Here is a 142,059-nt window from a genome sequence, read left to right as displayed (position 1 = left end):
GAGTTGAAATCTAACATGGCCCCAGGGAACACAAGAAGGGCAGACATGAAACTGAAAATGTTTCACCAGTAATTTTACAAAAGTTCTCCAGATTACACTATGATTTAAAGGCCAAGCCACAGTGAGAATTAAGGTTGCTCCTGGATCTCTTTCTCACCCCCAGCCCAAAGGCGCTTCTGCCAGAGGAAACCTCAGGGGGATCTTAAGCTGGGGTCTGTGAATGCCCTTTGAGAGGTCAGCCAGACACCACTAATGTGACTTGCACTCATTGCACAGGTGGGAACACATTGAGAAACTTCCCCAGATTACCAAAGAAACCTACAACTCAGGGAGTTAAGGTCTACTTCCCTAAAGCCATAGCCACTACCTCATTTGCACAATCATCCATTTTGAGATATCAGAATATATTTGCCCTCTAACCTCCAGAAGATCTACATTCACATTTGTGTTTGTCTTTTTTCACTTATTCATTATCATCTACTAAAAATAACTCATTTTATAGAATGTTCATTTAGAGTCGTAATTCTATTTTAAACATATTTTTTGCAAAAGTTTAAAACATAAGATTGAAATTCTTTGCCTTTTTGTGGAATAGAGTTGTAGCTTTACCTTACTTATCAAAGATGCAATTTGCTGTGATTTATGGATGCTTTTGTCTAGAGAAAAATAACTTCACCACTTGATCTGTCCCACAAACACTGCAGGAGATTTCCCATCTGCACAGTTCACCTTTCTATCTATGTCTGCCCTCTGCTATCACGAGGTTCCTCCTGCTACCTACAGGCCACCCCAGCTTTCATCGGCTGATGTGAAGGTACAAAAAGGCCTCTCTTGGCGGGGCGTGGTGGCTCACACCTGTAATCCAAGCACTTTGGAGGCCAAGGTGGGCGGATCACCTGAGGTTGGGAGTTCAAGACCAGCCTGACCAACATGGTGAAACCTTATCTTTAAAAAACAAAAAAAGAAAGAAAAGGCCCTTCTGTTGAAGCACTGGAAAAAACATGCCATCGTTCTCCATATGTGATAGGTACGTTTCCATCTGTCCCCATGAGAACCATGGCCATGGCAGAGGAGATGTTCAGGGGCACGAAAAACACATTTCATGAGTTGCTCTCATCACCTTCCTCCTTAATAAACTGATGGCAAAAGTGCTATCTGGGCCAGGCATGATGGCTCATGCCTGTAATACCAGCACTTTGGGTAGTCAAGGCAGTTGGATCACTTGAGGTCAGGAGTTCGAGACCAGCCTGGCCAACATGGTGAAACCCCGTCTCTACTAAAAGTACAAAAATTTAGATGGACGTAGTGGCGCACACCTGTAATCCCAGGTACTCGGGTGGCTGAGGCAGGAGAATCACTTGAATCCAGGAGGTGGAGGTTGCAGTGAGCTGAGATCACACTGAAGCAGGAGCAGTGGGGAACAAACCTCTTAAACACCAAACTGAGGAAGGAAGTGGCTTTTTATTCAGCCAGGAGCTGTGGGGGGCTACAGCCTCATTCACTGAGCTCCCCAAGCTGCAGCTTCTCTTCCCTTTTATAGACTTACAACGCTAAAGGGGAAACTGAGGCAGAACTATGTCATTGTCCATTTGCTGGATGAAGAATCTTTCAGCTTCATTGATTTGCTAATTCATATGCAGCATAAGCAGGGACCAACAGGGGAGAGGGCTTATAGAGACAAGACAAAAGCAACAAGCTGTTTGTTGGCAGAGGTGTTTCCAGGAGGGAGCCTGGTTCGTGGAGACATGGGGGCGTGAACCAGTGCTGAGCTACAGCGGGCAGGGACAACACTCATTTGCAGCTCTTTCGAGGTTAACAGATAGCAGAGATGCTAGGAACTAAAAAGGGAGTCATTTTCCCAGCTCTTTGGTATTTTATTGCATTTTCTTTGCTTTTTCACTCTCCTTCCCATTTGGAAGTGGGGGAGGGAGGAGGTGAAATTGAAGGAGGCAAGAGGGTCTCCCCTTTCAGTGCCATTACACTGCAGCCTGGATGACAGGGTAAGAATCTATCAAAAGAAAAAAAGGTGTCATCTGCACCTGAATTCATCCATTAGGGAAGTTCTGGATCTGGAGCACATCAACCAAGCCCTTGATGGCCCGGTCAGTGGACACTGGGGTGTGGCCAGCAGAATAATGCACTCTGCCAAAGATGTCTTATGTCCTAACCCCCAAAATCAGTGACTGTCTTACATGGCAAAAGGGATTTTGCCGATGTAATCCCTCTACTTAAGAATCTTGAGATGGGAGATGTGCTTGTTATCTGGCATGATGTTCAATTGTTATTGTAATCAGGTTCTTGTGGCCTGTGTACTGACTTAGACCAAAGCCAGAATGTTTCACAGTGGCCCAGTAGCCAATTTGCAATGCTTAAATATGATTTTTTTGCCAGAGATTCACACATACCCAATCAATCAAGCAAACATTCACAATACAATTTTGTTTTTCATTTTTTCTTTTCTTGTGAGTGACAGGAACAACACAATACATCTACTAAAGGCAGTAATGAGGGGAATGGAAACTCCCACAGTGGCTCAGAAGAACAGCACAGCAGATGCTCAGCTCACTCAGAGCCTCTGGGCAGCTGCTGTCTCATTGGGAGGAGGCATCTACGTTCCTATGGGAAGAAATTCTCAAGGTTTCTCTGACAGTGTCAGTTCCTTGCTGTTTTTATGGTTTTCCCAGGGTGTGTCCATCATCATCATCTCAGCCACCTTTTGACTCCATTTTCTATCAGTTCCTTTTGGGTCTCAGGTGGTACATGCCACAGCAAATGTTATATCATCTGTTATACATATGTTTATCGCTTTAAAGAAAGACAACTTTACTGTGAGCTCAGTGCTCAGTCTAGTACACATATGCTTATCACTTTAAGGAGTAAACAACTTCACTATGGGCTTCATGCCTCTTGAAAACCAAAAAGTATCTGACGCAAGTCTCAACCAATTTAGGAGTTTATTTTGTTAAGGCTAAAGGAAAAATGACATAGCCTCAGGAGATCATGAGAACAGGTACCCAAGGTAAGGAAACAGCTTGATTTTATACATTTTAGGGGGACATGAGACATCAATCACTATGTGTAAGATTTACATTGCTTTGGTTTGGAAAGTCAGGACAACTAGAAGCAATGGCTTCCAGGTCATAGGCAAATCCAGAGATTTTCTGTATTAATAGAAAGGAATGTCTGGATTACAACAAGGAGTTGTGGACCCCAAGGTTTTATCATGCAAGTGAGCCTCCAGGCAGCAGGTGTCAGAGGTAATAAACTGTAAATGTTTCTTATCAGACTTAAAGATAAGTCTAATTACTCTATTAGTAATTCCAAAAGGGAAGAGCATATAATGAGACATGTTTGGCTCCCCTTCCCATCATGGCCTGAACTCGTTTTTCAGGTTAACTTTGGAATGTCTTTTCCAAGAGGAGGGGTTCATTCAGATGACCAAGGGCTTAGAACTTTATTTTTATTTAACACACTTAACACAAGTGACTCCATTTTTAGACATTAGGATCACAGATCATTATTATATATCATCTTGGTGGGCTCAGTGTGATCACAGATCCTCATCAGAGAGGGAGGAGGGTCACGGCCAGAGAAGATGTGAGGACAGAGGCAGAGGTCAGAGCAATGTGGAGCCATAAGCCACGGAACACAGGTGGCCTCTAGGAGCTGGAAAAGACAAGTAAGTGGATTCACCCCTGGAGCCTGGGTGGAGCGGAGGGGGATCCAACCTGGTTGGCCCATTTTGGAGTTCTGACCTCCAGAGCTGTAAGGTATAAAGTTGGGTAGTTTTCAGCCATTTGAGGTTGCAGGTAATTTGTGACTGCAGCAATAAGAAGCGAATACACTGGTTTAGTCACATGATAGCCAATACTGGGCCTCAGCAACTGGACCACTGCAGGGCTCACAGACACCCTCAGAGACCTGCTGGCTGCACTCACACCCAGTGCAACCAGGCACTGCCTTAAGTTCTTCATGTGCATCTCAGCTAACCCTCACCACCACACACTGTGGCCCTGTAGTAAGTACCCACCGAGATGAGGAGACTGAGTTCCAGATCTCCTAGGTGGCTGCTGTCAATGTAGTCAGGGTTGGAACCTGTGGTTTGATTCCAGAGCCTGCAGCCTTGGTCATTCCATAAAATCCCCTGATTGCTGCTAGCTCCTTTTCAATTTGGTGTCATTAATATAATTTATAAACACTGTTCTGTGAATAAAAAAAGTAATTCTCTGTAAATAAAAACTACGTTTCTTTTCTTTCTTTCGTTCTTTCTTTTTTTTTTTTTTTTTTTTGGAGGCAGTCTTACTCTGTCACCCAGGCTGGAGTACAGTGGTGTGATTTCAGCTTACTACAACCTCAGCCTTCCAGGTTCAAGTGATTCTGCCTCGGCCTCTCAAGTAGCTGGGATTACAGGCATGCACCATCAGGCCTGGCTAATTTTTGCATTTTTAGTAGAGACAGGGTTTCAAAATGTTGTCCATGCTGGTTTTGAACTCCTGACCTCAGGTAATCCACCTGCCTTGGCCTCCCAAAGTGCTGGGATTATAGGCATGAGCCACCGGACCTGGCCTAATTATTTCTTTCTATTAAGCCTTACCTAATAATAGTAGAATAGGATTCTCTTTGGCTGGGCCACTACTCAAAATATTAAAATTCAGTCATATGCCTCATTTCTCAAAGTCTCTTGGCTGTTATTATTGAGGGCATTTTAGGAAATGAAGAGACTAATTATCCATAATTCAATAACCCTGCAAGCAATTTTTCTCTATTATGTTATCCCCTCTTTTATTCATATGCATGTATATTTTGTTCCCCCGCATTTTGTTTTTGAGACGGAGTCTTGCTCTGTCACCAGGCTGGAGTGCAGTGGCACAATCTCGACTCACTGCAACTGCTGCCACCCAGGTTCAGGCAATTCTCCTGCCATAGCCTCCTGAGTAGCTGGAACTACAGGCATATGCCACCATGCCCGATTAATTTTTATATTTTTAGTAGAGACCAGATTTCACCATATTGGCCAGGATGGTCTCAATATCTTGACCTCATGATCTGCCCACTGCAGCCTCCCAAAGTGTTGGGATTACAGCCGTGAGCCACCATGCCTGGCCTATTTCACTCACATTTTTTTCTATTTTTTCTTTTCTCTCTTTTTTTTTTTGAGACAGAGTATCACTCTGTCACCAGGCTGAGGTACAATGGCATGATCTCGGCTCACTGCAACCTCCACCTCCCGGTTCAAGTGATTCTCCTGCATCAGACTCCCAAGAAGCTGAGATTACATACATGCACCACCATGCTCAGCTAATTTTTGTATTTTCAGTAGAGATGGGGTTTCACCATGTTGGCCAGGATGGCCTCGATCTCTTGACCTCATGATCCACCTGCCTCAGCCTCCCAAAGTGCTGGGATGACAGGCGTGAGCCACAGAGCCTGACCTTTGCTCACATTTTAAAAAAATATCTTCTCAACTATATTATGACTTTCCGTGACACTGTTGCTCACATTTTTTAAGCAATGTGAGAAATACATGTTTCCATTTGGAAAATTAGAAAATATGTGAAGAAAGAATTACTGAAAACTCCAGACAGAGATAGGAATCGTCATGCATGTGCTGACTTTTATAAACACGTGTATCATCCCTTGATCTTTCTTCTTCCAGATTCCCAGTGGACTTCACAGTGCCTTGAACTGCAGCTGTGAAGCTGTACTCCCTTAAGCCTTAGCAGGGGTCTTCTGCATCTTCTCTCAGGGGCACAGTGGAAGGAAAAAGGAGCTGAGTGGGCTGGGTTGGAAGACAGGGAATGATTGTTTCTAAGAGTGCACCTCCACTGTTAGATGTTTGTTTTCACTTCCTGCTAAAATTCTTTTTTAAAACGGAGTGCCTCTCACTTCAAAACAGTGTGAAGGACACTGTCTAAATATAGAACAACAAACAGCCCAATCTGTGTGAATTCTTTTACGTTTCAATGAGTGAAAATATCAACCAAGAAAATGCCGTGGTACTGATATTTGCACAACAAAACCTGACACATAATAGGTCACTTATTCTAGAACAAAATGTTAAAGTGTATCAATTGTCCTTAAATCATGGAGCCTCTTGGGAGCCATCCAGGGCAGCAGCTGCTAGAAGGTTGGGATCAGTCATGTCCCCAGCACAGTAGGGTCTGGTCCAGGCTGCTTTGCCTTATAGCTGAAGTAAGTAAAACGTTAGGAAGCCAGGAAGGGACACTCACACCGGAGGCACTAGCCCACCAGGGATGGTGTTAGCAAAAGAGACTCAATGAGGAAGAGAAGTAGGTAAAGCAGAGATGACAGAGACCCAAATAACAATTGAATTTGACTCTACCTGCAAGTGGATCTTTGAATTTGACTCATCCAGGTGAGGCAGGCATACACCTAGGCTGGTGTGTGTGTGTGTGTGTGTTTGTGTGTGTGTGTGTGTAATCAACCTGTCTGAACAGGCAAAGGAATGAACTGGAGTACCCATCAATGTTGACTTTGCATTTAAACTGCTCTTAATTCCTTACAATGATGTACTTATGGCCTCTCCTGTCTTCCCTCTTCCTTCCTCTCACTTCTCTACCTCCTTCCTTTCCAGCCTGTAGGTACTGGTCATTATCTAGCCCATAGCAATGACATACACATGCACACATTCACACACAAGTGTGCCTTGGGGGTGTGTCCCAGCTCACACTGATGGTTAGGCTGACACTGGAAGAGACAACAGGATGACTCTCTTCTCTGCCCCACTCAGGTTCTTCTTGGTACTCCACTCCCATTTGCAGATGAAAGATTGTAAGAGAGTTGGAACTTTGGACATGTACGGACCTCTCCTAACAAATCTAGAAGGCATTCATTCCAATAGCATACACAACAATACTGGGGGGTGCCTACGCCATGACACTATAGCACCATCAATACATTGCAATAGGAAAAGATTTCATTTCCAGCCATTGAAATGAATTCCCTGGGTGCAGTAGGGCAAGCCTGTAGTCTCGGCTACTCTGGAGGCTGAGACAGGAAGAGCACTTGAGACCAGGAGTTCAAGGCCAGTCTGAGCAGTATAATGTGACCCCCTTCTCTAAAAAATAAATACATACATGCATTAGAATCAAACAGTTTTCATTTTACACATAAGCAAACAAGGCGGCTGCACTCCCCTCTCCTCACACACACTCTTGCTGATGGGTTTACTCTAACACCATTGATGCAGACCTGCCCTTGCATGTTTTTTCGGGGAAGAAAATGATCTGGAACTCACACCAGAGGGGAGGGGGCATACAGGAATTTGCTGTGGCAGGCCAGCCACATGTTCACCAACAGCAGGAAGAGCCAGCTTTGGGGAGGCAAGGTTCTGCTGTTTCCTGTCAGAGGGGCGGTGGTGAGACTCACAGGAAGCACCAAACTGCCCAGGATCCCTCCTGGCATGGCAGGCAGTTTAGGGCATCTGAACGCCATCTGCCATCTGGAAAGTCATGAGTGCTTTTAATCAAATGTTGGATGCAATTACTTTGGAGTTTTAGGAAAATCAGGTGAACGACGGTCTGTTGTGGAAAGCAGCTAGGGAGCCTGTGAGCAGGTCACAGCCATAGACCTGCAGCTGCCGTGATGCAACTGGAGATTTAGGACATGAGCTGCGGCCATGACTAGCAGGGGAAGGGTGGAGGCAAGGACTGCTCTGAGGCTCCAGCTACATTTACACTGAGGGCGGCCCAGTGGGAGTGGGGGCGTTCCACTGGAGGCACATAGGACATCTCAACTGCACCTGTAAGCAAAGGCAGCCCAGGATATTCGAATATAAATATAGGTGGTGTCAGAGGAGTTGGGACCAGAGCAACTCCGTCTGATTTGCTCCAAGTGCTGGATAAAATGAGGCTGAGACCTACGGGCTACATTTCCAGGAATTCAGGCCTTCTCAGAAGGCCAGCACAGGATACAGGTCACCAAGACCCACTGATTAAACAGGATACAGGGCCCAGTGCAATGGCTCACACCTGTAATCCCAGCACTTTGGGACACCAAGGTGGGTGGATCCCTCGAGCCCAGGAGTTCGAGACCAGCCTGAGCAACATAGCAAAACCCCGTCTCTACAAAAAAACAAAATTAAAAAGCCAGGCGTGGTGGCACATGCCTATAGTCCCAGCCACTTGAGCCCAGAAGGTTGAAGCTGCAATAAGCCATGATTATGCCACTGCACCCTAGCCTGAGCAACAGAGTGAAACCCTGTTTCAAAAATAAATACATAAAATAAAAACAGGATGCAATAAAGAAGCTGGCCAAAACCCACCAAATCCAAGATGGTGACAACATGACTTCGGTCCTCCTCACTACTCCTCATATGCTAATTATAATACATTTGCATGACAAAAGACACTCCCACCCATGCCATGGCACACCAATGCCGTGGCAAGAACTTACCCATGTCAGGAAGTTACCCTATGTGGTCTAAAAGGAAGAGGAACCCTCAGTTCCAGGAAATCCCTGCCCCTTTCCCAGAAACCTATGAATAATCCACCCCTTGTTTAGTATATGATCAAGAAATAATCATAAAAATAGCCAACCAGCAACCCTGGCAGCTGCTCTGTCTATGGAGTAACCATTCTTTATTCCTTTACTTTCTTAATAAACATGCTTTCACTTTACGGACTCACCCTGAGTTGTTACTTATACAAGATCCAAGAACCTTCTGTTAGAGTTTGAGTCAGGATCCCTTTCCTGGAACAGTAGGGTCTCAGGATGAGTGGCAGTTCTAGAGAGAGACCTTGGATGCCATCTGCATCCCTGTGCCAGGAAGTTCTATGTAAGAGGAGGAAATTAGTTGCAGATTATAGTGGAGACCCATGAGAAAAAATTCACCCAATTCAAGGGAATGTTTAACATTTGAAGTTGACTGGGTTCCTGAGAGAGTGTGTGGGAGCCCCAGAGGGAAGGCTGGGGGAGGGCAGGAAAGTCCCTGGCGAAGAGAGATATGGTTGGAAGGGCTTTCTGGCTGCCGTGTGAGGGCAGCAGGGAAGAGCGTGTTTCCAGCTGAGGGGAGCTGTCAATGAAGAAGGATGATGGGAGATGTTTTTTAAAAAACAACAGAAAAAGCAGTACCAAGCCAAGTGCAGTGGCTCATACCTGTAATCCCAGCACTTTGGGAGACCAAGGTGGGCAGATCGCCTGAGGTCGGGAGTTTGAGACAAGTCTGGCCAACATGGTGAAACCCCGTCTCTACTAAAAATACAAAAAGTAGCCAGGCTTGGTGGCGCAGGCCTGTAATCCCAGCTACTCAGGTGACTGAGGAAGAATGGCTTGAACCCGGAGGCGGAGATTGCAGTGAGCTGAGATCGTGCCATTGCACTCCAGCCTAGGCAACAGAGCGAGACTCTGTTTAAAAAAAAAAAAGCAGTAGCAATATGTCAGCAAAAAGAGTCAACCTCTGTAAAATATTTGAAGAGATTTATTCTGATATGAGTGACTATGGCCCGCGACACAGCCCTCAGGAGATCCTGAGAATATGTGCCCACGGTGGTCAAGGCACAGCTTGATTTTATACATTTTAGGGAGATATAAGACATCAATCAATACATGTAAAATGTATACTAATTTGGTTCAGAAAGGTGGGATGATTCAAAGTGGAGGCTTTCAGGTCATAAGCAGATCCAGAGGCTTTCTGAATCAATAGAAAGGAGTGTCTGGGTTATGATAAGGGCTTGTGGAGACCAAGGCTTTATCATCTGGGTGAAGCCTCCAGGTAGTGGGCTTCAGAGAGAATAGACTGTAAATATTTTTTATCCTATTTACCTATTTTTGTTTGTTTTTGAGATGGAGTTTCGCTTTGTTGCCCAGGCTGGAATGCCATGATACGATCTTGTCACTGCAAGCTCCACCTCCTGGGTTCAAGCGATTCTCCTGCCTCATCCTCCTAAGTAACAGGGATTACAGGCACCTGCCTCCATGCCCAGCGACTTTCTGTATTTTTGTTTCTTAAGTAGAGATGGGGTTTCACCATGTTGGCCAGGCTGGTCTTGAGCTCCTGACCTCAAATGATCCATGTATGTTGGCCTCCCAAAGTACTGGGATTACAGGTGTGAGCCATCATGCCTGGCCAAGTAAATGTTTCTTATCAGATTATAAGAATCTGTTCTATCAGTAATTCCAAAAGAGAGGAGGGTATAATGAGGCACATCCTCCTCTCCCTTCTCATCATGGCCCAAACTAGTTTTTCAGGTAAACTTTGGAATGTCCTTGCCATTCAGATGGTTGGGAAGCTTAGAATTGTGCTTTTGATCTACAAACACGATAGCTGCTGCAGACTGCAGGCAGTGAGCACATCAACACTTTCCCTTCTCCTATCTGGTGACTCCTTGGCCCACACCAGCCCAGAGAAACAAGACCCACTGCCCCTGCTACCTGGGACCTGCATGTCAAGTCTGAGCAATGGCCCCATCCTCTCCACCCACTTTCCAGCTGGCGAACCCTGCAGGGTGCTGTCCCCACTGCTATGGCCACTCTCCAGCTGCCACACCCACAGCAACTCCACACTAGTGGCTCCTCCCACCCAAGGCTCCTCCCTACCCACAGCTCCCTCCTCCGGCAGTTGCTCCCTGTGACCCTGCCACTTGCAGCTCTCCGTCCCCTCCCCTGTGCCTGCCTCAGGCCTTAGTCCCATTCCTTTCCCAAAGCTCACTTAGAGTCCTAGCTCATCCATGGGGCCCACACTTCCAAGACTCCAGCACTTGGGAGGTTCCTGCCACCACCAGTACCATCACTACTGCTACTGAAACACCAGGGGTTGGGTCTAGCTCCTGCTGTTCGCTGCACAGAAAGCCAGTATCTGAGACAAGTATTGATAAGAAAGAAAACTTTAATCAACTCCTGGAGCCAAGGAGATGGGAGCTCCATCTCAAATCCATCTCCTCGACTAAAATTAAGGGTTTATATAGGAGGGAAAAATATATTATGTATGCAAAACGGGAACTTGGGAGGGATAAGGAAGCAATCATGACGAATGAGAGGCTTGACAGCTTATCTGCATACAGCGATCTGGTGAGTTTTAGTCCTTTGATACTTTCTGAGAGGCGTAGGAGTCCTTTCCTGAGGAAGGAATTCAGATAAAACAAATGTAAGTTTCAAGATCAAAAAACAAACAAACAAACAAACAAAAAACTGCCTGTGGGCTATTGGGTTGGTTTCAGTCCCATTTTTCTATTCTTTTTTTTTTTGGTTGGGGTTTCACCATGATGGCCAGGCTGGTCTTGAACTCCTGTCCTCAGGTGATCCACCCACCTCAGCCTCTGAAAGTGCTAGGATTACAGGCGTGAGCCACCGTGCCTGGCCCATTTTTCTGTTTATTAATTCCTCAATCCTGGGGAATTTGGTTGTCGATCTTTCTGGCTCCTTCACGCTGAGGAGGGGCATCATGGGCAGCTACATACCAGGGGTGACCACATGACCAGCCAGGAATCAAAAGTTACTTTAATGCAGAGTTTTCTTCCAAAACACAATTTTTCTCTCTCCAGGCCTCACTTCCACCAAAGACAAGTAACAGCAGGGCCAACCTACCTGAAAAAGACCCTTCAGACCCACATGGGTAGCCTGGTTACCCACACAAAGTGCAGCAGGAATCCTTATCCACACAGGTTCGCCTAGACTGGGCTGGCAGGAACCTCTCACAAGGCCATTTCAGTCAAAGTCAGTACACTATGTCCCAGTGTACAAGAAAACAGATTCATATTGAAGTTGTGCAAACAAACACATTCTCATGAATTAAGAATATTCATCAATGAACTACAAATTCTGGCAAAATTGGGCAGAGAGAAAAATATGCCTTAATTTCTGTTTTCAGAAGTATCATCTACTCAATTGTTAAAGGCTATAAATAGCTCAAAAGAAAAAATATTCTCCAGACCATAAGAAATTGTTTCAGTCCTCCATTAGTTCAGTCCATGCAATCAACTCCTACTCTGCTTCATATTGGGTTAACAATCTTTATGAGCACATCACCCTTTCTATTTTTTTTTTTTTGAGACGGAGTTTCGCTCTTGTTACCCAGGCTGGAGTGCAATGGCGCGATCTCGGCTCACTGCAACCTCCGCCTCCTGGGTTCAGGCAATTCTCCTGCCTCAGCCTCCTGAGTAGCTGGGATTACAGGCATGCGCCACCATGCCCAGCTAATTTTTTGTATTTTTAGTAGAGACGGGGTTTCACCATGTTGACCAGAATGGTCTCGATCTCTTGACCGCGTGATCCACCCGCCTCGGCCTCCCAAAGTGCTGGGATTAGAGGCTTGAGCCACCGTGCCCGGCCTATTTTTTTTTTTTTTTTTTTTAAGACAGGGTTTCACCATGTTGGTCAGGCTGGTCTTGAACTCTCGACCTCAGGTGATCCACCCACATTGGCCTCCAAAGTGCTTGGATTACAGGCGTGAGCCACCACACCCGGCCAAGCCTTTCAATTAGTACCCTGGAAATGTTCTCTCTAATCCAATGGCACAATCTTCAGAGTTAACAGAAACAAAAATACATGTTCATACACAGAACTTTCTTCCCATCTCTCTGCCTTACCTACTGGTTCCTTACTACCTCTTGTCAAAAATAAACTTTTCCAGACCATAATTAGAATTAACCTTTAGATAACTTCTAAATTAAACAAAATTATTCTTTATCTCACCAAGAACACATCTTCTTTGGCACATTTTATACACAGAATTATAAATTAACTATAATTCTTATCCTCAGCAACCTTTCATTTTAGTGAAAACCTAGGAGCAAGAAATTCCGAGCTACCTATCAGATATTAGCATTTTATATTTCACTATTTTTAGAAACATGTTTTCCCATAACATTTTCTTAATAGAAAATGTCCCAGACATGCAATGAGCATAAAAATAATTTTGATATTTCAAATTCAATAAAAAGTCCCTTACAACATGTATCCTGTATACCTGTACTCAGTTCTTTCATTTTAAAGAGTTTATCTAGATTCCTTTTGAAAACAGAGATATTAGACACAGCTACTCATCATTTAAAGTTTGTTATTTCCTTGTAAAGAATTTTTTTAAATAGCCAGTGGGTATCAGGTGCTCACAGAAGAAACTTACAGTTAAATTTCTAAACAATTTTGCCAATAAGTCAGAAGATTTAGCTATCAACATTAAATTAGTCATATTTGTCTAAAAAGGCACACAAACCAAGATCAGTTCATTTTGGCTGAGTTTATGGTTTAATCACCTTCTATGTCAAACTGTGACACCTCCAAATATCTAGCAGAGACAAATATAAAACCCAGGCAGAAATGTATGCTGACAATTCTGAAGACATTTTAAAGCCGGCTTGTTTAGAAAGTAAGTTTTTAAGTCACATAAACTTGAAAAATACTTTGGATTTATTTAATTTATGAGCGCTCTTTTATTTGTAAGCCAATTTGGTAGACACAATGTATAACATAATAAATGGACATACATAAACACATCTAGACATGTATTCACACACATTAACAAAAATCCAATAGCTTTTACCTGAGAACACTAGTCAAGAGATAACAACAAACTCACTGGTTTCCATGGCGACACTTTTTTTCCCTGGATCCAATAAAGACTCTGGACCAAAATTTTGAGTAAAGCAATTTTCATGCAGTTTGATTTTTCTTTTCTTTTTTTTTTGAGAGAGAGAGTCTCATGCTGTCACCAGGCTGGTATGCAGTGGTACCATCTCGGCTCACTGCAACCTCCGCCACCTGGGTTCAAGTGATTCTCCTGCCTCAGCCTCCCGAGTAGCTGGGACTACAGGCACGCACCACCACGCCCAGCTAATTTTTGTATTTCTAGTAGAGATGGGGCTTCACCATGTTGACCAAGATGGTCTCCATCTCTTGACCTCGTGATTTGCCCACCTCAGCCTCCCAAAGTGCTGGGATTATAGGCGTGAGCCACTGCACCTGGCCTGTCACTTTGATTTTTTTAAAGGCCAAAACCTCCTTAGACTTCAAAAAACACTAGGGGCCAAACAGCACCACAGAAGAATATCACCTGAAACCTACTAACCAGGCCCAACCCTGCTTAGAACAGCAATGTAAAAGCCTGGATACAGGGATCTCCATCCCACTTTCTCATTCAACAGCAAACTTCAGATTCCAAAGAATACTGGGGCCAGACAGTATTACCAAAGAATATCAGTTTATCAAATTCAAACTTCCCATGACTGTATCGACACACACACACACAAACAATCACCAAAACACAATCTAACTGGTGCAGCAGGAAGCAAGCCCAAGTGTCCAAACTGAGGCAGTGAGGCGCTTCCTGTCTCCATAGGTTGGGCCTGATCAATCTGCAAACACAAATTCCTTTGGAATTTCTCACTTGAGAGGAGCCAGTCCCACTGTCTGGTACCCACAAAAGACATTCAGTTGGCTGTGCACGATGGCTCATGCCTGTAATCTCAGCACTTTGGGAGGCCGAGGCAGGTGGATCACTTAAGGTCAGGAATTCAAGACCAACCCAGTCAACATGGCAAAACCCTGTCTCTACTAAAAATACAAAAAAATACACCACTACATGTGGTACATACCTGTAGTCCCAGCCACTCGGGAGGCTGAGGCAGGAGAATTGCTTGAACGTGGGAGGTGGAGGTTGCAGTGAGCCAAGATGGTACCACTGCACTCCAGCCTGGGCCACAAAGTGAGACTTCATCTCAAAAAAGAAGAAGAAGAAGAAAGAAAGTCACTTGCTTGGACACATACACAACACGCAATTACACACAAATCCCCAAGAGTAGGATCTGTGGTCCAGTCTGGAGTACAGTGGCACGATCATAGGTCCTGATTCAGGTCCCAGGAGAGGGTTCCTGGACCTCACGCAGGAAGAATTCAAGGCAAGTCTCAGAGTGCAGTGAGAAGACATTGTTTATTGAAAGCTACTCAGATACAGAGTAGAGTCCTCAGAAAGTAAGAGGAGAAACTCATCTTTTAAGTTTTTCTTATATAGCAGGTCTTGTCTATGTAAAAGATAAGCTAAGCCGTGTCTATGTGTGGGTAGGCTGACAGCATGACAAAATTAATTATTCTGCCGATTAAAAGAAACTATCTTTTTTTTTTTTTTTTAGTGTGTGCCTACATTAAAGCATAGGTATAATCATCTTGAAAGCATATATTGCTATGGGCATTGGGACATCTTGACTTTCTGTTGTTGTAACACTGTGTTCCTGCAGGTATCTTTAAGCTGTTTCTTAAGTGTAAATATTGTGTAAATATCTTATGATTATCAGTGGTGACTAAAACAGAATGTGCCTTGTTAGTCTCAAGATGAAGTTGAACTTAAAACTGCATTACTCTGGCTCTCCTGGGCTCCTGTTTCCCTACCAATAACTCCCTTCGAGCTCAAACTTCTGGACCCAGGCAATCCCCCCACCTCAGCCTCCCACAGCACTGGAATTATGTAGGTTGATTTAAATTAGATAAAATCATTGAAAAAAGCTTACCAAGCTTTGATGTTTGATTGACAATCTACATGCTAATTGTAATATTTAAGACATTATGTGTTTATATTTTTAATTATATGAAACCAACCAAACCTCTTCTTTTTGGAAGAGTTTTTTAAATGTTATAAAACTACATTTCCAAGTGTTAAAAATGAGTATATGAGTTTTAACATAATTTTGTATCAATAATATCATTTAACAAGGGAAAGAGAAACTTCCAAATGGGTGTTTTAAAATGATCACTCGACACTCTTTTTTATTCATGATAAGATGCATCTTTACTTACAAGGTCAATTGATTATAGTTTTTCAAAAATATTTGCTAGGTAGTCTACTAAAAACCATGTATCAAGAACAAGTCATTAAGTTTGAAACTCTTGCTATGCAAAAAGAGAAAAAATGTAAATATCAAATTAACCAAATTTCTTTCTTTTTCTTTCCTTTTCTTTCTTTTTTTTTTTTTTTTTTTGAGACGCAGTTTTGCTCTTGTTGCCCAGGCTGGAATGCAATGGCACGATTTTGGCTCATTGCAACTTCTGCCTCCTGGGCTCAAGAGATTCTCCTGCCTCAGTCTCCTGAGTAGCTGGGATTACAGGCACGTGCTACCACAGTCAGCTAATTTTTTGTATTTTTAGCAGCGACGGGGTTTCACCATGTCAGCCAGGCTGGTCCTGAACTCCTGACCTCAGATAATCCGCCAGCCTGGGCCTCCCAAAATGCTGGGATTACTGGCTTGAGCCACTGTGCCCAGCCTGACCAACCCTCTTTTTAAAGATCATTAGCAAATGACAGCAGGCTATTAAAGAGAAATGTGCAGAACCCAGTGGATCTCAATTTGAAAAGCATCACATTAATTAGTCCGATTTTTCTGTTTGAAAGGACTTGTGAGAAAAACAAGTGTCTCTGATAGGATCTCACCTGGAAGCTGCCTCTAGTGCCTCCTTAGTGCCTTGTTGAAATAATGAGAAACCCCATTAATTCCAGGGGTGTTACCTGAAAGTATTAAATGACAAGGAGTTGGGTAGCAGTAAGGGAGCCCTGTTTGTCTTCTAAATGTATCCATTTTTTTTCGGGTGATTTGATTGGATGCAATGCAGACAGGAAAATTAAACAGAAAATGCAATCCTCATCTCCTTTTGAAATAGGATGCATATCAGTAGGATGACCATACGACTTGGTTTGTCTGGGACAGTCTCAGTTATACCCGTTGCCTTGGTGTCCTGCCTGGGTTAACCTTTGTCACAGGCTTTTCATTTTCAATGAAGTATTGTTAGTAACAGCTACAGGAGGGGGTTTGGTAGGCCTTTACTTTGTCCTGTGAGCTCCCACTAGAGTTACACCTGTCAGCGTCTACTCAGGAGACAGAGCCACATCAGTTATGTGAACAGAAGAGAATTAATATAAAGAATTGTTGGCCGGGCGTGGTGGCTCACACCTGTAATCCAAGCACTTTGGAGGCCAAGGCAGGTGGATCACCTGAGGTCGGGAGTTCAAGATCAGCCTGACCAACATGGTGAAACCCCATCTTTAAAAAAGAAAAAAAAGGAGCGAGATCCAAGATGGACGATCACTAGCAGCTCCGGCTTGTAGCTCCCAGTGAAAGCGCAGAGGACAAGAGGACGCCACACTTTCAGACGATTTTTTGTTGCTCAAGGACCAGAAGATTCCCAGCGGAGGAGCCCCACAGGTCGCCAGCGTGACTCTTGCAGCCGGTGCGGCGGTTTTGCCGGTTCCCCGGCACGGCCGTTCTTGGTGCAGAATAAATAGGACTGGGTTCCCTTTTGGTCAATGTTTGGCGCTGACTGAAGAAGGGATTCAGGAGGGAAGCCAGACCAGAGACTCCCGGACAGAAAAGCACAAAGAATCTTGACACCACTGTTTTAGCCAGCACAGTGGGTTGCTCAGATTTCAGCGCTGGGAGTTAACAAGTTGGATGTCCACTCAGAGACTTAATTTGAAAGTTGGTAATTACAAAGACGATAGGTGGATAAGTTTACAACGATGGGAAGAAACCAGTGTAAAAAGGCTGAGAATACTCAAAATTAGAATGCCTCTCCCTCTACAGAGGATCACAGTTCCTCATCAACAAGGGAACAAGGCCTGATGGAGAATGAGTGCATTCCATTAACAAAATTAGGCTTCAGAAGGTGGATAATAAGAAACTTCTGTGAGTTAAAAGAACATGTTCTAGCCCAATGTAAAGAAACTAAGAACTTTGAAAAAAGGTTTGACGAAATCCTAACGAGAATAGACAACTTAGAGAGGAATATAAATGAATTAATGGAACTGAAGAATACTATACAAGAACGCCGTGAAGTATGCACAGGTTTTAAGACTCCAATTGATCAAGCAGAAGAAAGGATATCAGAGGTCAAAGACCAGCTTAATGAAATGAAACGAGAAGACAAGATTAGAGAAGAAAAATTAAAAAGGAATGAGCAAAGTCTCCAAGAAATATGGGACTGTGTGAAAAGACCTAATTTAAGTTTGTTAGGTGTACCTGAATGTCATGAAGAGAATGAATCCAAGTTGGAAAATATTCTTCAGGATATTATTCAGGAACACTTTTCTAACCTAGAAAGGCAGGACAATATTCAAGTCCAGGTAATACAGAGAACACCACAAAGATATTCCTCAAGTAGAGCAACCCCAAGACACATAATTGTTAGATTCACCAGGGTTGAAAAAAAGGAGAAAATTCTCAGGGCAGCTAGAGAGAAAGGTCAGGTTACCCATAAAGGGAAGCCTATCAGATTCACAGCAGATCTCTCAGCAGAAACCCTACAAACTAGAAGAGAGTGGGGGTCAATATTCAATATCCTCAAAGAAAAGAATTTTCAACCCAGAATCTGATATCCAGCCAAACTAAGCTTTATAAATGAAGGAAAAATAAAATGTTTTGCGAACAAGCAAGCACTCAGAGATTTCATCACCACCAGGCCTGCTTTACAAGAGCTTCTGAAAGAAGCATTACGCACAGAAAGGAACAACCAGTATCAGTCATCCCAAAAACTGACCAAAAGGTAAAGAGTATCTCCATAATGAAGAATCTATATCAACTAGTGGGCAAAATAGTCAGCTAGCATTAAACGGCAATATTAAACTCACAAATATCAATATTAATCCTAAATTTAAATGGTTAAATGACCCAATTAAAGACATAGACATGCAAACTGAATAAAAAGTCAAAACACATTGGCACTATGTATCCAGATCCATCTCATAAGCAAGGACATACAAAGACTCAAAACAAAAGGTTGGAGGAAGACTCACCAATCGGAGGAAAAAACAAAACAAAAACAACAGGAGTTGTAACTGTTGTCTCTGACAAAATACACTACAGTAATAACAAAGACTAAAAGAAACAAAGAAGGACATTACATAACGATAAAAGGATCAATGCAACAATAGGAGTCAATGATCATAAATATATATGCACCCAATATAGGGGCACCCAGATACATAAGACAAGTTTTCAATGACTTATAAAGAGACTCAGACTCCTGCACAATAATAGCGGGAGACTTTGACACCACATTGTTAATATTCAACGGATCAACGAGATAGAAAATTAACAGGGACATTTATGATTTGAACTCAGATCTGGAACAAGTAAACTCAATGAATATTTATCGAATTCTTCACCCCAGGTCCACAGAACATACATTTTTCTCAGTATCACATTACACCTATTTTGAAAGTGACCAAATAAATGGAAGCAAATCACTTTTCAGCATTTGCACAGCATTTCACAGATTTAAATGAAATAATGGTTGGCTGTTTGTTTGTTATTTTCTTTCCTTATTCCTTCCTGTCTCCGTTGTATAGCACAATTATTAGCATAAAAGAGGCTTTTAATACCTACTTTTAGATTGCATTCCAGCCTGAGCAATAGAGCAAGATTCCTGTTCTCTCTCCCCGTCTTCTCTTTCTCTTTCTTTCTAGAAAAAAAAAAAAAGAAAGAAAGAAATTACCTGTATTAAAACGTATTTGGGATGCAGGCCTGTGCACTGAGGCTTTTAGTCAAACTCAGGCGTGCAGCTTCTTTGCTCTGCATCCATTTCTATCCCGTGTTCCCAAGTGGGTTTCAGAGACCCTCTTTGTGGGGTAACAATATGTACCATTGTCAACTCTCTCTGCCATTGTCCTGGAAAATTCCTTCTATGACAATGAAATATTTTTGTCTATATTTTACCATATCCAGATTAGAAGGGTGTTACTGATTCTTACCTCAGAGAAGAGAATGTCGTGGAGACAAAATGACCTGCTTAGAGTTCTGCCCACCCCAGCATGGAGAGCAGAAAACAAAGATTTCTTCCAGACTCCCACATTCTCCCCTGGAATCCAAGAGCTTGTGTACTGCCACAGCACCTTATTACCTGCCTGTAAGCCACTGGACAAATCCTCTGATGCCTCGATACCTCAGTATTTTCCCCATTCTAAATGCGAAGATTAAAAAAAAAAAGAAAAAACAAAGAATTGTTAGTTAGGGAAAGGGGTACAGAAGTAGCATGTGAATGGGAGCAGCTGTTATCCATAGACCCAGTGAGAGTGGATGAGAAAAGACTAGTCTTAAGAGACCTTCACCCCACCCCCACCCCACACACACTTTGGGCTGAAACTCAGATCTTTCTGAAGATGATGCAGCTGTCACAGAAACATAAAGCTGCCACTGGCAGAGTGCATGGGTCAGAGTAGGCCTCCAGGAGCTGTCTGCCAATACCAGAGGGTGTGGCAGGCCAGAGCAGCCTCCAAAAGTAAAAGGCCAGGTAGGGACGCAGCTGCCTGAGGCTGCAGCTGTTGTGACTGCAGAAATGGCTGTTGCGTGGAGAAAGTATGAGAATGTGGCTAGAGATGGTCCGTGTGGGCTGCTGGACCTTGCACTGAGTGGTCACAGAAAGACCAGAACCCAGGACAGTGTCTTTCTACTGGGCTTTCCTGGCGGTGTCTCACTGGCACCCTCTATTGACAAAGCCTAGCATTGTGCCAGCTGGTGAAGTGATGCTTGCGGGGTCCAACTCCAGAGGTACAGATGTGTCAGGAGAGGAGGCTCTAGAGCCAAGAGACAATAAATCGGTAACTGGCCCAGCAGGTGTAGGATGCTCACTTTAATCTGTAGTTAAATCTGAAACGCAACTTGTGAGTCTGATCCTTTCCAGAAGTCTCCCCCTTCAAGGACAGGATATAAGGAACTCAATCACTGATAAAACGACTTAATCCTTGTTCACAAGCAGCTAGGGACAGCTAAGTCCTTCTGGACTCTAGTACTGAGGAGAGAATTATCTGGGACTGCTTTCCCCTGACAGCCACTTGGTCATAATGTGGCTCATGCTGTGGCTTTTGAGAAGCCATCATTTGGCAGGGTTAACTGAAAACATGCAGAAGTGGAGTTTAGGTATGTAGTTTAAATGTGTATTCATCTTAACTAGCTCCAAGGTTGTGACTCATCAAAATTTGATTTATTTGCCTCCATGAAAATCTTCCCGGATACACATTTTAACTAAATTTTTCTTTGAGACAGAGTGTTGCTCTGTTGCTCAGGCTTAACTAAATTTTTAACGGCATTTATTCACAACATATCATATATTTTCCCTGTGGGAAAGGGAACTTCTAAAAGCTTATTTTTAGTTCTATCCATGAATTAGATGAAAAACTCACACAACTTTTCAATTTGAAATATGTCGTTTTAATATGTAATGCGTTGTGAATAAATGCTGTTACTCAGGCCTCTCACGGACTCTTTCCGAGCCAAAAAAAAATTAGATAATAAGCCTGGGCAACAGTGCAAGACTCCATCTCAAAAAAATATAGTTAAAATGCATATCAGGGAAAATTTTCATAGAGTCATATAAATCAAATTTTGATGAATCGCAACCTTGAAGTTGGTTAAGATGAACATGCATTTTGAATTGTATTAATCAAGCTGCAATATTCTTTTTATCAAAATAGCATTTGTAGTTACCAAAATTTATAAATTGTCTTTACATAATTACAACTACAAAATATTTGTGGTGAAGCTGCTGATGAATACAAATATGATATGATATTGATGATGTGTTGACGGCCACGCCTGCTTTTCCTCTTTGCTGCCCACGAGTAATTGAAATGTAGCTGCGTGTGCTCTTTTGGAGAACGATTTTCAATCAGCCTAAATGTTCTACAATGTCATTTACCTTCTTTGAACTGAGTTCTCTAAATTTCAGGTGCGTTTTGTTCAAAATCAGTTAGAAATATTTAGTCAAAATATTCAGAGGAAACACCCAAAAATTTACCTTTGGAAGCTTTTAGTTACTTGAAATTATTGAAAACAAAGTTTGCAAACAGGAATATCTTCAAAGTTCTCCAAAACCAAAGGAGAAACTAATTAAACAGCATCAGCTTAATAGTTAATAGACTTAACTTTCTCAAATTCTATAATGGAATTTTGCATATCTTCACTTGGAGGAAGACTCTTTAGATGAACTTCCGTTTTTGTTTTTTTTTTGCACTTATCATCCTCTACTTTATATGGTTATTTGGAGGATTAAAAGAGAGATTACATGTAAAGTGCCCGGTATCTGCGTTCCGTAAATACATGCTCGCAATCCTCTTTCCCTTGTCTCTGCACATGTAAAGGCGAGCTTAGCTAAACGTTCTGACTTCTCAAAGATCTCTTAGCACAAGACCCAAGTTAGGACAGTGACATATAAATACGAACAAAGCAGGGCCGAGAAGACAGTGCCTTCCTCTATACAACTAGTATTTCTTTAGAAAGAACAATGAATTGTGAACCATAGTTTACCTGCTAGTGGAACTGAAATGCTAAGAAAATCTATTTAAAAAAAGAAAAAACCCTCAAGTCATGTATCCCTAGGCCTAAGAAAGTGACTGAATATACGGATTGGGGTTGGGGGTGCTCCTTATGCAGCGTCTCCCCTTCACTTGGAGCAGCACCTCAGCTTCAGCACTGGCCATGAGCAGGTTAATATAAAGTAGATGTTCAAATTGCTTTAGCGGCTGATCCTGGATTCCTACCTCAGGAAGGCGTTTAGAGGAGGGAAAGCCCAGGTTCACAAGGAGTCATTTTTCCAGACTCACGTTGTTTCTGTCTGTCATCTTCTAGGTAAAGTGTGACCATTATTGGCCAGCGGACCAGGATTCCCTCTACTATGGGGACCTGATCCTGCAGATGTTCTCAGAGTCCGTCCTGCCTGAGTGGACCATCTGGGAGTTTAAGATATGCACTGTATGTTAGCTTGCTTTACTTCATTTAACAACCCAGCTGGGGGAGATCTGCTAACCCACTTTTGCTGGTTCTTCTCTTGCAGTTTCAGCCCATAGGCATTGCTCCTTGGTCAGTTGTCAAGTTTGAAGGTTCCTCTTACTATCCTGCTCTCTGCTGTTACAGAAGGAACAGCTCGATGCACACAGACTCATCCCCGCTTTCTTTTTTTTCTTTTTTTTTGAGACGGAGTTTTGCTCATGTTACCCAGGCTGGAGTGCAATGGCCCGATCTCGGCTCACCGCAAACTCCGTCTCCTGGGTTCAAGCAATTCTCCTGCCTCAGCCTCCCGAGTAGCTGGGACTACAGGCGTGCGCCACCATGCCCAGCTAATTTTTGTATATTTAGTAGAGATGGGGTTTCACCTTGTTGACCAGGATGGTCTCAATCTCTTGATCTCGTGATCCACCCGTCTTGGTCTCCCAAAGTGCTGGGATTACAGGAGTGAGCCACCCCGCCTGGCCTCATCCACCACTTTCACTATACGATGTGGCCAGACCATGGAGTCCCGGAAACCACTCAGTCACTGATCCAGTTTGTGAGGACTGTCAGGGACTACATCAACAGAAGCCCAGGTGCTGGGCCCACTGTGGTGCACTGCAGGTACACAGAGATCTAGGAGCCAGTCAAACGGCAGCCTTATGGGGGTTGTGCCTAGGAGCCTCTGTCTTTGCTTGAGATACAAAGGGATGCAGGTCTTCACAATGTTTGATGACTATATCTAACAGCAAGCATTTCTAAACAAAGAGGCATTCATCAGGAGACTTGTGAGCATTCCTCCTCCTTTTATACTGCTTTGAGGGAAATTTGCAGCTTGACCTTTACTCACTTCCAAGTTCCTTCATCAATATATGATCAATATGGCCAGGCACAGAGGCTCACGTCTGTAATCGCAGCATTTTGGGAGGCTGAGGCAGGAAAATCAGTTGAGCCTAAGAGTTTGAAACCAGCCTGGGCAACATAACGAGACCCCGTCTCGCTTCTGGAGTCCCCACAGTGTGTGCCAAAAATGTCGCAGGACTTCTCCTTATTTCAGCTAAAGTTGGGGTTCTTGTCCGTCCCACAGCCACAAACATTTAGACTCACAGATGGTTTAAAGGGTAAGTAAAGCAGGATTTTATTGGGTGAAAAGGGGAAACAGGGACTCTCACAAGGCCAGAGTCCTTCCGAACTTCCTATTTTTAATTAGATAAATTTATAGACCACATCAGAATGCAATGAAACTTAGTGCCCAGCTAAGTAAGTCATTTGATAAGTTTTGTCTAATAAATGTGTTTGGAAAAGAAACACATTGTATGCAGGCAAAAAGAGTGTAACTCTGGCCGGGAGCGGTGGCTCACGCCTGTAATCCCAGCACTTTGGGAGGCCGAGGCGGGCAGATCACAAGGTCAAGAGATAGAAACCAGCCTGGCCAACATGCTGAAACCCCATCTCTACTAAAAATACAAAAATTAGCTGGACATAGTGGCGCGTGCCTGGAGTACCAGCTACACGGGAGGCTGAGGCAGGAGAACTGCTTGAACCCAGGAGGCAGAGGTTGTAGTGAGCTGAGATGGTACCTCTGCACTCCAGCCTGGCAACGGAACGAGACTCTGTCTCCAAAAAAAAAAAAAAAAAAAAAGATTGTAACTCTGGAAATATTCAAACTGAAATACTTGTACATTTTAATATGAGAAAAATTAGAATCGAGACAGTTCATTTGTCAGAATTGCTCTGAGCGCACCGTGTCTCTCAGCTCCTGAAGAGTGTTTTCGCTATAAAAATTCCATAGTCTAACAGCAGGAAAAGCTACATAATTTGCAGGGCCTCGTGCAAAATGAAAATGTAGGATCCTCTGTTCAAAAATTATAAAGAATTTCAAACTGAGGACAGTCAAACATCCATCCAAGTGTGTGGCCTTGTGAGTGTGGAGCCCTGTATGGCTGCATAGGTCACACAGGACCTGTGGTCAACAGACAAGAGTCAGTTGGCCGTGATGGTCACTTTACATTTATTGACAATGAAGTGCAGTTTATAAAATTTTTTTAATATTATTGAGAAAGACCTTATTGAGGAAAAATATCAGTGATGTTAGATAGAGGTAGATTCAGCTAAGAAATGAATTACAATACATGACTATGTACCAAGAATAATGTCTTAGCCCACTCAGGCTGCCATACAAAATACCATGGACTGGGCAGCTTAAACCACACAAATGTATTTGCTCCTAGTTCTGGAGGCTGGGAAGTCCGAGATCAGGATGCCAGCGCAGTGGCTTTTGGTGATGGCTCTCTTTCTGGCTTGTAGACAGCCACATTCTTGCTGTGTTCTCACATGATGAATAGGGATCTCTCTTCCTCTTCTTCTAAGGCCACAAATTGTATCAGATTACGGTCCCATCTTTATAACCTCATTTAACCTAAATTACCTCCTTGTAGGCCTCAACTCTAAACATGATTACAATGGAGGTTAGAGCTTCAACATATGAATTTGTGGAGGGGGGCACAACTCTGTCCACAGCACATAATTATTCTATACTTTAAAAATATTTAAATAATCAATATATGTTTTTAAAAAATGGATTTTAAAAAATAGATGTGTTTAATCTTTTGAGGAAATGTATTTCACGAGAATTATTTTTAGGTCTTCTTTAATAAAAATCACTCTGGCAGTTAATAATTTTTTTAATTTCTAAAAAAAATTGACACCTATGCAACAATCCTGCAAGATCTGTACATGTACCCTGGAACTTAAAGCACAATAAAAAAAAGAAAGAAATTGACAAGTGAAAATTGTCTAGACCTTTAATTGTATATGTCATGGTGTACAATGTGATGTTTTGATATATGGATACATAGTAGTGAAACGGGAAAAGTTCCCCTGCTCCCCTCCAAGGGCGTGCAATGCTGCTCAAACCTTTAGGGGAGCATACAGACAGGCAGGCTGTGAGGATCTGATCCCATGGCAGTGTCTAGGGGTGAATGTTTACACCTCCTGAAGCCCCAGTGGGTGTGTGTTACAGGGTGCCCTTTTAGTTTAGCTGTCTGTAGGTGGCTTGTGTTAACCAGCTCAATCAGATCCCCGCCTTATCAAAAGGTCAGAGGGCTTTCTGTATCCCGGAGTCTTTGCCTTGGTGTACCAGAAGAATCCCATCACATGTGGGCTTTGAGAGTGAGTACAAGGTAAGCCTGGCAACCCAGCGGTTCTCCAACTGCCCCGGCCAGACTCCGCCAAACTCTTCGTGGTCCTGCTGGTTGATGGCCTGCCCTCATGCCATGCCTGTCAGTGCGTTGCTCTCCACGTCCAGCTGCTGTGTGTTCCACCACAGATGTGCTCCTCTCAATGTCCAGCCACCTGTGTGTCTGCCTGCTAGGGTCTCGGGGTTTTTTATAGGCACAGGGTGGGGGTGTGGCAGGCCAGGGTGGTCTTGGGAAATGCAACATCCAGGCGGGAGAACAAAAATGCCTGTCCTTAACTAGGTCCGTGGGTCCAGGCCCAGGGGTGGAGCTCTAGCCAGGAACCCACGCCCTTTTGCTCCACATCATTTAACGAGAGCACACACTTCCAGATCAGTGGAATGGCTAAAACAAGCTAATTCACATATGCATTACCTCATCTACGTATTTTTTTGAGGTGAGAATGTCAGAGTTGGCGGTTAGACATGAGCAGGGCATGCGAGGGCCCCCAAGAATGTTGGGCATTTGTCAAGCCACCGTCAGACTGTTATAAATCTGTCCCTCTGAAATAACAAGCAGGACAAGGAAGGGACCCCAGAGCTGTCTGGTTCTCATTGAGGTGGGGACAGGAGGGCATAAAACTATCCCTCCATGGCAGAGACCCTGTTCACTACTACATTAACACTGCCGTGAGCCATGTACTGCTCAGACAGGGTGTGCTGGCATCAAGGTGAAGATCATGCTGCCCTGGGACCCAACTGGTAAGATTGGCCCTAACAAACCCCTGCCTGACCATGTGAGCATGGTGGAACCCAAAGATGAGATACTGCCTCCCACCTCCATCTCAGAACAGAGGGTGGGAAGCCAGAGCCGCCTGCCATGCCTCAGCCAGTCCCCACAGCGTAACAGGGTCTCCTTGGCAGCTGCATTCTGGAGTCTGGATGTTGCTCTGTAACGACATTTAATAAAATCTTGTACAAAGACAAAAAAAAAAACCACTATCCCTCTAGAGTAATAAGTGGCCATGACTGGCCCTGGGAATAACAGGAGCCTTGCAACAGACAGAAGACACCTGGAATTAGCAAGCCACAGTCCCAAACAAGGTTTTGAACATCTGCAGTAAAATAGCAAGGTGTGAAATTTGCCCGATACATGACCTTCCCCTAGGGACGCTCGACCAGTAAGGGAGAATTGCCTCTAATGGACATGCACATGACTTCAGTAAATATACTGCACCTGGGTCTCCTCCCGAACATCCTGTGCCTACTGCCAAGGCTACTGGGCATGCAGTAATTGAAGGACAGCCCACTCAGGGGAAGAACGAAGAGTGGAGACAGAGAGCCTGGAAAAGAGTAAGGGATATAAACTGTAAGCAGGTCAGGCACGGAGGCTCACGCCTGAAATCCCAGCACTTTGGGAGGTTGAGGCAGGCAGATCACAGGTCAGGAGTTCGAGACCAGCCTGACCAACATGGTGAAACCCTGTCTCTACTAAAAATACAAAAATGAGCTGGACGTGGTGACTGGCACCTGTAATCCCAGCTACTCGGGAGGCTGAGGCAAGAAAATCACTTGAACCCGGGAGGCAGAGGTTGCAGTGACCTGAGATCAAGTCCTTGCACTCCAGCCTGGGTCACAGTGAAAGACTCTGTCTCAAAAAAAAAAAAAGAAAAGAAAAGAAAAGAAAAAAACTGTAAGCAAAGAAGTGGAAGAGGCACTTGAATTTTCAAGTCTCCTGTTTGACCCGCTTCCAATTCCAAATCTACTTTCTCCAATAAACTCACATTTCTTAAAATAGACGTTCCCTGGTGCTTTAAACCTTGCCTGTGTCTCTCATTTGAATTCTTTACTTCAAAAGTACAAAGGACCAAGATGGCTGCCAGGTCGCCACTCCCGAGTTCCTCCAGGTAGCTGCAGACACACAGTTAACAAGAACACTCCATATGTCTTAGTAATTTTCAAGTATATAGTATTTTGTTTTTAATTAGCCATCATGATTTACAATAAATTAAAAAATAATAAAACAAACCATGTTGGGTGTGGTGGCTACTTGCCAGTAGTCCTAGCTACTTGGGAGGCTGAGGTGGGAAGATTGCTGGAGCCCAGGAGTTTACAGAGGGAATTGGTTGTAAATGTCTCTTATCAGACTCTCTTGGATCAGGAGAAAGACCCAGAAAGGGAAAGGGATTCTCTACAGAATGTAGATTTTTCCCACAAGAGGCAGCTTTGCAGGGCCATTTCAAAATAGGCCAAAGAAATATATTTTGGGGCAAGATACTTCAATTTCCTTCAGGGCCTGCTATCTGTCACGTTAGTAGCTTACTGCTGTTTTGTTAGTGTTAAGGTCTGTTTTAATGTAACGCTGGTCAGCTGTGCCTGAATTCCAAAGGGAGTGAGACGTCAGTCACACCTGCAGAGGTCTGTCCTGCAAACCCTGACTCAATGACAGATGAATGAATACACTCACACACACTAGAATACCATGAATCTGAGTGGGCCAGGGATGGTCACTGGCTGCTTTCAGAGGGCAACTGCAGCTAACCAACCATAACTCCCTGTAACTCCTCACATTTATTCAGGATAGATTTAATAACAGAGGTTCTAAGTCAACATGCATGTGGATAATTAACATGATTGAAAGAGTGGTTTTAAGAATGATAAAAGCTTTAGGTTCCAGGGTCCAGAGTAAACACCATTAACCTGTAATTCTCTTTTGATCTCCCCCTGAGAGGACCTTCCAGCACTAAGTTTACATGAGCAAACAAATTAGAGTGGAGACAAAGGAATGTGGGGTAACAGACTTAACTGGGAAGTTTTATTGTCCCTATCTTTCACCCTATGCTAATATAATGAACTGGCTTCCTTCAGCCCATTCCATTAGAACCCTTCAGCCTTCCAAAAGGTTTGAGACTATAATCTTCTAACTTTCTTTAATATTTCCCTAATATTTTGCCAGCCACCCCAAGTGAATCTCAACAGGGGAGGAAGGTAAACTGAGGCATGTCTGACCCCTCCTCCCTACTTCATATCATGGCTTTAACTCATGTTCAGGTTTACTTTAGAATGCCCTTGGCCAAGAGGAGGGGTCCATTGATGGGCTTAGAATTTTATCTTTGGTTTACAGTAACACACTGTAATAAAAGTTATGTAAATATACACCAGGTGCGGTGGCTCTCACTTGTAATCCCAGCACTTTGGGAGGCCAATGCAGGTAGATCACGAGATCAGGAGTTCAAGACTAGCCTGGCCAACATGATAAAACCCCGTCTCTATTAAAAATTAAAAATTTGGCCAAGTGTGGTGATGCACACCTGTAATTCTAGCTACTCGGGAGGCTGAGGCAGGAGAATTTCTTGAACATGGGAGGTGGAGGTTGCAGTGAACCAAGATCACGACATTGCACTCCAGCCTAGGGGACAAGAGCAAAACTCTGTCTCAAAAAAAAGGTTATGTAAATACGATCTCTCTCACACACACACACAATACTGTAGTCACGTATTTTTGGACCATGGGTAACTGAAGATTGGACAGTGAAACTTTCAATAAGTGTTAACCACTGTGTAGGTGCCATGTAGGGTTTGTGGAGTCCCTAATGAGGGAAAAGGAGTCAGGCTGGCAGGACCAGGGAAAGCAAAGGAAAGTAGATAAGCTATAAGCTATAGGTTTGCTTTTCCTTATGGCCCAGGACATATGGTCCTCCTGCGCAAATAACATACATACTCACAAACTTCCTGCTTTTATCATCAAACACCTTGGCTGACAGAAGAGTGCAAATGAGCTGCCTGCTGCCTTAGCCTTATCAATCGGCCCAAGAACCACCCTATAAAATCCTCAGCAAGCCTTCGTTCCCTTGCAGTCAGCTCCTCTCCTGCTGATTCTGCTCATTTCGACCTTATGATGTATATCCTACTTTCTCTAATAAATCTGCCTTTCTTAACATACAACTCTCTTGGGAAATTCTTTTCTCCTAGCACCACTGGCACTGATAGGTGCCGCTCACCCACAATAGGTCTCACATATGGAAAAAAAAATACCGCAAGTTCTGACTATGTTTTCAGAAAAAATTGCAGGTTGTTCTTTAATCAGATTTCTGCTGTGCGCTTATCTGTTTCCTCTAAGAACAAGGGGGAAAGGAAGTGTTATTTCTGAAAAGGATATTTTTAATGGCCTCCAAGTTCACTGAGAAGCCATAGCACTTAACTTTCAACCTTCACTTCCTTTGCAGCCCCTTGCCTTTTAGCAAAGTCTCATAAGCGTGCATCTGCTGCCCTGTGCACAGAGACAGGGGCTGGGGGACAAGCACAGGAGGGCCTAAGGAGCTAAATCCCCAGCTGCCCTTGACCACCAAGAGGCTGTGTTTTAACAGCTAAATTAGGAGCTTCTGGGTTTTAATTAATAAAGCGGAAATTTTGCCGGCTCAATTCTGTAATCCCAGAACTTTGGGAGGCCAAGATGGGTGGATCACCTGAGGCCAGAAGTTTGAGACCAGCCTGGCCAACATGGTGAAACTGTGTCTCTACAAAAACAATACAAAAGTTAGCCAGATGTGGTGGCGCAGGCCTGTAATCCCAGCTACTTCGGAGGCTGAGGCACAAGAATCACTTGAACCGCGGAGGTGGAGACTGCAGTGAGCCAAGACTCTGTCTCAAAATAAATAAATAAATATAAATATCTTTCTGATTACACAAGAACACATGTTTACAATGGAAAATTTAAAAGTTAAACCAAAATCACCCCAAAGTCTTCTTGTGCCATTTCATAAAAGATGTAGAGGGATTACTCAGATGGTTGTGCCTTTTACTGTCTTGTCATCAAATTAAGAAAGACAGATAACCCTTCAAAAGTGATGTCACAGACAGCTAAGGGGCGGTAACTCAGCGGGGACCCGGGAGCCTCCCAGAGTGGGTTGCGTGGTGCTGGTTCTCTTCCCCTGTCAAGTTCAGTAACACATGGGACCCTGAATGTTCATCTTTCCACACTATTGATACAGCCCTTACCCTGGGGAAAGGGATTGATACCATGAAACCTGGATGGTTAGGCAATTCCACTTACCCCATTCCCTGTCCGCATCCCTGCCTCTAAGCAGACCCCAAGCAAGGATGTGGAGCAGGTGCCTCTCCCCAGGAACCGGACACAGGGCGGTGGCTGCCAGCTGCAGTGCAGAGGCCCTCTCTGTGGTGCTCGAAGCATCATATAACTGGATCCTGCCCCATCCTCGGAGCCCTTGTTCCAAGTCCTCTTGTCCCCAGTCTTTAAAAAATACCAAGAATGGGCTGGCCACAGTGGCTCACACCTGTAATCCAAGCACTTTGGGAGGCCCAGGTGGGAGGATCACGAGGTCAGGAGATCAAGAGCAGCCTGGCCAACATAGCAAAACCCCGTCTCTACTAAAAATGCAAAAATTAGCCAGGAGTAGTAGTGGGTGCCTGTAGTCACAGCTCGTTAGGAGGCTGAGGTAGAAGAATGGTTTGAACCCGGGAGATGGAGGTTGCAGTGAGCCGAGATCACACCACTGCGCAGCCTGGATGACACAGAGATACTCTGTCTCAAACGAAAAAAAAATGCTGTGCAGAGGATGGGGTATGAGGGACAAAACCAGCACAACCCAGCCCTTCTTGCCCCTGCTCCCACTCATCCCTGCTACGTCTCCTGCTGCTCCTGACTCCTATCTGTCACCCCAGCCTGGACACTAAGGGAAAGAGGAGCAGGAAGAGTGAGGGCACATTTGTGCCAGGTAAAGGAGGGGGATCAGGCTCCACTGTCTGAAAAAGAAGCCCTTCCTGGCTCCCTGGAACGCTGCGTGGCTCCTGCATTTGAGCCTGACCCGTCCATCTGCTCCTGCATGGCTGTGTGCGGGGATCACATTACCAGCAGTCAACACAAATGGCCCCAGAAATTTTAGCTTTCTTTTCTGTAACACTTGAGTGAAACAGAAAGGCACCTGGTGCTGACTCGTGAAGTCGAAGTCGCTGTACACTCTGTTGCTATAAATGGAACACTAATATCATTTGACATTTTCAGAAGTGGGCAGTATGTATGTGAATGGGTATGTGATCAACCAGTCCCCAGGGAAGCAGAAACACCCATGGGGCAGGAGACTACTGTCACCTTCGTCTGGTTCACCTGCTCCCCCTCTCCGTGCAGGCTTCCAGGGAGCTGGTGGCAGTTTTGGAACTGAGCTCCCTGCACCTCCTTGTAGCACCTCACATCACTCCCTTCTCTCCTGAGAAGTGGGATGAGACTCCACTACTGAGTAGAGAAGACAGAGAAGCACCATTTATCTCCTTGTGCCCAGGAAGAGTCACACCATCAAGTGAGGGCAGCTGTCTACACGCAGTGAAGTCGTGGGGTCCCCATGACTGTGGGGGGTGGGCAACATCTCCCCTGAGCCGGGGTGACTAAGTGGTCATCGCAGCCCCTCCTACCATAACCCAGACCCACAGACAGCAGCAATTTCAGATCCTAAGAACCATCTTCCATGCAGACATACAAACACACAGTGAATGTGGCATCCCACAGTTGTTCCCTTTATTTCTGAAGTGCCACCACCACACGGATAAGGCCACTTGGGTCGCAGGCACACTGTGGAGTGTCAGAGGACAGAGAGGAGAGGGGCTGTGCACAAAGACCACCCTGTCCTCACGGGGAGGAAAAGCGGCCGCAGAAGAGAATCCCATTGGTCTTGCTGTGCTGGATGAAGAAAAGGAAGGGGTGGTCAGCACAGAAGCGGGGGGTGAATCTGGCACACCGCAGCATCATGATGGCAGCTGTGGCAGCTGCGGCCTCTGTGCCTTCCTCATTGACCTCCACAAAGGATTTGTGCACGACCTTGGACAGAAACAGGTCTGTCTTGGACATCCCGGAGAAGTCTGCCTTGCCCACCTCGAAGGCATCGGTCATGCCCAGGTTGCGCAGGATGTGCTCCATGTCGTAGCTTTCCTCCAGTTTAAACCGTGGGAGAAACACTTCCACCTCCTCCTCATCCATCATGTCCAGCCTCGTCCATTCTACGAACTTCTCGTGAGTGATTTCTTTCTCCACCTAGAGGGAGACAGTGGAAGACTTTAAGACCTAGGGTGCTGCTGCCCAGCAGGGCCCCATGCGATGCTGTGATGCCGGACGCCGGCAGCAGCAGGGCCACGGTCCGCAGGGGTCTGTGTTAGAACGCAGCCACAGCAGACAGCCCCGAGTGATTCCCTCGCGAGCACACCTCACTCTCCGCTCAGTGGTTACCGTTCTCAAGTCGGTGCTCTCGTCCGGAAGCATGATGATCATATTCAGCTCCTGGCCAACATAGGGAAGCACCAGGATCTGGGTAAAAATTTCTCCTATATAGGTCTTCTTGAAAGTAGATTTCTTAAACATCATTTGCACAGGTTTCTCTTCATTCTACAAATAAAACAGATAAACGTGAAGTTGAAATGAGACCCCACTGACACATGGCACAAATTCATCAGAGCCGGCCACTCTCTGCAGGGAGAGATGCGGCTCACGTTTCTGCCCGGTTTCCAGAATATCCGGCAGTGCCTTCTCTGCCATCTTCATTACCGCAACCTCCAGAAACTGGGGTGCCTGGGTCCCAAACCCAAGGCGTCTTTCCTCTCGTTGGTTTCAGTCAGTCTCATGGCTTTAAACACAGTATCATAGCAAATTTACCTCCAGCCTGACCTCTGCCCTTCCTTGGGCTCCTGTACTTTACTGCCCACTTGACACCTATGTTTGGACATAAAAGAAATTTCCAATGCCACCTGTAATGTGGAGCTCCACGGGTCCTCCAAGTCGGCTTTGTCTACAACTCTGCCCACCTCAGCTGAGAGCAATGCCACCATCCAGTGGCCAAAAGCCCTGGAGTGCCCTTGACGCCTGTCTTTCTCTCGCACCCTGCGTCTGACTCAGTGGTAAATTATATTGGTTCTACCTTGTAAATATATAACCAAAATCTGACCTGTTCCTTCTGTCTCTGCTGCTACCAGCCTAGCCCTGGAATAACTGTGGTAATATGACTGTGATTGTTTCCGGCAGAGTGGCTAGAGGGACACAGTAGCACCTAAGTCAGATCACATTGTTCTTTGGCCGGTTACCCGTCCCTGGCTCCCCATCTACTCGGAGCGGAGCCGAAAGTTCCTAAAATGACCTGGAATTGTGATAAGAGCTCGTCCCCAGTTCCCTCTCCCTTTGTTTGTCTGCTACCGTCACAGGAGCCTCCTCACTGCACTGCCAGCAAACTCAGTTCATCTCATCTCTACGCAGTAAGCCTGTCCCCCAGAACCTGGAGCGCAAACCTCTGCCTCTTTTAGGTCCTTGCTCAAAAAATCACCTTGGCAGAAAAGGAGTCCATGATAGATCTTACCTGACACGACACCCCCACCCCAAACACAGCATCTTCCCTAAAGCTTTTATCATTCGTAAAACCACTCTTTTAACCATGTTAATTATCCGCAAGCATGTTGACTTAGAACCTCTGATATTGAATCTATCCTGATTAAATGTGAGGAGTTACAGGGAGTTACGGTTGGTTAGCTGCAATCGCCCTCTGAAAGCAGCCAATGCTACAAAGCGAGTGCCTTGTATGCCTCTGTAGCATTTACTACGGCCTAATACAGTCCTATTTTCTTATTTATGCTTGCTGTTGCTCCCCCAAGAAAACATAAGCTTCACCAGGGCAGGCATGCTTTGCTGGTTTTGTGCACAGCTGAAAAATACTTAGCACCATGCCTCATAGATAGAAGACACCAAGTCAGGCTGGGCACGATGGCTCATGCCTGTAATCCCACCACTTTGGGAAGCTAGGCAGACAGATCATCTGAGGTCAGAAGTTCAAGATCAACCTGGCCAACATGGTGAAACTCCATCTCTACTAAAAATACAAAAATTAACCAGGTGTGGTGGTGGGCACCTGTAATCCCAACTACTCAGGAGGTTTAGGTAGGAAAATCACTTGAACCCAGGAGGAAGAGGTTGCAGTGAGCCAAGACTGCACCACTGCACTCCAGCCTGGGAGACAGCACGAGACTCCATCTCCAATATAAAAACAAAAAGAGAGAGAGAGAGAGAGAGAGAGGGCACGCAGTCAATCTCTGCTGAATAAATGCCTAAACAAATTAAATGGAGGGCCAGGCATGGTGGCTCACACCTGTAATCCCAGCACTTTGGGAAGCCGAGGTGGGCAGATCACTTGAGGTTGGGAGTTTGAGACCAGCCTGACCAACATGGTGAAACCCCACCTTCAAAAACAAACAAACAAATGAATTAATGAGCTGGGATGCTGAAAAGCCCAGGCAACATTTATATATCTTACCAGCAAAAACTGCACTGGTCAGCAACCCCAGCCAGCCAATGAGAAAGACTGGAGGACAGGACCCACACCCCATCCAGCAGCCCTCGTCAGCGCCTGACTCTGAGCTGCTCCTGTGAGTTGAGGAAATACCCTGCCATAGGCAGTCAAAGATGCCGTCAGCTCCCCAGTCTCCAGTGCAGCACATTCTTCTGTGTTATATGGAATAAACAAAAGACGCTGGGGCGGCAGCTTTCCGCTTCCGTGTGGTCGAGACTCGCCTTGTCCGGCTGTCAGCCTTTGGCTGGAGCAGTCTCCAGTCTCCGGGGCCTCGGCTGCCCCACTCATTTCCTTGGCCAGCAGTAGGCATGTTTTTTCCATAACTGACCAGACAGGAACTGTTTTCGAGTTTGTGGCCACACGTACAGTCTCTGCCACAACTACTCAATTGTTGTTACAGGATGAAATAAGTAAGTAAATAAGCATGGCTGTGTTTCAATAAACCTTAAAAAAAAAAAAAACAGGTGGCAGGCTGGCTTTGCTGCAGGGTGAAGTTTGCTGACCTCTGCCTTCAGTAATTTCTCCCTGCAGCCCTTCAGGGTCCAAGCCTCCAATCTTGTAATATAAAAGATCTAACCTTGAATCAAAAGATCTAACCTGAATGATTCACTAAATACACAATTATGTAGACAAGTTCCATTTTATATAGAAATGAAATTAAAATGAGAATCTGTATCAACTCAAAATCTGTATCCTTGGAGGTACGCCCCCTCCCCAGGCTGGTGCACTCAATACTGCAGCCCCTTCCTCTGTTCTTCACTGCAGAGCTGAGCATGACAGGATTCCTCATCTCCGCAAACCCACAAGACATAGAGTTCTGGCCTACACCATACAGAAGGAAGCCTTCCCTTTCTGAAAGGCAGAACCACCCAGCGGAAGGTTTAGGCTCCCCTCCCCTCCCCTTGTTCCTCCCCCTCCCTGGTGCCTGGACTGCTGTGGCTAGCTGAGCCATCCTGTGACCATGAGGAAGAAGGCCATGTGCTGAGGAAGGCAGGGCTGGCAGTACCAGGCCAGCCCAGGTCTCACCTGCCTTCAGACCTCCTGGCAGGGGAGATGAGCCCCTATGAGTTAAACCCTGGTGAACCGGGATTTCTGTTACCTGTACTCAAACAAAGGTCTTGTATATCTTATTCATGATTAAATTTTAAAGAGAAAAATTATTTTGCCAGGGGATAACAGGACAGTTCATTTCAGAATAAAGCTTGAAAGAAAATAATTCTTTTTGAATTGTGAGGAGAAATAAATAATGAAAATAAATTTCCTGAGACACTGAAGGTTCAGGTTCAAGTTAGCCTGGAAGATCTAACTTATGGTCAATGATCAAGAATACGCTGGAATTAATCTATTCTGTCTACTTTGCCTATGTTCAAAAATCTCTATAGTCAAAGACAAACAAAACAAGAGAGAAGTAGATTCAGTGGGAGGAAGATAAAGGGCCGTCAGCAGATGACATCTTCCAAGCTGGAGGTGGTTAATCTTAGTGTCTCTTTACATGTTTGGTTTGCTCATTTTAAAACAAAAATATGTACTTATCCTTACTGTCAAGAGAGTACTATCACTCATTAGTTCAGCATTTCCTAAGCACCAGCTACAAGTCTGGCCCTCCTCAGACAGCTCTCCCTGCTCAGCCTCAATTCAGCAGCAGAGATGTTCCGACCCTGCTGTGTGGCACGGCGCGGTTGCGGCACGGAGGAGGCATGGCCCGGGGTTTCCGCCGCTGTAAAGGAGTGTGTAGGTCCTGTTGGGAATGAAGCTAGAGAAAAGGAGGAAATGTCCTCTAGATGATGGCACACCATATCTTGAGTCTGAACTTGAAGACCTTGACCGAGCCTGAGGGCTGCACCTTCAAACTTGCCCTGTAGGTGGCAGAGAGGATGCTCGGAGCCCAGGGGCACGGGGCCACCCGACTGACAGGAAGCAGGAGGGGCAGGGTCAGAAACGCCCATGGCTGCGGGCGCTGTGTGAACACGGGCGCTGCTCTGAGAGTCGCCTCTGCCACGGCTTACTCGCCTTGCTGACTTTAAACGGTCTCTCCTTGGTGTTCTCCTTGCGGAATTGTTTATCCCAGTTTCCTTTGAAGTAGATGGCATTCACCAGAACCAGCTTTGTCAGTGAATCCACTGTGCCCGGGGAGAGCAACTCAGCAATTTTACCTGAGAGGAAGAATTAAAGACGGCGTTAGATAGGGGCGGCTGCTGATCCCTGACACATCAGGAATTGGTGGGGCCTTCTGCTTCAGCAGTCAAGGGCACAGATAGAGACTTCCACTGTCCCCCCAGTAGAAAGGGATACGTGTCCTTTAAGCAAAGCAGCAAAAACTTCTGGTGAGAAAAACATCGTTATTTGAATAAAACACACAAGTGAACAAGTACATGTTAATTATGCAGGATAAGTTCATAACAGAGGAGATAGGAAGGAGTGGTGGGGGCCTATGACTTAAAGACAGAATTTAAAGGATTGTCAAAAAGATGGGCAGCCAAGAGATGTTCTTTACAAGCTTAAAGTACAGTTTAGGCCAGTAACAGTGGCTCACACCTATAATCCCAGCACTTTGGGAGGCTGAGGTGTGAGGATCACTTGAGGCCAGGAGTTGGAGTCCAGCCTGGGCAACACAGTGAGACCCTGCCTCTAAGGAAAAGAAAAAAAAATTGGCCAGGAGCAGTGGCTCACACCTGTAATCCCAGCACTTTAGGAGGCCAAGGTGTGTGGATCACAAGGTCAGGAGTTCAAGACCAGCCTGGCCAACAGGGTGAAACCCCATCTCTATTAAAACAACAAAAATTATCCATACGTGATGACACATGCCTGTAACACCAGCTACTCATGAGGCTAAGGCAGGAGAATCACTTGAACCCAGGTGGCGGAGGTTGCAGTGAGCTGAAATTGCTCCATTGCACTCCAGCCTTGGCAACAGAGCAAGACTCCATCTCAACAAATAAAATAAAGTTACCTGGACATGGTGATGCTACCTGCAGTCCCAGCTACTTGGGAGGCTGAATCAGGAGGACCACTTGAGCCAAGGAATTGAGGCTGCAGTGAGCTGTGATTGCCACTGCACTCCAGCTTGGGTGATAGAAGGACACCCTGTCTCTAACACAAAAAAAAGTTAAAATTAAGAACTACAGGTAGACCAGGGCATGATCCAGTGTCCCGCAGCAATGCATGAAAACCACAGACCACGAACTACTGAAGAGGGAGACGGCTTGAGATCCATGCTATGGATTTTTTATGTTATTTTTGAAAGGAAAGACTATATTCACATCAACCCTCTCCTCAAAATTAAAATGTGGACTGGTCCGGAAGAGATGTACCAAACACTGAAAAACATCAATCACAGGTACACTGAAGAGCGCAGGGAGAAGCCGCAGAGACCAGCACACACTGAGTGAGCACTTCCAAAACGTCAATTAATGGCAACTGGTTTCAGAAGCAGATTTTTAGAGTTTGCAGTTATTTAGAGAAAAAAACGTCATTCCTGTTTACAACTGACAGTTTTGTGAAGGAACTGGCAGTAAAATGGATTAAGATGCTATTACAAGCAGAATAACAATACTTTTTCACCTTCTGTCTTTTCAGCTACCCAGGTGTTTATATGTTTTCTGGACTTCTCTACGGCGCTGACAAAGTCAAGCTCCTCCATCTCCACTTGGTAGAATTTTTGGCAGGAATCTCTAAAAGACTAGGATAGACAGAGGGACATAACTACAAAAATGGTGAACACCAACGGCCTATTTCTTCATTGAACCAAATCAGAAAATCTATAATTGACATTTGTAATTTACAAATAAATATGAGGACTTAACCTAAAATCCAACTTCCTAGCTTTAGCTATATTTAATCCTAGCTTAAAAACTAAGTCGAGGTCAGGCTCTGTGGCTCACACCTGTAATCCCAGCGCTTTGGGAAGCCAAGGTGGGTGGATCACATGCGGTCAGGAGTTCGAGACCAGCCTGGCCAACATGGTGAAAGCCTGGCTCTACTGAAAATACAAAAATTAGCCAGGTGTAGTGGTGTACACCTGTAATCCCAGCTACTCGGGAGGCTGAGGCAGGAGAATCACTTGAACCCTGGAGGCAGGGGTTGCAGTGAGCCGAGATCACACCACTGCACAACAGCCTAGGTGACAGAGTGAGACTCTATCTCAAAAAGAAAAAGAAAAACTAAGTTGAGTCAGGCTCTGAATATCAAAAAAACTTCACCAACTGCTGGGTCCTTTAAGGGAGCAGTCACGCATCAAGGAGCTGCCTGACAAGATGTTGATAAGACAGTTGAAAAGCATAAAGTAGATCCAACATATCGGCAGGTGAAAAGAAACAAATTACAAAAGCCTACATATGGCATAATAGCATTCAGAGCCACAGGCTTCCTGCTGGACCACAGCCCCCACCACCTGGCCACCTTCATTTCTTTAGTGAGTAACAAGTATGACTTACTGAGAGGAAGTCACAGGACTTTTCCCCAAAGAGCCTGTTGGCCGTCCTAAGCAAGTACTGTGTGCCAGGCTTATTCACTTCGGTGAGAAGAGACTGGAAGCCCTGGTGGACGTCTCCGCCACCACCACTTTTATTTAAAGAAAGTACCTGAAATCAAAAACAGAATGAAAACACATCACGTCTGTATGCTCTGACTTCAGGAAATGGAGCAACCCCAAACAGCCTAACAACCGTGCAGACTCTGACTATTGCTTAAAAGATCCATCCGATTAAAGGCCAGAAGGGTCTTGAAAGCCCCTCCCTGTACCCTGTCAGTGCTGGCATGAGCTTCAGTGCCCTCCACAAACCCAGACTTCTGATGCTCAGTACTTGGAGTTTGGTGGCAAACAAGGGTGTGAACCAGATCTCCTGTCTGTGTAAATTCGGGGGGCTCCTGATGTCAGAAGGGCAGGGTCCCTCCTGCCTGTGGGTCTGGGCTGGCCCTGTCACTGGCTCTAACTAATGATAGAGTAGGTAGAATTCCGTAGAAGTCATGCTGCTCGAGGACTAGGTCCTTTTTAAAAGGCCGCAGCTGCCACGTTCACTCTCTGGTACCCTGGCCACCATGATGGAAGGAAGTCCAAGCTATCCTGCTGAAGGCCACATGGAAAGCCCTGAAGGAAGTGCCACCACCTGTGGGGAGAGTTGCTTGAAGAATCAAGGCCTCAGGTGTGAGAGAGGCCTTCTGGAACTTTCCAGGCCAAATGTCCACTGAAACAGCTGCATGAGTGACCCGCACTGCTTCCTGGGAGCAGGTCTGCCTGGTCAGGCCACAGAATCTGAGGAATAATCGATCACTGTGATTTCCAGCCACTAAGTTTGGGTTGGTTTGTTTTGTGGCAATAGATGACATGCGTAGCCATCCCGAAGTGGAGTTCTGCCATGACCAAAACCCAACACATGTGACCCTGGCCTTGGCCCCAGGCAGCTGGCAGAGACTGGATGGACAGGATGAAATGACTCCTGGGGGCTGGAGAAAGGTGGCTGTGTGTATAGAAGCTGAAGAAATGGACAGAAAGTCCCTGCAGTGACAGGGAGGATGGTGTCTCTCCCCGTGAACTCCTGCATCTGGCTAAGGGCTCCAAGGGGAACACGGCTTCTTTTTGCTGCCTAGGATATCACACAGGAAGAAGGAACTGTTCCATTTGCAAGCAGAATTTAAAGGAACTATTTCCAACTCAGTATGTGCTGGGTGGAGAATAAAAATGTTTCTTCTTCCCAGCCTCCCCAGCTAGCAAAAGATTCTAAAAGAAATGGTCCCTGAGCAAAGATCAAATCCCAGACACTGGCCTCAAGGGTGAGGTCAAAATCCACTTGTTAAACCTTAGAAGATACAGGAGCACCTTACTCTCTGGCAGGCTCTCCCACGGCACCCTGACTCCCAACCCAACACAGAGCACTCAGGTGGTGGGGGAGGACAGTGGGGGGGGTGGCTTTTGTCCAGGGAAGCAGATTTTAAGTTGATAGAAATCCCACAGTGATTTTCAGGCACTTGTAACAGCCTGAACTAAAAGGGAGAGACAGCTCAAAGTGCAGGGAGGCCTCTGGGCACCCACGTTCTACAGGTGGGAGGTAGGCTGGGAGCACAGCAAGCATGGGCCATTTCTTACAGAACAGGAAAGGAGCTGCTGAGAGTGACACCGGGACACAGAGGCAGAGCACGGCCAGGGCAGCCACGGACAAGGGACAATTCTGGAAAGCTGCAGTGGAGGCTCATCAAGGAACGCCCTTCACCCAGGGCTGAGGGGTGGACAACATGCACCTGGCTGGGCTTGGGAATTGCCACTGTTCAGTGATGCCCATGGGCCTCCCACGCCTCCTCTGCTGGGCTGGATGTGTCCCCCAAAATTTACACACTGAAGTCCCAACTCCAGTGTCTCAGAATGGAACTGTATTTGGAGAGAGGGCCTGTACAGGGGTGATTAAGGTATCATGAGGCCATTAGGTTGGGCTTTAATCCATTAGGACTTGTGTCCTTATAAAAAGAGGAGGACCGGGCGTGGTGGCTCATGCCTGTAATCCCAGCACTTTGGGAGACTGAGGCAGGTGGATCACAAGGTCAAGAGATCGAGACCATCCTGGCCAACATGGTGAAACCCCGTCTCTACTAAAAATACAAAAATTAGCCGGGCATCGTGGCACGTACCTGCGGCCTCAGCTACTCGGGAGGCTGAGGCACAAGAATAGCTTGAACCCAGGAGGCGGAGGTTGCAGTGAGCCAAGATTGCACCACTATACTCCAGCCTGGCAACAGAGCAAGACTCTGTCTCAAAGAAAAAATAAAATAAAATAAATAAAAATAAATAAACAAATAAATAGGAGGAGATGAGGCCAGGTGTAGTGGCTCATGCCTATAATCCCAGCACTCTGGGAGGCCGAGGCGGGCAGATCATAAGGTCAGGAGTTCAAGACCAGCCTGAACAACATGGTGAAACCCTGTCTCTACTAAAAATACAAAAATTAGCTGGGTGTGGTAGCGAGGGCCTGTAGTCCCAGCTACTCGGTAGGCTGAGTCAGAGAGTTGCTTGAACCTGGAAGGCGGAGGTTGCAGTGAACTGAGATCATGCCATTATACTCCATCCTAGGCGACAGAGTGAGACTCCATCTCAAAAAATAAAAATAAGAGATGGGGACACAGATACACACAGATGATGACCATGTGGGGACACAGGGAGAAAACAGCGTCTACAAGCCGAGGAGAGAGGCTGCAGGAGAACCCGACCCTGCCCACATCTGGCTCTTGGACTTCCTGGGAACCATGAAGTCCAGAGGGCAGACCACAGCAGCCATGGGTGGCCCCACCCAGCCACGTCTCCAGTGTGCACACCCTTGCTCAGCCCCTTTCAGGTGTGGAGGTGTGCCTGCCGTTAGCAGTGAAGCCTTGGCAGGCAGGACACACGTGGAGGCTTGATAGGCACTTGCTTCAAGCCTGTCTTCTGGGAGCACTTCCTCTCAGAACCCAGCAGACTGACCTTTGGGAGCCCAGGCACACCTTGAAGGAGGCCTATAGAGGGCCCCAGTGGAGAAGGCCACAAGGAAGATGCCTCAGCACCCTGCTGAGCCCCTGCTGAAGCGGCCCCACAAGGGACGCAGCCAGCACCAAGTGGAGCAGAAGCAGCCCTCCATCCACTCAGATTCAACAACCAGGAAAGCTGCTAAGCTGGGAATGCCAGATACGCAACAACAAAGAACTGGGACACTACTGAAAACATGTTCAGCTGACAGATGCTGTTCTAAGAAGGTTTTACATCTAAATGAGAAAATGAAGACTCCCGACAATCAAAAGGTAGGTGACGGTACCCAAAGATCATCACAGGACTCAACCTGAACCTTGTGACTTTACAACCATCTACAAACTCATGAACAGGCTAAGCCATGTGATGATGAAATCATTCATTCCTCTGAATCCAGCGCCACCTCTCCAGCCCGACAGGTCAGGGTGCTCCGGCATGGGTGGCGTCCCTTTCCCTGTCAACTCTCCACCCACACCCTGCGATCTGCACAGTTATCCGTCTAGAGCAATCCCTGTGGGATCTGGAATTCGCAGGACCAGCTCACTTAGCAGTTCACAGCGTCGGCGGCTGTCCTGAAGCCGTACCTGGGCCATCTGAGCAGCGGTGTTTCCCTGTGCTCCCATGTAGACCATGGCCAGGGCAGAGGCCATGCTCAAGGGTGAGAAAAACACATTCTTCGAGTTGCCTTCACCCAGCGTTTTCAAAAGGTTTAAAGCAAAAGTGCCATTTGCTTCTGCGAGACGATCCATAACGGCAGACCTGGAACAAGATTTAAAATCAGTATCCTGTAAGCACAGCTTGCACACAACCGCACTTCACTCCTTACCACTGACACTGTGGCTCAGTGAGCAAGCAGGGACACACACAGAACTCTGCGTGTGTCTTTTTGGGACTCTCCTAATTATTTTGTGTGTTTCTAACGTTAAGTATGGAAACCGAAAGAGTTCTACCTGTAACGCAGTCCTGCTTTGTGAGGATTCCTTCCTGCACGCCAGCCCGCCAGAGGAGAAAGTGTGGGAGGAGGCACCCTTTCCTAGAGTCACTTCCTTAGGGCGGAGTTACAGAAGGGGTGTTGGCTTTTGCTTCTATGTGTGTATTCTTTGGTGCGTTTTGTGGGCTTAAATGTACTGTGTTTTAATTTGAAAAGTATTCAAGATGATAAATTCATTGACAGTTACACAAGAAAAGATGGCCAAATGTTTTTATAATGAGAGAGAACCCATTTCAGGGTAGGGAGAGCCTTAATATAAAAGATGATACATCAAGCCACATACAAAGATGTGGGAAAGCCTTTCAAATGCCTTTTGACCCTCGGATCTCCTTCTATGGAATCCCTGCAGGTGGCAAAACCCCAATCTGGGATCACGCTTCCCCAAGTGTGCTGCCACAAGCTAGGCCTTCCTGCTGCCACAAGCTAGGCCTTCCTGCTCCTGAACGCACAGAGCACTCAGGACACCACCTTGTCTCCCGGGCTGTGGTTGTCTGCCCATCTCCACCTTTAGAGACAGGCTCTGGGGTAGGGTCAGGCTGCACACGTCTCCAGTCCTGGCGTGCAGGGTGTATGGCAGCCCCAGCGGGGTCCAGAGCAGGAATACAGCTGGATAGTCGGGGCAGGGGAACTGGGGTGTCTTCAGACCAGCTGGAATCACAGAATCATGTTAAAGCGCACCAAGCCTTTAGAGAGACAGACCATCAACATCCCACTGCACTACAGGGAAGGTGAAGTTCACAGAAGTGAAGCTAAGAAGCAGCCACCCTGGAAATGCAGGCTGATGCCCTGTCTGGTCCACTGCTCAAGAAGAAGAATCTGCAGAATCAGGCGAGAGGACAGGGGCAGGTCAGGGCCCCACTAGAAGGCAGCCTGGGGAGGAGGGGATGCGGGGATGCGGGGATTCAGGGTCTGCCTGCTCTGACACACTTCACAAATGTTTACCAGTGAATTTGGCCTAGTCGGAGAATGCCAGCATTCTAAGCCAGTCCAGTGACTCACTTGAGGAGCGGGTGGGAACCCGCAGAACAAGGAAGGGGAGAAGCAGGAGCAGATATTTCCTGGAGCAGATGGGAGAGGTTAGGAGGTGCCTACTGAAGGCCCTCTGAAGAGACGCTGAATTAACCCGTTCTCTACCGTGCATGCCTTTACATTCGGGGTTGGCTGAACGAGTGCCCCAAAGATACCCGGGTCCTAATCCCTGGGACCTGTGAATGCTCCCTTACATGGCAAAAGGGACAGTGCAGCGTGATTCAATTCAGGCTCTTAAGATGGAAGATTATCCTGGATTGTTCAAGTTGACTCTACATGTAATCACAGGTATCCTTCTAAGAGGAAGGCCCATGGAGATCTCATGGGAAAAAGCAATGCAAAGATAAAGCAAAATGCCCCTCCACTGACTTTGACAATGAAGCCAGGGAACGCAAGGACTGCAGCTGCAGTAGCTGGAACAGCAAAGAGGAGCCTCCGGAGGAGTCTGGCCCCATGGAACCCATTTTCAACCTCCAACCTCAGAACTATAAGACAATCAACACGTGCTGTTTAGCCACAAATCCATAGGCATCTATTACAGCAGCCACAGGAAACCAAGACAATAACTAATACACCTGGTTTGCTGTCCTTGTTTAAACATTTTGTTTTCAAATTCTTTTTATTTTCTTATTTTTTGAAACAGAATCTCGCTTTGTCCCCAGGCTCCAGGTTGGAGTGCAGTGACACAATCTCGGCTCACTGCAACCTCCGCCTCCCAGGTTCAAGCAATTCTCCTGCTTCAGCCTCCCAGGTAGCTGGGACTACAGGCATGCGCCACCATGCCCAGCTAATTTTTTTGTATTTTTAGTAGAGATGGGGTTTCACCATGTTGGCCAGGATGGTCTCAATCTCTTGACCTCATGATCCACCCGCCTCGGCCTCCCAAAGTGCTGGGATAACATGCTTGAGCCACCGCGCCCGGCCCAAATTCTTCTTTATTCATTATGGAGAACACTTGGGGCACTTGCCAAGCCTTTCCGAACATATTTTAAGATTACTCATTTCTAATTAAGGGACAACAGAATGTACATATTACCAAAATTCTTCTGGATATAAGGGAGTCTTTGATGACAAATAACTCCAGGATGCTGCGGAGCCTTGGGAACATCAATAGAAACAAAAGTAGCCATTACACGGAACTGAAGCAAAATTGGGTCTATTTTTGGTTCTTTGGATTCTAGATCACAAGAGCTGCCCTCTTATCAACTTGAGAAACAATTGGTAAAACAGGGAAACTCCTAGGTTAAGAATAAGAAAAGAGGAGGTGCCCCAGAGCAAGAAGCACAGCCTGTGAGGCTTGCGTGTCAGGACTCAAAGCCAGCGGACACTCTGACACATGGGGTGTCTGACACTTGGTGTGGGGACATAACTTCTGACTTTGTCCCCAAGAAGCCTCAGCCCATGTGGAGATGGCTCCTCCATGAACCAAAAATAATAATAAAAAAAGACAGAAATAGGCTGGGCATGGTGGTTCACGCCTGTAATCCCAGCACTTTGGGAGGCCGAGGTGGGCAGATCATCTGAGGTCAGGAGTTCAAGACCAGCCTGGCCAACATGGTAAAACCCCGTCTCTACTAAAAACACAAAAATGAGTCAGGTGTGGTGGCACGTGCCTATAGTCCCAGCTACTCAAGAGGCTGAGGCAGCAGAATCACTTGAAACCAGGAGGCAGAGAATCAGTGAGCCGACATCTCGCCACTGCACTCCAGCCTGGGTAACAACAGTGAAACTCCGCCTCAAAAAAAGAAAAAAACAGAGGTAAGTATAAGGTCAGCTGGCCAGGGAAAAGTCCCACATGCTTCCCCAACCCCATCCAAGACTATTCTACCATCAATACACATTTTCCCCTCAAATGCGGAAGGACTCTTAAACTTTTTTATTTATTTATTTTTCCATAGAGACAAGGTTCTTGCCATCTTGCCCAGGCTGCTCTCGAACTCCTGGCCTCAAGTGATCTTCCTGCTTCAGCCTCCCAAAGAGCTGAGATTACAGCCAGGCACCACCACGCCAGCCTGAAGACTTTTAATTCAAACGGAAATGCCAACCTAAGAAAGGCCAATAATCAAACACTCTGTCTCTGGCAATATCCCTGAGAATCTGTTTCAGGCACTGACCTTTATATCAATAACTTCAACAAGGCAAAGCCACCCTTGTCTGAAGGCACACCCACTGGGGAGGGGGCTGTCTGGCCAGCCCAGGGTACACCATCTGGGGCAGAAGAGAAGTCAGTGTACATGGGTTTCACTGTGTCAGGGGGTTTAATTTGAAACAGTGAACTGGAGAAACCAAACCCGGGTATTCAGAGGAGATGGTGTGAGTCGGGAGCGAGACAGGGTTTCCAGTCCTGGCTCTGGTGCCCTGGGCAAATCATTTGACTTCTGCTATCAGTTCCTTCCCATATGAGGAAAAGCATGTTCCAGATAATCTGGGTTCCGTTCCATCTCTAACATTCAATCATTCTTAATACCAAATGCAGAAAGAAGAGCAAAAACGTAGCTCGATTTTCAAAGCCCACAAAGAGGCCAGTAATGATATTCCAGTTCTTAGCTGAAAACACTGCTGACACGTGAAAGGTAAAATTATATCTATGCCTTACATAAAAATTGCTGAGCAAAAAAGAAACAATAAATCAAGGATGCCCTAGAGATTTAGTTTGCTTAGCAGAAACGATGTTAATCATTAAATAACTGAATACCCTACTCCTGATAAACTCCCTTACGTCAAACAGCAAGTGATACTTCCTATGCTTCCTTAACAAGGTAAGAATTACCTATCTGGCTGGCAGCAGCAGCCCACGCCTGTAATCCCAGTACTTTGAGAGGCCAAGGCAGATGGAAATGAGGTCAGGAGTTCGAGGCCAGCCTGGCCAATGTAGTGAAACTCTGTCTTTACTAAAAATGCAAAAATTAGCTGGAGTTGGTGGCAGGCACCTGTAAGTCCAGTTCCTCGGGAGCCTGAGGTAGGAGAATTGCTTGAACCCAGGAAACAGAGGTTGCAGTGAGCCGAGATCGTGCCACTACACTCCAGCCTGAGCGACAGAGAGAGAGACTCTGCCTCAAAAAAAAGAAAAAAAATTGCCTACTTCAGCAGCCACCAGCACGGCTGATGATAAAACATGAGTCCCTCAATTCCCCAAACAGGAACAAGATAAAAATATCTGTCATCCCATCTTTGTGTAACTTTGTTCTGATAGTTCTAGCAAAGGCAAATACAACTCATGAAACATAATGAGAAAAGAGACAGTCAGAACGGAGACAAAATGAGCGTAGTTAGCAAACAATTTGATGGTCTACCTGAAAAACAGCCAGAATGAATAGAATACTCTTAAAACTGAAAAATAATGGAGTAAACTGTGCTACAAAAAAAAAAAAAAGGAAAAACAGACCCCAGTAGAAACATGTGCAAAGGACATGAACAGATTTACCCCCCAAAAAAGAAAGACAATAGCTAATCATTATATTTAAAAGTTTCAACTTCAGAAAAAAATATCACTTTTTTGACATATACTAGATGCTAGGTCCGCATTGAAAGACCCTTACCCTATGAGATAGCTGCTGAGAACACCTAGGTTTTATAAGCAAAGAAATCGAGCCTTAGCTCTTTATATCTTGTCCCAGAGGACCCATGGCTACAAGTGGCAAAGTGAGGTCTGGAAGCCAGGACTTCACGGCTCTGCAATTCACTCTCTTCATCACAATGGTGCACAGCCTTCTCGGAAAGCAATGGTGTACATTAAAGACACCTTTTCAAACCATGAACCTTGCAATTACAAAAACCATTCATGGCAATACTAACAAAGACGAGCAATCCTTCTCATATCATGCAATAAGGAGACACCAGGAACAGGGCTTGGCCCATATGCACTTCTGTATTTTCCATACCTACCCCATGCCATCACACCTGCCCTCTGTGAGACCATGCACACCAGGGAAGAAAACAAGATAAGCCACATTCCACCCCAAATCTTACCCAAGGGAGTTAACCCTGATGCCCACATGCACACAGCACCAGGAGAATGATGATCCTGCCCTCTTGCCTCATTCTGTTACTAAAATCCTCTCCCCAAGGGCTCATCTGCCATGCCCAGATCATGACAAGTCTGTGCTAACATGATGTTTCACGGTGCCTGCCACTAGCATGTGTAAGGCCACTGACACACCTCATAACTATTCATGTCACCCTAAAAACCAGGAACCGCCTGTCCTGAGGGCCAGCCCGGGAACTCTTGCCCCTGTGCTGCCACCCTCCTGCTCCAGCATAAGCCCAATAAAGCCTTGTCTTGGAAACTTTCTCTGCCTCGTGTCAATTTCCATTGCATGAGAGCCTCAGAACCCATGATCAGTAACAATACTATAAACTGGTACACCAATATTTCCTGAGTGTAATTTATAATTATGTAAAAAATAAAAGTAAAATATAATAAAATGAAGGAAGAAAAGAAAATGTCATGAAAACATTCATACTATCTGAATTAAAAATTCTACTTCTAGGAGTTTCACTGAAGGTAAAACTCACAGGTTTTGTACATAATGAAACATTATGCACAAAAATAACTATTGAAGTACTTCATATGCTACAGAAAAATAAAACATCCTTAAAAGTCCAACAACAAAGAACCAGTTACACTCTGTCATACCTGTGATGGGATATAAATAGGGCTAATAATAAAAATCATAGTAATGACATGGTAATATACAAGATTATATAGAAAAAAAGATATAAAACTATAAATACAATTTAACCTTATCCGTATAAATTAAGAAGACAGGTAAGTGTAGGCATGATTTATAGACAGAATAGAAGGAAATACTATATGCCACGTTTCTGAGTAAGGGTAATTTTTATGTTTTTGTATTTCTCTGAATTTTCACATTTCTATAGCATATAATTTATGGAGGGCATTGGTTAACTCTTTTTATGAAATTGCTATATATACATTCATTTTAAAAATCAAGTAGTGCTGACAGGGCACAGTGGCTCATGACTGTAATCCCAGCACTTTGGGAGGCCAAGGCAGGTGGATCATAAGGTTAGGAGATCAAGACCATCCTGGCCAACACGGAGAAACCCCATCTCTACTAAAAATACAAAAAATTAGCCAAGTGTGGTGGCACATGCCTGTAATCCCAGCTACTTGGGAGGCTGAGGCCGGAGAACTGCTTGAACCTGGGAGGCAGAGATTGCAGTGAGCTGAGATCATGCCATTGTACTCCAGCCTGGGCAACAGAGTGAGACTCTGTCTCAAAAAAAAAAAAAAAAAAAAAATCAGGGAATGCTAAAAGAGATGTTACAAAAGACAACAAGCTCCTTCCCAGCCCTCCCAACTCCCCAGAAGCAATCACTTGCAAACCCTTTGCTCCTTCTTCTTGTATATACCACCATATTTCTATGTGATATGTGCATACTACTATTTTTGACCTAATGATTTTATTATTATTATTATTATTATTGAGATGGAATTTTGCTCTTGTTGCCTAGGCTGGAGTGCAAATGGTGCAATCTTGGCTCACTGCAACCTCCACCTCCTGGGTTCAAGAGATTCTTCCAGGTTCAAGAGATTCTCCTAACCTCCAATCCCTGAGTAGCTGGGATTACAGGCATGCACCACCATGACCGGCTAATTTTTTGTATTTTTAGTAGAGATGGAGTTTCACTGTGTTGGCCAGGCTGGTCTCAAACTCCTGACCTCAGGCAATCCACCCACCTCAGCCTTCCAAAGTGCTGGGATTATAGGCATGAGCCACCATGCCCGGCCCTATTTTATTATTGTTAATTTTGTGTATATTTGTTTATGTTTATTATGGTAGCAGTCTTACTCAGCTGCCCAGGCTGGAATGTAGTTGCATGATCATGGCTCACTGCAGCCTGGCACTCCTGGCCTCAAGCAATCCTCTAGCATCAGCCTCCTAAAGTGCTGGAACTACAGGCACCTGGCTAAATTCTAGAATTATCTATTGCCTTCCTAATCTAGAGGCTGAGGACCCAGCCCCTATCCACAGATTTGCTTTATTATCACTAAATAGCATTTGATGCTAAACCAGGTGGTGGGATGGAAACCCATTTCCCTTTACATTTAATGCAGATTTGCCTTATAATTAATAGTGCCTTTTCCTGCTTTCCTTAGTTTTCTATGTACCTGTAGCAAATTTTCCCCAAATGGTCTACAAGTCAAACCCTTTCAGTAATTTTGTCATATGCCTGGACACAAGGAATAATCTACCAGCTGCATTTTCCTCTCCCACGGTCTGTCACCACGCTGCTGAGCATGGGAGACTTTCATGCCAAAGAGAAATTTTCATAGACAGGGTACAAGTTTCCCTACTATAATACATGGCCAATTTACAATTTGGCAGGCTGGTCAAACTAATTTTTTTCCTCAAACACAGCACATTGCTGACAGGACAATGACATTATTTTTTCTTATTTATTTAAGTGTTAATGATATATTTTAATATGTCTGATTTTTAATGCTGTATGCAAACTTACAAATTGCACAAACCTCAGTAAACTTTTGAACTTCTATAAATCTAATAAATCAAGATGTACAAATCCAGTAAGCTAGCCTCTCCTAAGACTTTCAAACAGTACAATGATTACAAAACTTATTTCTATACCTGTACCATGTCTAGCAGAAGGTATTCATTAATATCACGGATTTAACTTATTTAATCTTTGTTATATTTCCCTATTTCTTTAAGGTAATAGTAATGCTTATTTTAATAGTTTCCTATAGGGAAAATTAATCTTATGGGGTTAAATCCTGTAATGGGGTTAAATTCTCTTTCAGTAGAAACAAGGTGGGGCTGGGGCTCCCAGGTCATGGTCTTTGTACATCACGGCTGTTCTCAGCACAGGGCACACACTCTTTGAAGCCCAGCATATTTGACTAGTTTGGGCAGCTTTGAGCTTCCATCCCACCTCAACCAAACACCAAATTTCAGTTTCCTGCAGCCTGATGTCCTTCCTTAAAACGAAACATTGCATTTTCCTCTGAGTTGCATAGATCAGTGTTGTACGGTATAACTTGGTCTTTTTGTTTAACGTTTAGGCCTTTAAGTTGGTTTGTACAACTACTATGTTTGTTAGCCCAGAAAGCTACAATAACTAAACTTTTTACCTAGCAATCATAGACACAGTGCAAACATTACTAAATTCTTTCGTGTCTTTTTAAAGCTCATCTTGTCTGTCTCATCTGAGCTTATGAGCTTGGGCTTTTCACAAACAACATATTTCAATTAACTGATGTTTGTTTCCTTCTTGCTCTAATTGTCCTGGCTTGGCTAGTGGGAATCTTTACTTACTTTATCTCCAAGCATGCTTGCTTTATATGCAGGGGTCCCTAGCAGGTCCATCCGTGGTCTGTTAGGAACAGGTGAACAGCAGGTGAGTGAGCATTATTACCACCTGAGCTCCACATCCCGGTGGCAGCATTAGATTCTCCTAGGAGAATGAACCCTCTTGTGAACTGTGTATGTGAGTGATCTAGGTTGCATGCTTGTTATGAGAATCTAATGCCTGATGATCTGAGGTGGAACAGTTTCATCTTGAAACCATACCCTCCACCCCATCAATGGAAAAATTGTCCTCCATGAAACAGTCTGCTCCCTGGTACCAAAAAGGTTGGGGGCCATTGCTTTAAAAAAACAGCAAAGTCTGAAAAAAACCATTTCAGATTTTTCTAGTCCAAAGACTAGATACTGCAGGTGCACATCACCATACGCAGTTAATTTTTTATTTTTTGTAGAGACAGGATCTCACTCTGTGGCCCAGGCTGATCCCAAACACCTGGCCTCAAGCTATCTTCCCACTTTGGCTCCCAAAGTGCTGGGATTACAGGCATGAGCCACCATGCCTAGCTTGGGAAAAATTTTAAGGCACTTGCTGATTTCCTCCAGATTGGCTCTTTGTTCTCTTTCTCTGTCAAGTACAAAATTCTTGGACTGACCTCATCTGGGACTTCCCACCTTTCTCCATGCTGTGACACACACAGAAAATGATATTAGTATGGCACTTTGGGGCCAGGCTACTCGCCCCAGAGGTGACCAGCATAGAGCTCCAGCCACCCAGATTCCCCAGGTTGGAGGGAACAGCTAACCTGCCCAGGGCACAACACCTGCACAGAGGCTAGAAAGTTCTGCTCTGGGGCGGGGTGTGGTAGCTCACACCTGTAATCCTAGCAATTTGGGAGGCTGAGGCAGGTGGAATACCTGAGCTTAGGAGTTTGAGACCAGTCTGGGCAACACAGTGAAACCCATCTCTACTAAAAAAAAAATAATTACCCGGGTGTAGTGGTGTGTGCCTGTAGTCCCAGCTACTCGGGAGGATGAGGCAGAATTGCTTGAACCTGGGAGGTGGAGGTTTCAGTGAGCTGAGATCTCACCACTGCACTCCAGCCTAGGTGACAGAGCGAGATTCTGTCTCAAAAAAAAAAGGAAATTTTTGCTATGGAAGATTGAAATTGGACCCCTTCTTACATACACCATCTATAAAAGTCAACTCAAGATGGTTTAAATACTTAAATGTAAAAGCCAAAACTATAAAAATCCTGGAAGGCAATCTAGGCAATACCATTCTAGACATAGGAACGGGCAAAGATTTCATGACAAAGACACCAAAAGCAATCGCAGCAAAAGTAAACATTGACAAATGGGATCTAATTAAACTTAAGAGCTTCTGCACAGCAAAAGAAACTATCAATAAACAGCCAACCTACAGAATGGAAGAAAATATTCACAAACTATCACTGACAAAGGTCAACTATCTAGCATCTGTAAGGAACTTAAACACATTTACAAGAAAACGAACAACTCCATTAAAAATTAGGCAAAGGATATGAACAGACCCTTTTCAAAAGAAGACATTCATGCAGCCAACAGGCATATGAAAAAAGGCTCCATATCACTGATCATTAGAGAAATGCAAATCAAAACCACAATGAGATGCCATCTCACACCAGTCAGAATGACTATTAGTAAAAAGTCAATAAGGAAGAGATAACTGGCAAGGTTGTGGAGAAAAGGCAACGCTTATACACTGCTGGTGGAAGTGTAAAATAGTTCAACCACTGTGGAAAGCACTGTGGAAATTCCTCAAAGAGCTAAAAACAGAACTACCATTCAACCCAGCAATCTCATTACTGAGTATACACCCAGAAGAATAGAAATCATTCTACCACAAAGAAATATGCATGTAAATGTTCACTGCCACACTATTCACAATAGCAAAGACATGGAATCAACCTAAATGCCCATGAATGACAAAAGGGATAAAGAAATTGTGGTACATATACACAATGGAATACAATGTAACCATGAAAAAGAATGAGATCATGTGTTTTGCAGGAGCAGGGATGGAACTGGATACGATTATCCTTAGCAAACTAACACAGGAAACAGAAAACCAGATACCTCATGTTCTTACTTATGAATGGAAGCTAAATGATGAGAACATGAACAGAGAAAGAGGAGCAACAAACACTGGGGCCTACCAGAGGATGGAAGGTGGAGGGTGGAGGGTGGGAGGAGGGAGACGGACAGAAAGAATAGCTATTGGGTACTAGGCTTAGTACCTGGGTGACGAAATAAGCTGAACAAGAAACCCCTGTGACATGAGTTTACCTATGTAACAAACCTGCACATGTATCCTGAACATAAAATGTAGGTTTAAAAGGTTAAAAAAAGAGAGAGAGAGAAAAAAAAAATTTTTTTATATGAATGTTCTGTTCTGACCTTATTCCCTCACTTGCATTTTCCATCATGACATTTTATTCCATTTTGCTTTCTATACTAATTCTTCAGATACCACCATTATAGTTTATTGAGTCTAAAAATGCCTTGTATTGGAACTGGCCTTAACTTAAAATACTTAGTTTACATAGTCGAGTATGACCAAAGTACTTTTGTCTTTCGTGGCACCACATCACAATGGATGCGATTACTCAGATAGGGTCCTGCCATGAGAACACACGCCATCTATGCTGATAACAGCAGCCATTGGGTTCATCCCAGCACACACAACAGCCCCGGCAGCAAAAGGCCGGCCCAGGGCCTTAAACAAATGGTCACTGAACACATCAGATCTCATCTCATCAGGACTGACCCACACCAGGAAGGACGCAGGCAGCTGCGGGGTATGCCTGTCATTAGGCACAAGGGCATCCCAGAAAGAAGTGCCCAGAAAATGGACTCAGGTGCCCCCTCCCATCTGAGTATTCCTGACAGCATGTGAATATCAATTTTCTGTACCTGTTTTCCAAAGCCAATGCTTTAAGACAAAAAAGAAGAAGAAATTAACTTAAATGCCAATTTGTGGTTAAAGATTCCCCCATGCCCTCTTTGCCTTAAAGACATCAAAGCTTGTAAATAGTTTGCCTGTAGGGAGTTTAAAACACAGAGTGGTAAGAAGATCTGGGCTGGTCCACACGATTGTCTCCACTGGTCTGAGCGACCTGGAAAGCGCTGCGGAATCGGGCAAGCCCCAATTCCGGGCCAGGTCAGTGAACACAAGCCAGGGGCCCTACCGGCAGCCGTTGGCACTGACCACCGCCCCACGCGCCGCCTCTCTCCGCCTCCGGCCCTCCCTGGCTCCCAACGCGCGGCGCCCCAAGACGGGCGGGCGCCCCAAGGTCGCGAGGCGGGCGGGGTATGTCACTGAGGCCGAAGGGACGGCGGGGGTCACCTGTGGCCCGGGAGGCTCTGCGCCGCCCCCATCCCACGCAGGCCGCCTCGAGGCCTCAGTGGGCGCTGGCCCTGGGCGCCCGGGGTCCGGGGGTACGGGATCCGCGGCGTCACCTCCCGGGCTCGCCGCCACGCACGACTCACCGGACCGCGTCGCCGTCCTCTGCTGCTGCGGGGCTCCGGAAGGGAATCCGAGCCGGGCGCTCGCCCAGGCCCCCGCCCCCTGAGACTGCTGGGGTCACAGCCCCGCGCGGCCACGCCCCACTTTCTGGGCAGCCGCGTCCACGCGCGTTCTGGGCCCTGCACACCCCCTGCTCCCCCTCCCCAGCTTTCCCGACGTGGGAGCGGCAAATCCAAGTCAGCGTGCCCAAGCCAGACACTTACTCCAGGTGGGTAGCGGAGCGGCGGGCAGAGGCGCCGGAGCGCCCGGGACCTCAAATACCGGCGGGGAGGCGGGCGGAACCCCGGGAGGCAAGCCAGCGCCGCCCGCCCCGAGCCCGGCGAGAGAGGCGGTGCGGGAAGTGTGGGTCCGGTAGTGCGCCCCCACCCGGCTGCCCACAGTACAGGGCGCCACCAGCGTGTTTATCGTGCCTCTGGAGAAACTCAATGTTGGCCTGTTTTCAGAAAAGAGCCGGTTCCTCGTACATGGGCATTCATTGGGCAGTGCAGAACACGCATTTAAAAATGAGCAGACTAACCCGGTCTCTACTAAAAATACAAAAGTTAGCCGGGCGTGTTGGCGCGCGCCTGGAGTCCCAGCTACTCAAGAGGCTGACAGGAGAATCGCTTGAACCCAGGAGGTTGCAGAGAGCCGATATCGCGCCACTGCTCTCCAGCCTGGGCGACAGAGCGAGACTCTATCTCAAAAAAAAAAAGAAAAAGAAAAAGAAAAAAAAAAAGAGCACTCTAGAGACGGGTCACAAAGACTTTGCTGATAAAACAGCTTGAGGCAAAGAAGCCAGTCAGGGCCAGGCGCGGTGGCTCACACCAGTAATCCCAGCACTCTGGGAGGCCAAGGCGGGCAGATCACTTGAAGTCAGGAGTCCCAGACCAGCCTGGCCAACATGGCAAAACTCGTCTCTCCTAAAAATACAAAAATTAGCCGAATGTGGTGGCGCACGCCTGTAATCCCAGCTGCTCAGGAGGCTGAGACAGGAGAATCACTTGAACCCAGGAGGCGGAGGTTGCAGTGAGCCGAGATCGCGCCACTGCACTCCAGCCTGGTCCGTCTCAAAAAAGAAAGAAAAAGAAAGAAAGAGAGAGAGAGAGAGAGGGGGGGGGGGGGAAAGGAAGGAAAGAAAAGAAAAAAAGCAGACTTTGGGCCTTTGCACGGCAAAAAGGGACAGTCAGCAGAGTAAACAGGCAACCCACAGAGTGGGAGAAAATCTTCACCAACTGTATATCCGACAAAGGACTAATATCCAGAATCTACAATAAACCCAAACAAATAAACAATAAAAGAAAAACAATCCCATCAAAAATTGCTCTGGCATGAATAGACAATTCTCAAAATAAAATATACAAATGGCCAACAAACGTGAAAAAATGCCCAACATCACTAATGATCAGGGAAATGCACATCAAAACCACAACGCGATACCACACCTTACTCCCGCAAGAAAGGCCATAATGAAAAAATCAAAAAATGATAAATGTTGGCATGGTTTCGGTGAACAGGGAACACCTCTACGCTGCTGATGGGAATGCAAAATAGTACAACCACTGTGGAAAATTGTGTGGAGATCCCTTAAAGAACTAAAAGTAGATCTACTGTTTGATCCAGCAATCACACTGCTGGATATCTACCCAGAGGAAAAGAAGTCATGATATGAAAAAGATATTTGCACATGCGTCTTTATAGCAGCACAATTCATACTCGCAAAAACATGAAGCCAAACCCATCAGTCAAACCCAAATGCCCATCAGTCAACAAGTGCATGAAGAAACTGTGGTATACATATACAGTGGAATGCTACTCAGGGTAAAAAGGAATGAATTAATGGTATTCCCAACCTGAATGGGATTGGAGACCATTGTTCTAAGTGAAGTAACTCAGGAATGGAAAAACAAACATGGTAGTTCTTACTCATAAGTGGGAACTAACCTATGAGGATGCAAGGCGTAAGAATGACACAGTGGACTTTGGGGACTTGGGGGAAAAGGGTAGGAGGGGCGAGGGATAAAAGGCTACAAATTGAGTTCACTGTATACTGCTCGGGTGATGGGTGCACCAACATCTCACAAATCACCACCAAAGAACTTAGGTAACCAAATACTACATGTTCTCCAAAAACCTATGGAAAATAAAACACTAAAAAAAAAAAACTTATAAATTTATTTATTTATTTATTTTTTATTTTTATTTTTATTTTTTTAATTTTTTATTGGATTATAGGTTTTGGGGTACATGAGCAGAGCATGCAAGACAGTTGCGTAGGTACACACATGGCAGTGTGCTTTCTTTTCTTCTCCCCTTCACCCACATTTGGCTTCTCTCCCCAGGCTATCCCTCCCCACCTCCCCCTCCCACTGGCCCTCCCCTTTTCCCCCCAATAGACCCCAGTGTTTAGTACTCCCCTTTCTGTGTCCATGTGTTCTCATTTTTCATCACCCACCTATGAGTGAGAATATGCGGTGTTTCATTTTCTGTGTTTGTGTCAGTTTGCTGAGGATGATGTTCTCCAGATTCATCCATGTCCCTACAAACGACACAAACTCATCATTTCTGATTGCTGCATAATATTCCATGGTGTATATGTGCCACATTTTTCCAATCCAGTCTATTATCAATGGGCATTTGGGTTGATTCCAGGTCTTTGCTATTGTAAACAGTGCTGCAATGAACATTCGTGTACATGTGTCCTTATAGTAGAACGATTTATACTCTTTTGGATATATACCCAGTAATGGGATTGCTGGGTCAAATGGGATTTCTATTTCTAAGGCCTTGAGGAATCGCCACACCGTCTTCCACAATGGTTGAACTAATTTACACTTCCACCAACAGTGTAAAAGTGTTCCTTTTTCTCCACATCCTCTCCAGCATCTGTTGTCTCCAGATTTTTTAATGATCGCCATTCTAACTGGCGTGAGATGGTATCTCAATGTGGTTTTGATTTGCATCTCTCTGATGACCAGTGACGATGAGCATTTTTTCATATGATTGTTGGCCTCATATATGTCTTCTTTCGTAAAGTATCTGTTCATATCCTTTGCCCACTTTTGAATGGGCTTGTTTGATTTTTTCCTGTAAATCTGTTTGAGTTCTTTGTAAATTCTGGATATCAGCCCTTTGTCAGTTGGGTAAACTGCAAAAATTTTTTCCCATTCTGTTGGTTGCCGATCCACTCTAGTGACTGTTTCTTTTGCCGTGCAGAAGCTGTGGAGTTTCATTAGGTCCCATTTGTCTATTTTGGCTTTTGTTGCCAATGCTTTTGGTGTTTTGTTCATGAAGTCCTTGCCTACTCCTATGTCCTGGATAGTTTTGCCTAGATTTTCTTCTAGGGTTTTTATGGTGCCAGGTCTTATGTTTAAGTCTTTAATCCATCTGGAGTTAATTTTAGTGTAAGGTGTCAGGAAGGGGTCCAGTTTCTGCTTTCTGCACATGGCTAGCCAGTTTTCCCAACACCATTTGTTAAACATGGAATCCTTTCCCCATTGCTTGTTTTTGTCAGGTTTATCAAAGATTGTATAGTTGTATGTATGTTGTGTTGCCTCCGGTGCCTCTGTTTTGTTCCATTGGTCTATATCTCTGTTTTGGTACCAGTACCATGCTGTTTTGATTACTGTAGCCTTGTAGTATAGTTTGAAATCCGGTAGTGTGATGCCCCCAGCTGTGTTCTTTTTGCTTAGAATTGACTTGGCTATGCGGGCTCTCTTTTGTTTCCATATGAAGTTCATGGTGGTTTTTTCCAGTTCTGTGAAGAAAGTCAATGGTAGCTTGATGGGGATAGCATTGATTCTGTAAATTACTTTGGGCAGTATAGCCATTTTCACGATATTAATTCTTCCTAACCATGAACATGGAATGTTTCTCCATCTGTTTGTGTCCTCTCTGATTTCGTTGAGCAGTGGTTTGTAGTTCTCCTTGAAGAGGTCTCTTACGTTCCTTGTGAGTTGTATTCCAAGGTATTTTACTCTTTTTGTAGCAACTGCGAATGGCAGTTCGCTCTTGATTTGGCTTTCTTTAAGCCTGTTATTGGTGTAGACGAATGCTTGTGATTTTTGCACATTGATTTTATATCCTGAGACTTTGCTGAAGTTGCTTATCAGTTTCAGGAGTTTTTGGGCTGAGGCGATGGGGTCTTCTAGGTATACTATCATGTCGTCTGCAAATAGAGACAATTTGGCTTCCACCTTTCCTATTTGAATACCCTTTATTTCTTTTTCTTGCCTGATTGCTCTGGCTAGAACTTCCAGTACTATATTGAATAGGAGTGGTGAAAGAGGGCATCCTTGTCTAGTGCCAGATTTCAAAGGGAATGCTTCCAGTTTTTGCCCATTCAGTATGATATTGGCTGTTGGTTTGTCATAAATAGCTTTTATTACTTTGAGATACGTTCCATTGATACCGAGTTTATTGAGGGTTTTTAGCATAAAGGGCTGTTGAATTTTGTCAAATGCCTTCTCTGCGTCTATTGAGATAATCATGTGGTTTTTGTTTTTGGTTCTGTTTATGTGGTGAATTACATTTATAGACTTGCGTATGTTGAACCAGCCTTGCATCCCCGCGATGAATCCTACTTGATCATGATGAATAAGTTTTTTGATTTGCTGTTGCAATCGGCTTGCCAATATTTTATTGAAGATTTTTGCATCTATGTTCATCATGGATATTGGCCTGAAGTTTTCTTTTCTTGTTGGGTCTCTGCCAGGTTTTGGTATCAGAATGATGTTGGTCTCATAAAATGATTTGGGAAGGATTCCCTCTTTTTGGATTGTTTGAAATAGTTTTAGAAGAAATGGTGCCAGCTCTCCCTTGTGTGTCTGGTAGAATTCGGCTGTGAACCCGTCTGGACCTGGGCTTTTTTTGTGTGGTAGGCTCTTAATTGCTGCCTCAACTTCAGACCTTGTTATTGGTCTATTCATAGTTTCAGCTTCCTCCTGGTTTAGGCTTGGGAGGACACAGGAATCCAGGAATTTGTCCATTTCTTCCAGGTTTACTAGTTTATGCACATAGAGTTGTTTGTAATATTCTCTGATGATGGTTTGAATTTCTGTGGAATCTGTGGTGATTTCCCCTTTATCATTTTTTATTGCATCTATTTGGTTGTTCTCTCTTTTATTTTTAATCAATCTGGCTAGTGGTCTGTCTATTTTGTTGATCTTTTCAAAAAACCAGCTCTTGGATTTATTGATTTTTTGAAGGGTTTTTCGTGTCTCAATCTCCTTCAGCTCAGCTCTGATCTTAGTTATTTCTTGTCTTCTGCTGGGTTTTGAGTTTTTTTGGTCTTGGTCCTCTAGCTCTTTCAATTTTGACGATAGGGTGTCAATTTTGGATCTCTCCATTCTCCTCATATGGGCACTTATTGCTATATACTTTCCTCTAGAGACTGCTTTAAATGTGTCCCAGAGGTTCTGGCACGTTGTGTCTTCGTTCTCATTGGTTTCGAAGAACTTCTTTATTTCTGCCTTCATTTCATTGTTTACCCAGTCAACATTCAAGAGCCAGTTGTTCAGTTTCCATGTAGCTGTGCGGTTCTGGGTCGGTTTCTGAATTCTGAGTTCTAACTTGATTGCACTATGGTCTGAGAGGCTGTTTGTTATGATTTCAGTTGTTTTGCATTTTTTGAGCAGTGCTTTACTTCCAATTATGTGGTCAATTTTAGAGTAGGTGTGATGTGGTGCTGAGAAGAATGTGTATTCTGTGGATTTGGGGTGGATAGTTCTGTAAATGTCTATCAGGTTTGCTTGCTCCAGGTCTGAGTTCAAGCCCTGGATATCCTTGTTGATTTTTTGTCTGGTAGATCTGTCTAGTATTGACAGTGGAGTGTTAAAGTCTCCCACTATTATTGTGTGAGAGTCTAAGTCCTTTTGTAAGTCCTTAAGAACTTGCCTTATGTATCTGGGTGCTCCTGCATTGGGTCCATATATGTTTAGGATCGTTAGCTCTTCTTGTTGTATCGATCCTTTTACCATTATGTAATGGCCTTCTTTGTCTCTTTTGATCTTTGTTGCTTTAAAGTCTATTTTATCGGAGATGAGAATTGCAACTCCTGCTTTTTTTTGCTTTCCATTTGCTTGGTAAATCTTCCTCCATCCCTTTATTTTGAGCCTTTGTGTATCCTTGCATGTGAGATGGGTTTCCTGGATACAGCACACTGATGGGTTTTGGATTTTTATCCAATTTGGCAGTCTGTGTCTTTTGATTGGTGCATTTAGTCCATTTACATTTAGGGTTAATATTGTTATGTGTGAATTTGATACTGCCATTTTGATGCTAAGTGGCTGTTTTGCCTGTTAGTTGTTGTAGATTCTTCATTATGTTGATGCTCTTTAGCATTCAGTGTGATTTTGGAATGGCTGGTACTGGTTGATCCTTTCTATGTGTAGTGCCTCTTTTAGGAGCTCTTGTAAAGCAGGCCTGGTGGTGACAAAATCTCTGAGTACTTGCTTGTTCGCAAAGGATTTTATTTTTCCTTCACTTCTGAAGCTCAGTTTGGCTGGATATGAAATTCTGGGTTGAAAGTTCTTTTCTTTAAGAATGTTGAATATTGGCCCCCACTCTCTTCTGGCTTGTAGTGTTTCTGCCGAGAGATCTGCTGTGAGTCTGATGGGCTTCCCTTTGTGGGTGACCCGACCTTTCTCTCTGGCTGCCCTTAGTATTCTCTCCTTTATTTCACCCCTATTGAATCTGACGATTATGTGCCTTGGGGTTGCTCTTCTTGCGGAATATCTTTGTGGTGTTCTCTGAATTTCCTGCAATTGAGTGTTGGCCTGTCTTGCTAGGTGGGGGAAATTTTCCTGGATGATGTCCTGAAGAGTATTTTCCAGCTTGGATTCATTCTCTTCGTCCCCTTCTGGTACACCTATCAAACGTAGGTTAGGTCTTTTCACATAGTCCCACATTTCTTGGAGACTTTGTTCATTCCTTTTTGCGCTTTTTTCTCTAATCTTGGTTTCTCATTTTATTTCATTGAGTTGGTCTTCGACTTCAGATATTCTTTCTTCTGCTTGGTCAATTCGGCTATTGAAACTTGTGCATGCTTCGCGAAGTTCTCGTATTGTGTTTCTCAGCTCCTTTAATTCATTCATATTCCTCTCTAAGTTATCCATTCTTGTTACCATTTCCTCAAATCTTTTTTCAAATCTTTTCTCAAGATTCTTAGTTTCTTTGCATTGATTTAATACATGATCTTTTAGCTCACCAAAGTTTCTCATTATCCATCTTCTGAAGTCTAATTCCGTCATTTCGTCACAGTCATTCTCCGTCCAGCTTTGTTCCCTTGCTGGTGAGGAGTTTTGGTCCTTTCTAGGAGGCGAGGTGTTCTGGTTTCGGGGGGTGTTTTCCTCCTTTTTGCGCTGGTTTCTTCCCATCTTTGCGGATTTGTCCGCTGGTCGTCTGCGTAGTTGCTGACTTTTCGATTGGGTCTCTGAGTGGACACCCTGAATGTTGATGATGAAGTATTTCTGTTGCTTGGTTTTCCTTCTACCAGTCTAGCCCCTTCGCTGTACGAGTGCTGAGGTCCGCTCCAGACCCTGCTTGTCTGGGGTGCACCTCTAGCAGCTGTGGCACAGCGAGGGATGCTACCAGTTTCTTTTTCTGCTATCTTTGTCCCAGGATGGTGCCTGCCTAATGTCAGTCTTTTGGATATAGAGGGGTCAGGGAGCTGCTTGAGGAGACAGTTTGTACTTTATAGGGGTTTAATTGCTGAGCTGTGAGCTGTGTTGTTCATTCAGGGCTGTTAGGCTGCTATGTTTGATTCTGCTGCAACAGAGCTCATTAAAAAAACCCTTTTTTTTTCTCAAATGCTGTGTTGAGGGGTTTGGGCTTTATTTTTGGATGTCCGTTGAGGTCCTGCCCAGCTAGGATGCAGACTAGCCACTGTTTGCCTGCCGAGGCTCCGCCCTGCTGTTGTGAGGCTCGCCCAGCTCCGCTGTTCTGCTGTTCTCCGCCACGCCCCGTGGCGGAGTCTCTCTGTTGTAGCGGGTTGCCTCGGCAACAGCAGGCTGCGTCAGCAGTGGGCGTGTATCTTAGTAGGGACGGGTTGCCTCGGCAACGGCTGGCTGCGTCAGCAGTGGGCGTGTATCTCAGTAGGGACGGGTTGCCTCGGCAACGGCTGGCTGCGTCAGCAATGGGCGTGTATCTCAGTTGGGGCGGGTTACCTGGGGAATGGTGGCCGCCCCTCCCCCTCAGAGCGTCTCGGGCCGTCTGCACGGGGCTTGTTTGAAATCGCGGTTTTGTTCGTCCCGCTGGGCCAATTCTAACGCTCTGTTCCTGCAATCCCCTGGGCTGGCCCCCTGTTCAAGTCTAGCTCAGTCTCAAGTCCAGCCCTCTCACGTCTCCAGTTGCCGGTTCAACGGGGCACCCGGACAAGTGCGCCCTGTGGGGAGCGCTGGGTAGGGCCGGCTGCCGCCACCCCGGCTGCTGGCTTCACCAGGCGTAATATCTGCCTGGCGTCCCGCGTCTCCTCTTCACTTGGGAATTTCCCCGTTCCGTGAGCAACAAAGATCAGTCTGGAAATGCAGCTCAGACTCACCTCTCCGCAGACAAAACGAGAACTCCAATCCTGGGTTGTTCTCACAGCGCCATCTTGAGTCCTCCCCTCAAAAAAACTTATAAATTTAAAAATAAATGTATAAAAATCAGCAGAGCCCACACTATTGAGCTGTGTGTTGAAGGACTTCTGGTTCTTTCCAGGCCCATAGGAATTAGACCCCAGGGTATGACAGATTAGCCAAATAAGTATGAAAACTCTATCTGCCATCTTAAACAGAACAGTCTTGGAGAATAGAAACATCTGGCGTAAATGAAAGTAGGGAAAATGCTAGCCAGGTGTTTTAAATGGTTCAGTTTTGAAAACTCAAGCTATTTTACTCCCTCCCTCCTTATCCTAAGGCTGAGTTTCTCAACATGGACACTGTTGCCCGCATGAGCCAGATAACTCTTAGTTACAAGGGCTGTCCTGGCTTTACAGATGTTTCACAGTGTCTCTGGCCCTTCTACCTGGTGGATGCTACTTGCAAACCACATGCCCTTCCCCAGTTGTGACTTCATTAGTCTTTAGTGATATAAATTGCAAATATTTCCCCCCAGCTTGTCATCTGTTTTCTGGCATTGCTTCTGGGGATTTTGGAATATACTTTTTAAATGTAGTCAACTTTAATAATTTTTCTTTTATTGTTTCTGGATTTGAGTCATAGAAAATTTTTCTCTATTCACAAGGAGCAATCTTTAGATTGTTTCTGGATTTTGTTTCTGAATATTGAGTCATATTTTCTGGATTTTGAGTCATAGAAAATCTAATTTTGAGTCATAGTTAGAAAACATAGATTGTTTCTGGATTTTGAGTCATAGAAAATCTTTCTCTGTTCACAAAGAACAATCAAGAACTGAAAGTACTTGAACATACAGCTCAATAGTGTTGGCTCTGCTCATTTTTATACATTTATTTTTATATTTAAATCTCTATTCACAAAGAGAAATCTCTTAAAAAAAGAATCTCGGCCGGGCACGGTGGCTCACACCTGTAATCCCAGCACTTTGGGAGGCCGAGGCGGGTGGATCACGAGGTCAAGAGATCGAGACCATCCTGGTCAACATGGTGAAACCCCCGTCTCTACTAAAGATACAAAAAATTAGTTGGGCATGGTGGCACGTGCCTGTAATCCCAGCTACTCGGGAGGCTGAGGCAGGAGAATTGCCTGAACCCAGGAGGCGGAGGTTGTGGTGAGCTGAGATCATGCCATTGCACTCCAGCCTGGGTAACAAGAGCGAAACTCCATCTCAAAAAAAAAAAAAGAAAAAAAAAAAAAAAAAAAAGAATCTCTAGATTATAGAGTTCACCAATATTTTCTTCTAGCATCTGTACAGTTTCCTTTTTTATATTTAGATTGCTGATCCCTTTAAAGTTTATTCTGGTGAATGGGAAATAGAGATCCAATTTTAACTCACTTTCAAGTGACTCTCATTTTTTTCACCTCTGTTTATTGAAAACCCATATTTTCACTAATGTCTTCACATGCCACCTATGTTATTTATCAAATAGCTACATATACTTGGGTCTGATTCTAGACTATTTGGTTCTGTTGATCAGATTAGTTCAATTATAGAGGTTTACTTATATGATTTAATATCTTCTACAGTGCATTCTCCTTACTGTTCTTCTGCCTCAAATTTTCCTGACTATCCTTGCTGCTTTTTCTCCCATACAAACTTTTTTTTTCCCAGATGGAGTCTCACTTTGTCACCCAGGCTGGAGCGCAGTGGTGCAATCTCAGCTTTCTGCAAGCTCCAACTCCTGAGTTCAAGCAATTCTCTTGCCTCAGACTCCCGAGTAGCTGGGATTACAGGCACATGTCACCATGCCCGGCTAATTTTTGTGTTTTTAGTAGAGATGAGGTTTCACTATGTTGTCCGGCTGGTCTAGAACTCCTGAACTCATGATCTGCCCTCCTTAGCCTCCCAAAGTGCTGGGATTACAGGTGTGAGCCACTGCACCTGGCCTCTCCCATGCAAACTTTAAGAGTCAACTTGTCCAGCTCTAAAAAAAAAATCCTGTTGGTGGTGCATGGTGGCTTACACCTGTACTCTCAGCACTTTGGGAGGCCAAGGAAGGTGGATCACTTGAGGTCAGGAGTTTAAGACCAGCCTGGCAATCATGGTGAAACCTCATGTCTACTAAGAATACAAAAATTAGCCAGGTGTGGTGATGTGCACCTTTAATTCCAGCTGCTTGGGAGTCTGAAGTAGGAGAATTGCTTGAACCCGGAAGGCAAAAGTTGCAGTGAGCTGAGATGGAGCCATTGCACTCCAGCCTGGGTGACAGAGCGAGTCCCTATCTCAAAAAAAAATTTTTGTTTTTTAATAAAATTAAAGTATAGACAAACAGGCCAGTTGCAGTGGCTGACACCTGTAATCCCAGCACTTTGGGAGGCAGAGGTGGGTGGATCACCAGAGCGAGACTCCATCTCAAAAATTAAAATTAAAATTAAAAAAAAATAATAAATCTTGTTGCTAATTTATTTGAAAGATATTGAATTTACATATTACCTTGTTATAAACCAACATTTGTTCTTTGATTTAGCTGTTCTAGCCAATAACATGCTGGGTCTTTCTATTCATTCAAAGAATATTTCCTTTTTCCTTTAAAGTTTTCTTCATGTAAGATTTGCACATTTCTTGTTTAGTTTATTTCTTTTATTTTTAATTTTTTTTGAGATGGAGTCTCACTTTGTCACCCAGGCTGGAGTACAGAGCCACTGTACTCAGCCCACTGCAATCTCTGCCTCCTGAGTTCAAGCGATTCTCTTGCCTCAGCCTCCCAAGTAGCTACAACTACAGGTGTGTGCCACCACGCCCAGCTAATTTTTGTATTTTTAGTAGAGACAGCGTTTCACCATGTTGGTTAGGATGGTCTCAATCTCTTGACCTTGTGATCTACCCACCTCATCCTCCCAAAGTGCTGAGATTCCAGGTGTGAGCCACCACACCCAGCCTGGTTAGTGTATTTCTAGTTATTTTATCTCTTTGTTGATATTGTATGTAATCAAGTTTCTACCATTATATTTTCCACTAGCTTTTGTTTGTGGATGAGAAAATTGTTTTTATGTACTAACTTTATAACCTGCTGCCTTACTGAATTTTCTTACTATTTTTATTTTTTATTAATTCTTTTAAGTCATCTATAGCTATACTGTATCACCTATAAATAGAAATAGTTGTACTTCTTTCTCCAATGTTCGTCTCTCTAAATATTTTCTCTTGTTTGATTGCATTGGCTGATACCTTCAATAGTGCAAATTGCCTAACCACTTGTGTCGTTAGTATCTACAAAATGAAAGGGTGAGCCCATATGGTTTCACCAAAGGGCAAGGCATTCCTAACCTCAATTGCTTCTTCTCAAAATAGGTTTACTGGGCAGGGAGACCTAGGAAGGGGTTCTGTAGTCTGGCTTTCTCTACCATCCTGCCTGGATTGAAATTAGTTTGAAGAACTATTTCCAAATTATGTAATTTAATAATTCTGGGCTCACCCTCCTCCTAGAAAGACATATCTGGCATAGAGTTGTTTCATATATATTTATCACATTTTCATTACATCAAATTCTAACAGTCTTATAATGAAAAAACAATCAAAACCAAAAGTAGCCAGGTTTTTAATAATAAATGAGATGAGCACACAATTGGAGAACTACTCTGATGAGTGGCTCTGATGCTCACGGGACAATGGTCTGGACTTACAGTTGTCTAGGGTCAAACGTGAAAAAGTCGTTTGATGTGGCACCACTGGAAATGCCTGCAAGCCATTTTCTTCCTCTCTTTTTAGCCATTTGCAGAGGCGAAAGGAGAGGGGGTGCTGGCATTCTCTAAAAGAGACCCCTGGAAAACCCATCTCCAGAGCCTCATGCCTGGAGGTCTAAAGGTAACATTCAGGCCCTTCTGTATTTTTTCTCTTTCCCCTCTTTCTCATTTAATAAAAAATTGGGCAATCATGCAATATATACTTGGGGCTAACCTCCTGGTGGAGAGTCTTGCCCTTTCTCTGGATCCAGAGTGAGGAAGGAAAGATAAGCCGGGGTGAATCAATGGACTTCCGAATCTCATTTGAGTTTCCCTCAGAACTTTTTAGGGACTGGGCCTTCACTCAAGAAATTCCCCAGGTAGCTGTCTTGAAAACTGAGTTCAGGGTGCCTCTAAGCTATCTCAGTGCCAGGCGATGGCTGGAGGAGAGGTTAATGCCAGTTTTAGAGGACACTAGAGAGCCGAAGGCAGGAGTCTCGTAGTCCACTTGCAGAGGATCACACTCACAACTGCTGCTCAACAGAATCGGTGATTCATGGGTGTTTAATGTTCAGGAAATTATTTCAAACATAAGATGTCATAACAAAGACCGACTCCAGGAAAAGTCTTTTTCTTTCCCACCAGCTTAATTGGTCCCTGCTGCTAACCATGACTAAAAACACGACTTTTACTTAGCAATCTTTTAAAACTTCTCTGGATAGGGGCAAGTTCCACTTTGGTTTGAAAGGACTTCAGTACTCCATGTACAATAGAAGTAAACAAAGTCTTTCTGGTGTATAAACCAAAAAACATCTGAGAAAAGTATCAGTCAACTTAGAAGTTTATTTTACCAAAGTTAAGGACATGCCCATGATATAGACTCAGGAGGTCCTGAGAACATGTGCCTAATGTGTTTGGAGCACAGCTTGGTTTTATGCATTCTGGGGAGACACAAGACATCAATCAATACATATAAGATGTACATTCGTTTGGTTTGGAAAGGTGAAACAACTTGAAGGGGGTGGAGAGGCTCCAGGTCATAGGTAGTATGATACAGCTGGCCTGGAGTTAGAACCTGAACAATGTCATTTTATAAAATACAAGACTGTTTTTAAATCAGTTGTAAAGGCTGCCCATTCTCCTCACAAAAACTACTGGCCTTGGCTTCTGTAAATAAGACTGCTAGTTTACTTTACAGAATGCAAAGAAGTAAAGCTGCTCACCTTCTCTTATCAGTAACTGCCAGAGTTGCTAGCCAGTAATAACCAGAATAAGCAGCTCGAGTTAATTCCATCCTGGCTCCTGCAACCTGTAATAAGTAACTAAAGTTCTGTACCCCTACCCAGATAATGTATTAACTAATGTTTATCTTGACTTCTGTAAACCACTTAAGTAACAATTCGAATGACAAAAGTCCCCTGGCCCTTGGAATGTCCGGAGCGCCCCTCACCCTCCTCTCTGCCAGGGAGGTGATTTACGGAATTCACTAGCCTTCGAAATGTCTGAAGCCTTTCATCCCTATCCCTGCTCCTCAACCCCACTCCCAAGGTGGTTTTACGGGTATAAAAAGGTCTTGTCACCCTTCTTTCTCTGCCATGGGTTGGAGAGACGTGAGTGCTCCGTGGTCGCCGGCAATAAACCCTGCAATTTGGCATACTTTTGTCTTGTTGTTGACTTTCTGTGCTTGGTCCAGTATAACGGTAGATTCAAAGATTTTCTGATTTGCGATTGGTTTGAAAGAGTTTATCTGAAGACCTGGAATCAACAGGAGGCACTATCTGGGTTACAATAAGGGGTTGTGGAGGCCAAGGTTCTTATTGTACAGATGAAGCCTCCGGGTAACAGGCTTCAGAGAAAATAGACTGTAAATGTCTCTTATCAGACTTAAAAAGTGCCAGACTCTTAGTTAATTCTCTTCTGGATCAGGAAAAAGACCTGGAAAAGGGAAGGGATTCTCTACAGAATGTAGATTTCCCCCACAAGAGACAGCTTTGCAGGGCCATTTCAAAATAGGCCAACTTAAAACATTTTGAGGTAAAATACTTTAATTTCTCTCAGGGCCTGCTATCTGTCATGTGATGCTATACTAGATCCTAGCTGGAATTTGATGTCTGATGGCTAAAAAAAAAAAAGCTGTTTTATTGGTGTTAGAACTGAAAAGGGCATTTCTCATTCCCAAGGCATTAGTTATAGAGGAACAGTAGGTGGGATGGACAAAAACAGAGTCTGATTCAGGCTATATGCACATAGAAAGAGTCATCTCAGAACACTCCTTCAAGAAACTTATCTGGAAAGAATGAGAAGGCGAACTGGAGCTGGAGGTGGGACCATGTCTTTTGAGATAGGAGCCTTGGCGGAGATCCACCTCTTCCACCCCTACAAATTTATACTCTCATATTTAAAATCTGAGTTAAGGCCCAAAAGGCCTGGCAAGGTGGCTCACACCTGTAATCCCAGCACTTTGGGAGGCTGAGGTGGGCAGATCACTTGAGGTCAGGAGTCTGAGACCAGCCTGGCCAACATGGTGAAACCCCGTCTCCACTAAAAATACAAAAAAAAAAAAAAAAAAATTAACTGGGCATGGTGATGTGTGCCTATAATCCCAGCTACTCAGGAGGCTGAGGCAGGAGAATTGCCTGAACCCAGAAGGCGGAGGTTGCGGTGAGCTGAGATCGCACCATTGCACTCCAGCCTGGGTAACAAGAGGGAAACTCTGTCTCAAAAAAAAAAAGAGCCAGGTGGGCAGGTGCCCATTCAGTTGGGATGGACCGCAGCTGACTGCGCAGCCTCCTTTGAGCTCCCAGGACTTTGCTGAAGGGAGTGGGGTTAATTTGCATGAGGAGCTCAGGAAAACTGCTCCTCAGGTGCCCAGTTAGAGACTAGTGGGCTTCACCAGAGTAGTGCCGACCACGGCTACAAATCTCTGGTGACAACAAAGCTCCTAAAACTGAAAAAGTAAGCACGCAAACAGAAATAACTGCAGGCTGGGCACAGTGACTCACGCCTGTAATCCCAGCACTTTGGGAGGCCAAGGTGAGTGGATCTCAAGGTCAGGAGTTCGAGATCAGCCTGGCCAATACTGTGAAACCCCATTTCTACTAAAAATACAAAAATTGACCGGGCATGGTGGCTCACAACTGTAGTCCCAGCACTTCAGGAGGCCAAGGCGGGTGGATCACGTGAGGTCAGGAGTTCAAGACCAGCCTGACCAACATGGAGCCCATCTCTTCTAATAATACAAAATTAGTGGGGCATGGTGGCACAAGCCTGTAATCCCAGCTACTTGGGTGGCTGAGGCAGGAGAGTCGCTTGAACCCAGGAGGCAGAGGTTGCAGTGAGCTGAGATCGCACCACTACACTCCAGCCTGGGCAACAAAGTGAGACTCTGTCTCAAAAAAAAAAAAAATTGGTTGCAAACAGGACTCAGTGATTATGAGGCTACCTTCAGTCAGTGTGTGTCTGGTGCCATGGTGAACACACCCCTTGCGCCCTGCTGCCATGGCACAAGGGGTGCTCTGGGAGACATGGGCTGGAATTGGACCTGCATTGCAGTCAGGCGGCCTTGGAGACCCAGAACGGGGCCTCCTTGGGCAAACTTAATGCTCCCCCTGAAGGGATCCCTTGGAAGATCCCCGGGGCTTTGACACAAAGGGCAAAGGGTTTAATTCCAAAACATAGGTTCGGGTATTACAGAGTACCAAGACATGCATTCTCATTATGTCTACTTAGTGAAGGGTGGGCAGACATTTTCATTATTTTTGGGTTTGTTTGTTTGTTTTTGAGACAGATGCTCACTGTTGCCCAGGCTGGAGTGCAGTGATGGAATCTTGGCTTAATAAAACATCTGCCTCCTGGGTTCAAGTGATTCTCCTGCCTCCACCTCCCGAGTAGCTGGGATTACAGGCGCCTGGCTAACTTTCATATTTTTAGTAGAGATGGGGTTTCACCATGTTGGCCAGGATGGTCTCAAACTCCTGACCTCCGGTGATCCAACCGCCTCAGTCTCCTAAATTGCTGGGATTACAGGCGCCTGGCTAACTTTCATATTTTTAGTAGAGATGGGGTTTCACCATGTTGGCCAGGATGGTCTCAAACCCCTGACCTCCGGTGATCCAACCGCCTCAGTCTCCTAAAGTGCTGGGATTACAGGCGTGAGCTACCACACCTGGCCCATTTTCATTATTTTTAAACAAAGGCAAGCAATTTACTTTCTTGGTGCTCACCTGAAGTGGAGAACCTCAACCCCTTACCACAAAAACAGTTAATCTGTTCACTGAGCCCCAAGGACGAAGCAGGCAGGGTCAAGAGAGGGGCTACCGCAGCCTTCCTCTCTGACTCCTCCCACCTAACCATTCCCTCGATACACAAGCTCCTTTCTTTCCCAAGGCTATTGCCATTTCCAAAAGCAATGTAAGATCTGCCCAAGAACAGCGGGGAGTTCTTACCCATTCTGTTATCCTAGCAACCTGAGGGTCAAGTTCTTCAGATCACTGACAGTGCCGTTCTTCCAGTAAGTTGATCTTTGCTTATCAGCTTTAATAGCTTTATTATACGAAATACCCAGCCTTGAGGAAGTAACAATGACTCACTCACTAACTGTGGTGTGACTAATTGTTAATTAATTTTTAATTAGTCACACCACAGTTACTCCACAGTTAGTGAGTGAGTCATTTTAAGAGGAAGTCTCCAAGTCTCCCTCTGTCGCCCAGGCTGGAGTGCAGGGGCGAAGTCTCGGCTCACTGCAAACGCCGCCTCCTGGGTTCAAGTGATTCTTCCGCCTCAGCCTCCTGAGTAGACGGGATTACAGGTGCGCCCCATTACGCCTGGCTAATTTTTGTATTTTTAGTAAAGACGGGGTTTCCCCATGTTGGTCAGGCTAGTCTAGAACTCCTGACCTCATGATCCGCCTGCCTCGGCCTCCCCAAGTGCAGGGATTATGGGAGTGAGGCACCGTGCCCAGCCTCATTCCACAAACTTTTATTGTGCACTCACTATGGGCTGGGAGCTACACTAGGGACTGGTGACATGAAGACAGGTGACACTGTCCCTGGGCTCAAGATAGACAGGTGTGCAAACAAATGAAGTATGATGTGATATGTGCTCTAATGGTGCTAAGGATAAAAGGATAAGGGCTAAGAAAATGTAGCAACAATCAGTCTGACTGAGAATGAAAAAAGGTGTCACAGAGTCCCTAACACTTGAGGTGAGAATGAGAAAGAGCATGAGCTGGCCAGGTGACACACAGGAGGAGTATATTCCAACCGAGGAGACTGGGAAATGGGCCAAAATATAGCTTACTATGTAATGAAGTATGAGAGAGTTTAGACTGGACACTTGTGGGTTAGTCACACCCATAAGTTTTATTTCATCTTATAGGCAGGGGAGAGCCTCTGCAGGATTCTGAGCTTCGTGGTCCCATCATCAGAGTTATGCGTGGCAGTGGTACCAACCTTTCTGGCACCAGGGATGGGTTTTGTGGAAGACTATTTTTCCATGGACGGGGGGAGGATGGTTTCGGGATGATTGAAGCACATTACATTTATTGTGCACTTTGTTTTCAGTGGGAGCCCTGAGCTTGTTTTCCTGCAACTATATGGTCCCTATACGGGGGTGAGGAAGACAATGACAGATCATCAGGCATTAGATTCTCATAAGGAATGTGCAACCTAGATCCCTTGAGTGTGCAGTTCACAATAGGGTTTGTGATCCATGAGAATCTAATGCTGCCTGATCTGATAGGAGGCGGAGCTCTGACGTAATGCAAGCAATGAGGAGCTGCTGCAAATACAGATAAAACTTTACTACTATCTGACCACTAGCGGCTCATCTGCTGCTGTGTGGCCTGGTTCCTAACAGGCTACGAAGGAGTTCAGTCTGTGCCCTGGGGGTTGGAAACTCCTGGTGTATGGGAAAGATTACTCGGCAGCAATGTGGACAAATAGGATGAGGGTGAGCTGTCAGGGAAAATGGGGACGGATAGCAGAGCTGTTTAAAAAGGAGGATAGATGGATGGGTGTGGTGGCTTACATCTGTAATCACAGCACTTTGGGAGGCCAAGGCGGCAGATCATGAGGTCAGGAGTTTGAGACCAGACTGACCAACATGGTGAAACCCCATCTCTACTAAAAATACAAAAATTAGCCAGGCATGGTAGCACCCACCTGTAATCCCAACTACTCAGGAGGCTGAGGCAGGAGAATTGCTTGAACCTGGGAGGCAGTGGTTGCAGTGAGCCAAGATAGTGCCATTGCACACACCAGCTGGGAGACAGAGGGAGACTCTGTCAAAAAAAAAAAGAGGATAGACAGGGCTTGGGGATTAGTGGATGGGTAGGTAAGGAAGGAGGAGTCTAGCATGACGCTCACTAACTTGGACCAGCAGGGGAATGGCTGTGACAATAAACAAGATTGGGAAAACAGAAAAGTGAGCAAATTCAGAGGGGAAAATGAATTCCCTTTTTGGCATGGTGTGGAGGGCTTGGGAGAGAGGTTTAGGCATCAGGTGTTAACATGAGGTGAAATGGATATAGCTGAAGTCATGGGTGTGGTGAGGTTTTGCAGGGAGAGCAGGGACCTCAGGAAGGCCAGTGCATAATGGAGAGTACAGAAAAAAGAACCAGAAAAAGACAAGGAGAGGTCAGAGAGGTGTGCAAAGAACCAGGGAAGAGAGATCTTTATTTATTCATTTATTTTTGAGACAGGGTCTCACTCTGTTGCCCAGGCTGGAGTGCAGTGGCTCGCTGCATCCTCTGACTCCCAGGTTCAAGCAATTCTCCTGCCTCAGCCTCCCAAGTAGCTGAGGTTACAGTCACATGCCACCACGCTACCGTTTGTATTTTTAGTAGAGATGGGGTTTCACCGTGTTGGTCAGGCTGGTCTGAAACTCCTAACCTTGTTATCTGCCCACCTTGCCCTCCCAAAGTGCTGAGATTACAGGCCTGAGCCACGGGCCTGGCGGAGAGTTATTAACAGCAAACAAAGGAGGGGAGAGTTTTAGAGAAGGAGCTGAGTAGTTTGGGACTCCAGGTGGGGCAGGTGTGGGTGGCCATGGTTGAGCGGCAGTGGCCTTCAAATTGGACCGGGTAGGAGCTGATGGGTCAGATTGGTCAGTCCTCTCCAGGACACTGAAAGCTCCACAGCGGTGAGTGGATGCCAGTGGAGGGATGGATGTTGGGGAAGCTGAGTCAGATGCTAAAATCTTCCATACATGGGTCTGAAATGACCAGGGGAAATGAAGGCGGAGGCTGCTGTCTCCCGGTGGCCTGGGAAGAGCCAAGAGCCAGGGAGCTCTCCCCGTGCCTCCTAGCCCGGAGTTGGAGGGAGAAGAACGTGCAACCACAGCACAGAGCACCATAGGGGAGGAGGGGCTCGAGGGAGATGGCGTTGCGCTCCCGGATGGCCAGAGAAAGCGACGGGGTGTGTCGCAAGGCACAGGGTGGGATGAGTCACCGAGAGCAAGACGCGGATGCCCGGAAGGGCTTGCATCGGGTATGTGAGCTGAGGTACACCCAGAAAAAAGCGGCTCGAGGCTGCTGAACGCAACAGGCACGGCCGGTCCTGCCAAGAAGCTACTTCCGGCGTGGAGTAGAGGACTCCGGGCCAACCCCTGTTCCCGGTCCTCCAGGGATGAGGGGGCTGCGGGAGCCGCGGAGGGGGACTCCGCCAGGGTGGACTGTTCCAGGGTCCCTCGGCCGCCGTCCACTCCCCGGGGCGTTCCTTCCTCCCAGCTGTGCACGAAACATCTGCTGCCTGGCAAGAGCCCGCCCCTCTGCGCACAGCCCGTTGAAGCCGAGTGAGCCTGGGTGCCCTCTGCCGGGCAAACAGCCCACGGTTGGCGCCCTACTGCTCTCTGGCAGCGGAGCGCTTGTGAGACCCGGCTCGCCACCCCTGGGAGGGGTCCAGGGGAACGCGGCTGGGGCGCGGGAGCTCTCAGGGTGGGGCCCTGGGAGATGAGGCTGGGGCCCGCGGGAGACCGGGCTGGGGCGAGAAGGCTCTCAGGGCTTCTTGCAACAGAAATGTTTCGATGTTGTTTTTAATTCTACAAATGTAAGCCTCTCCACTAAATCCAAGCTCAGCCCAGAGGGCTGTTCTATAATACATACACTTCAGTTTAAAAACATTGTAAATATAACATGTGTCCTTGTAATGAGCTCAAGCAATCCAGAATTACAGAAAGTAAGGAATGGATTATACTTCTCCTTTCTCCCCCCGACGTCCTTACATACATTAAGGTGTGTATATATGGAAATATTACCGGGAGACCTGGTTATCCCAAAAGGGGTTCTTTCCTGCTGTGTGGCGAGGCCAATCCACCAAACCGAAAGTGTCAAGCAGTGCAGGCTTCATTCAACGGCTATGGAATTGCAAGATCTGAAATCAGCTCAGCTTCTGAGAGCTGGTAAGCTGCAGACGTAACTTTCTTTAATGAAGGAGATGGGCATTAAGAGCAGATGCAGGAATATTTATGCTTTTCTTGGGAAAGGACGGAGATTTTCCTGGAATCAAGGAACCCCTTTTTTTGTGTCCCTTCTTGGTCTCTTCCAGTCGTTGTCATGGTGACTGTCAATTATCATGGCGCTGGTGGGAGTCACTTAGCATGAAAATGGAATGATAATGAAGCTGGAGATTCTTGAGGGGTGCCATCTTGGATTTCGCCAGCTTCAGCTGGTTTCTTCCTAAGAAGGAACTTCTGAACACAGGCATTCTGTTTCCTGAAAATAAGCAGAGTTAAAGCCGAGGAGGAATGTAGCTCTGTTACCTATGCTATCGCATTGGGCAACAAAAGCAAGGTTGGGGGGGGGGGTCCAACGAAGTCACGCAGGCAGTGCAATGGGTAACAGACTTAGCTACATTTATGCAGCATTTTTACAAAAATGAAACCATACTATCTGTAAAGGAAGTTATGCTAACAAACAACAAAACTAGCAGGCACCGAGACTCCTTCTGACACTTTTATTTATTTAAAAATAAAATAGTTTTATTTTTCCCTGACAACAAATGAGGTTAACAGAGCATGATTATCATCTACGGGGACCCTTTCAAAAAGACAGGCTGTATACATTTGCGCTAAGGAAAGAAACTGCCACCAGGGAGTAGTGCAGCGCCGACCGTGGGCTGCTGGCTCCGCCCAGGGCACGTAGGCGCACACCGCTGCCTGGGCTGGGCGCAGAGGGGCGGGAAGAAATCGATCCCCCACTTAAAGCTTCTTTATTTAAAAAAGTTTCACACACACACACACACACACACACACACGGCTTCAAGATGACAATTTATTTCTCATTATTTTCACTAGTTCTCAATTTGAGTCTGTTTTTCCCACTAGTGTGTAAGCTCCATGACTCCAGGAGACCAGGGGATCAGGGTTTGTTTTTGTTGAGAAGTGAGTCCTTTATACCCCAAATAGTGACTGACACAGAGAAGGTACTCAGTAAACACTTTTTTTTTAAATTGTACTTTAGGTTCTGGGGTACATGTGCAGATCATGCAGGATTGTTGCATGTATACATACATGGCAATGTGGTTTGCTGCCTCCATCCCCGCCCCCCATCACCTATATCTGGCATTTCTTCCCATGTTATCTCTCCCCAACCTCCCCTCCCCTAGCCCCAACAGACCCCAGTGTGTCCTCTCAGTGTCCATGTGTTCTCACTGTTCAACACCTGCCTATGAGTGAGAACATGCAATGTTTGATTTTCTGTTGTGTCAGTTTGCTGAGAATAATGGCTTCCAGATTCATCGATGTCCCCACAAAGGACACGAACTCATCATTTTTTATGGCTGCATAGTATTCCATGGTGTATATGTGCCACATTTTCCTTGACCAGTCTATCATCAATGGGGATTTGGGTTGGTTCCAGGTCTTTGCTATTGTAAACAGTGCCACAATGAACATACGTGTGCATGTGTCTTTATAATAGAACAATTTATAATCCTTTGGGTATATACCCAGTAATGGGATTGCTGGGCCAAATGGAATTTCTATTTTTTTTAAAGGAATGCCTGCCTGACTGAATCTTAATGATCTGAGGCTTCTAGGTTAATCTTTTCTTCTTTTATTGTTTGTTTAAAATATATTATGTTTAAGACCTTCTAACTGGTCAGCCTCCAAGATGGTGTTGGGCTGGGCTTCCTTTATTCTGGTTTGGTTTCCATGATCCCAATTCACTTGTTACTTGCTTCCCTTTTGACTTCACAATGATATGCAACTTTTAATTTGTTAGAACACAAACATAAGGGTTTTTTTTTTTTCCATTAAATGTGAGATGTGACAGAAGCAAAATATTTGTAAAAGACATAAAATAATTACATAAATTGTAATAAAATAATTATGATAATTTTCTATCTTTAGCTAAGGCATAGAACCATTCTTTAATCCTAAACGAGGCTGGGCATGGTGGCTGTTAACCACCCCAGCACTTTGGGAGGCTGAGGCTGGCGGATTACTTGAGGCCAGGAATTGGAGACCAGCCTGGCCAACATAACGAAACCCTGTCTTCTAAAAATACAAACAAACAAACAAAAAACCATTTAGCTGGGTGTGGGACATGCACCTGTAGTCCCAGCTACTCAGGAAGTGGAGGCACCAGAAGTACTTGAACCAGGGATGAAGTTGCGGTGAGCCAAGATATAGTGCCACTGCCCTCCAGCCTGGGCAACAGAGCAAGACCCTGTCTCAAAATAAGCTAAATACATAAATACACAAAATCCTAAACTACAGGACCAAGATTTGATCCAGAAAAGAGACTTTCTTGTACTACTTTATACACTGTTCATGTCAGAGCCCATCTTTCTTTTATTAGATGAATCTGGAAAAGCAACTTAGAATAATTCAGTCAGTCTAAAATTAGAATAACAGCTGATGAGATTACAATAAGCAGTTTTGTATTAGTATTTTTAAAAGAAATTAGAAAAACATGATTTTAAGGGAGATCGTGGTATTATTAAAAATATCTTCTCATAGTTAACAGCATACATAACATATAAGTTAGAAATGTACTCTGCTAGCTCACAAGATATTTTAAAGCAGAGATTTTAGTGTCACTAAACTTTTATTTAAAATGTTATTTTAATACCATTTTTTTTTTTTACTTTGTAATAACTTTAGATTCACAGAGAAGTTGGATAAGTTACCATATGCCCCTAGCCCAATTTCCTCTAATGGTAACAAATTACCATGGTAGTGTTGTGAATTCTTATAATGTTCGGTTGCCTCCACACCCATTTTGAATATTCATTGGACTTTCCCGTACCAAAATCAAGGCTCAATCACCCTGGACAAAGTTGCCAGTTCTTCACCTTCTCCCAGTTCCTTTATGTGGTGGATCCAGATATCTGCCTTATACAACTACCTCCTGTTGACCACTGCCCTGCGGCACAGCTATATACAACCTGCTGGCCACACTGACCCTCACACCCTACACAGAATGTGCAGATATGCCGCAGGGACCACCACTAAGTCTCTGGGTGGCCTCCTCGAATTCATGTCTGGTTGGGAAACCTGTTTGGATAACACCCTGGACCCAATAAAGTTGTTGGCTCATGACTCCCTCCCTGTCTTGTTCTGCACTATTTCCATGAATCTGGCCTCCAAGCGTGCCATGCATCCCAAACCTGTAAGTAATAAACTGTTTCTTTTCTTTCTTTCTTTTTTTTTTTGACAGAGTTTCACTCTTGTTGCTCAGGCTGGAGTTCAATGGCACGATCTCGGTTCACTGCAACTTCTGACTCCTGGGGTCAAGTCATTCCCCAGCCTCAGCCTCCCAAGTAGCTGGGATTACAGGCATGTGCCACCACATCCAGCTAATTTTGCATGTCTAGTAGAGACGGGGTTTCATCATGTTGGTCAGTCTGGTCTCTAAATCCTGATCTCAGGTGATCCACCTGCCTTAGCCTCTGAAAGTGCTGGGATTACAAGCGTGAGCCACTGCACCCAGACAGTAATAAACTATTTCTATCCTGTGTCTCCTAATCAGTGTAGGGTGCTCAGCATCTTGAAGATCTTAGAGTAAAATAGATACATTTGTGGAAACTAAGATCCCAACATTGTTACATTACTATTAACTCCAGACTCATTTGAGTTTCAGTTTTTTCATTTCTATCAACCTAAGTATTTTCAAAATAGCATAAAAGGAGGATTTCATTTTACAGTGGTAATTTTTGAACAAACAGACAATATTCTGGAGAAACTTCTTGTTTATCCTGTTAACTGCACATTATATCAATATGCCTGAGAAAGCAGGCCTTGGTAAAGATTTTTCTTTACTAAGTAATGCATGTGAAATATAATAACTGACAATGATAATACAATGACCAGGTAACTCAATAATTATAAGTCATTCAATTGAATCACATAGTGTTTTTGAAATGTAAAAAAATATATATAAATAAAACTCATATTAAGACAAAATTGGCTGGGCTCAATGGCTCATGCCTGTAATTCCCAGCACTTTGGGAGGCTGAGGCAGAAGGATCACGAGGTCAAGAGTTTGAGACCAGTCTGGCCAATATGGTGAAACCCTGTCTCTATTAAAAATACAAAAATTAGCCAGGCATGGTGGTGCATGCCTGTAGTCCCAGCTACTCGGGAGGCTGAGGGAGGAGAATCGCTCGAACCCAGCGGGTGAAGGTTGTGATGAGCCAAGATTGCGCCATTGCACTCCAGCCTGGGTGACAGAGCAACACCGTCTCAAAAAAAAAAAAAAAAAAAAGACAAAATTTATTTGTGATAAAACTTTTTATTCTCTCTAGCTGTATCAATAAGACAGGATCTTTATAGTGCATTATTTAAGACTTATTTACTAAGAAAACCAGTAAGTTTGATTTTTTCTTCTTGCCACTTTGGTTTCAAAGCACTTGCTTTAGCCACTTTTGGGTTGAGTTTTCTAGACCCATGTATTGGTTGGTTTTTTGTTTTAGTTTTTCTTTTTCTTTTTTTAAAGATGGGGTTTCACCATGTTGGTCAGGCTGGTCTTGAACTCCCGACCTCAGGTGATCCGCCTGCCTTGGCTTCCAAAGTGCTTGGATTATAGGCGTGAGCCACCACGCCCGGCCGTATTGGTTGTTAATGACCTATTTCTAAATGATATACATCAATAATATATGACAATAGTTTCAGGTCAGGAACTACTCTGATTTAGACGTTTATCCTTTCCAAACCTCAAGTTGAAATTTGTTTCATCTTTTTTTTTTTTTTTTTTTTTTGAGATGGAGTTTTGCTGTTGTTACCTAGACTGGAGTGCAATGGCACGATCTCGGCTCACTGCAACCTTGGCCTCCTGGGTTCAAGCAATTCTCCTGCCTCAGCCTCCCGAGTAGCTGGGACTACAGGCACGTGCCACCATACGCAGCTAATTTTTCTATTTTTAGTAGAGACGGGGTTTCACCTTGTTGACACCTGGTCTCCATCTCTTGACCTCGTGATCCACCCGCCTCGGCTTCCCAAAGTGCTGGGATTATAGGCGTGAGCCACCGCGCCCAGCCTTTTTTTTCTTCTTTTTTTTAAACAGAGATAGGGCCTTGCTCTGTTACCCAGGCTGGAGTGCTGTGGTGTGATCATGGCTCACTATAGTTTGAACTCCTGTGCTTAAGCGATCCTCCCACCTCAGCCTTCGGAGTAGCTTGGTGAGCACCACCAAGTCTGGTGAAATCTGATCACCAATGTTGGAGTGGGGCTTCATGGGAGGTGTTTAGGTTTCATGGCCAGATCCTTATGAATAGATGTATGCCCTCCCTCAGGGGTGAGTGACTTCTTCCAGAGCTGATTGTTAGAAACAATCCTGGACCTCCCTCCTCAGTCTCTTGCTAACCCTCTTGCCATGTAATCTCTGCACACTCGAGTTCTCCCTCGCCTTCCACCATGAGTAGAAGCAGGCTGAGACCCTCACCAGATGCAGATGCCCAACCTGAACTTTCCAACCATTCAGAATCATGAGCCAAATAAACCTTTTTCTTTATAAATTACTCAGCCTTAGGTATTCCTTTATAGCAACACAAAACAGACTAAGACAGGAACCTACACTCCTTAGAAGAAGGTCATATGTTATAAACGTTTTGAGTCTAAGATTTTAGTGTCTACACTCCGTCTTACATTTACCATTCTCTCCATTTTCACAAGTCCTATTATACAGTTGAAAACATTTCCTACACACTAGTAGAGCCATAGGAATTTAAAATCATTAATTGTCAAGGACATATGGAAAATTAGACAATGTGCAAAGAAAAACAGGCCAGGAGTTTGAGGCCAGCATGACCAACATGGTAAAATCCTGTCTTTACCCCCCCCAAAAAAAAAAAAAAAAAAAAATTCAAAAATTAGTCGGGTGTGGTGGTGGGCACCTGTAATCCCAGCTACTCAGGAGGCTGAGGCAGGAGAATTGCTTGAACCCAGGAGGCAGAGGTTACAGTGAGCCAAGATGACATCACTGCACTCCAGCCTGGGTGACAGGGAGACTCCATCTCAAAATAAATAGCACTAGAAAGACAAAAATTAGCCAGGTGTGGTGGTGTGCATCTGTAATCCCAGCTACCAGGGAGGCTGAGGCAGGGGGATCTCGTGAATCTGGGAGGCAGAGGTTGCAGTATAATGACATTTTGGTCAACAATGGACGGCATACACATCGGTGGTCACTTAAGACTATGACTGTACCACATGGCCTAGGTGTGTTAGCAGGCTCCACCGTCTAGGTGTGTGTCAGTACACCCTATGATGTCCACATAAAATGAAATCATCTAAGGAGGCATTTCTCAGAATGTATCCCTGTCATTACGTGACACGACTGCAAATAATTTTTTTTTTTTTTGAGAGAAGGATAGAACTATCCTAAATTTTATATGGAAAGGCAGAAGGGAAAAGGGGGAATATCATTCTACTTAAATTCAAAGCTTACTATATAGCTGCAGTAATTAAGACTGTGTGGTGCTGGCAAAAAGATCAACACAGATCAACATAACAAAATGGAGAGCCCAGTAACAGACCCACACTAATACGCTCAGTTGAATTCTGGCAAAGATGCAAATGCATTTCAATAGAGGAAGGACAGTCTTTTCAACAAGGGGCTAGAGCAAGTTGATGTCCACAGGCAAGAAAATAAACTTCAAATTAACCATCTACTAAACACATACTAAATGTAAAACTCTACAAAACCTTTTGAAAACATAGAACCTCTTGAGGACAAAGAGATAAACCTTTGCTAGACAAAGGTTTCTTGGGCTTAACACTAAAAGTGTGATCCATGAAAGGAAAAATTGATGAACTGAATTTCAACAAAATAAAAAAATTTTAGCTCTGCAAAAGACCGTTAAGATAAAATACAAGCTACGGACTAGGCAAAAGTATTTTCCTACAAATATTTCTACAATATATAACAAACTCTCCGTTGGGCGTGGTGGCTCAGGTCTGTACTCCCAGCACTTTGGGAGGCTGAGACACGCAGATCACTTGAAGTCACCCTGGCCAACATGGCTGGCCCACCTCTACTAAAACTCCAATGAGCTGGGTGTGGTGGCACATACCTGCAATCCTAGCTACTTGAGAGGCTGAGGCATGAGCACTGCTTGAACCCGGGAGGTGGAGGTTGCAGTGAGCCAAGATTGTACCACTGCCCTCCAGCCTGGATGACAGAGCGAGACTCCATCTCAGAAAAAACTCTGAAATACAACAGCAAAAAAAAATAAAATATATAATTTGAACATGGACAAAAGACATTTCACCATTTATGATACACAGATGGCAAATAAGCACATGGAAAGATGATTAACATCATTAGCTATCAGAGCAATTCTAAGTTACAACCACAGTAAAATATCACTACACTCTTACCAGAATGGCTAAGAGTAACATTAAGTGCTGGAAACGATGCAGAGAAACTGGATCACTCAAACATTACCGGTAGAAATGTAAAATCATACAGCTATTCTGGAAAACTTTGGAGTTCCTGGGCATTTATCCAAGAGAAATAAAGACTATGGTTCACATAAAAACCTGTACACAAATGTTTAAAGCAGCTTTATTTAGATACCTAACAACAGGAAACATTCCTGATGTCCCTTCACAGGTGTTTACTATGGTATATCTATATTGACATCTCACTCAGCACTAAAAACAGGACTACTGATGCAACAGTCTGGATCAATGCCCAGAGGTTATGGTGAGTGAAAAAAGCCAATCCCAAAAGAAAGTATAATCCAATTATAATTTTGGCAAAATTATAGAGATGGAGAACACGTCACTGGTGCCAGAGGTTATGAAGGTGGGCGTAGCTATACGAGCACAAGAGGAAAGTATGGCTTATAAGGACAACAGATAGGTTCACTGTGATAGAAATGTTCTATATCTTGGTTACTATCATTTCTATTATAGCTTGGCTTAGTTGTGATATTGTCCTAGTTTTGCCAGATGTTATCATTGGGAAAACCGAGTGGAATCTCGGTATTATTTCTTACAAGTGTATGGGAATCTACAATAATCTCAAAATTTAAGTTGAATTGAGAAAAACAAGGCAATGTTCTATATTTATGTTTAATAGGCCTGAAATAAGCTAACAAAGAGGAGTAGACTGATATTAAGACACACAATTTGGTTCATTTCCTAGATAATTTATGCCGATGGAGTGGCAATTCCAGTGCCCGTTAGATATCTTATGCTGCCTAATCAGAAGTTTCTCCTGATGGTCTCAGGTATCTAATATCTGCCCAGTTCTTACAAACCTATGGATCCCCAGTAATGTGTCTTTTTTTTTTTTTTTTTTAAGACAGGGTCTGGCTCTGTTGCCCAAGCTGTAGTACAGTGACACAGTCTCAGCTCACCATGACTTCCACATCCTGGGCTCAAGCTATTCTTCTCACCTCCATCTCTTGCGTAGCTGTGACTACAGGTGCATGTAGCTCCCAGTTAATTTTTGGGAGAGACAGGGTCTCCCTATGTTGCCCATGCTGATCTCAAACTCCTTGACTCAAGCTATCAGCCTGCCTCAGCCTCCTGAAATGCTGGGACTATATGTGTGAGCCACCATGCCCAGCCAAAATGCATCTTTTGAAAACATCTAGTAACTGAAAAAAATAATTTTCCAGGTAAGAAGAGATGAAACATATTAATCAACAGGCTGGATTTAAGACTAATTTTATGAGAAAATCAGCTAAGTGAATTTTTCTGATGCCTCAAAAATAATAAAATAAAAATTAGAAAGGTAATTTTTCTGTCCTTAAATTATTTTGTGTATCTACTGCTTGGAAAAGAGAAAAGAAGTCTGCCAATCTCTCTGTGATCTTACATATGTGGTCCTAAACTTAAGCATATGTTTGTTTCATACATATATATCTTATACATACATAATCTTTATCTTAATTTTTGGTATGAAAATCTTTTTATACCTTGTTACCAAAATAAACACAATTTGCATTAAAATTACTACTTCATTTGAAGAGCACAAAGGCAGTTTTTAAATTCTTCCCCTTTTAGGAGAAAAGGTTGAATAATGACTCCTTTATCCAAATCTGATAAAGAATGTGTTCAGTGTTTTATATTATTTTATATTACGTTTTGAGAAAGATCTTTATTTGCTTTGTACAAGTAAAAATTACATGACACATTAACATATTATATATCAACATGATACATAATTCACAAAACACTGTCTGCCAAAAGTAATTTTACCACTGTTTAAAAAAAAAGAAACCCTAAAAGTGGCTTTTTAATATGTATATTTTCTTCAAAGGAAGAAATTCCTTGCTTTTACTCAGGGGAAAAAATAAAATTAAGGTACGTCTGATTTGATTCCATGTAGATGGGATCTCCTACAAGGGTTTTTTTAGGAGACACCTGGGATTCACTGCATTGTTTCTATTTTCTTCTTTTTCCTCCTCTTTTCCAACACGTCTACCCTTTTGCTCTTCTTGGTTGATACCAGGCTACTTTCTTGTGTCGCTTTCTTACTGTCACCAGTTAAAGCGCACTTCTTTGTGTTAGGTTTTGACTGCTTTTCTTCTTTGTGCACTGTGTCACCAGGCTCCTTTTTGCCGATTTTGGACTGCTTTTTACTTACTAAAACACAAAAGACAGTGCCTTTAAAGCCTGTTTTTCCCCCTTGAATGAAATAAACACAGGCTACCAATAAAGTGAAATTATCTAGATTTCCTCCACTTCTACAATTTAAGAGATTCAAAACAATCAAATTCAATTATCAGGAGAAGGCTCTGCAGCTGGAGGAAGGCTTGCTTTTGTGTCTGACACCGTGTCTAACCACACTCCAAGACATGCCAGCCTGGCATTAGTGTTTACTTCACAGAGTAAAGATGGGTGAACTTTCTAAATAGAAGAAACAAATATTCATAATATAAATTTTCAATAATTTCTTTTTCCATAATCAAGTTACCTTAATTTAAAACTTACTCTATTTTCTTGAGTACAAAGTATGATATTCAGAAGCAATATATCATCTTCACTCATGGTTAGTTTGACTATGTTATTCACAGAGCCAATTTCTGAGAAGTATTCAGAAATGGAAAATTCTGAAGAAAAGAATCAGGTCTTACTCCTAGGGCTGAAGAAAGAACCTTGGAAAAAGAAACACTCAACAAACCACATTCATAGAATGTGTTTATGAGAGAACAAAGAATGAACCGAGAGAGACTGTAAGAAGTCTACAGGAGGGAATTTAGTTTTCCAAACTGTCTGGTTCAAATGGTTTGTTAATTCCGTAACTGATCAAGAGCTTCCAAATTGTTTTTGGCAATGGCAGCATTTTCACCTAAGAGCTTCCAGAGAACTCCAATATACAAGAAAGGAAAGTAGAGCTTCTCTGACTAAAAAGGGCAGTAAGAGTTCTGGGATCCGGCCAGCTCAGACTCAGAAATGACAGCCATCAAGGCAGCCCCTTGGGAACCCTAACTTTAAAACCATTAATATCAATCATGCCTGAAGGAGATTGAGAAAGTTTATTTACAGATCTATGTCTTATGACCCTTAAAAGAATTCTGCCTCACTTAAGAGCAAGACTTGTATTAAAGTGTATTTAGATTGTGGTAAGGCACTGACCTTATTTTGCTTAAGCTTCCACATTTTGATGAAACCATCACTCGATGCTGTAACAATAACATGATGCTCTGGAATTTCAAAACTGAACATGGCCTTTACCCTAGGATAGAAATATTAACACTATAAAAGATCTTTTCCTCCAAGTAGTCTAATATTGTTATAAAATTACACACACAGACTAGTGCTTTCTCAATGTTTCAAGTATTTGCAAACTGCTCAATGAATATGTGCCTTAAAATATAACTATGCTGGCCGGGCATGGTGGCTCACACCTGTAATCCCAGCGCTTTGGGAGACTGAGGCGGGTGGATGACGAAGTCAAGAGATCGAGACCATACTGGTCAACATGGTGAAACCCTGTCTCTACTAAAAATACGAAAAATTAGCTGGGCATGGTGGCGCGTACCTGTAATCCCAGCTGCTTGGGAGGCTGAGGCAGGAGAACTGCTTGAACACAGGAAGCGGGAGTTGCAGTGAGCCGAGATCACGCCACTGCACTCCAGCCTGGGTAACAAAAGCGAAACTCCATCTCAAAAAAATATATATATAACTAAGCTTCACATTCCATTAGTGAATCATACTCAGGCCCAAAATACAAGATAAAATCAACTGCCCACCATATCTGAAAGAAAAGTTGAAAAGACAATAGATAACTATAAATAATCAGGTTATTACAAGGGAACTAAAGATGAGTAAAACAAAGCCCTTCATCTCAAGAAATTCCAAGTTCAGTAAGGAGAGAAAAGGCAACAGAAACGATGAATCAAGGCCTCTCCCACACACCCATTTCTCTCCACTCCAGTGCCACCATTGATAGTCTAAGCTGCCATCACTTTTCTTCTGGATCACAGACGTAGGCTCATTGGCCTTTCTGCTTCTATTTTGCCCCTTAAAAATGTAAATCAAATCATGTAACTTCCAAAAACTCTACAAAACTGGGGTTTAATTTAAAATAACATGGGAGAGGAAGTGGCTGAGCATATAGATGAAGCAAGATTGGTCACACAGTGACAGCTGCTAAAGCTGGTGGCAAGTCTTAAAATGTTAGTACCATAAGGCCGGGCACGGTGGCTCACACCTGTAATCCCAGCACTTTGGGAGGCCGAGATAGGTGGATCATCTGAGGTCAGGAGTTCGAAACCAGCCTGGCTAACATGGTGATACCCCATCTCTATTAAAATAAATAAATAAATTTTAAAAGTTGGTACCATTAAAAAAAAAAGTTAGTATCATAAACCAGTCTAAATGTTTTTAAATTTTTCCATAGTAAGAAAAAATATGATTATAGGCACCATTTGGCTTCCACCACCCTTTCCTTGCTCACTCTCACCTAGTCACAAAGGTCCTCTATCTGCTCCTAAAATACACCAAGCTCTGTTCTCCCTCAGGGTCTTGGCACCTGTGGCTTTCTCTTCCTTTTTTTTGAGATGGAGTCTCGTTCTGTTGCCGAGGCTATAGTGCAGTGGTGTGATCTCAGCTCACTGCAACCTCTACCTCCCAGGTTCAAGCAATTCTCCTGCCTCAGCCTCCCAAGAAGCCAAGATTACAGGCATGTGCCACCACGCCCAGCTAATTTTGTATTTTTAGTAGAAATGGGGTTTTCTCCATGTTGGTCAGGCTGGTCTTGAACCCACAACCTCAGGTGATCCACCTGCCTCGGCCTCCCAAAGTGCTGGGATTCAAGGCGTGAGCCACGGTGCCCAGCCCTACTCTCTCTTATTTTTAAAACTAGCTCCTTTCTCATTCTTAAAGTCTCACGTCTCCTTGCCTCATCATCCTATCTAAACCAATTACGCTTATTCCTTAATCACTCTACTTTTCTATTTCCATTCTGTCATAATGATCTGCTTACTTTATAATCTATTGCCTCGCTACAATAGAAGAGCCATGAGAGCACAAGCTCTTGTCTTTTCTCTTCATTATTAAATACCTCGTGTAGTATTTCGTAATGATGATCAATAAACACTTGTTGACTGAATGAATGGCCAAATATCTTAAGTGTTACTAGTACACCTGGAATGGGCGACCTTGAAGAATGTTTACTCCCCAATATAGGGAAAGAGTAAGGCCTTTATTTTAGTAACTGCAGTACTCCAAGTACGGATTTCTTAAAACTTAACCACTGTTAATAAATAAGAAGACTCATTTGAGACATAGAACATGCAAATGAAATACATCAAAATATAACTCTGCACATTAGATCACCTTTTTCAAAATTCCTAGAAAAAGCAGGGATCTAAGAGTCAGATAAAACTGGGTTCAGCTCTCAGCTGCATTACCTAAGAGTGGGGTAATCTTAGCCAAGCCACTTAACTGCTTACTTTGAGATTATCTACCCCCTAGAAATACAGTAAGCATTAAAAGGTAATAAAGACTGGCACAAAACTGGAACTCAATAACAGTTCACTTCTCCTGCAGGGGGAAAAAAAAAATCACTCGTAAAGGGGGAAGAAGTAGGCAAGGGGAATTACATAAAAGGACAAAAGTAGTTGGGAACAAAGCTCAAGACTGTTTAGTCTTTTGTTTGTTCAAATACGTTTGATTTCAGGCTCCAAATCTAACAGATATTTAAAAAACTATCTTGTGCAAAGGACTAGTCCCAAAAAACAACTTCACCGATTTTGCATTGTTTTTTTTTTTTTTTTTTTTTTTTCCTGAGAGGGAGTCTCGCACTGTAGCCAGGCTGGAGTGCAGTGGTGCGATCTTGGCTCGCTGCAACCTTTGCCTCCTGGGTTCAAGCGATTCTCCTGCCTCAGCTTTCCCGAGTAGCTGGGACTACAGGCACACACTACCACACCCCGCTAATTTTTGTATTTTTAGTAGAAATGGGGTTTCACCATGTTGGCCAGGATGGTCTCAATCTTTTGACTTCATGATCCACCCACCTTGGCCTCCCAAAGTGCTGGGATTACAGACATGAGTCACCATGCCCAGCCCACTTTTGCATTATTAAAGGCCATGAAGATAACATTTTCCACCATTTTATTAGACTCCAGATACCATATACTGTCCACGTAGGTATGTCTGATTATTTCTGCAGTTAATAAAAACATATACCCTGGTTTAAGAAACTGCTGCATATATACCATTTATTAAGACTCAACATATACACCTGAGATTGGTAAAATTACCTGTTTTCATGAGCTTTAAATTCACAGAGGCACACTAGCGAATCACAGTCAAAAAACCTTATAACTTCTTCATCTCCAGCTACTGCAAGGACAGACTCCTAGGAGAGAGGAAAAATAATAACAGGCAGAATGTCATCAACAGTTCCAAACATCACCACAAACTTCGGTCACTGATTTTTGATTACTTACTGAAAGAAATTTAACAGCAGAAATTCTCTTTTCATTTGTGATGGTGCCACTAATGGATGCAGTGTCAAGCTGATAGATGTCTATTTTATTCTGTATGATAACTACATATTGCTCTTCTCTTGGGGAGCATTCCACTAGGTGAGCATCTGTAAGTGAAAAAAATAAAGTTTATTTTTTATTTAAATTTTTAAATTTTTAATTTTTTTTAGTAGAGACGGGGTTTCACCATGTTGGCCAAGATGGTCTAGATCTCCTGACCTCGTAATCTACCCACCTCAGCCTCCCAAAGTGCTGGGATTATAGGTATGAGCCACCATGCCTGACCTATTATTTCATAAATAAAACATAAAATGATCATAGTAATAAAAATAGCAAATATTTATAATGTGCATTTTCAAATCCATGATGCCATTTGCTCTTCATAACACATTTTGCAAGTTCAATTTTTTAGAAAATAATCTCGGTTCAAAAAGTCAAGGGTGGGCCAAGTGCAGTGGCTCACACCTGTAATCCCAGCATTTTGGGAGGCCAAGGTGGGTGGATCACTTAAGGCCAGGAGTTTGAGACCAGATGGTGAAACCTCATCTCTACAAAAACTACAAAAAATTAGCCAAGCATGGTGGCATGCACCTGTAATCCCAGCTACTTGGGAGGCTGGGGCAGGAGAATCACTTGAACCCAGGAGGCAGAGGTTGGAGTGAGCTGAGATTGTGCCACTGCACTTCAGCCTGGGTGACAGAGCAAGACTCTGTCTCAAAAATAAAATAAAATATAATAAAAATCAAAGGCAGGTGGCAAAGCCACAAGAATCTAGATCTAAAATGGGAAAATAAAGTAACCCAAAGCATTTACTCAGAGGTAACCACCACCATGCAGGGAAATAAATGTGTAACATGCACACATGTAAGAATGTGTATCTATCTATATGCATAGTCCATTAAGTCACTCTAAAATATACTGGTTGAGTATCCCTTATCCAAAATGCTTGAGACCAGAACTGTTTTGGATTTTGGAATATCTGTATTTAAACAGCAAAATATCTCAAGGATACAACCCATGAAACTCATGTTTCAAGTCTAAAAATGAAAGTCATCTATGTTTTATATACACCTACCCTGAAGGTAATTTTACACAATATTTTAAATAATTTTGGGCATGAAACAAAGTTTTGACTGTGATCCATCATGAGGTTAGGTGTTGAATTCTCTTTTTCTTTTTTTGAGACGGCATTTTGCTCTTGTCACCCAGGCTGGAGTGCAATGGCCAATCTCGGCTCACTGTAACCTCTGCCTCCCAGGTTCGAGTGTTTCTCCTGCCTCAGCCTCCCAAGTAGCTGGGATTACAGTTGTCCGCCACCCAACCTGGCTAATTTCTGTATTTTTAGAAGAGATGGGGTTTTATCACATTGGCCAGACTGGTCTTGAACTCCTGACCTCAGGTGATTCACCTGCTGCAGCCTCCTGAAGTGCTGCGATTATAGGCATGAGCCACCGCGCCTGGCCTGCGTGTTGAATTTTCTACTTGAGGCATCACACCAGTGTTCAAAAAGTTTCAGATTTTGAAGGATTTCAGATTTCCAGATTAGGAATGCTCAACCTGTATTTCAAACAAAAATACTCACTTTAGGCTGGGCGCAGTGGCTCAAGCCTGTAATCCCAGCACTTTGGGAGGCCAAGGCAGGTGGATCACGAGGTCAAGAGATCGAGACCATCCTGATCAACATGGTGAAACCCCCCCTCTACTAAAAATACAAAAAATTAGCTGGGCATGGTGGCGCGTGCCTGTAATCCCAGCTACTCGGGAGGCTGAGGCAGGAAAATTGCCTGAACCCAGGAGGCGGAGGTTGAGATGAGCTGAGATCGCGCCATTGCACTCCAGCCTGGGTAACAAGAGCGAAACTCCGTCTTAAAAAAAAATTATAATAATCACTTTGTTTTATATTTTTTATGAATGCTGATCTTCCTTCTACAAGATTCCGCGTTCTGCAAAACAGGAAGCTCACTTATGGTGTGACCACCAACTAACTTTTACTAAGCATAAAAGAACAAGCATAATGACGACTTACTCAAGTGACAATTTTACTAAATATTGGCTATTTAAAAGACCTGCTATCTTCCTTACAGCAACATCCTGAAATATTATCAGGCAGGATTAAGGCTTGCTCCATTCCCATATCCCTTTAACACATCGTAACCATTGTATTTTCCAAAGGCTTCCCTTCCTAAAAATCTTCACTTCACAGCTATGATGACTGGAGCAAAATTACATGCTTGAGTACAGAGCTTATCATCTTTATCCTACCATTATGAAAAGGTTCACTAGCTTTTGACCTTTCCATTGTTTCACAGTATTTTTTTTTTTTTTTTTGAGACAGAGCCTCGCTGTGTTGAGCAGGCTGGAATGCAGTGGTGTGCTTGGCTCACTGCAACCTCCGCCTCCGCCTCCCGGGTTCAAGCAATTCTCTGCCTCAGCTTCCCAAATAGCTGGGATTATAGACGCTGCCACCATGCCTGGCTAATTTCTTTTTTAGTAGAGACGGGATTTTACCATACTGGCCAGGCTGGTCTTGAACTCCTGACATCGTGATCCACTCGCCTCAGCCTCCCTAAGCACTGAGATTATAGACATGAGCCACCATGTTTTCCTACAGCTCTCCACCATTTAAATATACTGTGAAATGCCCTGCCTGTTTCTAAGATACACCTTAGAAAAATGCTCTCAAGCATAAATGACTTATCTTAATGTCTTATCTGTACCAACCGACAGGGCCAACTTGCCAGATGGGTGAATAGAAAGGAAGGTCACATGTCCTCTAAAATGAAACTAACAGTCCCCGACTTGACTGGCACATGGAGACTGCCAAAGGGAAGAGCCCAACTCACTTGTGAGCTTTAACTGACTTCAGGCATTCCCATTTCTTGGCATCCCAGATACAGATAAGTCCATCTTCTGCTCCACTGATCAAATGCCTGTTGCCATAGAATTTCAGGCAAGTTATTGTGCCTGTGGAAAAACCAAAACCGGCAAAAATAATATTCATTTTAAATGCAAACTCCATTTCTGGTTTGAAGGCTATGCTATGCTAACTAAAACACTCAATGCCTTTTTTGTTTTCTCTGGAGGCAGGGTTTTACTCTGTTACCCAAGCTGGAGTGCTATGGCACAATCTTAGCCCACTGCAGCCTCTGCTTCCTAGGTTCAAGTGATCTTCCCACCTCAGCCTTTTAAGTAGCTGGGACTACAGGTACACACCAATACACCTAGCTAACTTTTGTATTTTTTGTAGGTACAGAGTTTCACCATGTTGTCCGGGCTGCTCTTGAACTCCTGGACCCAAGTGACCTGCCCACCTCAGCCTCCCAAAGTGCTGGAATTACAGGCGTGAGCCACCGTGCCTGGCCTCGATGTCTTAATATTACTAAAATACACCTTAAATTTTTTCGTATATGTACAACTGCTAAAATCTATGCAAATATTTTCAGCAGAGTACCTGCAGTTTAGATACATTTTTGAACGAATCAGTTCACATCCTTGCTTTACCTCTTCAAATTAAAAATTTAGGAAATGGCTGGCTAGGATAATTTAAGCAGAAGTAAACAAAACTAACTGGCTAACAAGCTAATCCGGGGAACAAACCAGGAGTACTGCCACATGACTTCCACTTTCTAAAGCCTGAACTAGCCACCCAATCAGCCATGATCAAGTCATTATCACTCTGACCTGTTTTGATCCATTACTAAACACTTCTCATTCATTTGTCCATATTTTCCTCTCCCTATTATCCTATTTCTCACTTTGGAAAGTTTACTTTCCTATATCTGCTAACCTAGAAAAAAGTTTATCTATTACCAACTCTGAGAAAAATAGGATTTATGCAGCCATAAAAAGGAATGTGACCATGTGCTCTGCAGAGATGTAGATGAAGTTTGAAGCCATTATCCTCAGCAAACTAATGCAGGAAGAGAAAACCAAACACTGGCCGGGTGTGGTGGCTCATGCCTGTAATCCCAGCACTTTGGGAGGCCAATGCGGGCAGATCACCTGAGGTCAGGGGTTCAAGATCAGCCTGGCCAACATGGCAAAACCCCATCTCTACTGAAAATACAAAGATTAGCTGGACGTGGTGGTGTGTGCTTATAGTCTCAGCTATTTAGGAGGCTGAGGCACAAAAATCACTTCAACTTGGGAAGTGGAGGTTGCAGTGAGCTGAGATCCTGCCACTGCACTCCAGCTGGGGTGATAGAGCTAAACTCCCTCTCAAAAAAGAAAGAAAAGAAAAGAAAACAAAGAGAAAAGAAAAAGGAAGACCAAATACCACATGTTCTCACTTATAAGTGGGAGCTGAATCATGAGAACACATGGACACACAGGGAGAACAACACACACTGGGGCCTGTGGGAGGGGAAGGGTAGGGGGAGAGAGAGCATTAGAACAGCTAAAGGATGACTGGCTTAATGCCTAGGGGATGGGATCTGTGCCGCAAACCACTAAGGCACGTTTACTTATGTAATAAACCTGCACATCCTGCATGTGTACCCCTGAACTTAAAATAAGGGTTGAAGGAAAAATAAGAAAAGAATTCTTAAAAAAGACAAGAAAAAAAAGGATTTATACAAGAAATGGAGGAAACCAAGAAACCAAGAACCCTATTTCATTCACCCCCCCGCAAAGTCTAAACTCCTTCTGTGTCATTCCTTTTCTTATTGTTGAACTCTTGTACTAATGGGTATGGGCAGGTCGAATTTAACTTATTTCTTCCAAACCTGAGAGAGAAGGCTTCGTTGTATGAAGTGGTGTGGGAAAGGGAAAAAAAGAATGTATATGTAAAACACTCAAAGCACAGCCGATGAAGGGTGAGACAGCTCTTAAAGCATTATGGACAGTCTGCCATGGTGTGAACGTGTCCCCCAAAATCATTTGCTGAAACTTAGTTGCCAAAGCGATAGTTTAAGAGGTGGGACCTTTAAGTGAGGATGACTCATGAGCAAGATTATTGACCTTATAAAAGTTTTTTTTTTTTGGCCAGGCGAGGTGGCTCACACCTGTAATCTCAGCCCTTTGGGAGGCCGAGGTGGGCAGATAACTTGAGATCAGGAGTTCAAGACCAGCCTGGCCAATATGGTAAAACCCCGTCTCTACTAAAAATGCAAAAATTAGCTGGGCATGGTGGTGGGTGCCCGTAATCCAAGCTACTAGGGAGGCTGAGGCAGGAGAATCACTTAAACCCAGGAGGTGGAAGTTGCAGTGAGCTGAGATCACTCCACTGCATTTCAGCCTGGGCAACAAGCAAGACCCCTTATTAAAAAAAAAAAAAAAAAAAAAAAAACTTTTTTTGTTTGTTTGTTTGCTTTTTTAAAACTGGCTCCAACTCTCAAGCTGGACCTTACAGAATTGTACAGGGAGCTGCTGCCCTTCTACCATAAGAAGACACAGCAATAGCCAGCCAGCCCTTAGCAGACATGAAAATCTGCTGGTGCTTTACTCTTAGATTTCCCGGCCTCTAGCACTGTGAGAAATAAATCTCCATTATACAGAAATGATTCAGTCTAAGGTATTTTGTTATAGCAGTCTGAATACTAAGAGAACATGTCATAGAAGGAAGCCGTTTATGGCTGCATATTTACTGCTGGAAACCCGTGCCTGCTGTGGATTCTCTGAAATACAAGAAAGACTGGATAGGAAAAAAGGCACCTATTTTATCTGCCTTTGCAGAAAACCAACTTTCTTAGCTAAGTTACTCCTCATTCTCTGTCTCCTAGGAAAATGCAATAAAAACAGCATAAAATGTTTGGTACTAAAGAAAAAAACTTACCTGTTCGGTCTTTCTCTCCCTTGATTCTGCCACTATCCCTGGTACCTTGACCACCAGTGTGGAAAACTCAACAAGGTGGGAATTACTACTCCTTGACTTCAACTCCAGTGATCTTTGCCTCCTCTGTATTTCAGTTCCCACCACCACAGCCTGGGCATCATTACCACGTAGAGCTGTTCCACGTTAGAAATCTTGACCTCTGGGAACCTATTTGCTGACCACAAGCTTACATCTTCCCATCCCTTTCACGCCTTCCTGCACTCACACTCCATCTGCTTTTGTACTTCAGAGATCTCCAGGCCCTTGACAACACATTTTCTCTAAGCTGACAACCTAATCTACTCCTTCACCAAAATTCTTAATTCCCTTGTAACTTAATCCTCCTACTGCACCCACCAAGTAACCTTCCTCTCTCTAGGGAAATATCTGGGGCTTACTACTGAAGAAACTCAGAAAACCTTGCAAACTGATGTTGCTCGATCCATAGCTGCCAATTCCAATGGGGCAGGCCTTCATCATTCCTTCTGTTTGGGTTCTCAGTTAGCAGCCCTCCCATAGCAGACTGGCAGTACTTTCCTCAAGCCCACATCACTCATTAGCTTGCTTGCTCCCTCCCTCCCATTCAGCCTCTACCTGCCTTCTCTCAAGGTCTCTGGGATCTACTTCTGTAGCCCCTCATACTCCAATTTAACCTTCTCACAATCCGGAACAGCTTACGGCTCCTCATGCACACCAGCGGTCAAAAGCATGGGCTTTAGACTTAGGTTCAAGTTCTAGTTCCACTGTTTTGAGACCTTGGGCAAGTCAAGTAACATCTTTGAAACTAGGTGTTCTCTTCCATGAACTAAAGATAAAACTACTTTCTTGGCACACTGAGGGGTACACAATATGCCCTCAATAAAGTGAGATATTGCTGTGATCCTACAACTTGTGCTCCTCACACTGCCGGCTCTGCCTGCAATGTCCTTTCGCCCTCCTTGCAAACTTTATCTGCCTAACAACTGACATTTCTCTTTTAAAATAATACAGATGAGAAGAGAAAAAAATATGATAGTTCAGATTCATTTTAAGGAAGGTTTCAGTGAAACCTCACTCTGACTCCCTTACTCCCTGAGTTCCTCCTTTCTGTCTTCCAATACGAACTGTGAGACAACCCAGAGCAAACCATTTTCTTCCCCCCGAGATGGAGTCTCACTCTGTTGCCCAGGTTGGAGGGCAGTGGCGCAATCTCAGCTTACTGCAACCTCTGCCTCCCGGGTTCAAATGATTCCCCTGCCTCAGCCTCCCAAGTAGCTGGGACCACAGGGAGGTGCCACCACATCTGCCTAATTTTTTTGTATTTTAGTGGAGATGGGTCTGTTCTTAAGCTCCTGACCTCAGGTGATCCACCTGCCTCAGCTTCCCAAAGTGCTGGGATTACAGGCGTGAGCCACTGCACCAAGCTAAGAAACCATTTTTTAAAAATTCCTCTAACTTCTACCGCAGAATCTACTATAAAATAGATACAACAAATTGCTCAACTTAAGATACAATTTTCTTACCACTGTGATGCACTAGAGCCCCATGCTCTATCTTCTTTTTTATGTCATAAATGTGAATTGTTTCATCTTTGCTCCCAGTGACCACAAAACGACTATTGACAGTTACTGCTGACAAGGAGGCAGTGTGAGCATGGTAAGTAAAGTCAGCCACAGGAGTCCATTGCTGCTGAAGACGAAAACACACAATTAATGCCACAGTCACCCCACAGTTTTACCAACTATCCACTGGTAGTTTTTATGAATCATGGAACCATTTATCCGTTACTGAAAAGATAAATCGTTCTGCAATTCATGAAAATTATCAGTGGATACGACACATGGAAGAATGACATGCAAAACTAAAAAATGACATGTAGTTTAACACAACAGACTTGAGACTTCATCAGGAAGGTAAAGCAAGGGGATGGGAAGGGAACACTGGGTATCACCACTCTAGAACGCAGTAATGGAGACTGGACGAGAGAAGACTTTTAGACTCTACACAAATCTTTTATTTATTTTTTTTTTGCAATGGAGTCTTGCTCTGTCACCCAGGCTGGAGTGCAGCGGCGTGATCTCAGCTCACCGCAACATCTGCCTCCCAGGTTCAAGCAATTCTCATGTCTCAGATTCTCTAGTAGCTGGGATTACAGGTGCCTGTCACCACACCCAGCTAATTTTTGTATTTTTAGTACACACGGGGTTTTGCCATGTTGGCCAGGCTGGTTTCAAACTCCTGGCCTCAAGTGATCCACCTGCCTCAGCCTCCCAAAGTGCTGGGATTACAGGCATGAGCCACCACGCCCAACAACAAGTCTTACAAAGAAAAACCAACAAAGTAAAGGTATGCTTTCATGAGCACCAACATAAGTCCCAGAGAATCACCAATAATGAAATCTCAGCACCTGTATGCTTATTGCCATGTGACAATAGGATTAGGAAGTCTGGATGAATGTGAAATATGACAGCAAAATACACACACCCACACTCCTTAAACTGAAGGAACTGCATCAAAAAGTATTTGGGAAACAAACCGAAAATGGAAAACACCCATCAAACTTCTTTGAACACGTGTTACTGCAAATCAGGACCTGCATAATTAGAGCAACAGATACTCCTTCCATCAATTAAGACCAAGGGGGTCTCCTTTGAATCAAGCATTCTTGAGGGGCTGCTATGGGCTTACATCAAATAATAACCTTTTCAAATTCACACAATGTGGGTTTATCTAGGCTATCACTTAGATTTAGTAGCAGTATAGGGGAATGTTAAGAGCCTCAAATATCAGAGACCCTTGGGGGGCTCCTGACATTTTGGGTCAGCTCTGCCAATTATTAGCTGTATGGCCTTCAGCAGTCGCTTAACCTATTTAGGAGGAACATTTTGGTTCCTCATCTGCAAAAATGAGAAAAACTGTATCTGCCTCAGGATTGCTGTAGGCCTATTGTGTGTCTGAAACATAGTTAAGTAATTTCACTACAAAGAAAACACTCAATAGTATCCATCTTTGACTATTCAAAACACATCACTTTTCAGCCAAAGACCAAAAGCAAATAACTGGAGTAGAAAACAAAATAAACAAAAGCAACAGGTCGAGTGACATACTCCCAAATTATCTAGGTAACTCAAGATTGACGCGTTGACTTCATAAAGAAGTACTGTACTCAATAAAACAGGTTTCTGGAAAATACTGAGAATTGCTTCAAGAATAAAACTGAGCTAGATGTTAGGAGGTAGGATTTCTAGCCGTGAGTACAGTCCTACCTACCTATTTGACTACTGGCAATTTACTAAAGCTTTCTATTCATTCTGCTGTAATTTCTCTCCATCTATGTATCTCCTCAGTCCTCCAACCCTTATGGAGGGAATGTCTCTAAGGCAAGATCCATACCTCCAGCACCTTTGCAACTCCACTGCCCAGCTCGCAAATAAGTTCCCAACCAATAACGAACTAATATCGCTTTATCTATAAGTGATTTCTCCTAATCTAGCTCTAATAATTTGTAAAATTCTAGGACAGAAATTCAAAGAAAAAGCGAGATCTTTTTTCATTAAATTTTGAATACTGTCAACTTATGGGATCTATCTACCCTTAAATCCATCATCTACGACTCATTTGTTCGTATGCAGAAATGCCGTTTCCTCTGTCTCGTGGCCCCTTTTGTCTACTGTAACAGGCAGATATTGTCTAATTTTGATAAAATAGCCATTCTGTGTTTTAAAAGGTTAGCTTTTCCTTTAAGTCTCTTAGGTTTGATTCATCAATTCATCCAAAGATCCGACAGTGAACAGCAGGCACTCAAATGTTTACCTCTGCTGTGTAGGAACCAAACCCACCTTCCCGGCCCCGCCTCCGGCTGTCTCCGGGTATGAGGTATCTCACCTCGCGGTCGCCGCACGCCTCGGGCTTCGGGTGTACAGTGAAACCAAAGAGGACCTGCTCATAGCAACCCGCTACCAGCTCCATTAAGCAAAGCACGTGCCTCTTCCGCCAGCCCGACTCAACCTGAAGGTGACAGAACCGAATGTAAAAAAAAAAAAAAAAAAAAGGCCTGGGTCTTTTCTTCATCGGCACCCGAATTATACATCATGGGTTCAGGGCTGCCTTTAAGTCGCCTGTAAACGTGCAAACACTTTCAGCGCTGGAAGATCACATGGATTTGCCAAGAGGAGAATAAGGATGCAACATGAGGACGTTCTCACTGCAAGAAGAAAAAAATTGGGGGCAAGCAGGCATATCTTAGGAAGGTGAGAGCCAGGTCCGTCTGAGGGGAGTGGGCGGGACATCCTCTGCAAAGACCCTCGTTTCCGTTATGTCTAGGAGGAGGCGGAGTCAACTTCCGGCCCGGTGGGGCGGGGCTGTGGCTGTAGCTGCGGTTCCTTGCAGTGGGGTGGGGCTCTTGGCGTGCTGTTTGGTGTGGGCTGTGTACTACTAGGGTAGAAGTAAGGGTTCCTTTTTGTTCGGGAAGCAGAGGAAGAGCCTTTCGTAACAGGGCAAGGAGGGGTGGGACTTAGGGTCATATTGGCCAAGGTTGCGGCACCTCTTGGGGAGGGAGAAGTGAGCCTGGGAAACATAGCTGGAGTCCGTCTTTACAAAAATATTTAGAAAGTAGCCGGACCTGGCACAGCGCGGCGCGCGCCTGTGGCCCCAGCTACTCTGAAGACTGTGGTGGGAGGATCGCTTGAGCCCAAGAAGTCGAGGCTGCCAGTGAGCCGAGATCGCTCCATTGCACTCCAGCCTGGGTGACGAGCCAGACACCGTTTCAAAGAAAAAAGTTTAATCAGGTTTAGAGATTGAGTTATGCGTTAGACATTACAGCTTTCCCACAAACTCCCAATAGAGTAAATCTTGGTTTATATAGTTCTCATAAACACCGTAGTAGCTCAGTTGATAAACAAAATGCATAGTCCATCCTGGTCAAAACTTCAGCCTCCATTTCAAGTGCCATACAGTGCTTCAGCGCTTAGACCCTTCTGTTTCCAAGAACTTTTCTTCTCTGGTGTTCTGGATTGTCAGTACGTGTTAATTAATAAAGGCCGGTTTGGGTCTTGCGGAGATGATTTCACTTTGGATGCTTCAGTTGTCATTGTAGCGCAGGAGAAAGGCCTTGTCATCTGCCAGCTTTGTCAACTCCAAATGTAAGAACTTTACAGACACTGAAATGCTGTTGACAAACTAGTCTTCAGTCTAGTGGAAATCCTTGTATTCAGTCATTCTTCTAAAATAATTCTTCGTCAGGTGCGGCTGCTCACGCCTGTAATCCCAGCACTTTTGGAGGCCGAAGCGGGCGGATCACTTGAGGTCAGGGATTCGAGACCAGCCTGGGCAACGTGGTGAAGCCCAACCTCTACTACAAATAGAAAAATTAGCAGGGCGTGGTGGCAGGCGCCTGAAATCCCAGCTCCTCGGGAGGCTGAGGCAGGCGAATCACTTGAACCCGGGAGGGTGAGGTTGCAGTGAGCCGAGATCAAACTGCGGCACTGCAGCGTGGGCGACGGAGCAAGACTATACATGAAGTAATGTGTAGCCATTGTATTAAGTATTGTAAGTAATCTAGACAGAATTTAAGGTTTCTGGGAGGATGTGTGTAGGTTCTTTGCAAATACTACACCATTTTATACTTGGGCATCGAAGGATTTTGGTATCTGAGGGGGACCCTATAAACAATCTCCCATGGATACTAAGGGATGACTGTAGTAATGGCTCAATAAATAACTGGTGAATGATTGAATGATCAGAATGTTTTGAATTCATCAAGTCTGCTATTTTTCACATGACAGGTAAATAGAAAATACATTAGCACTTAGTTATTAGCCAGCAGCAGGGAAATGGCCACACCCTAAGCACCCCGTATGGACTCAAAAGTTATCTTGAATTTTGACACTGTGTATCCTTGCTGCTTAAAGTGGCAGGAGCCAGCTATAAAGGCAGAATTTGAGGCTCCACTCCAGATCTGTCAAGTTAAAGAATCTATTTTTTTTTTTAATATGGAGTCTCACCTTGTTGCCAGGCTGGAGTGCAGTGCCGTGATCTCAGCTCACTGCAACCTCCGCGTCCTGGTTTCAAGCTGTTCTCCTGCCTCGGCCTCCTGAGTAGTTGAGACTACAAGTGTGGGCCACCACGCCTGGCTAATTTTTTTATTTTATTTTATTTTTTAGTGGAGATGGGGTTTCACCATGTTAGCCAGGATAGTCTCGATCTCACTTCATGATCTGTCCGCCTCAGCTTCCTAAAGTGTGGGGATTACTGATGTGAGCCACTGTGCCAGCCTAAAGAACCTACATTTTAAACAAGTCTAGGTCATTTGTATGCACGTTAAATTTTGGGAAGCTTTATCATGCGTTTTTGAAAAATACTGAACAAGAGAAATATTTCTTTAAAATTGTATCCTGTACTCTCATTAATGTAGGGTGTAAGAGAGAGAAAAGGAAGAGAAACAGGAGGGAAGGGAGCAAAGGAAGGCTTTCTTCGCTGCCTCTTAATTTTGCAGCTAGTTTGGATTATGCTTTCAATAATTATGCTTTTAATCCCTGCATGGGATTAAAAAAAATAAAAAAGCACTAGCTAGTTCCAATAGTTATTCTCAGAATGATAACTGAGGAGAGAAATGTATTTGTCTTAAGGTTTTGTTATTAAAGATTCCTCTCGTTATGATAAGGGATGCAGTGGAGACTCTTTCATTGTCGAGGGACACATCTTCCCCTTCTGTCCCTCCTTGGGGTTCTGCTGGCTCCCCCAGGCCTGACAGTTGGGAGAGAGGGCCGGAAGGTGGAAGTCAGAGGAACAGGTGGCAGATTTTTTTCCCAGGTGCCTTAGTGCACCCCACACATACACACACCTTTGCCCTGTTGTCAGGAAAGTCAAGCAATTAATTGCCTAGCAGGAATTGCCACTAAATGTAATTATCTCAGGTAGTTGTGAGACTTACCTGTCGGGGTTGAGAGGTTTTAGCCCACAGGCCAGAATTTTTGAAGCAGGAATAAAAACCGGATTCTGCTCTCTTTTTGTAAGGTTTCTGGATAAATGGCAGAACAGGAGAGTTTTGCAGGTTTTGGCATAGCTCAACACAGTAACTATTCCAGCTACTGGCAAAGGTGAGCAGTTTTCTCCTTTGAAGGAAAAAGAAAGCTGTTACTTTTCTATTTGCTACATAACTGTTGGTAACTTACAAACAATGGCTTTGAACATAGGTGTTCAACTTACTGCAAACTTCCTGGAAAGAAGTCGGGGGAGTTTGTGGATGATTCTGTGTTGGTTGGTGACGGTTGTCATTGCTGTGGTCTTTCCTCTGCTATTAGAGTGAAGCAGGAATTCCAGCCCATCCAGGGTTACCACTGTGGCAACTGGTACGTGCAGCAGCCCAGCTCTTACCTTCTTTCTGGCTACAGCTACAGCTGTGCAGTGGATGGAAATGGACAGAACTGTTTTACTGCACATGAGACCCCTCAACACACAGCTGGAACTTTGGTTATGCCTAAGGTATCCCTTGCTGGAATGAATCTTGTGTCATTCATGGGCCAGATAATAGTAAACGTCACTTTCCTGTCTTCACACATTATTATCCTCTCATCCAAATTTCCACAGCCACGGCTTTTGCTGCCTGTTTTAAAACTAGAGAGTAAAGCTGATGATAGCCTCAGACAAACGTTTGTTCAGCTTTACTGCGGTGTACACTTGATACCCAGAAAGTCTCCTGTACACGTTTAATTTTTATGATTCGCTGAGTTTGGACATGTATAACCTGTAAATTCTCACTTGCAGATAATTTCTCATTCTCTTCCAGAAACAAAAGGCTGATGAAGTCTTTGTCTAAATTCTTGCTACTAAATTTTAGATGATCATAATTCGATAAATTTTACTCTTTAACACTTAATATAGGACAAAAAGTAGTTTTGGGGTTTGCTTTATAGCAATTAGATATAAACACACTTTAAAAAGATGTTGTAATACTTTGAATTACTAAAGCGACATATTTCTCAAATCACACAAAGATGTATTGAAGTCAGGGAAAAGCTCCCCCCACACCCCTCCTCCTTCCCCACTCCCTTTCTACTTAGAAGAAAGTACTGTTGGAGTGGATGTCTTCTAGATCTTTCCCCTGTATTCTTGATAAAACAGCGTGGTTTGTCTTTCTGTTTTGGTGGTTAGTGGATGATTTAGGCAAGAGTGAACTATGTAGTACATACTGTTTTGCTCTTTGCTTGCTTCTGCATAAGGAGACCTTTCTTTAAAAGTTGCCCATTTATGGTCTGCGCAAAATGGCTCACACGTGTAGTCCCAGCTACTTGGGAGACTGAGGCGGGATGATCACTTGAGCCTGGGAGTTTGAGGCTGCAGTGAGCCATGATTGTGCCATTGTACTCAAGCGTGAGCAACAGAGTGAGCTCATTTAGATACATTGTGATTTTTAGCTCATCCCTTATCTGACGTTTTAAATATTTTCCAGACTTTAACAAACTTACTTATCTTCAAGCATTTTTCTGAGTGTTGATTTTTTCCCAAGAATTTATTTCTGGATGTGGAAGGGCTGGATTAAAGGATGTAACATAAAAATATTTAAATAGCAAATTACTTAAAGTCTGCAAGAATTTGTACTTTTCATTATTGTGGTGGGTGTTCTTGCTACTCTACATTCCTCTCTGTATATGATCGGGCAATCTGATAGGCCAGGGAGGCATTTATCTATTAACGAGGGCAAATACCTCTTGAAGTGCTTATTGGTATCTGTGTTCTGTGACTTTGATACCATCTTTCTAGTTTTTCTGTTGAGTTGTGTTTCTCTTGCTTGACTGCATAAGATATTCACAGGTTAGAGAAATTAACAATTTTTGCTCTAAATGTTACGGACGTCCCCCACCCTAGCTTTTCTCCTAATATGCATAGTGACACCGTTTGCGTGATGATCTTTGCCTTAAAACCAAACTTGAATTTTACATCTAGACCCTTGACTTTTAAAACTTACATTTGCTTTATATTATGATATTTTACTGCCCAAACTTTCATTTTCAATTTTTCTGAGGTCTGTTTTAGGTGTGCCTCTTGTATGAAATATGTTAGATTTCTTGTCATTTTTTCCCCCCTTTTGGCCCAATATGGGTTTTTCCCTTTTAACAGATGTTTGATATTGAAGCACTTAAAAAAATATATTTGACCACATTGCCTGAGGTTTTGTCACTCTTTTTTTTTTTCTTTCGCCTCTTCCCTTTTTGTTCTTTTTTGGGAGATGTTCTGTTTTTGGTGGTTACCCTTATATCTTTAAATGGAGAAGTATAAGAATGAGTATATTACCAACTTCAGAAGTGAAAGTATTTGTTGATTTTTCATCACTCATGAGAAAATTGAGAAATGAACATCCTTTTTTTCTCACCTGGCTACCCCTTCTCTCCATTCCTCTGTCCATTTTTGTGGGCACATCCTGAGATTTTTATCTCACCCTCCAGCCAAATTATTACTGTAACATGCATTTTTTTGTACAAGAATTATATAAATATATTTTGTGGTTGTGGTGACCCCACTGTGCCTTCTGCCTGCCATCCTGCTGGGTGTTCCCTGTTGGGAAGCTGCTGAGCAAAACTAAAGATGGGAGCGCTCTTTCACTCACCCATCCCCATTTTGTTCTTCTCTAATAAAGTGTGTTCTTGTTGAGATGTCCTAGCTTTATTCCCTGCTTCCCCCAATGTGCTGTGCCTCTGTCCATAACCTTTATCTTCCCAAGTTAATGGGTTACCCCTCTGCAGCCCTCTTCTTTACATTTTGGCATTGTGGAGGTGGGTGTCTCCAACATGATTCTCAGGTCTTTGTGGCCCATCAGCACACTTTCCCAGACTATCTCTAGCTGAGGAAAGACTTATAAACGTGCTTTTCTTCTTCTTCTTTTTTTTCTTGAGACGGAGTTTCGCTCTTGTTACCTAGGCTGGAGTGCAATGGCTCGATCTCGGCTCACCGCAACCTCCGCGTCCTGGGTTCAGGCAATTCTCCTGCCTCAGCCTCCTGAGTAGCTGGGATTACAGGCACGCACCACCGTGCCCAGCTAATTTTTTATATTTTTAGTAGAGATGGGGTTTCACTATGTTGACCAGGATGGTCTCGATCTCTTGACCTCGTTATCCACCCACCTCGGCCTCCCAAAGTGCTGGGGTTACAGGCTTGAGCTGCCTCGCCCAGCCTATAAACGTGCTTCTTTTTAAAGGCAGTCAGCTGCATACACAGTGCCAGTGACCCTCAGACTAGAAAGATTTGGAGACTATCTGTCTCCAAATAGTTGCTGCTTCCCTCACCCTGGTTATTTAGCATCCACATTTGCCAGAACGCATATTGAAAGGAGGAAAATGTGAGGTTACTTAGTCTTGTATTATTGGAAAGGACTTGTGGAGGCATGGATTCTGGGTGTCTTAGCCATTTCTTTCTTCCCCTTATATAGAATTAGTTTTTAGAGATGATGTCTTGCTCTTTTGCCCAGGCTGTAATGCAGTGGTACTATCATAACTCACTGCAGCCTTATCTCCTGGGTCTCCTGCCCCAGCCTTCCAAGTAGCTGAGACTATGGGCTGCATGCCACCATGGCTGGTGTCTTAGCCATATCTAAATACAAAAAGGACACATATTGTCTTTTGAAATTTATGGTAACCTGTTTTCCAAACCTGTACATATTTCAGAGTGAAGGGGAGACATACTTTCAGATAGACCGGAAAGGAAAGATAGTGGATCTTTGGCTCTCAGTACCTTCTCATTCTTATTAGCAAGGGAAGCTTAATTAAGTGCCAGGAGCTAGATCAGCCTTTCCTTGATAGAGTGATTCCTTGGAATAGCTAGCCATACTTAAAAAGACAGGTTCCCAGCAAGTCTATAGCGGAATCGTAAAAATGTATGCTGCCCCAGTAGATCCAACAGAGTCTGGGTTAACCAACCAAGATTTACTTTGCGAGTGCCTCTGCAGTTCACTTTTCTCATTATGTAAGAATATGATTGGTTTGCTTTGCTGTAGCCTCTCATTTTTTTGAGCACCTAATATCCTGGTTCTTAGCTGAGCCATGGGTTTTGGGGATATGATTAGAGGGCCATGAGGAAAATGTGCTTATGGAGACTTTATAGATTGTATTCTGGAAGGAGGAGCAGAACTCTGGGTAGAGTCAGGCATGAGTACAGGAAATAAGGAGCCTGATACCAGGGACCCTGGTGTCTGGTTCCTAGCTCAGGCTCTAGGATGCTACTTAGGTCCCAAAAAATCCAAAGGCCAGAGGCCCCTGTTAGGCTTGCTGCTCTTTTGTAACAATTCTTCTGTGACTCAGTTTACCTCTTTCATAATTGTACCATGTCACCTAAAGATTCTTTCCATCAAATTCAAAATCTGATTTTAAGGGATTAATTTTCAATATTATTTTTATTTTAGATAGTATTTTTAGAAGCTAGAGTTTTTCCCAATAAAGTATGTATTGATATTTAACCTTTAAGTAAAATTATTTTCTCATGAGATCCTTTTTTGTTGCAGGAAACCACAGCTCTAGCTGAAAACCAAGATGAAGACCCGCTAGAAGGTAACATAAACCTTGTGCTCAAGTGGTTGAAAACAAAACCCCATTTCCTGGTTTCTCATTCCCTCTGCTTGCTGGAAACCGGGAGGTTCAACTGGAAAATTCCCATGTAGGTTGCCTAAGCCATATTCTTCGGTAATTTCTCCTGTTTTTGGAAACTGGTTCTATGGGAACAACTTTAACCAAACTACTTCTTTGGGCCCTTCTGAAGGACTGAGAAAGGGGGATGTTCCCAAACAGGAAGAAGATAATACGTTGCTTTTAAGCGCCATTTCCTCTGTAAGTTTAGACTTTGAGGTAAATTATGCTTTAATTCTGATTTTCAAGGGAGAAGAGCACCGAGGTGATCCCTGTGGCCTCAGGGTTATTGGTTCCTGGGGTGCTTGTCAGGACAGCTCCTTAGTATCAGGCTGGTGGTGCTTCCTGTAGTTCTGAATCTGTTCTGAAAAGAACAAAGTTTGTCTGCCTGGAGACAAACACTCTGAATGTGTCTTATTTGAGGAAGGGAAGAAAATGTTTTGCCACTTTTAAGTAACAAGAAAGAAAAATAGAGGAGAAATTCGGAGAACGCTATTGTCTTTTTCTTATCACATGCCTGTCTTACCACATGTTCTTTTTATCTCTCTCTTGATCCAACCCCTTCCCCTACCAGACAAACCCACCCACTGTCTTTGTGACTTTATCAAAGAAGGGAGCATGTTGTTATTAGTCTTTGTAGCCCCTGTGACTAATTCGGAGTTCACATATTGGTAGGTGCTCGGTGTTTAAATTAAATCAAATTGATGTTGAAATCTTTAGATACTGGTGAGCAGTTCTAGTTTTTAGTACTTTGATTTGAGCATGACTAAAGGGTGCTTATTTCAGCTTTCTGGGATTTTTTTCAGGTTAAGTGTGAATCTCTCTTCCTGTCTTTGTCAGTTATGCAGTTTATTTATTTCTTATTATTATTACTATTTTTTGAGATGGAGTTTCGCTCTTGTTACCCAGGCTGGAGTGCAATGGCGCGATCTCGGCTCACTGCAACCTCTGCCTCCTGGGTTCAGGCAATTCTCTTCCCTCAGCCTCCTGAGTAGCTGGGACTACAGGCATGCACCACCATGCCCAGCTAATAGTTTGTATTTTTAGTAGAGACGGGGTTTCACCGTGTTGACCAGGATGATCTCGATCTCTTGACCTCGCGATCCAGCGGCCTCGGCCTCCCAAAGTGCTGGGATTACAGGCGTGAGCCACTGCGCCCGGCCACAATTTATTAAAATTGATGCAGGATTTCTTGCTCCTTAGTTCAGCTAAATCTCTAGGTTCTTGTCTTATGACCAGGAAAAATTAGGCATGTGGACACATTGAAGGGTGAGGAGGAGGGAATTTATTAAGTAAAAGGAAAGCTCTCAAGAAAAAGAGGGATCCTGAATGCAGGTTTCTACCTCACAAATTGAATACCCGGCCACTACACACAAGTTGAAAAGGCCAGACTCCTCCCCTGCATAAGGCATGAATTCCTGGTGGTTCCACCCCATTCTTCCCGTGTGCATGTGGGCCCTTAGTCTGAGCCACTCCACATTGATTTATTTCCCTTACTGTGCATGTGTTAAGCGACGGAATTTTTCACCATGGGCATGTTTAGGCAAATCCCCTGTGCACAATGACTTGGGCAGGTTGGAGGTTCTCCGTGGACCCTTTCCTATTTGCCTAGGCATTTGGGTCTTTTCTGCCTCTATCAGAAGAAAGGAGGTAAAAGTTTTCTTTTAGGATACAGACTGCCAGGGGATTCAGATCCCACCTACTAGCTCTGTAGTTCTAGACAAATTAATCTCTAGTGTGTCTGCTTCACTTTCTGTAAAGTGGGGACGTTGATACCTATCTCATAGGAAGTGTGGGCATGCCAGGTCTAAAGTACTTTTAGGTGGTTTAACAGTTTCTGCCTTATGATAACCACTCAGATATTGGCTGGTCATAAATCGGGCACAGTACTGGTCAGTATACATGTGAACTTCTTAATTAGGTCTTGGTAAATCTGTTTATATCTGTTGGCATTTCTCAAGGTGACATACGCTCTTGGTGGCAGGATATAGCTCAGAAGCTTGAGGCAGGAGGGAGACAGGTTACCGCAGATAATCCTTCGTGGATCAATGAGTGGTGTTAATAATAGCAGTGTGGGAATTTACTCATGTTCTTTTCCTGGGTTTTTATGTAATTGATAGGAGATGGCTCCTAAATTTTTTCTAGGGGCAAGAATAATTTTATAACACATTATTATCTGAACAAATGAAATCAACTTATGGCAAATACTTTTTTCATAATTAAAAAATAAAGTGTAAGTTCTTTTAGGCTGACTGATGGAGCCATGGTACACACGTACACCTCTGGAGGGCCTTCTGGAATTAGAAAAGGTGAAGGAATTTGGAGACCATGGAAAGTGGAAGGCAATCAACCCTTTTGGTGCCTAACTAACCTGAGACATTCTTCTATTGTTTCTTATTCTGGCCTTAATTGACAAGGTCATTGGACTTTGTAACCAATCTTGGTCAACTTTGTAACCAACTTTGGTCAACTTTGTGACTCCAGACCCTATGACCCCCTCCCAGCTTGCAAAAGACCACTCTAAACTGTAACTTCTGTAACTTTCCACTGCCTACTGCAAACATATAAAACTAGCTTCTATCCCACTGCCCTCCACTGACTCAGCCTGCCCGCACCCGGGTGAATAAACAGCCATGTTGCTCACACAAAGCCTATTTGGGTGGTCTTTTCATTCAGAGTGTGCGTTTTAACATAAAGTAAGTATGTTTTAAATAAGGCATCCTGATCAGGATGTAAAATAGGTACAGTGCTCCAGAGCATGTGTTTGAACTTTGTGGGTCCGTTTATTTGCAGATTTTTTCCAGGAAATATATTGGAAACGTTTTTTGAGATTTGCAATCTTTTGAAAAAACTCAACGAACACAGCCTAGAAATATTGGAAACATTAAGAAATTGTAAGGTATGTCATGAATTCAGAAAATATATGTAGATACTAGTCTGTTTTATAATTTACCACCATAAAATATACACAAATTGATTATAAAAAGTTAAAATTCACCAAAACTTGTGCATACACTTATAGGCTGTATATGATGCCATTTGTAGTCGAGAGAAATATATAAACAAATGTAAAAATGCAGTATTGAATTATAACTGCATAAAATTAACTGTAGTAACGCCATACTACTGCAATAATTTCATAGCCATTTCCTGTTGCTATCGCCGTGAGCTTAAGTGTTGCAAGTATTCTCTTAAAATGCTGCATGCAGCATTTTGGGAGGCCAAGGTTTGTGTATCACTTGAGGCCAGGAGTTCGAAAGCAGCGTGGCCAAAATGGCGAAACCCCATCTCCCCTAAAAATACAAAAATTACCTGGGCATCGTGGCGCATACCTGTAATCCCAGCTACTTGGGAGGCATAGCTTAAACCCAGGAGGCAGCGGTTGCAGTGATGGAGATAAAGCCACTGCACTCTAGCCTGGGTGACAGAGCGAGACTTCATCTAAAAATAATAGTAATAATAAAATATGAAGTGTGATGCTAATCATTTCCCCGTGAGCAGTTTCTCTCCCTGGTCAATTTTCTATCACACTAAAAGGTGATCTCTTGAAGTTCTTGTGTATTTTCATCATGTTTGGTGCAATACCGTAAACCCTTCCTAACCCAATGGAATGCATATGAAATATCACTAGTGATGCTGGATGTGCTCCCAAAAAGCAGAGGGAAGTCATGTCATTACAAGAAAAAGTTGAATTGCTTGATCTGTACCATAGACTGAGGTCTGAACTGCAGTCATCGCCCTTTCGACAGATGATTAATCTTGTAAACAGACCACAACAAACTTGTATTACTGATAAATACAGCATAGTACTGTAAATGTATCTTCTCTTCCTTATGATTTTCTTAATAACATTTTCTCTTCTCTGGCTTACTTTGTTGTAAGAATACAGTATACAACGCATGTAACATACAAGTACTTGTCAATTGACTGTTTGTGTCATCAGTAAGGCTTCCAGTCAACAGTAGGCTACTAGTAGTTACATTTTTGAGTTGCTGGAGGGAGGCCAGGGAGGCAGCTGACGCTTCGATAGCCACACAAAGCTTGTCCTCTAGTTGAGTGGCTGAGGTGACACTGTAGCCTAGGGCGCCGTTACCCAGCTCGGCTGCCACCAGAGAGGATGCTAGAGAGAGACCATCGACCTGTGGGAGGAAGACTGCTCATCTGTCTTGGTGATTAGGGGAGGGTGGAAGGAGGGATAGAAGTTCGGCCTGTCCATATACCTCTAACTGCAGGACCAAGGTGACAGGCACGCAAGGGAAAGGGAAGGAGGCATTAATAATTTTAGATAAGGTTCCATTACACCAGAAATATCCTCTTGGTGGTGCATAGAGGGAGGATTTTACCTTTACTGTGGTGTTATAGCTGGGACTGGAGCTGCTGGCTGTCTCATGGCAGAGAGAGAAATTTTGAGGGTGTACTTGGAACAAGGGGATATCTGTTAAGATGGTGCCGGGTCCCATAGGTGATTTTGACAGATTGAACCCGGACCTGAGGGGAACTGCAGCTAAGGGGGGGTTGCTGAGAGAGGCACATAAAAAGCAGTTGGTGATATTCATATCTTTAGTTAAATTTAACATGTTGGCTCCCTGCTGTACTAGAGTCAACCAAGAGAAAGACTGAGAGGTATTATCTGAGGGTTTGAATTGGTTAGTTAAGATGGCTTCATTTTACAGGATTGTATGGCTAAAGAACTGAGCTGTTCTATTGCTTCAGAGACAATGCGGGTATAGGAACGAAATATTAGCCATGTTCCCTGAGGGTGGCTCCAGGTATAATCTTCACAGACTTTACCAGACACTCCTGTATCCTAACAGCTGTGCCGGGGTCACAGATGTTGAGGGCTAAGGAACCATTGCTGAAGTGAGCGAGCATGTGGTTGGGACAGCTTGGAGGCTGTGGCTTGTGAATAACACAAGAGCTGTATGAGCACCCCCCATAGGTGGTGTGTCCCACCAATGACAGTAGTCCTTGGTTTGGTCATATAGAAAACACAGCTGAAAGTGAAACCCATGATTGTGACCGAGTATGGTGCTTTTACCATGTGGGATGAGGATGGAGACAGTAGACTGACAGCTGCCTGTTTGGCAGTTTGCCTGTGCAAGATTATGAGTCCTGGTGGTGGGGCCCTCAGTCCAGGATTCCTGGGTTGCAAGGATCCTGGTTTGAGCTCTTGGAGGAGAACGCTGTCACCCGGCTGGAGAGGTGCTGCCGGGTGGAGGTCCTCTGGTCCTGGAATGACAGGGAGAGTGCAATTGGCGTGCTCTCTGAGTGCTTGGCGGAGGAGAGAGAGAAACGAAAGGTAGGAGGCCAGTGGTGGTGGTCGCGCAGGGAGATTATGGGAAACCAGGAAAGACCGGCCGTACAGCAATTCGAAGGGGCTCAGGCCCATTGGCCCCCATGGGGTGGTCCGGATATGGGCCAGGGCAAGAGGTAGGAGTGTGGGCCAAGAGAGTTTTACCTCAATAGCAAGTTTGGCCAAATGGTCTTTGAGGATGCCGTTGGCCTGTTCAACTTTACCCGATGACTGAGGATGGTAAGGGATGTGTAGTATCTAGATGTTGAGGGACTCGGCAACGAGCTGGACTACTTGGGCAGTAAATGCTGGACCATTGTCCAACTGGATGGTGGCAGGTAGGCCGAAGTGAGGGATGATTTCTTGTGTAAGAAATATCCCTAGCAAATAATTGCCACTGTGAAGGCTAATACCATAGTCTTTGGTTACTTAAAACCTAAAGTCTTGTTATCTTTAGGCTTAAAAGAAATTTGTACTTGTAGGTTTTGGAGCAGATTCCTCCCCAACAAAGGAACAGGGCAGCTGGGAAGATATAAGAACTTGTGCCACACCTCTTGCCTTCCAGTGACATATTTTGATTGGCAAAAGGGTTTGTTTTTGTTCATTTTACCTGATACTCCTATAGCCACAATAGTAGTAGTGTAAGACAGTGACCCACCAGTTTGGATCATATGCCACCACTAGGTATTGCATGGGGGTAAACCGCATGATCTTTATAGACCGTTCTCCAGTCTGGGCCAGGTTTTAGACTCTGGTTTAGCTCTATCTTTTTCTTGCTCTCTTGCACGTCCTCCTCCATCCTTTCATTATCCCCACTTTTCTTTCAACTAAGGCAGGTGCTAGTAAATCTGCCTTTTCCTTTGCCTCACGCCTTGCCTTCTCTTAGCCCCGGTCCTGTGCAGGGAGGGCACAAAGCAGCAGAGTGTCTGCAACCCACCTGCCACCTTTCCAGTGCTACTACAAAATTTGCAAGAAGCAAGAAATGGTCATTTATCAGAATGATACATTTATTTTTATATTTTTTTAATATAAAGTGCTGCAGGCTCCAACATTGCTCCTGGGCATCTCAGGTTGCTCCTGGACCTCAGGGCCTTCGTCCTCTCCAATCTAAATGCAGAGACATTTGACATGAACATGTTTTGCAAAATGCAATACGTTCTTATTGACTCTGGTCACCCTGCTGTGCACTAGAGTCAAAACCTCTTCCTCCTGTCTAGACTTTGGTCCTTTGACCAATACCCCCCCATTCCCTCCCTCTGCCACTCTCCGGCCCCGGAGATTTGCCAATTAAAACAGTACTACTAAAGACAGAATAAATATAGTAAAATGCAAGAAGTGCGGCTTCACCGCCCACCTACTTACTTTTTCTCTTGGGTGGGCCCTCTTACTCTGCCTCTTGGGTGGACAGAGGCAGCAACAGCATCTCCTTATTATGGCAATGCACCTTCGGGCAGCCCTGCGGCAGCTCCAGCCTCTTGTTGGTTGGGTCAACACAGCCTCGGGCTGCCCAGCTTGGAGGACGCTGCCTTCGTGTCCTGGTTGTTGAGCCACGGTGCTCTGGGTGGTGATCTGGGTGGAGGCGGCCATGTTATGTGGGAGGGCTGGTTGAGCCAAAGTTTCTAAATTTTCGCTGCTGGTGGAGCACTTGGTGGAGGCTGCAGACATGAGGTCACGCTGGGGGGCTTGCTCTGCCAAGGTTTCTAAAGCACCACCACCGCCTATGGCGCTTACAGTGGAGGAGGCCACACGGTCACACTGGAGGGCTTGCCGTGCCAAGTTTTCTACATCTCCACAATTGCGCTCGATGGTCAGGGAGGCCGTGGGGGCATGCTGGGGGTCTGACTTCCTGTGAAGGCCGGCAGGTGAACTGGAAATCTCAGTGACTAAACATGTAGGATCCCCAGGAGCAAGAGACTGTGGAGTGGTAATGGATGGCTTTTTTTCTCCATCTACAATACGGTAGGTGGCCATGGGATAATTAAAGACGTTGTCTTCGATTGCCTTTACGATGTTTTCTGGCTTCAATCCCATGGCCACCAAGAGCCTTATGGTCTCACAGTTCGGGTGGTCTTCAATTGGCTCTTCATACGTCGCTGGAGGCAAGTCCTGGCCGTTGTTCACCCACGGGTCCCTCAAGACTTTGTCTACTGTCGGCCGCTCATTGGGATTAGATATTAAAAGGTTTTTAATTAGGCTTTTTAGGCCTTCTGAAAAATAGTGCCGAATAACATACTGGCCAGATAGAATGAGGGATATCAGTTGGAAACGACTCACTGCGAAGAAGGGCAGACTGTTGGACACCATCTGGTATAACGTGACGCCTAGGCTCCATATGTCCATGGCGGGACATTCATAGCCCTGGGCCCCAAAGAGTTCTGGGGCCATGTAGGGGAGGGTCCCATGACCTGCTCTCAGCCTCTGCCCCTCATGATAAATCGTGGCTGATCCAAAATCGGAAATTTTGATATGTCCTTTACTGTCTAACAGCATGTTGTCAGGTTTTAGGTCTCGGTGAGCGATTTTTCTTTTGTGGAGGTAGCTCACGGCGGACAGCATTTGTTGGAACTTGCCTCGGGCCTCCTCCTCCTCCATGATGTTTTTTTCGAGCCAGTCAGCCAGGCTTCCCCCTTCTGCGTATTCTAATACCAGCTGGCACGCCTCTCTGGTATTAATGATCTGGTAAAGCCGAATGATGTTACTGTGGCTCACCGACTTTAAAATAGTCGTCTCTCTGTGGCTAGAGAGGAGGCCGGTTCTGTTGATTGTTTTCACCGCCACCCGGGTGCCAGTTATTAAATGCCGGGCCAGCGTGACCTCGCCAAAGGCACCACGGCCTATGAATTTCAGTATTTGATAGTAAGGTGGCCGCAGGGCAGGTGAGGTGGAGGCCAATCCCTGCTTCATGGTATCTCTAGACACACTATCCAAATAACTACTCTAACTCTACAGTAAACAACACTACTTACTATCCCAAATACACTAAAACACTAAGCAATACTAACTATATTAACTATGCTAACAACGCTACCCAGAAAAAACAACGCCCCTCCCACAAAAACTCCCCCCACCACCCCAAACAACTCGTAATCGCTAAGCTGGTCTGAGTCCACAGGTCACCACAAAAGCTTCCAGGGATTTCTCAGACCAAAAACCATGACCCAGCCAGGGCCTTATATAGGCCTGTCTGTTATGACATCACAAAGGCTTTTCATGAGCTCAGAGCAAAGCAGGGGCCAATCATGGCTGGGGATCTTTCACAGAGATTTTCTCTCTTTTGGTCCCCAAAACATCTTCCTCTTTTAAAAAGTAAGTGCTTTTTGTCTAGATGGATTATAGAGATTGATATTTCGTTTCCCAGCTATTTAAACTGGTACAACGCTTCAACAGCATTTTCATTTGTAGTTTCTTTTTCTATATTTATTGTACTCTTAAGTTCTGGGGTACATGTGTAGATTGTGCAGGTTTGTTACATAGGTTTAACGTGCCATGGTGGTTTTCAATCATTTGTTATTTCAAAATCTGAAATAGCTTTTGGATTTTGAAGATCTCCTAATGTCTACATGCAAAATATTCAATTCCTTTTCTTTCATCTCTCAATGGTTGATGTCAACCATTGAGAAGGGAGAGAATATTTTCCTTTCCTTGTAGGGTTTTTCCTTCCTCATGTGGTTGAGATTATGTAATGGACACAGAAGAAACAGACATACCCTACACTCCATGAGCCCATAGCCTCTTCAGGAAGGCCCCCCAGCCGTGAAGCTCCTTCAGCGTGAGAAGCACCAGGTGAAGTGGGGCCAGAGAACAGTGGCCTGGGCCTCAGGTCAGCGCTGGTGAGGGAAGAAGTGGGGCTCTCTGGAGGCCAGTGTGCTGAGCCCTGCGGTGTGAGGAGGGGTCGCCTAAGTGAGTAGGGACAAGGGCAGGAGGGTAGCCTCTGTGAAGGCCCAGGATGATCGGGGGTGGCTCTCTGGAGGGATGCACTAGTCTGAACGAGTGACAGGGGCCAGGTTGGGAGGGATTGAGTCCTGCTGCTCACAGCACCCCCCCAACCAGTCTACATCTCTGCAGCTCTCTCACCACCTTCCCTACTTCATTGATCTCCATTGCACTTAGCAACATCTGACATTTGCATATTTCACTTGCATATTTCTTTGTCAGACTCTTGCATATAAACTTCACGAAAGCAAGTGTTTTACATGTTTTATTTACAGTGGTATCCACAGTACCTAGGACAATGGCTAGATACATAGAGGACACTCGACTAATATTTCTAATATTTCAATGAATAAATGAATGTTTGAATGAGAAGAAAACTCAGTATCAGAGTAAAACAAACAAGAAATTACTAAAGTGAATTGATTAGAGCTTTTTGGGGGAAATTTCCTCATTCCCGGGACGTGGCATGTGCACGTACACACAGCCAAGTAAATGCTATGGTGAAATTAGACTTACTTTCTTACATCTTCAGGCTGTCGTATTTGAGACTCTAGGATTTTAGCAATAAACTTGCTGATGCAGCTGAGTTATAATATGACAGAATGGATTTGGGCACTAGTGTTATGCTTGAAATGTAACAATGCGGTTGGTTTCTAAAGGAGTAGTTGGTGACATGGTGAAATCACTGGTTGCCCTGATAGGATAAGGCCACCAGCCCCTGTGATCTAGCCATGTTGATAAGGATAAGGATTCCACCCAGCTGTTTTCTTTAGGGAGCTGCCCTGGCTATCTCCCTATAAGAGCCTAAAGAAACAGTACAAGCAGCCACCATTGCACCAGCCAGGACTGCTCCTGGAAATGCCATCTCCCACTGGGCAATAAAGGACTCCACTTTTCTCAGGATCTGCCTGTGCCCAACCCTTATCTAGAACAGAAAGAAACCATAACCCATAATTTCCCCCGAGGATTCCAACACCTCCCCACTCACTCCCCTATGAGTCTCAGGAAGACAGGTTTGTTTTCCTGTGAGAATCCGTGTCTCTTTGCAAAAGGTCTGTTTTCCCAAATGAAAAGGAATTTGCTTCAGTTCTGCGTCTGGAACTAGAAAGCCAGGTCTTCACCAAACTCATGTACAAAGGGATAAAGTCACAGTTGCCATGACCTCACACTAACATCAACAGATACTTACTGGGTGTAGGACATTGTGCTAGCTGCTGTGAGGGAAGAAGAATGGATATCTTTCCAAAGATCGTAAAAGATACACACTCATTTTCCATTAAAAACTAATTACTTGGCCAAGCATGGTGGTTCATGCCTGTAATCCCAGCACTTTGAGAGGCTGAGACAGAAAGATCCCTTGAGCCCAGTTCAAGACCAGCCTGGGCAACATGGTGAAACCCCATCTTTACAAAAAATACAAAATTTAGCCAGACTTGGTGACTTGTGCCTGTGGTCCCAGCTACTTCAGATGCTGGGATGGATGGATCACTTGATCCAGGGAGCTAGAGGTTGTAGTGAGCTGAGATTGTGCCACTGCACTCTATCCCGGATGACAGAACAAGGCCCTATCTCAAAAAACAAAATATACTAAGCACTGAGCTCTGTGAGGTTGTCAGTATCATCAAGAGGCTTAGCTTTGTATGAGCTCCATTCTGAGAACCTGGGAGGGTTGAGTCTGTGCCAATATCCTGCTGTGCTGCGGGATGGAGCCAAGCCTTGACCTTTTGGGTTGCCACCAGAATAAAGCTGCAGATAGAAAATGTGGGGTGGGGGGAGAGTGGAAGAAGGAATCTCAGAGGGGAAGAAAGGACCTCTAGCTTCAATTTGAGACAATTTTTCAAGAAACGTAATGGAGGCTATGCACCACATTCAGGTGTATTCCAGATCAGGGGTTGGCAAACCGTGACCCACCCCAGCTTTTGTATGTACCGTTTGATGGGAAGGCAGCCACAATTCATTTTTTTCTTGTTATCTATGATGCTTTTGTGCTTCAGAAGTAGAGCTGAGCAGTTATGATACATACCGTATGGCCCAAAAGTTAAAACTATTTACTATCTGGTCCTTTACAGAAAAAGTTTACCAACCTTTGGTTTCGAACATGAACAAGAGTTCTGCCAGTCTGACGTGTACTTTTGATCAGACGAGTAAGGTTACTCCAGGGATTTCCAGCTGTTTCCTTCCTACCTATTTCCCCTCGTTGAAATTGCCTGTAATTCCCCCAGCTCCACTGTCCTGTTACATTAGGCCGAGAGATGGAAGGCTGTGTGCACTTGGAGCTACACACATCTGTGCAGTGGGTTACATGAAGGGGAGATTAATACCAGCTTCCTTTTTTAAGACAGGGTCTTGCTCTGTCACCCAGGCTGGAGTGCAACGGCATAATCATGGCTCATTGTAGCCTCAAACTCCTGGGCTCAAGCAATCCTCCCACCTCAATCTCCCGAGTAGCTAGGACTACAGGCATGCACCACCATACTGGGATAATTTTTTAATATTTTTCTTGAGACAAGGTCTCACTGTGTTGCTCAGGCTGGTCTGGAACTCCTGAGCTCAAACAATTTTTCTGCCTTGGCCTCCCAAAGTGCAGGTATACAGGTATGGGCCACCATGCCTGGCCAACACCAGCTTCTTTAGAAATGAAAGCCCATGTGAATACATTTTAAGAAAAGCAGTTTCCTGTATTCTTCTGTAAACATTGTGAATTTATTTTATTTTTCCTCCAATGGCCTATGTGTTTGATCAATAATCACAGTAATTTTCATAACATTGTATGGTTTGGCATGATATAAGTAAAAATAAACCCAGAAGCCATCATTCTCAGCAAACTAACACAGGCACAGAAAACCAAACACCGTATGTTCTCACTTAGAAGTGGAAGTTGAACGAAGAGAACACTTGGACACAGAGAGGGGACCAACACACACCAGGGCCTGTCAGAGGTAGGGGGCGAGGGGAGGGAGAGCATTGGGACAAATAGTATTGTAACCGAGGTTTAAAACCTAGATGATGGGTTGACAGGTACACCACACCACCACGGCACACATGTATCTATGTAACAAACCTACACATTCTGCACTTGTATTCCAGAACTTAAAATAAAAATAGCTAACATTTATTGAGCTCTTACTAAATGTCAGTTTCCATTTTAAGAGTTTTATGTGAGCTGTCCTATTGAATCCTCATTTTTGCCGCAAGAGATAAGGACTCTCATCACCGTCATTGTACAGATGAGCAAACTAGGGAGGAGAGGGGTTAAGTAATTTGCCCATGGTCAGACACACAGTAAGTAGAGAAGCAGGGTTTCAAACCACTCCTGCGCCATGACCTTGGCCACTACATTCTGTACCGCTTGCCTCAAGAAATGTGAAAATAAACAACTAAAAAATCTAATTGGGAAGTAAATTCTCATCAGATATTCAACATTTAAGTATTTGTCAAGTGCTAATACCAAATGCTAATATGGAAGGACAATGTTAATTTTTATCTACACTGATCTATGATTTTTCAGATAAATATCTTGAAACTAAATTTTTAAAACCTGTAACTTTTAGTAATTTCTATTCTCTTCTGGGTCTTTATTGGACTTTGATTTCTTTCTTTTTTATTGGGAAGTGTTTCTAAGTCATTCTTATCAAACTCAACTATATAAGATTATCATAAACTAGTGATTTTCTTCTCATTACATCTGAAACGCAGACAGTGAGAAAAAGCAAGACAACTACAATCTCTGTTTTTCTATTTTATTTAACTATATTTGCCAAGATACTTGCAAGGCCTATGGAGGTCTAGGAACAACATCTCCAGTCAACAATGTTTCCTTCCTTGCACATCAATCTTTACTGATTGATCAGGGGCCTCCAAGTAGCAAGTTCTTTGTTTGGGGATTCAAAAGATGAGTGAACAATGTAACTCGTTCATGACATTTCAGTTAACAACTTTGAAAGAAAAGGTTTTTAAAATCCAATGAAACTCCTAAAAAATAATTGACTCTGCTTCTGCCCCCATGTTCTCCTCCAAAGAATCACACCTGAAAGTTTCCAATGATTCCAACATATGAAATCGCAACATATGGTGAGATTTCTTTGGTTCATATGGTATCTTTTCAACATATGAAAAGAAACTCACTCTTATGTCTGCATTTGAATCTCCTAAATCCTTAATGAAAACAAATGTACTTTTTAAATAATATGATCCATTCTTTTAAAAATCAATTATAAATGTAACTGCAGTGGTTTATGTATTTATATACTATGTATAAAGCACTGCCTATATATCAAGATTATTCAAATTCCATCAATAACGTTGCAAGGACAGTATGATCACTTCCACATTGTGGATGAGAATAATAAGGTTCAGAAATGTCAGATACTTTACCCAGTAAAGTTTAAAATATTGGCTTCAAAGTACTGAGTTGTGGATTTGGAATTAGGGTTCTTTGTACCGAGCTATGCTGGATCAATTATCAGTTAATATTTTGTCTTTTTTTCCCTCCTATTACTTTTTAAATTCACTGATGCAGATAGCATGAACAGAAATATCTCACAGATTTCACAGCTGTTTCAAGCCATGAGGTCCCTGTTGATCCATTTCCTCTGGGAGAGTTTCTACTAGGAGTCCGCAAATCCAGTGGAGGACACGGTACCCACAGCTGCTGTGACATTGTCTCAATCGTGTTGTTCTTCTTAGGACTTCTCTCTCATAGGCTCATTGCTTTCCTTATCCAGGAGGGGTGAAGAGCAAGGCCCTGGGGCCTCAAAATATGTCTTCAGCTTCTACTCCTATCCATTTTCCATTGTCACTAACCTAAGTAAGGATAAGTATTTGTTCCTTCTCAGATACCTACTTATATTATTGTCTTATTTTGATATTTTTCTTTATTTGTAAAAACATTATTTATATGTATTTATTTATTGTGAGGTGGAGTTCCTGTGTTAGTGTGTGTAGGATAAAGGTCTCCAGCTCCATCCATGTTCATGTTCCTGCAAAGGACATGATCGATCTTTCTCTCTCTCTCTCTCTCTCTCTCTCTCTCTCTCTCTCTCTCTCTCTCTCTCTCTCAGATGGAGTCTTCCTGTGTCACCCAGGCTGGAGTACAGGGACGCAATCTTGGCTCACTGCAACCTCCACCTCCCAGGTTCAAGCAATTCTCCTGCCTCAGCCTACTGAGCAGCTGGGATTACAGGTCCCCACCATCATGGCTGGCTAAGTTTTGTATTTTTAATGAAGACAGGGTGTCACCATATTGGGCAGGCTGGTCTCGAACTCCTGACTGCAAGTGATCTGCCTACTTTGGACTCCAAAATGCTGGGATTACAGGTGTGAGCCACCGTGCCAGCCTTATTTTAATGTTTTTCTTGCTGGCTTCCATTTCTTTTCCTGCATAGAGAATTTTTGTCTCCTCAAGGTGAGGCGGGGAGAGGAAAGCGTCTATTGTCGTCATTCTTCACAAATTTAAAGTTTTAAGGATGCATTTTGACTTTTGGTAATAACATTTTTTACTTTTCATAACTTTTGAGATTCAAAATTTTATTCTGTTTCTCTGTCATTCCCTCTAAAAGTCATATTGAAATTAGCACAGACTTATTTTGTTTCATTTTGTTTTGTTTGTATTTCTGCTATAACCATTCTGAGCCAAGAGCAGAGGGTATCTATTACCTTCCTCATCAGTACCTGAATTGAGGGGTGGGTGGCAGTGGCCAAGGGTAGGAACAAAAGGAAGAAGGAAATATTAACCCCAGCTATGAGATCAACAAATGATCAGGAGACATTGTACTTGGTTGCTCCTGTGTTACTGGGCTCAAAATGTGATCTGGGAAATTAAATTAAATTGATCTGAAACATAAGAGTCTCCCATTCTTGGTTATGCTCCCAGTCAGCCCTAAGATGAAAGATGGGAAAAATTCAAAAGAGGCCCCAGAAAAGAGAATTTATTGCTTTTATGGAGATTCTAGATAAAGGTCACTGAGGATTAAGGTAGCTGAGTGGCTTACCCAAGCATCCCTTAGCAGGTAACATTTGAGAAAAGAAAAAAATTCAGGAGGTCAGAGAAAGAATTGAAAGGCATTTGTGAGTTCTGAGGGAATATAGCACCTTAAGTACCAGAGTACCTTAAGTACAGGTGAGAGGAGCAACATTCGGAGGAGAAAAGGGATATGATATATCAGGCTAGAAGACAGTGCTATGTCATGTAGCACGTCCACTCTTCTGCTCCTGCAGATGGCGACACACCTGCAACAGGACAGACATGAGATCGATGACTCCAAGGGGGTTCTTGTCTCATGATCATGCCACTTTCCAATTCCTCTACAACTTTCAACCACATTCCTGCCCACAGCCTCCTCCCACTTTCTTTCCTCTCATACTGCAGCTTTGACTCTAACCAATCTCAATCTTACCTTCCCTTCCAGGATGGGATTCACAAGGGCCCTTGGTGTCTGGAAGCATCAACAGAACACAGGCCTTTGATGATGAAGACAGTGCCCACCACAATGCCCATGAGGCCCACAGATAACCCCAGGGTGCAGACCACAGTCTCTGTGAGCTCTGACAGAGGGGCTGGAATCTCAGGCTCTATGGAAGTGAAGTTGTTGAGGTCAGAATGCAGAGTGTGCTCCTGTGCAGGTGTGTGGGATGGGATGGGATGGGGTGGAGGGTTAGCTTTGCAAATACTCAAGGCCCCAGGCTTAGGGAGAAGAGTGAAGTCTATCACTAGAAACCCATGAATTGGTAGAACTCATACTTACCCCAGTGTTTCAGAAGAGGCTCGTCCAGGCCCCAGTGCTCCACCTCACAGTCAAAAATCTCATCAGCAGAAGGGAGGAAGGTGAGGTAACTGATCTTGAAGAAGGAATGATCACTCTTGGAGAGGAAGCTGGTCTCAGAAACACCGTCTGTGACTGAGTGCCCATTGCTCAGCCATGTGATGTTGACCACGGGAGGGAAGATGTTGTCCACAAGGCAGATGAGGGTGTTGGGCTGACCCAGCACCACGGGAGACTTGGAAAACACTGTGACCTCAGGAACCTCTGTGGTGAGGAAACAGCGTTGATGTGAAGTGTGAATAGCTCTTCCCTGAGGTTCTGCATTATATTCTGGAAAAGCCCTCCTACCAGCATTTCACCACCTGATCGTCAAAGAGGTCTCATTTACCTTCTGCTTGGACACATTGCCTCTGCTTTATTCCTGTGCTCTTCTCTCTGTTGGTATGTTTGATAAAGTGGAGATTCATGAGACCTCTCCTAGAAGGATCTAATGAATGCATGATGGAAAGACCCTTGTATAACATGCGACTATGTGATTTTAGAGATGAGGGACATGAGAAGATCTGAGGATCTCTTGGGAAGAAGAGAGTAAAACTTGGCATAAAGGATTAGATTCAGTACAGAGAGGCGGAATGGTGGACACATACCATTGGTAGCGGCAGTGGAATTGGACTGTTTAATCATGAATTCCAAGGTGTGTCTTCCCACAGCCATGTTTCTCAGTGCACTCTGCGGGTCAAAACTTATAAATGTGCTAAACACGGGCAACCACCAGACAGTCTCCTTTGTCTCCAGGTCCACGTAGAACTCCTCATCTCCATCAAATTCATGGGTGTACTGGCCAGAGGGACCGTAAGACTGGTAGAAGTTCACGCCATAGGAGGCAACATGGTCAGCTGATGAGTGAAGGTGACAAGCAGGAGGGCGGAACACAGGAAGAAAGAACCTTAATACGGAAAGTGATTGAAGAAACTGACTTTCAAATATTATGGGCTTCATCTTTGGCACAGTCCCTGAACAATACTCTCAGCACCTGTTTTCTCCCTGCCTAAAGCTGGTACTCATCGGGTTAGAATTGATGCTGCCTTTCCCACTGTAACAAATGCTCTACAAAGGCAAACGGCACACATCTGCTATTTTGAGTGCCTACATTGTGTCTGGCACATCATAAGCTTATGGGGAATATTGTAATAAAAGAAGGAACGAATGAGTTATCATAGTATTTAGTCTTCTTACTCAGAGATTCAGTGTATTTCCCTCTTCTTCCTAACTTTTATCTCTCAGTTATTTCTTTCATCAGTTAATAACAAGTTGAGTATACTTCCTTTCCTCTCAGGACTAGCTCAAAACAGGACACTTTCTAAGCAGAGATTTTCCTTTTTCTTTTTTTTAAACCAAAGAAAAGCATGTAGGATCTTATTAACTTAAAAGAATTTCTTCTAACAATTACAGGGTGTAAGAAAGACTATTACAAGAATAGCAGCATTACACATTTGTAACAAATAAGCAATGCTTCTAAGGTCTTTGTTTCGTTTATAGTAATGGTCCTTAGAGTAGAGCAACTGATTTCTTCTGAAATGAAAAGTTGAAGCTCTACTGGTTTTTGAATTTCTGTCATTCCCCCACCTTTTTTTTTTTTCCTCTGAAGGAGGTTACTAAATGGCTATAATGTTCTGACTCAACACTCACATTCACCAGAGGACTCAGGTAAATTAAACTCTTCACCTGAGTAAAGAGTTTACTGATGGGCAGTGAGCTTGTCTGAGGATGCCAGAGCAGAACAGCAGCCGTGCAGTTCCGCCAAATGAGCCAAATTGGACATTTTTGTCAAGACATGTGAACCCTTTATTATTTTATCTTTCCTTCTTTCCTCATTTACTGACCATCCAAGAGTGTCAGACATAGCAGGGGATGCTTAAAACACCATCAAGGAACAGACTGAATAGTGGGAGAGTCAGGTATGTAAGGGAATAAATACCATTTACTGTGGTGAGTTCTGTAAGGATATTGTCAGCCTCACAGTCCAACATCCTTCACAGCTGTCTGTCAATCAAACCAAACTACATTTCCTTTCATGTCTTTGCAAGAGTCTGTTTTTTCTCACTGAAAGAAGTTATCTTTTAGGATTTCTCCTCCTAAAATTCATTCTTGAGGTTTCTACTTAGTTAACAATTTTGTAGCTAAGTCCTCTCGGCATGTTTCTGACCGTGTTATGACCTCCGACCCCTCCATCTCAGTGTCTGGCTCTCCAAGTTTGTCTGTTCCTCTTCCAGCTCACCTTCTTCCCTATCCAGCATGACTGCCCTGGTTATTGCTTATCAGGCCACCAACAAAGCCTCCTTATCGTTACAATAAACCTTGAATCCTAGTTCAAACATGAATATATGTGGAGTACATGCAATCCTTCTTTTCATCTGGTACTTGTTCTGGGTGCTGAGTGTTGCTGGAGGACCGCACTCTGCTGGCCCAGCTGGAACCAAGTCACTTCTGTTTCAGCCTCTGCTGGGTCCACTGCCCTCTCAGCAATGGCCTTCTTCTTTCCTGTGCCCCATATTGTTTCTATCCCTGGTCTGTGCACCCTCTGCAAGGCAGACAGCATGATTTTTTATCTTTAAATCCCCAAAAGTTAGCTCATTGTGTGCCCAAACGTGTATTGCATGACAATTACATTTTTTGACAATTACATTGATTTTAGGGAAGACTGACAGGCACGAAGGTAGCAGAGTCATGCAAAGCCCAGGATCAGGGATGCTCAGGGCTGCATTGGGACTTGTGAGCCTCGAGTACTGTTGCTTTTGTGGGCATGTTCCTCCAAAAAAATATGGAAAATTATAGTTTCTGACTGGATTGCTATAAAGACAAATATAATCCAGGCTAAATGAAAAGTTAAAACATTTTCTTAGGCTCTAGAACTTCATTTTTTCTTCTAATTTTAAAAGGAGTTAAAACATTATCTTTTAGCTTTACAGGACAGAGGGTTCCCCGCATTGCACACACTGTTCCTAATGGATGAATAGATCCTGACCAGGGCACTCTGGTGTGAGGCTGAAGAAAGGAAATTTGGAACAAAAAAGCCAAGTGCTCTGGAGAAGCAGGTGAAACTTCCACTGCCAAGCAAAATCAGAATGGGAGCAGCCATGGTTAATAAGGTGGTGGAAGTTTAGAGTAGCTTCCAGTTCACTTTCCCTTTCAACTATTTGACTTTTCAACTTTTGTTTTACAAACCCACTGCCCATGTCTATAAAGGAGCAGGGAGGGAGTCAGAGATGGATCCTGAAAGGGAAAAGGGAGAAAGGAATGCATGAAGAGAGGTGGAAAGATGGACGACAAAGGCAGAAGGGACTAAAGGACCAAATAATCTGTGCCTGCCCGTTTTTCTTTTTATAGGACTTCATTAAACAAGGTGAACAATAGGTTAGTTGGGTTGATTACTTGAGAATAAAATAATTTAATTTACCAAGCATTTTGTTATAAAGTTCTCAATTTTAAAATATATTTCTTACTTTGCTAAAGAAAAGATATGACGATATACCTGTAATAGGAATAAGTAAAAAAAAGTTGACATTTATGTTTTTACTGTTTATAAAGCATATCTACATGCCCATTTTATATGATTATAAGCCAGGTAACACATATGAGGTAGCAGAGAGTAAGTGCCACATTTACCATGTGGTAAGATGATTGTCTGAAGGCATTCAGCCTGCTGGGCTCTTTTACCTACTCCCCACCTGTGCCAGTTCCCATGTGGAAATGTGAGTAAGTCTGAGACAAAGCAAAGGAGCACTTTCTTTATAGAGTATACATAATTCATGGAACTACCTGCCCCAACATATACTATAGGAGGTATGAGAAAAGCTTCAAAAGTTATTCAGAGAAATTTGGGAGTAGTAAGTTTAGAAATTTTTAATAACAAAAAATACTCCATTCATAGAAACATCCCTAATATTTGAGGCAGTCATGATGGAATGCCATGGAGACCTCCAGGCTGTAGTCGCTGGATATAATATATAGAGAACAATGTCCTTAGTAAACTCCAATAGCACAGATAGCAAAGAGAGTTGGTTGGAGCTGTGGTTTCCTAAAGGAGGAACAGCCAAAATTTTAAAATTTATTAATACTAAAAAGACTCTTGGGAAATTTCTACTATTTCTTAGCAAATTGTACTCTCTTCTTTCGATTTCTTGTTTTCTAACTCCAGAGAACATCCCTCACTCATGCACTCACCCACAATGTCTTCACCTCCACAGGGGCTCATCACGGTGGTCAGGACGGTGGTCAGGACAAGGGCCCCCAGCATCAGAGCTTTGTTTAGGATCATCCTCTTCCCAAGGCAGCCTCAGCAGTTGCTGTTCTGAGTTGTAGAGCAACTGTGAGGACTGAGCCAAGGAAATCTAAAGACACCCAAACCAACCCCTGCCAGGTCAGGTTTATGGCCAATCAGAAAAATCCCCTCTGGTGACATCTTGATTGCCAGTTGCAGAGTTTGTATTAAGAGCACTGGAAGAAGACAGGGACATCCTCTGGTTCTGCCACATCCTCCACACAGTGTGGTCTTGAGGAAATTTTCTATTAATAAAGGGAAGATACTAAATTGGAATCTTCTCTCATGTGAGCGTGTCTGCTAGTGTTCTGCGCAGCCTCTTGGTTAGATAAGGTCATTAATAATATGGCATCCTTCAGGGGTTTTTGGGTTACAACCTCCAGGAATTCTTCCCTGAGATGATGTTCCTCCCTGGCAGTCTCCATCTCCTTCCCTTTCTCTGGCTTCTCTATTTGGGTTAGCTGTTTTCTTTTTGCTTCCATAGTGTATATGGTGTTCCCCAAATTTTGACTTGAGCCCAGCTACCTAAGGATCTCTGCTGGTGGTAGCCACGCAATACCTTTGCCTTTTTTACTTGTATAAATCCTGCTGGGTAAGTTCTCAAGTTCTTAAAAGCTCCAGGTGTTTTTGACCAGGGCAATAAAAGGGGTTAGACTGTCATGTGGTGATGCCTACAGTAGCCAATCTTTTATACATTTTTTCTTTTGCTTCGAGTAATCTTTATACTCTTCAAGTAATCTTTGGTGCTGCTTGAATATGTGTGTGTGTGTGTGTGTGTGTGTGTGTGTGTGTGTGTGTATTTTTTTTGAGATGGAGTCTGTCATCCAGGCTGGAATGCAATGACACAATCTTGGCTCACTGCAATCTCCACCTCCTGGGTTCAAGTGATTCTCCTGCCTCAGCCTCCTTAGTAGCTGGAGTTACAGGTGTGTGCCACTATGCCTGGATAATTTTTTCTATTTTTGGTAGAAACAGGGTTTCACCGTGTTGGTCAGGCTGTTCTTGAACTCCAGACCTTGCGATCCGCCTGCCTCAGCCTCCCAAAGTGCTAGGATTACAGGCGTGAGCCACCGTGCCTGGCCACTTAAATATATTTAAAAGAAATTTAGGGACATTGACTACATTAAAAAAGCTTTGGCTGGCTCAATTACTCAAATAATATTTTTTATTCAAGCATATCAAGTCAAATATTAACAGCAGAACAAGAAGAATTGCTTTGACTTAGAAAATAGGGTTACTTTTCTTAAATTACTGGATTTTTTCGTATTTGTTATGCTACCACATTAAAATTTGCTACTTGCAAAGGACTAGGGATTGAGCTAAAGGTAGTCATTAGAGGGAAACTTTTTTTTTCAGATGAATCTATTTTCTGTATGTTATAGAAACAACAAGTTAGTTAATGGAGGTTTTGTTTAGAATCACTCTGTGCTTGTTAAATGGCTTTCTGAGATTCTCAGCAGGTTGTTCTTACCTCCCAGTGGCAGAGACTAAAAAAAAGGAAAACAAAAAAGTGTCCTGACACCCGGGAGCTGCCTTATGCAGTGAACAAGGCCTTGGGATTGCTAGAAGTTAGCCTGGTATTCACAGCTGGTTTTGGTTCTCCTGTTGAAAATAATAGTTTCATAGAACATCAGAATCAGACAGGTACTCTGTGAGCATGATGGATTGAGACAGAACACAAGGCCACTCAGTCATCATGTCTCCACCCAGACAAAGCAGGAATATTGTCCAAACCACAGATATAACCAGGCACTTCTCTCTCGGGAATGATTGCTGCTTCTTTAGCAATGACAGCTGTAGCCTGGGGATAGTCTTTTGTACCTTCAGGTAGGATTTATAAAGCCACCCAGTCAGCACTGCCACCCCCAACCCTGCTTTTTGTCAGAATCCTGTTAAAAATGAAGTCTCTCTTTCTTAAATCCTCCTCAAAATTACCTAACAGAAGCACAAATCATACAATTGATTAATGACCAATTTCATCTGTTGGCTAGACTGTGGTCCCTAGTTATTCACACACTAATAATCTAGGTGTTGCTGTGAAAGTATTTCGTGGATGTCATTAAAGTTCTTCATCAGTTAACTTTAAGTAAGAATTTATCTGAGATAAATTGGGTGAGCTCAGTCTAAGCAGTTGAAAAGTCTTAAAAGCAAAGCTGAGGCTTCTCTGAGCAAACAGAAATTCCACTGTGGACAGCGCATCTTCCTGTGTTGAGAACTCCAGCCTGCCTTTCCTGACAGCCACCTCCCAGTGGGTCTTGGACTTGCCTAGTTCACCCCCACAGTTGCACAAATTAATTCCATTCAATCATTCTCTTAATATATGTGTTCTCCTGGTTCTACTTCTTTGGTCCCAACAAGCTTTTACTGAACTGCTGTGCGATTCCTCATGGTGTTTTCTCCATCACTGCAATGAACAATAAAGCCAACGTGTTCATTTAAGGGTATGTCCTGGCTGGAAGCACTGATGGTACCTCACTAGGCAGGTGTGAGGAATGTAATGTATTGCACTTGGAATGAATTACTTTTTATATATACTTGTCATACTTCATCCACATTTTTCAAGAAGAACATTAAAGCTCATGGAGGTAAAGTGCTTTTCCCAGGGTCACACAGCTGGTAAGTAGCAGAGATGGGATGCTATGGGCAAGCCATGAGTCCTTATGAGGGATGAGGGGTAAGGGTCTCCTTCTGTGGGTTCAGAATGAGTTCTCCTAATATGTTTAGGAGAGATATATGACACTGTAGGTGGCCTTATTACTCTTTCTATCCCCTGCCAGTGTGAATTAAGAGGGTTTTTGAGGTTGTACTTACGATGTGCTCTTTTTTTAAAAAATACTGAAAAGAGTTAACAGTTTGTTATAATTTATTTTATTTAACAATCTAGGAAGTTCACAGCCATCAGCAGTTCTAGTGCAATTGCAGGGGCAATTGGGAATTCAGGAATCCATGCAGCATCCTCTTTGCTGTGTAGTAAATAACACATTTCTACTTTTTTAAACCCTGTATCCAGACTTATCTGCTTTGTATCTCACAGAAATTTCTTAAGATTTTGGGAAATGAACTAAATATTTCCTGATAGTACTCCAGAATTTCTATTAATATTGCGGTTTAAAAAACTCAACTCTAATTAGGAAGTTAAGGTGTTAAATGCGGAATCAGAATTGTATCGATGGGAAGCTGTGGGTGCAGTCTCAGATTTCACATCCTGTGGGATGGAGGGAAAGTCCAAGCAAGGCCAGGTCATTGACTAGAGGTAATCCATGCCTTTTCTATCTTTAACCTGGTTTTGTGTCTCTCTCCTCCTGCTTCATCTGACCATTATACAGCAAAACTTGTTCTATTTGCTTTTGTCTTCAGGTCATAATTTTAATGTAAGGTAAAATAATCAGTAAATTAGACTCAGATAGAAGAACAGTATACCATTTTAACAAAACTAATTTCTTACTTTTGTCTGGTAGGAATAGAAAAGGTCCTCAGCACTTTGGGAGGCTGAAGCGGGTGGATCATGAGGTCAAGAGATTGAGACCATCCTGGCCAACATGGTGAAACCCTGTCTATACAAAAAAAAAAAAAAAAAAAAAAAAAAAAAAAATTAGCTGGGCATGGTGGCACACGCCTGTAGTCCCAGCTACTCAGGAGGCTGAGGCAGGAGAATCACTTGAACCTGGGAGGTGGAGGTTGCAGTGAGCCGAGATTGTGTCACTGCACTCCAGCTTGGCAACAGAGTGAGACTCCATCTCAAAAAAAAAAAAAAATCCTCTTCATAAATTAATAGTGGGAATAAAATTTGGAGTTCAAAATAGTACTTTGTCCAATAATTTTCTTAGAAAGCATTAGTTGACATGCCACTGATTTCATAACTAAAATATCAATGAATGTGCCATTCCAATTGATATCATTAAGGCCCCTCTAAGAAATTAGGCAGAAGTTACGTTAGTTCTAATGAACAGTTGCAACATTCTCTAAGACCATATTCTTTAGGTTTAATTTTATGCATTGATGAACTTTTACTCTGAAGTCCAAAACTTCTATCTTGCAGTAGTTGAAGGTGCATCACAACAATAACAAAGTCTAGAATAGCAAAACAAAAAGAATATAGATTTTGTAATAAAATAAATATGAATTCCATGTGGCTTTTTATTTCATCAGCTGCATCACCCTGGGCAAGCCACTCAAAATACCTGAGCCTTAGGGTTATTGTCTATAAAATGGGATGAAAACTATTAGATGATAATTAATATGAAATGATAGATAAGTACAAATTATACAGTAAATACAGTCTAGTGTTTGACACCTAGCAACTATTCCCAGGCGGTAGCTGCTACATAAAGACAAATAATAATGATAATGATAGTAACATCATGCATTGGGCTGGAACAGCCTGTCACTTTTTCCTCATGCATTTAACCTTCTCCCTCTGGCACTCCAGGCTTGTAGGAACCTGTGAGCCACAGAAACACTAACAGATTCCTGGGAAACAGAATTTCTTTGAAGAATGTTTCATCTGTCAGATTTTTCTATGTAACAAACTATTCCAAAACTTTAATGACTTCAAACAATGGTTTAGTATCTTCTTATGATTCTGTAAGACAGATATTCTAAAATGGGGCCAGCTTTCCTCATGTGATGTTTGACAATTTCTGGAGATACTTATGTTGTCATCACTGGGGTGGGTGCTACTGGCAGGTGTTGGGTAGAGGCTGGAGCGCTGCTACACATCCTGCAATGCACATGACAGCCTGCTACAAGAAAATAATCATCTAGAACAAAATGGCAATAGTTCTGAGGTTGAGAAACCTCATTTTAGAATATTTTTTAAATATTAAAAAAAGATTCATTTTCAGTGTTTACTTCTTTGTATAGATCCAGGTTTCTATGTGATATCATATTGCTAACATGTGAAGATCTTCCTTTTATATTTCTTATGGTCCAAAAATCCCATGGACACCAATAACCCCATGACTCAAAGATAATAATGAATAATTGACTGTCCCAAGGCACGGAGAAAAAAACAAATGAGCGTGGGAGCATTCCCCTGCCCCCATCTTCTCTCTTTAGTGCTCATTGTAAGCCCTTGTATTATTGTAATTAATTTTATAAAATATTCCTTTTATGTGAAGTATTTTTAAAATCCCCAAACATCACACATATCTGGATTCATTTTTCCCTAAAATTGTAGGTTATTAAGACATTTGACTTCTTCTTGTGTTATTATCTCTATTTTTAATGTTCTGGCTAAATCACAACTTAAAATTTCTAGGTAAAATGCTTTACATATATATGCTGACATTTGGTAAATACATATAAATAATTTCATATAAACACTTGCTTTTAAAGTCTCCATTTAAAATTATTTGTCATTTTTAAATCATTAATGCTAAGTAAGAATAACTGTACAGCTGGCTGTGGAGGTGTGTGCCTATACTCCCAGAAACTCAGGAGATTGAGGTGGGAAGATCACTTGAGCAAGGAGTTTGAGGCCAGCCTGAGAAACATAGTGTTACAGGACTTTTCCTTAGTTCTGCTAACGACAGCATTCTTGCCACACAGCCACAAGAAATTAGATTCACAGATAACTTGAAGGGTGAGTAGGGCAACCTGTATTGGGCAAAAAAGGAAGAAAAGGGAAAACAGAGGCTCTTATCGAAGAGAGAAAATTCATTTTTTCTGCCAGTGGGCTTCCCACCTCACAGACCAAATTCCAGGTTCCACCCTAAGAGATGGGGTCAAGCTCCTCCTTGCTGCAAACAGTGCAAACTTCTGTGGCTCCATCCCAGTTTGCACTCCTCCTGGTGAGCAGGCTGGCTGAGTCTATTGGGGGTCTCTTCCCACCTGGCTATCTGAATAGCAAGACCCCATCTCTAAAAGTAAATAAATAAAAAGATCTATTGAAATAACATTCACAATATGTACATTAGGATTGGAGAGCTCCTAGGAAAAGAATCAATCACTATTAGGTGATATCATCTGTTTCCCAGAGTCAGTTCTGAAACTGATTCAGATGAATTAAGAATTTCCGTTCAACTCAACAAATATTTATTAATTAATACTGTAGTCTCTGCACAAAATCTTCATCAAATAGCCTATTCTGTTTAGCTGAAGAGTAATGGGGGGCTATGGTGAAAGCAGATCTGCACGTGGAAGTGATTTTGTGTGTTTTTTCATAGAAGATTATTAGGGAGAAGTATTTTCCTCATACTATTGTTTTTTATTGTGTAGATATTTCAGAGTTGTATAAAGCCAATAGTTCATACATATAGAAGCTGTTACTGACAAAGAGTTGGTGGGGATGATATTAAATTACAAACAGAATTATCTTTGCCAGGTTACCTCATAGGTAACAGACAGTTTAGAGCAAAATTAGTAGGGATGTATTGTGTGTTTATGGAATATGAAGGAGTATAATACATAATAACAATTGTACAATAAATGAGAGAGAGAAATTTGGGGCATATTGAGCTAAGGCATATTTGAAAATGTATGGTACATATATGTAAAATCCTAAGGCAAAAACTAACCCAAAAGAAGGCAGAAAAACAATTTTGAAAATGAACAAATATTTAATAGATTTAATAGAAAATATCTAGCAAAAGTAATCCAACCATATTAATAATTTCATTAAATATAATTGGCCTAGACACACCAATTAAATGATAAAGAAGATCAGACAGTAAAAATGGCACACTTGAACTATAATCTGTCTGCAAGCCACCCACTTTAAATATAAAGGCATACCTGCATTAAAACTAAAATGAGTGAAACTGTACACCATGCAAACAAAATCAAAAGAAAATTCAAATAGTTATGTCAGTACTAGACAAAGTAGATGTCAGAACAAGGAATATTACCAGGGATAAAGAGGGGTATTATTTAATGATAAGGGGTTATTTTTCCAAAGACACATAGCAATCTTAAATGTGTATGCACCTAACAGAGCTTCAAAATACATGAGACAAAAGCTGATAGAAATGAAAAGAGAAATAGAAAAGTAAAAAATTATAGTTGGAGATTTTATATTGACTTTTCATATTTTATTTAAAAATTAAGCAGAAATTAAAAATTAAGCAATAAGGATATAGAGTAACTGCACAAAGCTATCAACTAACTTGACTAAATTACAATTACAGAATTACAATTCAGGTCACAATTTCCTAAGTTACAAACATAGAAAACCCAAGACAAAAGTGAAAATGTTTGCTATGAGACTCTTTCTGTCTAAAGAGGCTGCTCTAACCAAGTACAGGAAGATGTGTGTGGGTGAGGAAAGAAAATCTAAAAATTGAGTAAAATTTTGGAACTTGATTTTACTAGACATGATATAACATTAAAGCAGACAGAAATGGTAAATGATTTTTCTTGGAGAGGGAGCTCTCATTGTTCTCTCTGGGTCATCAGTGTCACATTTTCTTCTTGATGGGACTTTCTCCAGAGACTTAGAGAATTTGCTCATGCCCTTCAGTGACTGGGTCATTGACTTTAGTGTTATATCAGTCAAGCCTGGTAGGACATGATTGGAAGAGGAAATCTTACTTTAAAGGGAAGCAGCCTCCTTTCTTTTCCCCCCTTTCCCTTCTCTTCCAGAGCAATTCCATTCTAAAGCCATTGGCAGGAAGAGGCAGAACAAAGTGGGCATTTGCACTGATATGAGAGAAGCTATGTCGTCCAAATATGGCTGTCAGACTTAAGTAGTTTGAACAGGGCATCTGTGCAGGTGGGTAGCCTAGCTTAGCGGGGGTCAGAACCCACGCAATGTGAGAAGGGCATCCACTCAGAATAATAGCCTGGCTTGGATATTAGAGCTTAAACCCCTTGAGGATGGTTCTGGACTTCCACATAGATGTATGCCCTGCTTTGGTGTGTCAGAATCTGAGAAGGATAAAGAGGACATCTAACTGGGGCAGTAACTAAGTTTTGTGAGTCAGAACCGACTGGTGTGAGAAGCGTATCTATGCAGTGACAGGTTGGGAGGAGATGGGAGATTGGTGCTATACAGGGGGATTGTTCAAGAAAGTATAAAATGGTAAAGCAATAGGATCTAGAATTCTTATCATCAGTGAAAGTAAGTACAAATTTAGGAAGGAAAAACTAGATTGAATTCTGTCAAGTTGGACTGGAATCAGAGGGACAAGGAGAAGTTACACTTTCATATATATATATATGAAAATATATTTAATATTTTTTATATGTGGGTTTTCATTCTGAATGAATTTACCATTCACTCAGGGGGGACTGCATCATTGGCCACTGGATTTGTATAGGGGCTTGATTATGGAGTTCATCTGCATGTGTTTCAGCTGAATGACAGATGTTTCTTTCCTTTGATAAATATTGCGTTTACGAGAGTCACCATTTTCTTATGTGTAGTTATGCATACACACTTTAGGATGGCTCTTATTCATATATATGTAAGTTTCTGGTTGGGGGTATCATTTGTGATTATGGTCACGATGACATTAGCCATTAGGCTGATGCTCTTTTGGTTGGATTTAGGTGGCCTTTTGATGAAGGGGAACTTTAAAATGGTGGTGCTTGTCCAATATGTGTTATATTTTCATAAATATATATATGTGTTTTTATGTATACATATATATAGACTCTGTCCTGATCCTGTGTAGGCCTGAGCTAACATATAGCTAATGTATGTGTATTATATATGTATTTCATATCTTTTCTATATATTAAATATGTATTTTTATATATGTTTTCAATATATATAAAATACGTATATATACTTTCAGTATATATAAATACATATTTATATAATTTAAATATATAAAATACATATTCCATTTTTGTATGTATTTTCAATACATATGAAAATACATATTTTCTTATATATTTTCAATAATATAAAACATGTATTTTAATATATATTTTCACATATATTTATATTTTTGAAGTGGCTGCATCGTCTGTGGCATATACCCTGGGGTTCATTGTGTATGCCAGGAAAATTCCTTTTTTAGAACTTTACTTCTTTCTTTACTTTTAGTTCTTCCCTGAGTGTGGTCAGAATCATGAAGCTGTACTAAGTCTACTGCGGTGAAACCATCAAAAACCCTGAGAGAAAAATCCCAAAAGAAATTTATGTTCAAAAGAACTAAAGAAAAGGAACCCTGTGGCCTAAGAAATATGGAGTATTTCCCTTTATATTTTTTTCTCAATTTTCTCTTCCCACTTTGCCTCAAGGGAAATCCCAGTTGTACAGAATCACATGATAATACTCTGAGAGAAACCAAGCTTTCTGTCCAGAGGAACCGGTAAAGGGACTTATGGGAACTGGAGGGTGTGGGAAAAATCTCAGAGGAGAGAGTGAGAGAAAGAGATCCTTAATTCTATACGTGAACCATCATAACTCCCAGGGTTCTGGGTTCCCCAAGCCGCATATGAGGGGGACAGTTTCACACCAGCATATCAATGCCATTAGAAGCTGAACTATGATACAAATATCACAGTCCTCGTGCCAGACTAGTGGCTGAGAGGCCTGGGCACAGGAAAGGCATAAACAGCATGGCAAAGCCTTAGGAAACGATAATGACATTATAACTACTGCATACAGAAGGTGAGATACAGCTTACATTCTAAACTTAATTAGTTGCTTGCTAAAACAAAAAATTCAACCTTCTGCTAGAATTTTAATGGGACCCAGAGCTCACAGTGTAATACAATCATGCATCACAAAACACAGTTCAGTCAAGGATGGAACGTATATAGGTTGGTCCTCATGAGATTGTAATGGAGCTGAAAATTTCCTATCCCTATATCATAGCCATTGTAACATTGTAGCATAAGGCATTACTCACATGTTTGTGGTGATGCTGGTGCTGCCAGTCACATAAAAGTATAGCAATACAATTATGTACAGCACACAATACTCAAAAATGACAACGAATGACTGTGGTACTAGTATATGTGTATACTATGCCATACTATACTTTTTATTGTTATTTTAGAGTGTACTCTTACTTACAAAAAAAAAGTTAACTGTTAAACAGCCTCAGATAGATCCTTCGGGAGGTATTCCTGAAGAAAACCTTGTTATCACAGGAAGTGACAGCTCCATGTGTGCTATTGCCTCTGAAGACCTTCCAGTGGGACAAAATGGAAACGTGAACGGCAATGAGATTGTTGATCCTGACCCCTGCGTAGGCCTGAGCTAATGTGTGTGTTTGAACCTTAACTGTTTAGAAAAAAAAAGTATAAAAAGTAACATGTTTAGAAAAAAGTTCAAATGATAAAGATACAGAAAAAGAAAATACATTTGTATAGGTCTAAGTGTGTTTATGTTTTAAGCTAAGTGTTTTTACAAGAGTTAAAAAGTTAAATAATTCAAAAAGTTTATAAAGTAAAGAGGTACAGTAAACAAAGATTAATTTATCATTTGGAGAAAGAAATTTTTTTCTGTAAATCTAGTGTAGCTTGTGTACAGTGTTTTTGAAGTACACAGTGGTGTACAATAAAGTCCCAGGCCTTCATTCACTCACTACTCAGTCACTGATTTACCCAAAGCAACTTCCAGTCCTACAAGCTCCATTCATGGTATGTGCCCTGTGCAAATGTACACATTTTTATCTTTTACGATTTCACAACACAACCTATGCTAAGGGAAATAAGCCAGTCACAAAAGAAACACAATACATGGCTCACTTATGCTAAGTGAAATAAGCCAGTCACGTAATAAGCTATGATTCTGTTCTGAAACCAAGGATCATTTGGTTGTTTAGGTATTCTCTGAGCTTTTTAGCCCTTTCTTTAAGTTTTTCAGCAGCGTCAAAGACAGGTTTATTTTGGAGAATAAACTTGAGCAGGCTTCTGACTGATTTTGGTCAGCAGTCGTCTCTTTTATAGACTAAGAGTATTTAAAGGTTTAGAGTGAAAGAGCTTATCACAGACTTGAATGTTTCTGTGTGAAGGAAAACTTTATTGTGAGTTGGAATGTCTCCGGTTGGAGGGGGAGGTTCCCCTGGGGTTGGCATCTCACCAGTCAGAGGGGAGGTTTTCTTGGGGCTGGCATGTCTCTGGTCAAACAGGTGTTTATCTCAGGGTTGGATGTTTCTGGTCAGAGGTGTCATTTGTGGTTTATGATCATGCTGACATTAGCCATTAGGTTGAGCCCTTTGGGTTGGATTTAGGTGGCTTTTGATGAAGGGCAACTTTAAGTGGTGCTTGTCCAAGATGACGATGCTCCTGCTCTGTCAATCCAGACCCTATAGTTATAAAAGCATGAGGGGTGTGTGTTCTTTCTGGCTAATTCCTGCAGAGTGGGGTGCGGAGTTTTCTGTTCTCAGATTGACTGTAGGAGTAACGCCATCTGTAGATGTTTCTAAGTAGTTGTCTGTGAAATGGCCATGATCCTGTTGGTTGAAACTCTTTGAACATGGTTAATTAGGCAGGGTAAGAACATCAGTCCCAGGCATATCATTAGGAGAGGGCCCAGGAAGGGGATGACCTATGCTATGATTTCGTTCCAAAACCAAGGGTCTATTTGGTAGTTTTGATATTCCCTTAGCTTTTTAGCCCTTTCTTTAAGTTTTTCAGCAGCGTCTCTTACTGGGCCTGATTGGTTGAGATAGAAAAAACTTTCTGCACCCAAGGAGAGGCTGAGGCCCCTTTCCAACTGTTAGAAGATCTAGTTAGTCCGTCTATTTCGGAGGACCATACCAGCTAAGGACCCTGGGAGTTATGATGGTTCATGTGTAGAATTAGGGATCTCTTTCTCTCACTCTCTCCTCTGAGATTTTTCCCACACTCTCCAGTTCCCACATGTCCCTTTACCAGTTCCTCTGGTCAGAAAGGTTAGTTTCTCTCAGAGTATTCTCATGTGATTCTGTACAACTGGGGCTTCCCTTGAGGCAAAGTGGGAAGAGAAAATTGAGAAAAAATATAAAGGGAAATACCCCATATTCTAGTTGGTCTTGAATTCTTATAAGGCTTTGAGCTGTATCTTCTAGAGAGCCCTGCAGTTCTGTTGAAAGAAGCTTATAGTATGTTACAGAGGTGGCTAATTCACCTGCTCCCAATCTGAGTCCAGAGGTTATACCCAAGGTGGCCATTAAGGGGATGATGTGATGGCTCTGCTTTTCTTAACATATTGGATGGATGGGATGGGCAAAGGTTGATTAGGTGGAACTAGTCAAATGGAGGGAGAAAGGTCAACTAGAGAACAGGTTTTGGTCCAGTTGGTGGGGAGACAAAGATATGTGTTGGTGCCACACAAAAAGAACAAGGCTTTGTCGTAAATACAGGCAGAGATATGGAAAGAAAATAAGTGAATTAAAGATCGGATGTTTTCCTTTTCTGTAGTTCATTACTCTAGACGGACAAGGAGGTCAGGGAGACACTCACTATAATAGAGATACAGGAAGAGTTACTTTTTACACGTTTAATGTGATCAGATGTTGCATCATTGATTTTGAGTCACGGAAAAAGGTGTGCACCCAGGAACAGCACAAGTTAGTTCAGAGGCATTGGTTAATGGAGAGGCTGTGAATCGAGCCGGACGCAGAAACGTTCCATTTGCTTCAGGTGATACTTCGTAGTCAACTTTGTTAATTTGATGGTCAGAGGGGTGTTTAATAATGGTAGTGCTGTTGTATTGGTTAGGTGTTAGGGATTCTAAAGGAAATTTCCCTCAGAGGCTGAAAAGCAAAGTGAGGCTTATTGTAAAAGGGGGATGTGTTTAGTTATAGGCCCTTCAATGGGAGGGCCTTGGGGCTTGAAGCATTATAGGAAGTTGTAATAGGTTTGAAATTATTTGGTAGCCTGATTGGCCCTGGAAGTGGGATAATCACGGGCCAGGGTATCAACTCTTTCAAAAAAGAAAGCTCCTTTTTGGAGTGTATGAATCAGGGTTATGCTTCCTGTTAAGAGGTCATGAAGGGGTGTAAGGAAGGGCTGTGTAAGCTGAGAAAGACAGCGATAAAGCACATCCATCATTCAGGAGCAAAGGAAGAGTTAACTTCCAGCAAGAGGGATTGTGTAAGGTTTATAAAGCTTTCTAGCTTCAGAGCAGTGAGAGGTGGTTGTATTGGTAAGGTTGATGTACTTAGGGAATTTATATTGAAAAAAACGAGCAAAATGGGAAAGAGGTTATTTGGGTAGGAGTAAAATCCTGGAAAGTTCCTAGAAGCCATAGGTCCCATAGAACAGTAAGGAGCTGATCAGGATGTATGATGGGAGTTTCGTAAGGGTACCCCGAAGGTCTGTGACAAGATTGATTAGGAAGCAGTGAAAGTTTGGGAGATGAAAACACATAGGCAGCTTATGTGGATTTCTCTTCCTTTTTCTCTGGGATTCGGGTGAGGCTAAGGCAAGTGGGTCCTGTGGAGACATAAGAGAAGGCTGAAGAGGTTTTAGACATGGTTGTTTGGGTAGTGTTGGAAGGAAGTCTGCTTTCTTGAGAGATGTGTAATGAATCCAGCTAGGGAGTCCCTGCAGTTTTGCTGTCATGGGTGTGCTAAGGATTATTTGGTAAATTCCCTTCCATTCAGGTGCAAGGTGGGAATTGGGGATAGGAATGGAATCTTTTACAAGAACCCAGTCTCCTGGCTGTAGGGAGGGATTAGAGGAGTTGGAGGTGGGTTTTGGCAGATATTTGTCAGCATATTCCCAAATGAAAAGTCGGATGGTATGTAGAAAGGGAAAATGAGAGGAGTTGGTAGAGATGAGGCTTGACCCTGTGGTGGAACAAAAGGGGTGAGTGGTCTCCCATACATGAGTTTTAAGGGGCTAAGCATTAAGGGTTTACGTGGAAGTGTCCCAATTTTTAGAAGGGCCAAAGGTAAAAGTGTGGCTCAGTCTTTATGTGTTTGGAGTGAGTACCTGGTGAGGGTGTTCTTTAGAATGCCATTCCTTTTTTCAACCTTTCCTGAAAATTGAAGTCAACAGGGAATGTGCAGCTTCCAGGTGATTTGTAGAGCTTGTTCAAGTGCTTGAGTAATTTGAGACATGAATTAAGGACCTTTGTCAGATAGAAAGAAAGAAGCATCCCGAACCTTGGGGTGGTTTCTGTTATTAACTTGGAGGTGACAGTAGAAGCTCGTTGGTTGTGGTAAAACCTTGGCCCACCCCAAAAATGTATTGACCAAAACTAAAAGAAATTGAACCTTTTTACTGGGGGCATATGGGTAAA

General features: G+C 43.5%; 5 protein-coding genes and 1 long non-coding RNA gene across 55 annotated transcripts; 1 reads left to right on the top strand and 5 right to left on the bottom strand.

Moving 5' to 3' along the window:
- Positions 1-25,487: 25,487 nt before the first annotated feature.
- Positions 25,488-27,648, bottom strand: LOC128931732 (uncharacterized). The gene is made up of 2 exons (XR_008480597.2): positions 27,110-27,648; positions 25,488-26,822 (listed from the first exon to the last, which is right to left on the bottom strand). It is a non-coding gene; the product is annotated as an uncharacterized LOC128931732 (long non-coding RNA).
- Positions 27,649-32,376: 4,728 nt separating this feature from the next.
- On the bottom strand, positions 32,377-76,380 carry LOC128928155 (serpin B6). 10 transcript variants are annotated; one of them, XM_078368909.1, is made up of 8 exons: positions 55,773-55,834; positions 46,326-46,447; positions 43,277-43,451; positions 39,640-39,786; positions 38,768-38,885; positions 37,217-37,359; positions 33,106-33,261; positions 32,377-32,913 (listed from the first exon to the last, which is right to left on the bottom strand). In XM_078368909.1, the coding sequence occupies exons 3-8, from the start codon at positions 43,439-43,441 to the stop codon at positions 32,512-32,514; spliced, it is 1,131 nt and encodes a 376-aa protein (XP_078225035.1). In that variant the 5' UTR covers positions 43,442-43,451; positions 46,326-46,447; positions 55,773-55,834; the 3' UTR covers positions 32,377-32,511. The 10 variants fall into 10 exon arrangements, with proteins under 10 accessions (XP_078225035.1, XP_078225039.1, XP_078225038.1 ...); XM_078368913.1 differs by lacking the exons at positions 46,326-46,447; positions 55,773-55,834 and adding exons at positions 54,957-54,975; positions 55,083-55,215; XM_078368912.1 differs by lacking the exons at positions 46,326-46,447; positions 55,773-55,834 and adding exons at positions 52,014-52,071; positions 52,992-54,578.
- On the top strand, positions 55,207-124,824 carry LOC128931731 (uncharacterized). Of its 25 annotated transcripts, XR_013534064.1 has the most exons (8): positions 100,324-101,149; positions 103,023-103,105; positions 103,310-103,490; positions 107,500-107,545; positions 121,907-122,328; positions 123,254-123,467; positions 123,659-124,301; positions 124,403-124,824. XR_013534064.1 is itself a non-coding variant. In XM_078368922.1 (2 exons), the coding sequence occupies exons 1-2, from the start codon at positions 55,356-55,358 to the stop codon at positions 107,513-107,515; spliced, it is 438 nt and encodes a 145-aa protein (XP_078225048.1). In that variant the 5' UTR covers positions 55,207-55,355; the 3' UTR covers positions 107,516-109,831. The 25 variants fall into 25 exon arrangements, 2 of the variants coding, with proteins under 2 accessions (XP_078225048.1, XP_078225047.1); XR_013534055.1 differs by having other exon boundaries at positions 121,907-122,162; positions 122,251-122,328; positions 123,254-124,824; XR_013534056.1 differs by having other exon boundaries at positions 121,907-122,162; positions 123,254-124,824.
- On the bottom strand, positions 75,845-100,039 carry LOC144582111 (p21-activated protein kinase-interacting protein 1-like). 17 transcript variants are annotated; one of them, XR_013534042.1, is made up of 8 exons: positions 99,894-100,039; positions 97,532-97,697; positions 93,061-93,181; positions 92,918-92,990; positions 89,990-90,089; positions 86,859-86,958; positions 83,339-83,473; positions 75,845-76,539 (listed from the first exon to the last, which is right to left on the bottom strand). XR_013534042.1 is itself a non-coding variant. In XM_078368916.1 (6 exons), the coding sequence occupies exons 1-6, from the start codon at positions 99,975-99,977 to the stop codon at positions 83,462-83,464; spliced, it is 606 nt and encodes a 201-aa protein (XP_078225042.1). In that variant the 5' UTR covers positions 99,978-100,039; the 3' UTR covers positions 76,770-83,461. The 17 variants fall into 17 exon arrangements, 6 of the variants coding, with proteins under 6 accessions (XP_078225042.1, XP_078225040.1, XP_078225043.1 ...); XR_013534049.1 differs by having other exon boundaries at positions 97,532-97,694; XR_013534046.1 differs by lacking the exon at positions 75,845-76,539 and adding an exon at positions 87,265-87,362 and having other exon boundaries at positions 76,770-85,865.
- Positions 113,888-116,059, bottom strand: LOC100412969 (serine/threonine-protein kinase MARK2-like). Its single transcript, XM_008991427.5, has 2 exons — positions 114,276-116,059; positions 113,888-114,020 (listed from the first exon to the last, which is right to left on the bottom strand). Exons 1-2 carry the CDS (start codon positions 115,815-115,817, stop codon positions 113,937-113,939), a joined length of 1,626 nt encoding a protein of 541 aa, XP_008989675.4. The 5' UTR covers positions 115,818-116,059; the 3' UTR covers positions 113,888-113,936.
- LOC100387227 (HLA class II histocompatibility antigen, DQ alpha 2 chain) lies at positions 123,262-127,960 on the bottom strand. Its single transcript, XM_002746383.7, has 4 exons — positions 127,832-127,960; positions 124,255-124,503; positions 123,590-123,871; positions 123,262-123,416 (listed from the first exon to the last, which is right to left on the bottom strand). Exons 1-4 carry the CDS (start codon positions 127,923-127,925, stop codon positions 123,262-123,264), a joined length of 780 nt encoding a protein of 259 aa, XP_002746429.2. The 5' UTR covers positions 127,926-127,960.
- Between the last annotated feature and the right edge of the window lie 14,099 nt (positions 127,961-142,059).

The sequence above is a fragment of the Callithrix jacchus genome, chromosome 4 (assembly GCF_049354715.1).
Source record: "Callithrix jacchus isolate 240 chromosome 4, calJac240_pri, whole genome shotgun sequence".
NCBI classification, from domain to species: Eukaryota; Metazoa; Chordata; class Mammalia; order Primates; family Cebidae; genus Callithrix; species Callithrix jacchus.
The sequence above is the reverse complement of the archived record's forward strand: the minus strand, read 5'-3'. Positions and strand labels throughout refer to the sequence as shown.

What these genes read in the sequence shown, in the direction of transcription:
- LOC144582111 (XM_078368914.1), bottom strand. Translation starts at nt 99,977, where the DNA reads ATGGAGCTGGTAGCGGGTTGCTATGAGCAGGTCCTCTTTGGTTTCACT. An exon ending in CTGCTGTTAAATTTCTTTCA is followed by an intron (nt 90,088 to 90,178) that starts GTAAGTAATCAA and finishes CCTCTCTCCTAG; the next exon opens with GAGTCTGTCCTTGCAGTAGC. An exon ending in GGAAGCTTAAGCAAAATAAG is followed by an intron (nt 86,130 to 86,858) that starts GTCAGTGCCTTA and finishes TCTTCTATTTAG; the next exon opens with AAAGTTCACCCATCTTTACT.
- LOC128931731 (XM_078368921.1), top strand. Translation starts at nt 55,356, where the DNA reads ATGTCACTGAGGCCGAAGGGACGGCGGGGGTCACCTGTGGCCCGGGAG. An exon ending in AAGCCAGACACTTACTCCAG is followed by an intron (nt 55,778 to 84,576) that starts GTGGGTAGCGGA and finishes TTTTTTTTTAAG; the next exon opens with ACAGGGTCTGGCTCTGTTGC.
- LOC100412969 (XM_008991427.5), bottom strand. Translation starts at nt 115,817, where the DNA reads ATGAAGCAGGGATTGGCCTCCACCTCACCTGCCCTGCGGCCACCTTAC. An exon ending in GGGCCCACCCAAGAGAAAAA is followed by an intron (nt 114,021 to 114,275) that starts GTAAGTAGGTGG and finishes CTCTGCATTTAG; the next exon opens with ATTGGAGAGGACGAAGGCCC.
- LOC128928155 (XM_054253826.2), bottom strand. Translation starts at nt 55,421, where the DNA reads ATGGGGGCGGCGCAGAGCCTCCCGGGCCACAG. An exon ending in AGTCCTGTGACTTCCTCTCA is followed by an intron (nt 38,886 to 39,639) that starts GTAAGTCATACT and finishes TGTCTATCCTAG; the next exon opens with TCTTTTAGAGATTCCTGCCA. An exon ending in GGTAGCTGAAAAGACAGAAG is followed by an intron (nt 37,360 to 38,767) that starts GTGAAAAAGTAT and finishes TCTTCCTCTCAG; the next exon opens with GTAAAATTGCTGAGTTGCTC.
- LOC100387227 (XM_002746383.7), bottom strand. Translation starts at nt 127,925, where the DNA reads ATGATCCTAAACAAAGCTCTGATGCTGGGGGCCCTTGTCCTGACCACC. An exon ending in TGGAGGTGAAGACATTGTGG is followed by an intron (nt 124,504 to 127,831) that starts GTGAGTGCATGA and finishes TTCACTCATCAG; the next exon opens with CTGACCATGTTGCCTCCTAT. An exon ending in GCCTCTTCTGAAACACTGGG is followed by an intron (nt 123,417 to 123,589) that starts GTAAGTATGAGT and finishes TCACTTCCATAG; the next exon opens with AGCCTGAGATTCCAGCCCCT.